Below are 139,511 nucleotides of genomic sequence, written 5' to 3'. Positions count from 1 at the left end.
GTGGACTGCCATTTTGTTCGGCATCACCTTCAGCTTGGTGCTTTGAAGCTTCTACCTGTCCGGACCGCTCAACAGCTCGCTGACTTGCTGACAAAGCCTCTTAGCGCGCCTGTTCTTCATTTTCTTATGGGCAAGATGTCCTTCTTTGACATGTATCGTCCACCTTGAGGGGGCGTATTGGAGATGAAACGCAGTCGTTTCAGTCTCTGCTTTTGTTTTATTTTATCTTGTGTACAGACACGTGTATAGCGCGGATAGGCTAAGTCAGTTATGTTAGTTGCTCCGTGTATATAAACTCATACACTGTACATTTTCTGGTTAATGAGAATTTACACACTCGATCTCACATTGAGTCAAGACGGTTCTCTCCCAAACACTCTCTTGTTCTGATCTCAATACTTCTACATAGATATACAAATTATTATTTCTCTAATTGTTAAAGTTTATGTTGATTTGAACTTCGTCCACAAAATAGGCTCGGAAGATTGGGCCTAATCGGAAAGCGCGAAAGAATTAAGCCCAACCCATCAGTACATAAAATAGGAAAGCGGCCCAAAAATCCGATCGAGCAAGAAGACATGGCAGTGACAATTGGGGAGATGGTCAGTCGGATGAAGTGTATTTTGAATTATTAAACCGATGTAATAAATAGGATTCGTTATTAAATATGCATTAAACGTAGAGTATTAACGTGTGTATCTCTTTGAAGGAGGTAAACATTGGTAGCTTTTACTATAAATAGCAAAGGGAGAGCCCGAGGAAGGGACATGAAATTCCGACCAATTATCCAATACAACCAAATTAGCACCTTTCTCTTTTTAGAAATAAATCTTTAGAAACTCTTGTTCATCGTTCGCTCACGGAAAGTTCATCTTCTCGATTAAGGATTAAGAAGGTGTATTCCATGTTTCGTCGAGTCTCCATATCTCTGTATGTTTTAGACCATCAAACACAACAACCAAAAAAACCAATCATATATTTTTGCCCTATCACATAATGTCCCAAAACCACAATTACTCATCATTAATAGTCAACTCCAGATAATTACTATTAATTTATCATACTTTTATGTGATTTATTCAATTTATCGTATCTACTATTTCTATGCCACTATGTGATGACGAACTTCTTAATTTTTGAATACTGCTCAAATCAATTATATTATTTTTTCATGAGGAGCCAAGTTGAGCCTTGTAGAGGCATGTGCATGAGTTCACATTCGCGATAGAAGATCAATCTTCGTAGTTCCGTTTTGTAATTTTACCAAGCACTTGCAAAATGGGGAGTTCATAATTTAGGGATTGAAAACTCTTTCATGTGTATAAAAGTTGTACAAACCAATTAATGATACTTTGAATTAATAGTTGATTACTATCGATGTTAATTGGAGTAATGAATTTCATTAGAGATTTTCATAATTACAATAGAAATTCTTTTCGATAATATTTATTTTTGACGTGACAGATTGGTTACTATTAATAAATCGGTATTGATATCCATAAATATGTTAAATCAAGGGGCAAGACAGTAGCTCAATAGTCCATCATCTTTAAAAAATATATATATATATATATATAACCTCCAATAGCCGTTTTCGTAATTATTTTAAATATTTATCGTTGAACCTTTTATTTTTGATAAATAACCGTTTTAGATTTTGAAGTGTCTATTTTAATCCTAATAACTGTTAACCATATTTCAATAATATTGACCATATTTCAATAATTGTTAACCAAATTTCAAAAATTGTTAACCAGATTTCGAAAACTGTTGACCAGATTTCGAAAATCGGTTAAGAAGATTTTAATAGTAGTTGACCGAATTTCAATAAGTGTTGACCAAATTTTAATAATTGTTTATCATATTTGAAAGACAATGGTATTTTTGTCCGGAGAAAAGGGAAACGATTACTGCCGAAATGTTTTGAAAACATGAGTGACATATATTAAGTGATGCACGTTTTATGCTAGTTATGTAATTTTCTCTATTAGACAAAGTTTTTTTTATTGAGAAAATAGTTCATCATGTCAAAGTAAGTTAAATTAATTGGTTTAGGTAATAATTTAATTTATTTCGGGCTGTTTGGTTATTAATAAAATGAAACTTTGGCTAAAATCTAGATAGAGAATTGATTGATTGTAATAAATTATTCTTAAATCAATTATCAAACTATAATTAGTTAATTTGACGTGGATTTAATTAAAAATGTCAATATTCAAAATATGTATCTTAAGGGAACATGGGCACACATCTCGGAGATTTGTCACATGGTATGCTCCAATATCACGTTTTGCTTCCTTTATTTTGTTAGTAGTTTTGTTCAATATTTTCACTAATTATTTTCTCTCCTCTTCAATTTTTTGTATCATGTGTTGGGGATCAGTTGGATATCATATTATTACTCAATTACATTTAGAGACCCTAACTTTTTTTCTTCATACCGTAACTTTTTTTTTTTTTTTTAAATAATATGCCATAACTTTGTTCTTCTTCCCTCAACTATGTAAAAAAAAAAAAAAAACACAAACTACGTCAATCAAATATTATTCAGCATGTGCATGGAATATGATCAAGCGGCTATATAGCCCAATAGAACTTAAACTTTTGCAAAATAACCATAGTTTATCAATTATAAGCAAACTAGCCAAAATAAGATTAATTTAGGTTGGATTAAATTTAATACCAACGAACTATAAAGACAAAATGTAAACTTTATGAAGGCTGAATTAAAATTAATCGAGTCAAGATTAAATTTAATGAAAACTTGTACTCTCAATTAGCTATTTTGTTATACCTAATGAAATTATGATTACTTTGCAAAAATCATAGTTTAAATTGGCTATTTCATACCAATTTTTAAGAGGAATAAGAGTAATAGCTTTTTTTTTTTTTAGCTTAAAAAAAAAAAGAGTCATAGCTTTTTTGTTTGTAGTACTTTTTCGTTAAATAATCTCCACCTACTACATGGCATTAGATTTAATTAAATATAGTAAAGTAGAGATAAAGGACGGGAAAAAAAGCTTAATGCAGGAGTCATAGCTTTTTAGTTTGTAGGGCTAACGATTTTTATGTTTTAGTTTAGAGAAGGGTTATTGTGTTTTCAAATCAGGATTATCAAATTTTTATCTACATTCTCATTGATCGTCGAAATTTCCATATACAGAACCATGTGCTGATTATACAGACTTTTTAATTATTGATACAGATATGATGTTTTTCACATGCAACTTATTGGTATAATTTATTATTATTTTTTTCACAAACAAATTATTCTTCATAGTTCATACACAAGATAATGGCCCAAAAATCAACTTTTAGATATTTCCACTTTTTGTGGATATTTTTTTGCATTTTGATGTTAGATTTGGGTCCACAGACAATATTCACTTCTTGTGGACGAGAGTCATGGATCCAATCACACAATTATAGTTATTTTTATACATGAACAATATTATAAAAAATAAAACTATTTTGAGGGACCTGGGGTTTTAGAGCCTTTATCAAACTTTATACTATTAAGTATTAACTAATTAAAATGGGAACTTCCAAAATAAAAGCAAAAAAAATAGAGAAAATCTATTTCCTTGATTTTTATTCGGATGTTGTACTCTTACTCCACATTTTAAAGTCGGTCACATTCAATCTCGTAGGTTATATATTTATAATTTATTCGACATTTTGGTTGCCTTTTATAAGCTATAGAAACACGCATAATAAAAGTAGGTATACTGCTGTATTATAGCGTCTGTTAGGATTAATAATTGAATGCGAAAATAGGAACTATACTGATTAAGAAGAAGCTAAATCAATATGATAATATATTTTTTAATGCTCGTTTTAGCAATGGCGGAGCCAAGATTTAGAGTTATCAGGGAAATTTGATTAAAAAAATTATAGATTTATATGAGTGGTGAATAAAAATAATTATTCAGGGGATACGAAAAAAAAACCTTATAATTGCGAGTTAAAATATAAAAGGATAAAATTTGTGTAAAATTTTAATTTTCGAAAGGTCGAGGAGGCATATGCTTTCCTTGTCCTTAGCGTTCCGCTCCTGCGTTTTAATAATCATGATCATATCTATTGTTTTAGAAGAATTTGTTCCAAACGTTAGCTTTTTTTAAGATTCTAGCAAAAAATTCATTTTATTAAGAAAATAGTTCATCAGGCGAAGTAAATTACATTAACTAAAATAATTAATTGAATTTATTCGGCTTGATGAATTATTTTCTTAATAAAATGAAACTTTAACTATTTTTTAAAAAATGATAGTCTATTAGGCTACTCACCTCATTGTCCCATTTTTCAATGTCCATTTGCTAAATTAACATGCCAAAAGTTCAGATATAAAGTCAACAAGGGATATATTTCCCATAAATAATTTATCATATTGATTATTTAACAATAACATAATTTTGTTCAGCTTTAAAATAAAGTGCACGAAGGTAACATTTCAATAAAAGCAAAACAATATGGATGTCCCTTATGTCTTCCCATTATTATATATATAAAGGAGAGGAGAACCTCCCTTTCACCACAAAACACTATTCAATGAACAATGTTTCTTGATTTTTTTTGAAATTTTTTATATTAAATATAAGTAGTGTTTATTCGTACCGATTTTTTTTTTATCAGAAAGATAAAAATGTTTTCAAAAAAATTTAAATATATTTTTTTTTTCAAATCTAAATATTTATGGACATATTTATGTATATTTCTTCTTTCAAACTAAAATATATTAATTATTTTGCAAAAACGCGCGAGACATATATTGCTTGTGTAATTTTATCTATAACTCTACTGACATAGTATTATTTAGGAGTTCTGAAGCTGATCTTATCTCAATATACAACATCTTGTGCGATTGAGTATAATAAAGATAGACTATGATATCTTTTTATTATTATATTTATTTGTATTATTGTTGCAAAAGCCTCCATAACACCTTAAATTAATTTAAAAATAATAATACTAATAGCACAATTATAAATTCTGAGTTAGAAATTAATCAATCGCACGCTAATAAAACTCCAATGAAATGCTTAGAGTAGAATGTGCTCAACTAGATCCAACAATTTATTCCAAACATCAGTACTCTAGTAACACATAAAACATGAAGAAATGAGGTTGGTTCACAATCACAATACTAACCACCAATTACGGAAATTTCAAAAAGAAAAAAAAAAGCTTCACAATAAAGCAAAGCAAGGATAGATCTTGAATGCAAAAAGGTCCTATATTGAAGCATTGTTATTAGAAGTAGAAATTTGAGACTATCCGATTAAGCAAGGATTTGGTCAATAGGCTTTGCTTCAAGTTTGGCCTTGTCTAACTCCTCGGATAGCTTCTCTTTTGCAAGCTTTTTGAGCCTGGCCATCTCGATATCTTTGCCCATCTTTCTCGTGTACATCTCCGCGAACGTGATCGGCTTCTCCATAATCGATTCCTCTCCTTCTCTGATCTTCAATGGATACACCGTCGCATTTGGGGCCGGGTTTTGGAACGTGGCTATGGATAATCGGCTTTGGTTCGAGTTCACCACAGCTTGGTGGTCCGCGTTCTTGAACCGCCCGTTGCTCAGGAACTATCCCAAATAATTAATTTTGGTTAGTGAAATGTGAGATCAAGTTCACTAGAAAACGAAAAAAAATAGACAAGATGACAAAAAATGAAAAACACTTCAAAATCCTCAAACACGACACAAAATATATATATATATATATATGAAACCAATTTTTTTCTTTATATTTTTATGGCCAAATTAACAAAAAAAAAAAAAAAAAGATTTTTTTTTTGTCACGAAAAATCGGTGGGTATTTAAAAACTTTTGCTCTAAATATGAAACGTCGAGTTCATCGTCACATATGGCACTTTGCAATTGAAGCCTGAAAAGTGGAAAAGAAAAAACAACAAAGGTCATTTGGTGTTGTCACACTTTTCACTTTATGTGAGCCATGATGATTCTCTCACCGTTTTTGGTTTCCAAATGGATGTTTGAGTATGCCTAACAACATGTAAAAATGCTCTCATTACCAAACTTCTAGAAAGTTTTCATTTCATTTGCCGACCCATAAAATTCCTTCCACTTATCCAGAAGCATATTGGTTACAATTATGCTTTCTGTCAAAGAGATAAAGGTGGTCACAATCATATTCGCTACGAGTACTTTTTCACAACAATCAATGAAAGTACAACAGGGCTTGGGCTTTATGTTGTTCTAGTTCTTTCTGAGATGGTCCATAAAAAATTTGGACTTTTTCAAACATGTAGATCTAAATTGATTTGATTACGGATATAGTATTTTTCAAACAATTATTTTATATAAATAAAATAAAGTTAAATGAAGCAGCAAACAATTTTTTTTTTAAAAAAAATGGTAAAAATCAACAAAAATAATTATTTACAATCTGAAAAAAACTACTTTTGTAATGATACCTTTTTTTTTTTTTTTTTTAAAGATAGGATAATAACTTGAAACGAGTATTTTTTGCAATAAGTTTCAAAAAGGAGCTACCAGAGACAATTTTTACAAGTTTAACAGGCTTGATATTTGGGATAGCTATAGAAAACGTCATTATTAGACATCCAATTTTAAAAACATATTAACTTAAGAGTCTTTAAAAAATCCAAATTAACCTATGCCCTTAGGGAAAATAAAAAAAATAATATTTTTGAAGTACAAAAAAAATATTAAAACAGTGATATTTTAAATCTTTTTAAAATAATAGTGCTTTTAAAACTGGAAACTATATGAGAATATTTTCTCTATGTATAAAACTGTTAATAGTAAACGAATTTAAATGAAATTCAAAACAGTAATTTTTTTCTATAAACATTGAGAAAAATAATTATCTACAACTAAAAAAAATAAAAAATTTTTAACTATAACATTTTTATTCACACTATCATAAATTTCAAAAAAGCACCAACATAAACAATTTCCACTATTTTAACAACCCTACTACTTCTACATATTCCAAAGCTACGACACAATGCATAAGGCCGTAGTTATCAAGAAAATTTCAAACTTGATTTTAAAAAATTAACAAACTTTTTATTTATTTTAGTAAATTAGTCATTTATCAAAATTAACGCATTAAAATGCTATAAACAATCACGTAAAATACTATCTGATTAAAGAAGTAACGTCACTAAATATGACTGAATTTTAAATATATTTGAAACGATGGTTAAATTACAAATTCAAGATTTCAATTGACATAATTCATACACAAGCAAGTCATGAATGTAAAAAAATATATAAATAGACTTACGTGGCCATGGTCTCCGAGGTTGACAACAAAAGCACCTTGAACAGGCTGGACAGTGATCCACGTGTCGCCACCGTCTCTGGTGGCCTGAAGCCCACCAACCTGGTCCTGAAGCAGAAGAGTGATTGTCCCTGGGTCAGTGTGTCTCTTTAGGCCCAAAGTCAGATCCGGCTGAGGGCATTTCGGGTAATAGTTGACCACAACTTTCTGGTCCATGTCCACACAGGCCTCGGTCAAGGCCTGTTTGTCTAAGCCCATTGCCTCGGACAAGACCTCCAAAAGCTTGCAGGCCAAGCCCATTAAAGTGTCGCTGTATTTCTTGGTGACGTGGATCCACTCCTCAGGCTTGTCTGGCCACCTTGAATAGTCTCTGTTGCGAACTGGGTATGAGAAGTACGTCACTATCTCACGCCAGTCTTGAACTGCCTCTCCCTATAACAAAAAAATAACAAAATAAGAAGAAGAAAAAAAAAAACATCAATTTTTTTTTTATCGTTGATTTCGAGAAGATATTTTTCTTTAATATATGCACTATTTAGATAGACCTATTTTAATCCGGGTTTTAATTTTAGTTGAAGTAAATTAAGAATAATATTAATTAAAATTAGCTGAAAATTAATGTGTGGTTACGAATTTAAAATCATTCGGTATAAATATTAACCGTTAAGTATAACAATCATAACCTTAAGTGATCATTTTAATTAAGATTGACTATATCCCGAAAATGTTAATCTTAATCAATCTCCACTTTTAGTTGATTATATCAAGGTCAACTAATAAAATGTTTGATTGGAACATTAAAACACGAAAAATTGCTTCAACTACCACAATTCGATAAAAAAAAAAAAAAATAAAAAAAAATAAAAAAAAAAAAATTCAATTTCTCACCAAAAATTTAATTTGGCAAAAAATACTACTAAACCACTTGTACAAAATACAATTTTACTCTCAACAATTGATGTCAACAATAGATATCGATTGTTGACATATATGTCAACAAACAGAGAACTTAAAACTCACAGATGTTCACAATAGATGTCAATTATTAACATCCATGTCAACCATAGATGTCAATCGTTGACATTATGTTGAGGGTAAAATTGTATTTCTACAAGTGATTTATTAGTATTTTTGGTCAAATTAAGTTTTTGGTGAAAAATTGGAAATTTTTTTATCAAATGATGGTAGTTAATACAATTTCTCTAAAAACAATTTAGGTATCATCAAAATGTTTTATATAAGCAATGAAAAAAAAATACTAGAGAGGTATTTAGAAAACGGGTTAAGGGACCTATATGAGATTTAGTAAAGTATAATTCTACGTAGCTAAAAAGGAAATACATGTGCCTATCCTTTAAATACATTCAATTGCCATAGCTGTTTGTGTCCTATATGGTGATCAGATCAAATCAAAGCTCTTACTATTCATGGACCTACAATATATTCAAATGATGAGAAAGAAAAAAAAAAGTAATAATAAACGCTCACTTTAAGATGGCTTGAGACAATGAAACCGCCCTTTTTTCCACCGGACATGTCGAACCGGAGCTTCTCCTCCGGCGGGAGGGCGAAGAACTCGCGGGCCAGCCGGGTCATGTCTCCGACGAGGTCAACGTCAACGCCATGGTCAACGACCTGGAAAATACCCCAATCCTCGCATGCCGCGACGATTTTGGAGCGAATCTCGGCCCTCCGATCGGCCTCGTCGATGCCTTCGAGGGAGATCACGGGGATGTCGGAGCTGAACTCGTTGTAGGCGACTTTTGGGCGCTCGTCCTCGTCTCGCACGAAGCTCGATTCCAGGGTTTTCTCTCCGGCAAGGGCCGTCAGAGTCGATGGAGGAGCCATGAAAACTACGTGTGTTTCTCTCTGTCTCACAAAATAATGAGATTATAATATGAAAGGTGTGATTTTAATTTGTGGGACAGTGTTTGTTTTGATAAGGGTTATATATACGTGTAGCAAAGCTTTTTAAGATGGTTGAGGAAATGTGGCAGCTATATCTAACGTTCAACTCGAGCTAGCTATACGTATACTGTGTACTTCATATATAGCGTGAATATACCTTACCTACCTAAAAAAAAAAAACGGGATTTTTGCAATATCATTCAAAAGATGCTCTTTCGTTTGTCTTTATTATATTATACTCGTTTCGCTTCTTGAGAGTATTACTCAATAGTGAGAGAGGCTAATATGTAAATATACTAAACATATATAGTAAATTTGTATCTTTTAAATGTAATATGAAGAAGGAAAAAAGTAATAGTAAAAGATGTAAAAATAAATGAGAGAACAAGAAAATATAATTCAAAAAATTTAATTTTATATGATGTTTTTGTGAAAATTTAATGGGGTTATTAAAACTGTATTTTTTTATGGCTTTTTGGTAAAGGGATTTTAAAAGAATACTATTCAGCTTTAGTAACCATTTTCTCCCGCATTCTAATTTATAGGTCATACAAAAAAATATAGGTCACTAATTTTAAACTTTAAAGCAGGAAGAAAATGAGCTCTCCGGTCTTAAGATAATAACGTGAAATAAATTTATTTTAGAATATTATGTGGTTCTTAATACAAAATACCACTGCAGTAATCTATCACATAGTTAATAAATAGCAACTCCACTCCCAAATGCATCATGAGGCCGCCACGTGCCGTCGTCAGGCGGCGACACGTGGCGGTTTTTTTTTTTTTTTCTCTTTTTTTTTGCCAGCCTTTACATTTTTTTTTGCCTTCCGGTTTTGGTTTTTTTCGGCCAGCCTTTACATTTTTTTTTTGCCTTCCGGGTTTTACTTTTTTTGCCTTCCGACGTTTACATTTTTTTTCCCCCGGCCTTTCGGCCTTTATTTTTTTTCCTCTCTCATCAATATATTTTGTATATTTTTATTTTATTTTATTTTATTTTTCTCCCTCTTTCATCAATATATTTTGTATAATTTTTTTTATGTATATTATAATCATAATTATTAATACTATATTATATTATATCAATAACATACATTATTTTTAGTATATGTTATTATATATATATATATATATATATATATATGTATATATATATCTTCTCTTGGAAAAACTATGTGCTATTAATATTACACGTAGATTTTGTACAATTTTTTTTTTTTATGTATTATCATAGATATTGTTGGAATAAGTAGATTGAAAGACCATGGATACTGGTAAAAAAAATTATCTTACATGGTACAGGTGGTCCACGAGATATTGCTATATATAGAAGCTATGATATTGACTCAGCAATTTATACTCCATACGTCGTCCGGTGGAGTATAAATTGTTTGTTTTCTCTTATAGTCCGGTGGTTGGTTCTGTTACAGGTTTAGTTCGCCGGAGAAGTTCTTTTGGTGCAAATCTCTTCTCATTCCGCCGTTTGATCATTGGTAAATTGTTCGTCGATTCCGGCACCCGTGGGAGTACAATATTGCTTTAAGGAAACCGTCGAACGGTCCTCGACTTTTGTTTTTCCTGTCTTGTCTTCCCTTCATATTTTCCATTTATAATATTGTTGTTGTCTTTTATTTATTTTATTTCTTCTACTATCAAGTTTGTCTTTTTATTCTAAAAAATTAATATTATTTACGTAATATTTCTAACAAACATCAGTCAAATGAAAACTTTGTCTATCTGTTTTCAAAAATGATAATTTTACCACTCAGTCATATGCAATATGATATAAAAATCAAACTCCCAAGTCCATTTTAATTTTGAAATCCAATAAAACCCATACTTTATTTGATAATATATGTACATTTTAAATACATATAATTTTATATATATTAAATATTTACATCTTTTCTGAAGGGAAGCAATGAACAATCATAAAAATATTAGTTACAAATAATTATTTGTTCTAATTTTATTTTAAAAAGTATGGTTTTGTAAATAAAGTGTTTAATATACATCTGTTATTAAAGTTATAGTAGTTTAAGAATTAAAAGTTTCCCGAATATATGATTTTGTATCAAATTAAAACTCAGGCCAAATGATTTAAAAATTGAGAGAGGTTTTTTTTTTTTTCCCTTCCCCTAGTAGATAGGTTCATTCTTCTTCATAAAAACATGTTTATGAGATCATTTTAATTGGTATAAATTTTAATTAAAATAAGGGCAGTGTAGATTTATAGTCAAAATGAACCTATAGATTTTGTTTTTAGCCTACGTTTCACATTTTTTTAGGGAAATAGTCAATAAGTTTAGGTGTCAATATTTATTAGACTAATTTGTCCTTTTATTTATACAAACGGAAATAATGAAATATAAGGAAATTATAAAAAAATTGCCTATTTTATTTAATTAATTAATTTTCATAAATTCAAAAAAGAAACATGATAATTAGAATTTGTCAATTTTGGAAACTTCCTCCCTAATACACATATATTAATTTTCAAAAAAAATGATATTGAAAATATACGAGTTTAAAAAAAAATCTAAAGAACAGGATGAAGATGGCCATGTACAGAAAAATGCAGAAAACAAAATCTTGTCGAAGAAGATGAAGACATCTTCATATTAACAATAATTAACAACTACCAACGAAAATTAACGTTAATTAACAAAAACTACGAAGAAGAAATCTATACTTCTCTCGGGAACAATTCGAGAAGACCTATTTTTTTTTATAAAATTCCTCGGACATCGAACCAAAGGAAGAGCTCCTGGGTCGAATTAGGGTCTCCAAGCTCCGATCGTCTCTTCCGCCAACCATCGCCGTGAGGCTCGTCGCGATCCCTTTCTGGAGCGCTGTCCACAGCCTCCCTCCGGACTCCGAGAACACCAACTCCCTCCCCTACGCTCTCGTCGACCGCCTCATGTGGGCATCGATCTGGCTCCGACGAGCCTTCGCCGACCTCCTCCGCCGCCTCCGGCCGATCTGCGTCATCGACGACAACTTCTTCGGCTGGACGGCCCCCGTGGCTCGCGACCTCGGCGTCTTCCTCGTCATCTTGGCACGTTGAAGGTTAAAAAAAAAGCCCACATCTGGTTTTGTGGGGTGACTGGAGAGAGAGAGAGAGAGAGAGAGAGAGAGAGAGAGAGGGAGAATGTGGATACTAGGAATTCAAAATTTGGTAACTACGTACTACAAAATAGGAACTTAACACGTACAAAAAAAGGAAAAAAAAATACGCTAATTAAAAAACTGTCTTCATTATTGAAGGACAAAAAAATAAAATATATTTTGTCACCTAATACGTTTGGATATCTCCCTAAAAATCTCCAAACATATGCTAGATCTCAAACCTAACGTTTTAGGTGGCCTAATTAGTTACAAATCTCTTAAAATAAAGTGAATTATGTACCATAACAATAAATTGGGGCCAAATGTTTTAGTACACTATTTCATATTTTTTATATCTCCGCTCTACAAAAACCTTCCCAATAACCTTTTCTAGATCTGACATACCGACTCAAATAACCAAAATACATGTTGCATATATTTAGACAAATTAATAATTTTCTAACTCTTTAATACAATTCTGAATAAAGTTACAACACGAATGCTACATATTTAACTGTTCTAGAAAACATCGGGAATGACGATGCATGATTAGACGATTTTTTTTCTCACGGGATGCTAAAATCAACGCACTAAAAAATGAAGATACTAAGGTATTTGCTCGTGGCTTAGTGAAATGAGAATCAACATTTGCCTTTTATGTTCAGGAGGGTATGTTTTCAACTATGGAAGGCTAATTCATGCTAAAAAAGTTCGATCATTAAGGATAGCTTTCAAACCTTCAACAGTTAATGTTACAGCCATGCAAATAACCAATCATTAAGGCTGGCTCATTCATTTGAAGGTCTCAAGCATTTTTTTTATTTTTATTATTATTATTATTATTATTTTATTGTTTTCGACTATATTTAAAATTTTAAAACACTAGTTTTTTTTTTTTTTTTTTAAAACAAGTACTTTATTGAAAAATGTTATACTTTTTTTTTTTATAAAGAAAAATGTTATACTTAAAAAATACTATTCTTTTAATTTTTCGTAGTTAATGATATAATTCTTACAAGAGAATGGGGCCCACGAAAATACCTTTTTTCTATAACACAAATAAACAGTGCAAACACGTATTGTTACTCGAACTAGCACTCGCCTTCATCCTTATCATCACATACAATTAATTGTGTTGGTATGGTTATTAAAAAAATATGTTATTTATCATCCATGTGGTCTCACCAAACCGGCAAAGCATGTGCCTATCTACCAAGTTTGTTGCTTGACGATTCACGCCAATATTTGAAGAATTTCTATTGTAATTAAATGTCAGTTTTCGAGTCATGAATTTGTTAGAAATTTCTACTATACTTTTATCAACTATGTCACTCGCAGGAGTGTGTGATTTGAATTGAACACGTACTTTTGTCTCAAATATTCTCATTTGCCTTCTATTGATCAAATAGAAGAACAATAGATATTTGTCAACAATAATAAAGATTCTATGTGACGACGATCTCGCATAAAGTCTGTACCCGGGTCCCGGATCGACTCAATTGCTTGGCATTTATTATCTTTTGGGGATTAAGACTTTTCGTTATTTTTTTTTTTTGGGATATTGACGGGGGCTTATACAATAAAGCTAGGTGAATCACAGTAAATTTTTTTTTATTAGTCGTTTTTTTACAAGTCAAATTAGGGAGATCTAAACTTAATTAGGTGTAGTAATAATACAATTACAATTTTCAAGACTAAGCAAATGGAATTTATTTTTAAATATTTATTTTCAATAGTACATGATCTGGAAAATTAGGATCAGGATCGTACAATTCATGTCATCAACTTATTGTTCAAGCACCAAGATTTCTGAATAGAGAGTGAAAAATCAACTTGGACTAGTATTTTAAAAAGACCATTAGCAAGTAATTCATACCAAGTTACAGGCTGTTAAGAATAAAGTCTGACTTGTTCTGATTTTTGACCGTTTCCTTACAAGATTCTTAGTCCAAATTTCTATTGATCCTCACAAATATTATTTCAGTTTTGTTTTAAGAACCCAAGAATTTTCGGCCAAGAAAAACGCAGAAAATAAAAAGCAAGAGAAGACACTAATAATTTACTTAAAAATTGGGCTAATGTATTTTGAGCTTAAATGAAAAGCTATATGCAATATATCGGAGTCTAATTCCGAAAAAAAAAATAAAGATATATATATATATATATATATATGAGTCTGATTCCGAAAAAAAAAAAATCAGAGTCTAATATACTTATAGAAAAATAAAAGATAAATTTTTTTAAAGTGGACCTAATCAGTAAAAACATATTAAGAATAGACTTCTTATTTAAAAATTATATAAATATGGACTTTCAGACAAAAATACCCTTAAAAGCATTTTAAGTTTAAATTACCTTTTTATCATTTCATCATCTCATTTCAACTTACTCCATCGTATTTCATCTTATTCTATCATATTTTATTTTATTCCATCGTATTTCTTGTTATCTGTTAATTTTGTCTTTAAATGCTTGTTCTTGTGATATATTTGAATTAGAATTTAGATTTTTCACTGATTATAGTATGATTATGAAGTTTTATTACTGAGTTTTGTGTGTTTGGAAGAGTGTTTGAAGGTTTATTACTAAGTTTTGTGTGTTTTCGAAAAGTTTTTTGAAGTTCTATTATTGAGTTTTGCGTGTTTTCGAAGAGTTTTATTGTCCACGTCAATTTTTTTCATTCGGTGTAAAAATTACACAAAATATAAATTTTAGAGTTTTTCCATTAGAGAACTCGAACCCTATTTATAAAGTTTTAGAGTTTTCTATCCATTGAAATTGAAGATGCTCTAATAACAACAAAGAGTAAGAAATCAGCGTTAAATGCTCAAAATATATACCAAGAAGTTCGAAATTGGACAAAAAAAAAAGTTCAAAATTTTATAATTGTTCGAAACATAAATCCTAAAATCTAAAAATTTGTGACAGCGTTGAAAAACTAACCATAGCGGCAGAAGAGATAGAAAAAACCATTATTTACTGATTCATTCGTCTAGCGGTGGTGAACCACAGAAAAAGCCCAAATATTTATTGGAAAAATTACATAATTAGCATAAAACACACGTCAGTTTTTATATCTCACTCATGTTTTAAAAAAATTCGACAGTAATCATTTCCCTATTCTCATAACAAAAATACCTTTGTATTCCAAATCTGGTCAACAGTTTTTGAAATCTGGTTAACAGTTATTGAAATCTGATCAACAATTTTTGAAATTTAGTTAACAGTTATTGGAATCTGATTCAAAATATTAGTATATTAAAATCTGATTAACAATTATTGAAATGTAGTTCAAAATATTATTGAAATCTAGTTAACTATTGAAATCTGGTTAACCACTATTGAAATTTGATTAACAATTATTAAAATATGCTCAACAGTTATTAAAATCTAAATAACAGCTATTAAAGGTATATCGGACATTTCAAAAACTAAAACGATTATTTATGAAAACTAAAAAGTTGAGCAGTTAATATTAATTTTTTTCTTACGAAAAAGGCTACCGAAGGCTATTTCAATAAGAAAAGCCCAAACATATAAATCAGGCCTGAACAAGTAAAACCCACACGCTTATTTCAAAAATAACATTACAACGGCTAGTTATTTGGCTACACGCGCCAACGGTCATATTACTGCTGAAACCCTCCGTTTGGGCAGTCTGTTACAGTTATATAAATCTCCCTTTCTCACCTTTATCTCAATCACGTTAATCGTTCATCTTTTCCCTTGCTTATCTCTTAACACAAATTCATCTCTCTCTCTTTCGCTCTCTCACCACTTCTCGTTCTTCAAGATTTTATCGATGGAAACCCCTTCGTCCACAAGAAGAGTCACTAGATCTCAGACTCAAGGTTCTTCAATGGCCACCAACAACATTCCCACATCAAGTGAGTCTTCTGACCATCTCTCTTCTCTCTCTCTCTCTCTCTCTCTCTGGAAATTTAATTAAAAAGATTAACAAAAATTAGGGTTTTTTTTTATTCAACTTGGTTCGCTGTTTCAGAAAATTAGGGTTTGATGAAGAAACTAAAAAAAAAAATAGGGATTCTCTCCGTTCTTTATTATGCTCCGATTGAAAATGGATTGTTTCAGAAGATTTAGGATTTGCAAAACGGATTTTTCTTTTTCGTTATCATTACGTTCCGATTCCTAACGAGAATCATTTATTTCCTTCTCCAGATTTCGAAAAGGGATTGACGAACTCGAGGACAACCGCAAGGAAGGGGAAACAGCAACAGAGCCAGCAACAAGACCGGTCCGTGCTGTTCGACATAACGAACGATTCTCCGATCGTCGGACTGAAGACGGCGAGCCTCGTGACTCCGCTGTCTTCGGCGGTCGGAAAGAACAGCGCCGCCGCGAAGAGGACGCCGGGCTCCGGCGAGGCGCTGCTGAGGGGACAGGTCAAGACACTTCTCCAGAAGGTCGAGGAAGAAGCCGAGCTCTCGAAGCTCTCCCTCGAGGCCCGCTCTTTCGTCCACAACATCAAGGGAATGCTTGTGAACTCTCCCGCGGGGCTTCTCGCTCCAACTCCGGCGAACACGCCTCAGGTCTCGAGCCTCTCTGGCGGTTTGGCTTCTCTGCCTCCGTCCCCTCTTGTCGAAGAAATGATCATTTCTCAGGTAACAACTACTAAACTGAGATGGTGGATAAAGATTCTTGTTTTCCCAAGATTATCTGTTCATGGGCTGCTGAAAGAAAATATCCAAACTTGTTGTGTTGTCTGGTTTGATATTTTCGAGGTTCGAATGGCTTATTACATAAATTATTGTTCAGGTGCCGTATATTACAATTTGGTGACTTTCTTGGCTTCGACTTGAATGGATTCTTGAAAGTTAATTAAAAAAAGACGTTATTCATTTTATGGCTCTCTCGTGTAAATTACTCGTAATTATCCTAGGTGATCGAAGAGAAGGAACATATAGAAGAAGGGTCTCTGGAATCGCAAAGGAGCATTATCACTCGGTCCCTACTCGAAGACTTTTCAGAGAAATCGGACAGCTGTGACTCGTCCTCGGACTGCCTTTCTGCGCTAACTGACCTAGGAATCGCATCTGGCGAAGAAATCCCGAGCGCTGACGATGACACTGCCTCGGTCTGGTCTGTCCAGGTCAACGCTAGCGCTCGCAGTGAAGAAGAGGAAGTGGAAGAAGAAGAACATTGCTACGACAGCGAGCTGGCAGAACAAGCAAGAAGGCACACGAGGTTCGTGTACGACAGCGACGATGAGATCGTCAATGAAGAGGCAGAGGAGGAAGAAGAAGAAGAAGACTATTACTACGAGGGCGTTGAGGAAGAAGAAGAGAGCGAGGCTGTGGATGAGCTCTGCGAGTTCATCAGCAAGATCAGCATGGATGAGCAGAAGAAGAAGAAAGAGCTTCCCAAGTGTGAAGGAAAGCACGTGAGGTTTGTGTACGGTAACGATGACGAAATCGTGAAAGAAGACCCGGTTCTGCACTTGAAAGGTCTGCCAACACCCAAAGGGAAGCACTTGCGCTTTTCAGAGGAATGATCAGATGGTGTGTTTCTGTGTAATGGTTGGTGTTTTGGAAGGGGTTTTTTTTCTTTTTAGGTTCTGTTTGTCATTTACTCAGTGATCAATGTTTTGATGTTGTTGTTGGAAAAGAAAAAAGAAAGGGTTTTAAAAGCCACAAATTGTGGGTTGAATGCTCCAAATAAACATTTGATTCAATGAATCACAGCGTCTTGGTTCCTTTTTTTTCTTTTCGAATATTGTAAATTTCCGTTTTCAGTTGCAAAAACTTTGTATGCTGTACAATTCCTTTTCGATAAAAAAAAATAAAAAAAAAAACATGATATTTTCCCTCCCAAACATGAATACAAATATTGCTAAAAAAAATAGATGGGTCCAAAATACTAGGAAAGAAGTATATTTGAAACTTAGCCAAAATTATGTTTTCAAAAAAAATTTGACAGCTTAGTAATCTTGATGATTACTATAAACAATTTATCATTTTAAAAAACATCTTGGAATAAAAATATTTTTTGAAACCAGATTACTGTACATTTTGTCTATTTCACTAAATTAAGACAAATCTCGACTATTTTGCAAATTCATAACAAAACTACATCACCCCAAAATAAGGAAAACAAAATAAACCAAGGAATGAAATGTTGTATTAGCATACCATCAAGAAAAAGCAAGAGCATGAGAAAGGCTAGAACATTTGATGTACATAGTAGTTTTGTTGAGACAGAATTAATATTGTTCTGAGCGGAGTTGGGTTATAATTTAAAGAACTGGAGAAATAGATCGTATTTAGAAATCAGATTATCATACCCCAACTCCGGTTATCATTCTCTCCTCCGTCGAACGGGGAGAAGGTGCCTGACGATCTCCGCTCGCTTTTTTTGTTTATCATGAACGTGATCATAAAGGTTCAAGGAGTTCAAGGTGACAACTTGAAGTAATATCTTTACGTTCTTTTAATGAACTAACTTATTTTTTATTTTGCAAGAAATCTCCGCTCAGACCATAGTAAGCCCGCAGTAGAGTTGCCTTTTGCTCACAATTGCTACCGCGAAGGAAGTGAATGACTAAAGATATTACTAAACTTAGCTTTTTTTTTTCTTTTTTTTTGTCTATATGTATCTAAATTATATTCGTTATGTGGATGCCAATTTCAGTTAGAAGATATACATCTAAATTTGTAGCTTTAACTACATAAAATTGTACATCATAAAGATTCTATTTCTCCTAAAGAAAACGTTCCTCCAAACCGTTTTGGAGGTGGAACATAAATGGAGCAGGAAAAAAAAAAAAGGGACAATGAGTGCAAGATTGATATTTGCAACGGATAAAAATTATAATTTTGAAGTATTGATCTATAACGTCTAATACAACCAGAATCATCCATCTTCTAATCAGATTTTCTAAACACTTCTAACCCCTCCATACAACCTAGGTCTTCTGACTCCTAAAGACTGCTCTTTGGTTCTATTTACAGTGCTAAAATATATATACATAAAATTATATCAACAAATCAACTGCACTATCTTGCCCTCAACGAAAGATACAATCTCCTCCAATAGTGTCTTAACTACCCCTACGCAGCTCGTCGGTTTCTTCAAAACCACGGATGCCAAGTCGGGTCCATCGTGCACAGATTCCGCGGCGTGAGTGCAGCTTCGACCAGATCAGCAACTCTCCGTTGCACAGACTGAGGTGGGTCCACAGCATTCTCCTCCTGGATTCATACACATTGAACAAATATCAATATAATGTCACCATTTAAAAAAAAAAAAAAAAGTCATTGGACAAGCGATATAACATAATATAATACATCTCTTTCCAAGGGTTGGTAAGGATTTACCTCTTCGGAGAAGTACTGAGGGGCTATTTCGCTGACGCGGTTGATAACGTATTCGACGTTGGTGATTACTTTTTGCTTGAAATCAACGGGAGTCATATTGGCACCTCCTCCAACCATCGGGCCCATTGGCATTCCGATGGGTCTTCTCCAAGACCAAGACAGCAACTCGTCACGGAAAAACATTGCTAGCTGATGCCAAAGGTGCTGGCTTTGCTGCAACATCCAACAATAGCAAGAAAAAAAAATATGAAGTCTTGCAGTGAAATTGGAAAAGAATCAATAAAGAATAATGATTATTAGCAAACTTACTTTGGGTGAAACCACAGCCTGGGCAGCGGCGCACATAGCGGATACGATGAGGCCTTCGACGCCAAAGTGGGAGAAGAAAACTTGCATGTTCCTGGTGAGACGGAACGGAACAGGCTCGTTGAACTCTATCATACCGGTGGCATCGTAAGCGGGATGAAAGTCCGTTTGGAATATCTTCCCGGTGTTTTTGGCAAACAGAATCTTGTTTGGGGACCTTCCTCCGATGCGCAGCATGTAAGACACGAAGCTCGAGAGAGCCAACTGGATCGCGAACTGTTTCTTGAAAGCCCACATATGGTTTCCGTTCAGCAGTGTCTTGTACATGAACTGAGAGAATATGCCGTCTGACACCAAGTTTCTCGTTATCTCGGAGTAAGCTTGAAGCCGGAGGTCTACGATGGCCTCCGGCGAGACTTGGCCAGTGATGGCTTGGTTCAGTTGCTCCTTGAAGAAGGTGATAGGAAGATCTGCTTCCCTGTCGTTCCTCGAACAATGGTTCTCGTACACCTCGAGGAAGGTGCTGAACATTAGATCATCTTCCACCATACGCACCTGCAATTGAGTCCAGATATATTATTTGAGGCTATGAAATTAACATAGTTGTTTACACATAAACCAAAGTAGATTGGAGATAACCAATACACAAAAACAAACCTGTGACCAGACGGGAATAATGATCGGCGTGTGAATACTTATGTTGCGGCGTCTTGATTCCTTGTGCTTGTCAAACATTTGGTTCAGCACCCGGAATAGCTGTAAAATCCGTTCGTCACTCCTCGCATTGGGGGTCAGAGATGTCTGGACGATGAAATGGCGCTGGGAGCCATCAGAGCCGATAAGCGTCAAGCGGCGGAAACTGCTTCCGTGTCTACGCACAATTGGAATATCCGCTCCAACCCTGTCTAACTTTACGGTATGATCTGGAGCGATTTCCTGCATCACACGAGTTTAATAACGTATCATATAGCTGAACAAGACTGTTCTAAGATAGTTAAATATTTCAGATTTTACACACGTTCTAAGTTTCTACACACATTCATAATCTTACCTGATCACTGAAGTACTGCCCTGGGACTTCCACATCGACCACGTGGAATTCTCGCAGCACCTTACTTTCCTCTTCAAGTTTCAGAACAGCCGGAAACCTATCCTCGACGTTGCTCTGGAGAATATTTTTCCAGTGTTTTAGTCGCTCAGTCAGTTCAGAGAGGGTGGCAGGGAAAGTGGCTGTCGTCTCGGGATCAAGATCGCGCACAAAGTCTTGCTTGTACTCCCGCACGAAATCAACATGCTTATTGACAGCATCAGGTGAGAAACAGGCTCTGCAAACTCCAGATAGCTCCTTCTTCAGAGACTGGGGAACCTCGGCTGTAGTTGCAGTCGGATATTTGTAGCAGCGGTGAAGCAGCGCATTAACTACAGCAAGGAGTCTCTCCTCTGGTAGAGTAACAAACCGTGACCCGATTTCTGTGAGCAGCGCCTGAGAACACACGTGGCAGATGCTTACGAATTAGGAAAATTAACGAAAAGCATACAAGGAGTTATCATATGTCCGCATGTCTGTCACATACTAAAAGATTTTATTAATAATAAGCTTTTGTATGACTGGTATGAACCAGGACCTTGACTCGCAAACACGCCAGCCCAAGTCTTTAGAGAGAAAACCAGCCAAATAGAGATGTTTGAATAAGAAAGAAGATCTGAGACGTGATACTCACCTCAAGTTCACCGGCCAAATTTGTGTGCTTGCTTCTAAGAGCCTCCATGATATCCTTTGCGGCATCAAAAGCGCTCGCAGCAGAAGCCACGAGACCCAGAGGACCATTACGGCGTAACGCATTTTGACCGCCATCGTTCATACCTGAAGAACTCTGCTGCATAGGGTGGTCGTTCCCTGCATGTACGCCGCTATCCATTCCAGCGGACCTTTCGGGCTCCTGCCCATGTGCATTTCCACCATCATGAGGACCAATTCCACCGCCAGATTGAGTTCCCGGGTGCACTTGGCTCTCACCGTGACCCTGTACTCTCGCATTTCCATCACCAACTAAACCCATCGAACCAGGCATGCCACTACCTGGCTGCATTCTTTGTTGGGCCATTGCTATTCTACTTGCTTCAGATTTACTTGCTACATCACGACGTTCAAGCAAGTAGGTGCGCAACCAATAATACAGGGCCTGGAATTTCCACACACGGTAAGAGATCTCTTATGAACAAAGTGATATAACGGCAATAAACCTGTTCAAGATGAATACAAATAGCACCGTTACCTGGGGATACACGGTTGCGACTTTTAGAAGAACGAGCTTGCAATGAGGGGCTTCTGTTCTCTGCAAAGAAAGTAGGAGTTGGGGAATCCATGAAAGCCAAACCCAATGGGGAATCTGTTCTAGGTACTTGTCAAAAGCCTTTCCCACGGGTTCGTTTGGTGTGTCAAAGCTGAGAAGATATAAAACGCGAGCGAGATGGCTTCTCGAATTTGTTATGCCAAATTTTATTGCTTGAAGAAAGCAACTGACAGCGTACTCCAGCCAAATCTCTTCTTGAGTATCTTTATACGCCTGTACAGAGAGAAGGAAAGACAAAAAAAAATAGGACCAATACTTGAATCAGTCAACTGAATCTGGCATTGGAAAACTAAATGTTGATCATTAAAGTTATTACCATGTCACAGTAATTTCCCCAGCTAATCCATCCTTTAGGCAAATTTTTGAAGAGGCTTATGGAATTGGAGTATGCAAGGTTAGCACCTTCAGAATCATTCAACTTTAACAGGAAATCTCCTCTCAGACGGAAAATTTCTGCTTTGTGTTTCACAGGAAAATACTCTAAATTAGTGCTGTTGATCAGATTGATACCACTGGTAAGCTCTCCTTTCATCTCAAGATAAGCTTGTGCCTGCTCTCTTATCTTAGTAAAGGCCTCCTGCAAGTATAAGTAAAGAAAACAAGAGTGGTAACATCAGTGTTTTCATACCTAACGCCCAAAAAAATAAAGCCTTAATACTTGTAGATCTTGCAAGTTAAGAGAAATTAATATATAAATGGTCTTTCGTACCTGCACTTCCATAGTTGAATGACCATACATCTTTTCAAGAATCGTTACACAAACGTCATAGAGGCCTTGCTTACGGGCAATGTGTGCAAGTTTGTTAACATTCCACGCTTTGTCACGATATCCAAGGTGATGAAGCTGTGGGTTTGTAGAGCTGAAATCCTTGAACGCATCGATGACTGAGTTGTACATTTCATTCCTCCATTGAAGTAAATCACACCAAACAGACATATTGTCCCATTTATTTGGGGTTCTCAATCTCCACGTTTCAAGGATGTCTTTTAAGTCTGAGTAGAGATTACCATGCACGCCGACCACAGGGTTTCCAGATATTTTGTTTCCATTAGAAATGTCTACAAGTATTCTTGACGATTCTTGAACTTCAACTAGTTGCTGGAATTGCTGCAAAAGAGGGATTCTTGAATAGACGGACATCTCTGGTAGTTGCCACCACTGCTCCAGAGCAAGATTGACACCTTTCCCCACTATGTTTTCAGCATCCCCAACGCCATTTGCATTTCTATCATGGAGTGCAAAAAATGCTTGAATGAGCCTGAGCTTGGGGGTTTCTTCTACTTGTGCATTGGGAATTACATGATCTTTCATATATGTCCAATCAGGCAACTTCCATAAACTGTCCAGAAGTATTTCATAATTCTCAACGCTCTTGCCAAAATCCACCAGTGCATCCCACTGACTAAGTTGATTAGCACAATAGAGCCACTGCTCCTCCCAAAGACACATCTCAGCCTTTGGTACTGTATTGTTCAACGTCCCTTGAGTTGCCTTAACCATTGCTTGATAAAATAGGCTCTGAGCACGCTGCCAATAACCATGTTGAACCAAGGATAGTCCAGCCTTGGTTTCTGCAGTAACAGACCTCTTCTTCCACAATCCGCACCTCATATCTTCCTCGTTGAGCAAACGATAAAGCTCTGCCAGAGACTCGGAGCATTTTGTTTCGTTCATGAATAACACGACGTGACTTTCTAGCAGGGCCAATGCAATGTGCCAAGCATTATAAGTCCTCCCAATATATTTAATCAGCTCACTTGGCATACGAGGCTGGGGATGGCTCAACTGAAGCCCTTCTAAGAGTGCTTGCACAACATTGGGTCTACTTGCTTGCTGCTTCTTATGATAATCTTTCGATAGAAGAGCAATCATCGGCTTAGCTAGTGTAACTTGCTCTTCCTTTTGTAAGGTGACCCAGACAATGGGGAAAACCAACACCCAAAGATGATATGAGACATTTGCATCAGTATGAGCCAGCTCTCTCAAGGGAATGAGAAGGTCAGACACCTAGATACAGGAAAGAAGGGAAAGGGTGTAAGAAATCCAAATCTTATTACATTGTCTAGTACAACTGCGATTGCTAACAAGGAGATATGAAATAAATAAACTCTTACCTTAAGTTTGCTCGTGTCATTTAAAAACTGAGCATGTTTGTGGACAAGCGAGTCAAACGTAAGAGGAGCGTCTTCAGCACCCTCTGACACATCATTTGGCTGTTGCTGCATCCCAGAAGAATCTGGAAGACCAGAAATCACAAGCGATGGCACCTTTGCAGAATTTGGGGCAAGGGTAATAGGTTTGTCTTCAACTAAGATTGCCAAAAGGAGATCAAGACCCTGTTTGAGCCAAAATATATCGCTCACAGGTTCCCAGTCTTGAAGCTGAATAATATACTGCAGCCTTGCAAACAAGGTTTTTCCTAGAGATTCGTGATACAGCATGAAGTACTTCATCCTAATTTCAGGATCTTTTGCTCGTAAGCCAAGCATAGATTGCCTTTCCACCCTCAGAAAGACCTCCTGACGGAGGGAAATGGGATATCTGCAAGTAAATAGAGCCATTTGATTAAAAACAATTGTGATCAAAGAGTTTCACAATTAAATTCCAAAAAATGTTGCAACTTACTTGTTTGAATCAGAGCATATTCCATAAAGCAGCTGAAGATACTTAGTCTCCCACTCTTCCAAAAGAGCTGGGGCGAAGTTTTGCTTGTCCACTTGTGAGAGTTTGTGAAGAAATGAAACTATTTCCTTGGGAGTGAGAAAAGCATTTGACATAACTGAGGCACCTGGTTTGGTGAAGTCGTCTTCAATCCACCCTTTGATTACATCAAGTATGCAGAGAAGTACACTTACATCTGTACCTTTCTCTGAAAGCAAGCCATTTAATATCTGAGTTATGGATCGTTTGCATTCTGGAATAATCATTACCCTATCATTAATGAGTTTCAACACTGATTTGAGGTTAGAAATGACTGCTCCAACATCAGCCCCCTGGCGAGAGGAACTAACTGCAGAATCTGGATCCTTTGCTTGACCCTGAAATGGAATTCAAAGTAAGCAAAATGTTTCTTCCAAAAAAAGGTATAAGAACTCAACAAAAAATAAATGCGGCTTTATTGTTATCAGAAATACAAACGAAAAAAAAATCAACAAATAACTGTAACTAGGACAGAGAACTTAAAAGAGGTGTATGCCAACTGTAATTATCACCAGTACAAATTAGGACGGAAGCTGAAACCAACTAACAAGGACCATCAACACCCACAATTTCTCAGGTTGAAGATTCAGTTGGGCCGCAACCCACAAAAAAATAGAGTAACAAAACATAGATAAATTTCATAGAAGAAAATACGGACAAAAAAGGGAGCTCTAAGTACGATACTCAATGATAAAGGATGCAACAAACCTGTCTCGAAGTAGAACTCGATGATGACCCCATATCTCTAGCCAGGCGTTGAAGGACTCGAACCAGGATATAAGGATCACCAAAGTTCTTCTGCACTTCTATCAACGTTTTTATGACAAGCAAGATGAAGCTTATGGGGCTAGATGTGTTGTCTTCATTTGATGTTTGAAGAGATGTAACATTACTGATGTGTTTCTGTATCAGCTCATCAACCTTCTGATACAAAAGCTTTACATCTGGTGGCGTAGTAGCTGCTTCAAGAGGGAAAGCAACAAAGACCATCTTCAACAGAGAGCACAATGACTTTCCACCATCCAACAATTTATATTTGAAACATGGTTCAAGAATCTGCAGGTCAAAGACAAATCAAAGGGATGAATCAGGTATATTTAGCTTACATGACTTGGCAACACATGCATAAATTTGTATACTTGCATATCTACCTGGGAAATTTGGTTGATGTTGTTTCTAATAAACAAATGTGGCTGTTTCTCCAGAACCTTGTTCATGACATCCAATCCCTGTGCAAGGGCGGTGGACGGGTCCTTGGACTGAGATTGTTGAATGGTGCTAAGCAACTTCTCAAGATAATTAAACTTCACATTTGCATTCGGCCAGACCTCCAACGCTTGTGAAAGTAAGTCTAAAGCTTGCTTGTAAATAGCTGATGCTTCCCTGTCCTTGGGCTCTATAACCAGAGCCACCTGTACCTCAAAGCCGATAAAATAGCAAAGCAATAAACATTCTGAAACCCCAAGAGGATATTTAACCCGTACCTCAAGGTCAGACTTTTTTTTCTTTTACGCTATAAAGATAGTAGTCTCCTTATAAAAAAAAATCAAAACTAGTCTGACCTCAAAGCCAAGTGAAATAACAATTTAAGAGATACTCACCCTTATGAGGAAATTGATAATCATTTCTTCCATCGCAGCATTTGGCTTGAATTCTTCATCAGATTGGCTAGATGGTCCAGGGGTCTCTAAGTTAGGGATTGATGTTGGACCGCCAGGTGACATGACGCAAATTGATTGGAGGCCAGGCTCAACTTTAACACGTTTCGACGCATCTTCAGGGAATGTACCATCCATGGATCTCTTTGGATCCGAAAGAATGGGGGTCTGATTAAATCCTTCAGCATTCTGGTTGGGCATATCCCCATCGGCCACTATTTTCATCTCATTTTGTCTTCGTCTTTCCCACCCAACTACCAAACCAGCAAGCTCAATGGCAAGACGCCTGTTTTCTACAGTTGTATTATAAGGCAAACCCAGTCGACTGAGAGAATTCACCATCTGAGGCACAAACTGTGATCTGCACTTGTAAAAGATATCTGAATGACGCACAAGAAGCTGGAAAATGTGAATCAAGTTAGGGAGCGAGTGGCCTTCTTCAAAAAGAATTTTTTTTGTATAGCGACTCCAAATTGACAAGCGAGAATCCCCCACGTGAGGCAATCTCCGAGGTAGTGCCGGCATTAGTATATCAAGAGCTTGCTTGACCAGCATTTTGTTCTCAGGCTGGCAAGTTCTAAGCAGTGCAACAAAAACCTGCAGTCCAAGAGTTACTTTAGAAAGTTTCGAGAAGCAAGCATAGTTTGCGTACTTGGTGATCTATCACACAACATTCAAATTAGCAAGTCCTGCAGTTCGGGTCTCAACATCGGTTGAGTCGCAAGGACAAAGGTGAACATTTTATTTTGTACTAGTTAGAGGAGTATTTCTTTTAACTTAACTTAAAAAAAAAAAAAAAAAAAAAAAAAAAAAAAAAAAAAAAAAAAACCCCATAAAAGAGGGTTAAAAAGAGGAACTCTCAGAGAAAGAGACTACAACCCAATCTCTTACAAAATCGGATTACATAGATTTTGAATAAGACCAACTGTAATGAAGCCATAGAGTGTATAGTAGTTTTAGTATCTAAACATGCATCAATTTTTCTGGGTTACAGATTCCATTGTTTAGTGCAAACAAATCTACACTGAAATCTTAAACATATGCTAGGTCGATATAACAATACCTGTAGTATGATTTTTTCTGGGGCCTGGTAGGCCTCCAAGAAATGGCAGACATTGACGAATGCCCACTGTTTACTAGCACTATCCTCACGTTTGAGATGATTCCAGCCAAATTTGATAAGCTCTTTTCTATGATGCACAAGATCAGTCTGGAGATACTTGAGAAGCAATGTTGCAAGTTGCAGAAGTTCAATTCTTAAAGGTTCATCGTACTCAGCAGAAACCTATAAATATGAATATATTAACTTCCAGCGAGAAGGAATAATATTGAGAAAAGCGTAATAAACAGCAAAAAAAAATAAGAATAGACACCTCCTCTGGAGGATCAAGAAGTTTCTCAACAATTGTCTTGATAATGGACGGGTCAACAACGTCCCATGTTTGGCCATTTTGGAAAGCGTGGGCAAGCATGGGAAGAATGAGCATTTGCATTATGATGACTAAGTGATCCAAACCAAGTTGTTTTGACTGGAAGAGGTCTAAAAAGTGCAACAGAAGTAATTTCTTCAGGTTGGGTAGATAACCTTCAGCAACCTGAAAGAGAGGATTGTTGATGCAAGTTCTTGGTTAACATAATATGCATGGAAGATAAACAAATGACAGAATCTGGATAATCAGTTCCAAGACGAAATACCTCAATGATGTAGAACTCCTTCAAAAATGTGTAATCGATGCGAGTATGAAGCAAGAATATGGAAAGTATTTCAAAAAGAACGTTCACTTCTGTTTTCTCATGTCGTAGATAATTTAGAAAGCATTTCACAAGCCATTTACTCTCTTTAACCTGCATTTCAGTAAGCAAATGAAGGTGAGATATGATACCAAAAAAATGAATCACATCGATAACTATACTATAATTTGTACCCTTCCTTCCGCTCAGAAGAGCTCAAGAAACTTTCAAACTCAGAGAGAAAGTACATACTTTGCGGTAGCATATAATCTATATCTTACGAGAATCGCATGAAACAGAATAAATCAAAGTAAGCCAACAGTCAATCTCATCAAGAAAAGGCAAGTACAATTACTTCTTTAAAAGGAACAATCAAGTTAACAAATAATGGATAAGCCCACATGTATCCAGGTGCATGTAAAATTTACTCCTCGAATATTTTTGCTAGCCTTTCAATCTTTTATGACAAACAAGAAATATGCTAACAAACCACGCGGATACATCAACATATGCTTTCCACTATACGATAGAAAATCACTGTACCAATCAAGGCATATTGTTTGTCCCAGTGCATTATATGATACACAAAAACAGAACTCATTAACATCTGAACTCGTAAAACAGAACTCATACGATAGAAATATGCTAACAAACCACGCGGATACATCAACATATGCTTTCCACTATACGATAGAAAATCACTGTACCAATCAAGGCATATTGTTTGTCCCAGTGCATTATATGATACACAAAAACAGAACTCATTAACATCTGAACTCGTAAATAACTCACCTGCACCAAGTCCAGCTCCTGCTCACTCTGCAGCCGAGAGATTCTAGCAGGTGACTTCCAAATAACTAGTAAGGTATCAAAAACAACACGGTTGTTTTGTAGCCAAGTAGGTATGAGTTTGACTAAAGTTTTCACAAGTACAAGACCCCGGAAATATGAATCAGGACTCGCAGCACTGGTTGATGATCGAGGATTGCAAACATCAGAATGAGGTGCAGCAAGACTCTCATCTCCTAAGAGACCTGTAGGTGGGGTTGATGACCCAGGTGTCATGACCACATCAGCCTTTGGAACAAATTCTGGAAACGCGCTCGCCAGTATCTTCTGCGGTGACTTTGCAAGCTCGTCTCTTAACGGTTGCCCAGCATCTGACTTGACAATATACATAAACCTGGTATCATCACAGGAATCAAAAGTTAACAAAGGACAATATTAGATTACTCATCTAACAAGATGTCCAAAACAGGAACAAGAAATGGAAAGAGAGAACTTTATGACGTACCGCCTGAAGTATTTTGGCTCATGAAGTCGAGCAAGAAAATAATCAACAGCGAGTGGTGCATAGCGGTTCAAGAACTTTGTTAATGGAAGGCGGTACGGACTGTTAATCTCACTGTATACTTGTCCAGGGGGAAGAGCGCATTCCAATTCAATAGTTAACGTGACAAGTTCATCAAGGAACTTTGATGCAGCCATGGGAAGTAGGTGGAAAAGCTCAATAATAGCTGTATACAACACCCCAAAAAAAATTTGACATGATATCATCCATAAACAAGGATTCGCCATCGGAAAAGTAACACACATATAGAAATCTATAAACATTACCTGCTGCAATCTTTGGTTCTTCACCAGTCTTCCATGATTTCTGACTCTGAGCAAGTTTTTCAGGCTCTAACCATTTCTTGAGGTGTTCCAACAGCTTATTTCCTAAAGTAACATTAAACCAATTGGAGAGCAGCTCGAGCAAACGAGCCAAACCTTGGAGAAGAGGCATGCTAAGGTTCTTGGTATGAGCCAAGTTCACCAGTATAGGCCTGAGGCTGCTCTGCAGAAGTTCTTTTGGCATCCTCTGCTGATTGATAACCTGAGGTATACAAAGGAATTAAGCTTGCGCATTCCTAACTTACTAGCACCAAAATCGAGAAAAGAAAACTGTAAATAAAAGAATTCCAATGACCCTCAAAATGTAGCCGGTATATATGTTCCATACAATCTACCATATTTCTATCATCAAATTGCATGCGCATATTTCTATCATCAAATTGCATGCGACATAATCTTGAAAACATGACTGAGTTACAAAATAATGAAAAAAGCTAGGCTAAAATAAATCAAGAAAATAGAAAAATCTACACCGTTCATGGTTCTAATAAGTAAAAAACTCAACAAACCTGTCGCAGGCCCTCCTTCGCAACAGCAACAATTTCTGGTGTTCGACATGTCAAAGATTTGAAGAACATGTAAATAATCTTCGCGCGTAGATCCGAATGTACAGGTGCTTTGAAATCTGCCCAAGCCATAGTCGTACAGAGGAGCTCAATGCAGGCTGTTCTTAGCTTGGTTAATGACGTAGCTACTTTTGGGTTCATAAACTTCACAGCCCACACAGTTTCATCCGCCTCAGCTATCTGCAGTGCTTCTTGAAGAAAATTGACTAGTTCTTGAGTCAGCTTGAGAAGAGGTGGTCTCAAGGCCAAGCAGAAGTTCAAAGCCGTAACTGTACCAACCTATATTTTTCCAAATAGTTAATAATAAATACACGGAATACAGTTTTTTGTTTTTTTTTTAAATTAAAAAAAAAAAATAGTAAGCAGCAGACCTGTTGATCAACAGTCTTCAACCGCAATGGCCTAACTAAAAGAGGCTGCAGCAAGTTTTGATAAAGAGGCTCTAACAGTTCAGATACCTCACTCCCAGTCCTACTTGCTAAAAGTGATAAACATGACTGCACATTCTTTCTCACAATGATAGACGCATTAGGGTTGAATAACTCGGCAGCCAGAAATTGAACAACTCCTTGGAAACTTTGCCTCCGTGGCTCACTATTTGCTTCATCAACATTGTTAACAACACGAATAACCTGGGTCAGCACCTGGCCTGTCTCCTCTTGCTCTTTGCTAGCATATATTGGAAGCCTTTTAAGAACGTAAACGAGGCCACGTACAACTCTTACTTGGAAAAGGCACAAAGTCTCAACAGTGACCTTGCCAACCAAAGCACCAAGACCCATAACACCTCCAATTTGTGCTTGCCATGTCGTTCCATAGCAACAGTGCAAAAGACGGGGAAGAAGTTGCTCAAATACTGGTATGCGGACACTTGGAGGAGGTGAATATACAGGGTTCATTGATGGACTAGAGACCATCATTGGGGTACCAGGACCTCTTGACATCAATACGTCAGCATGTTTTGTGCGAGTAAGAAACAGAAGTGTTTCAGCAAACACATTCAAAGAGTTCAGCGCAGCTTTTGCATGAAGCCTATTCTCTCCAGATAGCACATCGACTAAAGCATCTAAGAATATTAGAGGATCTAACTCTTTCAAGTCTGAAGAATTATTGTTCTTTGATCTGTTGCTGTTCGGTGCAAGTATAGGACCTCCAAGTGCAGATGGACCAGCTGAACCAGAGGTCGAGGAAGAATCAACATGGAAAATCATAGCGAAATGACGAGATAAGTTTACCACAAAGTCATCCTTGGAGTCAATCAGATCCGGTTCGGCACTGGCAGCAATAACATTTGTTAAGAGAATCTTGAACACTGATTTCTCAGCCATTAATTGGGTCTTTGTCTTCACACCTAAATCAGGCTGCAAGAAAAAGTCGTTGATCATTCTACAGTGAAATTTTGAAAGTTTACAGGTTCGTCTAACACTAAATGCACATACCCTAATTTATGTGGGCATGAAATAAAGCAACAAGAAAGGGATTAATCTATAGAACTAAAACGTATAAGGCAGGAGAGACACTTAGTTCCAAACTTACCTTGGCATCCATATTCTCTGACCTACGCCATGATGAATCAACATTAGAAAGCAGCAAATTCGTCAAGTGACTTGGTGTGTATGCATCATCCTTTATTTTTTCTGGCAAATTAAGCTGAGATGATAAGCAAACATGAAGCAACCGTAGAGCCTTCTTTCTGTAAAATGTATCAATTCCACCATTCTTGTTCATTATGGCTGCTGCAGCAAGGTTAATACACCGATCCAGGGGTACCAAAAATGGAGTTGACGGCTCAAACGTAAGAATATAACGCAGCCCATACTCTGGATTATCTCTGCACTCAAGAGCAAGGGGCTCTTTGAGGAAACGCCTATTACGACCACCTAGTTTGCCAAGAAGCTGCAAAGATTTTGCACCCCAAGGATAAGGTGCCGGCCTTAGGTGAGACCATAGGGCCAAAATTACCTCGGACATAACGCTCGCCATACTTGGTTCCAAGAAATCAGGATTTAGACTATCTACCCAAAACTCGAGTGTTCTTAAACCTAGGCTGACAAGGTCATCGCTTCCTTTAAGACACAAAACAAGAGGCCTCATTAGACGGGGAAGGTGAGGGAGCAATGCACTTAGCCGTGCTGGCAATGTTAAGCACAACTCTAACAGCAAGTCCCTCATATCTTCTCCGGTTGGACCCTCAAGCATAGTCAAGAGCATGTTAAGGCACGGTTGCAACATAGGTATCAAGTCCCGGAGTAAGAGTTCGAATTTGCAACCGGCAAGTGCTCGAAACATCAGACGAAGAAGTTGGATAAAACCAAGAGGCCTCTCTACTTCAGTGGCGTTCTTCATGCAAACTTCCATTATTACAGGCACATGGGGCTGCAAAATGCGCTCAAGATCTGGGGGTGCTTTGGAAACTGCACCAAATATAAACCGGAAAAGATGCAAAACGAGCTTTGCTGCAGGGGAGTCTGGATGCTTCAAAACATCAAGTTTGCTGCTTACAAGGAAATTGACCAAAACATCTGCAAATGGCCGGTACACTTTGGGGGTTTGCAAAAGGGTTGAGAATATGTGAACCAATTGAGTATTGCTAATCATACAGTCGAAAAGCTCAGTCATGCATAAAGAAAGCATGTCCATCAGATCCCGGGGTTCCATTATACCAAGAATCTGAGAAAATAAATTGAGCATTTCTTTTTCCTCGTCCTTCTCCTTGAAGAGTGCCAAACAATGCACACCACTCTTCAAAACACCAGAAGCTTTCAAGACCTTGTCAATGTAAAAAAAAAAGGTCATTTAGTGATCCCCCAAAACCAATTCTAGAGTTAACAGTCATGTCTAGTAGTAATACCTCATCTTCCCTCATCCCTTTGAACGCTTGAGGTGAATTTGATGATGGAGAAACAAGCACCTGTAGATTTTCAACCATAGAAGGGGAAACCTTAAACCATCAGGCACGGGGGATAAGAAAACAAATGTTAAATCACATGTGATAAATAATAAATTAATGAGATATTACTTGTGCACGGGGAAAGTGTGCATGAGTGATGCTCCATATGATGGTCTTCATTCCTGACAAGATAAAATAGGGGGTACTCTAACGTTACAAAACAAAAGTGCAAAACTGAAGCTACTGAACATGTTTGTTAAAAAATTAATAATACGCTTAAAGGAGGGTCAATTACCCATAACTAAAGTCTTTAGAAGATGTTTACAATCATTTACTTCCTTAGAGTGTTCCACGGGGACCTGTAAATTTAACACTGCCTGGAAGACAAAAATAAAAAATAAAAGTATCGTCTTTATAAAAAAAAAACTAGGAACAAAACAAAAAGAAGTGAAGCTCGTGTTACTTCTATTCATTTTTTAGCTTCTACTCCGTTATATTAGATCCTCTTATTTCAAGCTTTGTCCGTAAATTAGACAAAATAGATAAGGAACTAATAATTCAACCAACCTGTACAGGGAGCTCAAGCTTTGCCCGTAGGTTAGACCGTTCCTTTCCCTCCTCACCCTCCTCCAGTAGCTACGGAGCAGTAAAATAAAACAGTTAGTATCGACGAACAAATGTGAAATGCATTCAACAATCAACAGGTAGATCTCAAATAAGATATAATACACATGAGTCATTTTGTGATAAACACTGAGGTAGATACCCTAAAACCTATCTATTCATAGTCTAACTCAATCACATACAAACTTTTGAAATGCAGAGTATAGCACAAAGCATAACATGTGCAGAGGCATCATTAAACACAAACACCATTGGATGACTGCTCGACGAAATGGCTAGAAATTTACAAGAAGATAAGAAATATTCCGAAGGTTGCAGATACCTGAGGAATTGTACGCTTAAAAGTACTAAATTTGCCAACAAAAGCATCCAGAATTCGACCCTACAATATCACATAAACAGAAGCGCCAACACATTAGTACTAAAAAAATTGGTCTTTACGCGAGAAAGACAGAAACAACGGCTTCTAATTCAAACCAGTAAAATCCGGGCTTCATCCATAGATGGTTGGTCAACGCCTTTCTCAAAAATTGGCTCAACCTGTATCCAAAAATATTATCACATAAAATAAGCAAAGAGCACCATGCTTCAAATATGAATATCGTTAAAAAATTAAAACAAAAACCACTGCAAAATTCTGAAAGAAAAGAAATAGTTTGTTTACCAGATTCAACATCAGCCGAGCACAAGTAGTGTGAATACTAAGCGACAATGAAGCATCATGCATGTTACTTGAGAATAAATATATAATCCGCGACAACTGCATCAACAATTACCATAGCTTTATCAGAGTACCAATCAGATAGACATTTAACAATGATACCATACATGTCAAAATTTCCGTTCTATTCTCTTCAGGTACTTTTACAGAAAACAATATGAGCAATTCAAAACTAAAAATCCATGAACAGCATCAAGCTAGGAAAAGCCTAATTTCAACATTAGCACTTTTATGGCATAACCCTTAAGGTTTTTTGTTTCCTTGACATGGAAATCTCAGCTTATAGCATTGCTAAAAAAAAATACAAAACTTGAAGCAGTCAAAGGATTACCTGTGACAAGGAAAGGTCAGTACGAACATGGTGAACAATCTCTGCTAGCAAACTATATGCTAATGGGCGCAATGTCTCGAAGCATGCTCTCCCGGTTCCAACTAGAACTCTGAATAAATTAAAGATGAATTAGACCAACTACTTATACAGGTATCCACTATCTACATGAATGGAATGGTGTGTGAACTCAGAGCTGCAGAAGATAGAACTGAAATAACCACGACGGCGATAGAGTTGTTCCATGTGGGATAAGATTCATTTCAGTGTCAGTTCTTTTTCCAACAATCGATATATTTTCACCTCCACATAGCATATAATAATCGAAAATTGAAAACAGGATAGTTATTAGTTAACAAAGCATCCAAAACCGGTAAGCATGACAAGCAACATGACGATACATCTATCATTTCATAGTACTCGGTTACTGGTCAGAGTCTACAATTTTACCTCTCTTCCAATAGGGTGTCAATCAAAGGAAATAAACCCCTCTTGCAATCAGTTCCGAGAACATGCTTTAATGCTACTAACAATTCCTGCATCAAACAAACTTAACTATTTAGTTGTCCACAAAAATTACTCAAATACATATTTTTTTTTTTTACAAATACTCAAATACATATTGAATTGTAGAATTCTATTTAACAATTTACCTTTCGGATTGAGACAGAGTCTGAACATGTAACTAGCAGATTCACTATACTTTTGCATATGCTTTCTTCATGGGGCTTTATATAATCGGCAAAACTCTTTAAAAGGTATGTCAAAAAAGAAATTGTCTGAAAAAGAACGAACTTAATTAGAATGCTTCAATTCACATATTCAAAAAAATGAGGATGCAGATTCAGTAGCAAAGCTATAAGCTTCAACATACAGGTTACTCTGATAACAATAAGCAACCACTGATAATTGTGACTATCAGGATAGGGCAACAAAGTTGCAGAAACAAATAGACAAGGTTTGATTCTCTTGAAACATGATTTGCTTTCTAGGACTTAGGACTACTCATTTGACTTTAGAAAGTGATAAACTTATACCGGAATGAAATAAATCTTCATTCATAAAAGCACATGTTTGGGATTGGCTAAAACTCTTCAGCTATGTGGTTGGGTCTAACGCCAGGGGTTCACGTTCCTCTGGTATAGGCTCAGTGCGTTTTCTTCGTCCTACGATGTTCCTGACCTTCATCTAGCACAGCCCTATTTCTATACTATCTAGTTTCTTCGTTTCTATGAAGCAAAAAAAAATGAGAATAATAATGTCTAGTTTCTTCTACTTAAAAAATAAATAAATAGTGGTAATCTCATTTTTTTTAGAGAACCACTAGTCTCGAACCACAAACTTCGCTCTCTCGCAACAAATGGCCTAAAAGTAAATGCTGGACCATAAGTAAATACCCAAAGAGAAGAAAACCAATCGCATTACCTTAACCTGCGCACCCTTCAGTTCGATAAAACTGTTCTTCAAATGCGGGGGAACCTTCTCCGGGCCGGGTACGGAGATGGCGGCCACCATCAGCGGCAGCAAGTGAGGAATATTAGTATGTACAAGCCTGCTATACAACTGAAATAGAAACAAAACCACCAGAGGGCTCTCGGTGATTATCTTGAACGACCGAGTGCTCGGGTTGATCTGCGTTGTCCCCGGGTACCCACCGCCGCTGCTCCCCCCGACGCCCAGCAACTGGTCCGCAGCGTCCACCAAACTCTGCTGCTGAGGCGGCGGCGGCGGGGGCGGCGGTTTGACATCCTCGGCCCCCGGGGAGGAATCGAAGTAGTGGGCCACAGTGGCCTGGAAGTTCTGGTAGATCTTGCAGATGAAGTCGAGGAAGGGCTGGACCTCGGCCTCGAGGGTGGGCCGGAAGTTGCGGAGGAGGTCGAAGATGATGCGTACGGCGAGGAGGGCGTTCTCCTCGTTGTCCGTGGTGAGGACCTGAAGTGCCACTTTGAGGAGGTCTTGGACAAAGGGCCGGAGGACCTCGCTGTGTGGGAGGCGGTTCAGGATCTCCACCACGATGTTGCGGAGCTTGTGCTCTTGGTTGTCCACCAGCTGCGGCTTCGTCAGCTGCAGAAGGATCACCGAGAACGCCCGGAAGTAGCATTTCAGGAAGTTCAGGCACTCAGCCGTGTGCAAAACCTCTAGCCCGTCCCTCACCTCCATTACCATCTGCAGCCTCGACTGAATTGCTGTTGCACAAAATAAAATAAATTAAGATGTTGAGCCAAACCCTGGCCGATATTAATTACACAAAATGCTCCCTTGTATACTATAATGTTGCTACTTTATATATATATATAGTGAGGCCCACCGCCTCGAGGCTCATTTTCTCTCATTATAACTGTGATTGCAGCAAAAGAGAAAGGAGACTATAATATCACTCTAAAATGTGTGTATTTGTGTAACTCATATTTTCCTTAGACCCCAGGGCAGGGTGTTTGTGGGGTTTTAAGATTTTGATATGCCTATCGGTGTAATGATGGAGCCTTGGGGTTCACCAGGACCCTAATTATCAATAAAACTGTGTTTCTTTCGACAAAAAAAAAAAAAAAAAAAGGGAAAGGATTACAAAGTGATGAGAAGCTGTTGATTCCAACGAGTATATCAGTCTCTAACCGCAACAGAGACAACAAAACTAATGCCAAGCACTTACAGAGTTGACTCCGCACTAATTAACAACAAAAACTAGGCAAAAGAGCCTACAGTATTTCTGCTAAAATAGAAATTATTACGAAAGGATGAGAGGCTGTCGATTCCACTGAGAGAGTATACCAGTCTCTACTCGAAGCAGAGAAACAACAAACTGCAACCAAACACTTACAGAGTTGACTCCGCACTAATTAAAACGGCAAACGAATATCACTGCTAAAATAGAAACGATTACAAAAGGATGAAAGGCTGTCGATTCCGCTGAGAGAGTAGACCAGTCCGAAATTGACCACACAAACATTACATATCAGCGAGTAAAAACAAACCAACCAAATCAGGAATTAACTCCACACAAATTGACGACAAAAATTTGCATACGAGAGAAAGAAACCGTCACAAATTAGTTCCAAGTCATACGCACAAATTGACACAAAAATTACACATAAAGAATCAATCTGTATATGAATATGTCATGAACAGAGAGCATAGGGTGTTTACGGAGGTCGGGATCGACGATGTTGCGAGAATGTTGCTCGATGTTCTGAATGGGACTCATCTCTTCGAAGCACGATCATAGAATGACGAGAAACTGACGGAGAGATAGCACGACCGGAATTTGAAAACCCTAGCTTGCCTGACTGACTGGTCGGAGTAGAGAGAATTCGGAATTTCTCTCTCCTTCTCTCTCTCTCTCTCTCTCTCTCTCTCTCTCTCTCTCTCGCTGACGGTCTGAGAAGTGACCTAGGGTTTTATAACCGAAACGAAACCCGGTGAAAGCGAAGATTAGTTCTGTGTCTTTCGATAACTTTCTGAGGTTCCTTCGATGTTGTGGTTTGGGGTTTTTGAGTCTTGCCTCTTTTCGTCTAGTGTTCGTCCAGTTATAGAAGGAAAGCTGACGAAGTAATTTTGTTTTTATATTTATTTCCCATTAGTTTCGGGATCGTCCGTAGTACACAACACGAGTTTGTATTTTGTCTTATGGTTTCGATTTTCGACTCGAGTCTAACGTCCGCTTTTGGGGAAATTGCATCACTATCTCAAATTAGAGTGTGGGAGAATTCCCTAAAACACTATATTTTCAAATATTTTCCGGAAGACCTCGCAATAATATTTCAGATTATAAATTAGATTAAAAAGAAAATATCATAAATTAGACTAATAAGTCAACGCTAATAAAAATTGTCTGCCGTGTGCGATAAACGAAATTGTCGATAACAAGTAGTACCTCAACTCGTATATCTTATTGAGTTGTCGAGAGTATAAATGAAATGAAATGACTAGATGAATCTAAAAAAGAAGAAACGTAATTGGGATAGAGAAATAGAAAGGCGAATGAGATAACGTTTTATGATTTTGTAAGTAATTTAAATACAATTTGATGAAGATAGGGGACTGAATATGCTTCCATGAAGTGACGAAGGCCAAGAACATCATAGTACGAAGAAAACGCATTGGGCCTAGCCCAGAGGATATATATTATTACATTTTTTATTAGTCACATAGGTTCGTCATCATCACCAAGACTCAAGAAATCACTCGGTTATGATTTTTTTTTTTTTTTTTTTTTGCTCACACAGTCATAACTCACTCATTTATATTTGTTTTTTTTTTTTTGTTCAAAAGCACATTCCTCGTATACCTATAAAAAAATTAAAAAAAATTCCCAATAATTGAAGAGTTTTAGCCTAGTTGCGATATAGGTCTTATTTTTAAGTATTTTTGCAATCGTTGCGGAAGAATGTAACCAGAATGTGATGCAACTAGCGATTAAGACTTTCTATTCACTTGCTATAGCTCCAAACTTCTCCTTCAAATACGAAAACGCTAGAATTGAGTGTGTGTTACAAAAATTTGTGGAGTTATTATTTTATATATATACATATACCTCGATATTGTCATTAAAATTTGGGCTCCTCCTGAAATAGCAAAACGGTGGGCTTTGAAACCGGTCGGAACTGGAGTTTCCAATTTCTTCCGGCTCCGAAAGCACATGTTATAGCGTACCAGAAAATTATTTTTTTCTCATCTTCTAGAATAAACATGATTAGGTTTCTAATTTTAAGGTTTGAGATCACACTACCAATTGATCAAGGTTCTTATATTTACTTTCCACTCGGACTCGGTGTGATGAATTCAAGAATATTTTAAAGACAAGTTAATTGACGGGTTGATCTAAGATTTTGTTCCCTGTAGATTAGTGTACTTTGATAATTTGATTATGCACAATAATAATGATTATGTTTAAAATAACATGTACAATTGTAAAGAGAAAACCATCATCATATCAATGCCCGGTGTAATGTATAAACTTTTGTAACCGCTCGACTTGTGAATTTGAATAAATGGACGAGTTTTAATTCAAATTCTTGTTGCATATGAGACGTCCTTAAATTTTAAATATCTTGGAAAATGATAATATTTAAGGTCGATGAAATTTCGGAATGAATATGTTCGAGTAATCCAATATTATTATTCGAAACCTACTCGGAGATTTAAAAATCTCAAGAGTAAAAATGAATTCCGAAATCCCTTAAATATATTCAAGATAACGAGAAATAATAATAATTTTCTCGGTTATTTTTCAAGATTATCTTTAATTAATTAAGGACAGGATGGTGAGAGAATATTTTGAAAGGACTTATATGCAATATTTTGAAGGACGAAAGTGAAAGAAAAAGAGAAGCAAGGGTTGATTTGAGAGAAACGTGGTGTGTCCTGATTGGGCCACTTGTGCACGCGTGGCAAGGAGTGAGGGTGCCACATGGCCACTTCCTCCTCAAATCATTGCCACCTCACCATTCTCTCTCTCTTCTCTATCTTCATCTTCTTCCTCACTTTTTTCTCTCTCTCGGCCGAAACCCACACGAGCAAACCAGGAAAAAAAAAAGAAGAGAAAAGGAGAACTCTCTCGGCCACCTCCGATCGCGCCGATCCGTCATCACTGCCACCATCCCTCACCTCTCTCTTCCTTCTTCTTCTTCTCCGCGCCGCGCTATCGTCTCGCCGAGCCTCCACCGCGTGCGCTCCGGGCCGAGGAAACATAGCGCCGCCGAGCCCCCGACGTCGCCACCGCCACCTTCCACTCGTCTCTTCCCTCTCTCGCCTTCGCGCGTCACCGACCGCTGAGCCACCGCGCGCGCGTAGACCGAGCGACACACCGCCGCGCGCGACCGCCACGAGCCACCGAGCACACCGACCATGAAGAGACGCCGGTGAACGAGTAGGAGAGTGTCAGAGAGTTTAATTCCTCCAGAAACGAGGTGAGATTCTTCTACCCAAATTGAAACTCTAAGGAATTAGGGTTCGTTTTTGAATTTGGGGGTTTTTAGAATCCGAGTGAAATCTGTGAAATTGATTGGTTCTAAGTGTTCATTGAGCTTCGTGATTGACGAGTATAGCTTGATTTTGTTCATTGAACTCGGATTTCTTAGTTTCGTTGTGTTTTTGGCCGAAAATGTGATGAACTAGAGTTTGAATTGGGATTTTTGATTTCTGCGTTTTGGTTGATGTTTCTGAGACGTTTATGAACCTGTTTCAGACTTGGGTTTTGTTTGATAATGGCTGTTCGGTGATGATTTGAAGTTTGGACGTAGTTTCAGTGTTTTCACTTGTCTTGGCCGTGTGTGTTTTGTTAGGTTTCTGATGTTTGTGTTGATTTGTTTAGCTGAGGCTGTGATGTTGAATCTGAGAACCTATATGTTGGTTTGAGTGGTTGTTTTGGCTGAGATTGTTGTTTGGCGATTGTTTAGTTGGTATTAGTGTTGGCCATAAAGCTTATGTTTGTTTGTGACCGTGAGCTTGGTTTTGGCTGGCTCGGTCTCACTGCTCGTGATTATTTTTCTGAGCCTCGGTTTGAGTTTTGAGATCGTCTGTGTTGAGTCGTTGGTTAGTATGGTTTCGGTTTGGTGTTGGGTTCGGGATTTTTGGAATCGGGATTTGGATTGTGAAACTGATAAGGGTTTGGAATTTAAGATATTAACTCGTCGTTGGATTCCAGGTTTGGATTACAGATCTTGACGGACGAACGGGAACCAGACGAGTCAAGAGCGACGAGATCAGTTTCTGAAGATATCAAGTGATAGAGTTATCGAAATAAAGCTCGATTAACTCGTGAGTTTTAAATCGCTTATAGCGTTTAAATACTCTTAGATATGTACTTTCAGAATTTAAATAAATAATTTATAAATTATTTATTTAACGATGCTTATGAATTTAATTTAATATTTCATTTGGAATTCTCGGTTATTTTTAATTTCGGATTATTTGACTTATTTAAGACTCGTGATTATTCGTTGAACATTATCTCGTATCACTCTCGATAGGAGGATACGCGAGTCTTGAATAAACCTCCGAAAAACCGGGGAATAATAAATTAAATTCTCGAATTCCGAACCGACTCTAATCCCGACAACGAACCCTATTATCTTTAAGTAAACTCGAATCCAATAACTAACAGATGTTCAACTCCGGATGCTAGTTCTCTCGACGTTCGACAAGTGCCAAGTGTCTCGAAGAACGTGTGAATCAAGACATCTTCAGGAATCGTCAAGCTTTCTGTCGAACAATTCCGGGTAAGTGTGGAGACATAAGTCAACTACTTACCAAGGGTATAACCCTGTTTATTTGTGCATTTGCTTGCTAGTAAACAAGAGTAGGTAAAAGCCCAAAAATGAATAAACTCGAAAGTTAAGGCTTCGGCCACTCTTGCTTGAAAACTTAGCTCGGGTTCGCCCGTTAGGTTCAAACGCTAACTTGAACCAGCCTTGTTTGCTTTGTGTGTGGTTAGACTTCTCTTCTAACTCTAGGCAGTAGGTTAGAATCGAGAGGACGGAAGAGCGATAGACTATCAAATTCAATCGAGAGTAGAGAGTTCGAAAGTCACATTTCGAGCTTTCAACTTAAAACACTAAACGAGCTTCAAAGGGAAACAATAATTTCTTTCGGGGTTTATCCCGTCACGCTCTTCCGTATATAAGTTTAACGTGTACGCTGCTAGCTGCAGTGTACCCAAACTTTAAACTCGTGTCGGTGGTACTCACAAGTCCCTGACTTGTGCTTGGCGGGCCATGTCGGTCCGTGCGCCGAGTACTCGAAGCAATGGGTGAAGGTCGCGCATCGCGAGCTCATTGCTTGCTGGAAGACTCACCGGAAGCTGCCTTGAGCACACCGGGGCGTAGTGGGTGATGATCGCGGTTCGCGAGCTCACTATGCCAGAGACCAGTGGCGCTGACGTCATGATGAAGGAAGTACCACTAGTGGATCCCAGACAAGTGTTAAAACTTAGATCAGTTGACGACTGCTGCTCGAAGTTGGAAATTGGTCTCTAGTCGGACCGGAGGTTATAGCAGTGAAGAGTGTATAACCTTGCGGGACGGCTAGTATTCTAGGATGCGCGCTCATTAGTCACTTTTAGGTGATAGCTGCATCCTGCATTCTTGTTTGCTTGTTCGCACGTCACATGCTTTGCATTAGCTGCTTTTCTTTCATAGGCTAGACTCCCGCTTGCTGAGTCATTCGACTCATAGTTTTATGTCCCTTGGTAATGTAGATAAAGAAGAAGCTCGTAAGCGGGAAATGAAGTCGAAGACCGAGACCGAGCGCGTGTTGCCTTGACCTATGGGCTATGGGGTTTCGACCGGGGGTTTGTTTATTTGTTCCGGAACATAAATCTATAGAAGTCGCTATAAGACTCTAAGTTAAAAAGCGAAAAAATTTCCCCGGATTTTCGCGACTAATTAATATTTATTAATTTATATTTTGAGTTTGTATTGTTTCAGAGTCAATCGGTCACGGCTCGTGAGCTGTCGCTCGCGGGTCGTGACACCCGGACACATAATACATAATGATTTTGGAACCCCAGAAACACTCTCAATTACTTCCCTTCTTTTATTTATGTTTCTTGCTGTTTATATTTACATCCCATTCTCTTCATATTAACATATAATATAATATAAACATCCGTAAAGAATATTAGTGCTAGCATTATAATATTTGTTAATTAAGACAATTCAATTGAAAAAGAAAGTGGTCCTAAATCCTGATAAACATATGGATAAAAGAAACCCCTCAAACATAACAGCAAACCAAAAAGCTTGATCAAGATAGTCCAACAAACCTTGTCAACTTCAATTAACAAAATTACAGTGAAGTGGACGCGAAGAAAACAACTAAAGTCCCATCCCATTAATTTTGCTAACCAACTTTATTATTGAAAGAAAAAAAAAATACCCACATCACCAATCACCATTAACAACGACTTTATTATTTTTTTTTAACTTTAATTTTATTGACAAGTCTCAGTGTGTGATATAAAGGAAATAGAATCTTGTCACCAAATTCACATTCATTCCCTCTCAACTCCAAATTATCAATTGTCTAAGTCCCATTATTTTTTTTTGTTTATAGTGCTCGGGAAAAATGGACGGTGAGGATCGTCCGTACAACAGCTTGGCAGCCGTGGGACGGGCTGAGATTGACACCAGAGCGCCGTTCAGGTCGGTCAAAGAGGCGGTTGCGTTGTTCGGAGAGAGAGTCTTGGTCGGAGAAATCTATGCCAAGCAGCTCAAAGAGGTTAACTATTTTTCTTCTCCCTAAAAACTATTTTCTCCTTTTTGTTCATGGGAGTTCTAAGAATGATTAATTCATGAAAGACGTAACTATGAAGCATGTGGTTTATGTTATTGGATATAGATATTATACAGACCCTAAAAATATTGCTAATATCAAATAATTTAAATAGCTTTACAGTTAAGGGCATAATATGTTCTAGTTTGTTAAAGTAAGATATTAAAACTTATTAATACATTATAGTTGGAATGTTTGTAGTGTAGAACTAACGTCTGAGTATACATGGTGATATGTGATGAATTATTTCATTTTACTAGAGAGTCTAGACTACACCATTTTGTCACCTTTGTAATTTTGTTATAGAAAATATGACGCATAAAAACATGCCAAAATATCGGGCCAGGCTGACCTGATTTTTTTTTTCTAGCCCTAGGACCTCTCGCTCGGGGTCGGGGCTGGGCTTGGTCTGGGCCCGATCCTATAAAATGCCCGAATTGGGCCCTTAGCAAAAAAAAAATTAATATCTAAAATGCATTTTTAATTAAAAAAGTCATATAATTTATAGTACGCTACTTAAAAGTGAGATAATTTATATTTGCTTATAAAATTATGTTTTCATATATAAAAAAGGATGGATTTATAACTAGATTTTAAATTTAAAATAGTTGGACCATGGGTGAGCCTATGTCGGGTTGAATTCGGCAAAAACCTTTTTTTAGGGCCCAGAGTCTCCATGTCTAGCCCGACCCTTTTATGAAGAGAGCGAAATCACTAGAAAAGAAAGTCGAGTTGATTGGCTCTTTGGCGACTCTTTTTAACTTTCATTGTTCTACAACGATTATGTGCTTATTGTATCACATAATTGTAAGATATTTGGGTTTTGTTTACCAATAATTAAAAAAACCAGTTATGGAGTTTTAATTACAATGCTTTTGACATTGTGAAAAGATTTTGATACCCTTTGAAAATTAAACCATTATTTTTCTTCTTTTTGGGTTGGAATCCATCTAAAGATTCGAGTTGAAGAGAGCGAGAACAAACCGGCTCAATCCAACTTCGGAGCCTTAAAAGCTGAGCTAGAGGAAACAAAGCAAAGCCTTGACCAAGCGAAAGAAGAGACCAAATCAATGGAGCATTGCATTAACTCCCTAAGAGAAGAAATTCAAGAGACAAAGAGAGAATTGGAAAAACTCAAGGCAAAAAAGAATCAAAAGCAACCGCTTTTCGAAGAGGTCACGGAAGAAGACCTCAAATTCATTGAGACCCCCAAAAGGATCAAAGTTAATATGGAGGACGAGAACGAGAAGGCAAAGAAGAGGAGCGTAAAGTTCACGAGCCCTCCTTCTATAGTGGTTGACCAACACTTTGCAAATGATAAACCATCCTATGTTAAGAAGACAAAAACTAAGCCTTTAGTGCCTATATTGGGATGGTTTTTTGCCAAGAAGAAGGGAGTCCGGCAAAGTGGTCAGTCTCCAATAGTTGATGCTTTTTGTTAAGTTTTTACACACACACACTAGTTTGTATGATCTACAACATATCAATGTTTGTGAGAAGGTTGTTTTTTGTCTTTTATTGTATGACAAAGCTGCTAGTTCAAATTACGTTTATTTTCTTCTTCTTTAAAATAACAATAACAATAATGATCAAGGTACATGGAATACAATATTGTGTTATAAAGTTATAAATTTTTCTTTATTTGTAAATTTCTTTCGTTCGATGTTCATAAAATCATGACGAGTCATTTGAGACAAAAATTGCATATAGCTTTCACATGCAACCATGTGAAATCCTTACCATGTAAGACAAAATCCTTAATATTTGCATTTGGCTAGGTGATATATATAAAATCGTCGTTTACATTACTCGGATTGATCACATATATTAATATCAACTAGCTATAGTTCGCATATGTGATCGGTACATATAATCATGTATGATAGTGATTTATATGAATTATTTGTTTTATTTTATTTTGGCGTAAAATCTTCTTTTAACGTGAACAATATATGGATGATAGATATAAAACTGCCAATTCATAATAAATTATAATACATGAACGATACAGCGATTTCCGTAGAATATAAACCAGAAAATAGGTCAAACGTAAGGTTAATTAAAGAGGACAATAGGGATCAATGGAATAATTATATTTAGGTTGTTCCCATTTGGCGGTAACCGAGTTGTCATCTAGGCCTCGCTAGAGTCTAGATTAATCATACAAGACAAAAAAAAAAAAAAAAAAAAAAAAAAAAAAAACCATGAATAAAATAAGAGCACGATATACTGCCATGTTAATTCCACTCCATACTATAAAATTAAAATATGAACAAGTTTCATTAGAACTAGTGGCTCCTGATTTGTTGCGTAGCTGTGCTTCGACCTTTATATTTTCTTTACTTTTTTCCTCAAAGCTCCCCGAACTATTAATTTTGAGCACTTTTAATCCCTTTAAACAAAGTCGTTCAGATTTTCAACACACTTTTAATATCTACTTTACTAAAATACACACTTAAATCAACTATGCGTTCAAAATACGTAATTTTTTTTTTTAATAATTCCAATAATTCGCTAAAAAATCAACAACTTACGTAATTAAAAAACAGTTTAGGACCAAATTGCATATTTCCAAAACTTGTATACACACACCATTTTTTTGTTTTATTTTATTTATATATGTCACCGCGCCAAAAAACTTATCTTCATTCTCTATTAAACGCCCCCTAAAAAAAATTCCAAAACAAAATATTTCAGCAATGGAGATACCAAGCTCAGATCACCATCATCATCATCAACATCAAAGAAGAATCATGAAAACCAACTTGCTATGCATTCCAAGCCTGAAAGGCAACAACAAAAGCTCATCATCGTCATTCTCTCACAGCAAGTCCAAGATCCTCGAGCGATTCCGTGAGGCTGTATTTCGCCTCATCTTCTTGTCCGCGCTCTCTTCGTCCACAAACCCCAACGATACACAGGTTTCAAAAGACGGTACGGCAAATAAGGATTATTATTATGACATCATCAACGATCACCGCCGCAGCGAGGCCGTGGCGGATTGCATCGAGTTCATCAAGAAAAAAGTGGGCCCCGATGATCGCAGCTCCGTTGATTCCGTGTCCTCGTCGGACGGTGGTGATGGTGATGTTGTTGCACCGGTGCAGCGATTTGTGCTATAATGAGAAGAAGATAATATATAGATATATATTAAGAAAATTAAGCTTAATTGTTTTTTTTTTCTTTCTTTCATTTGGTTTGTTTTTTGGATTCCAAAGTTCGAGGTATATGTATCCAGATATTGTAAATTCACAAAGGTGTTCTTGATTGTCTTATTTATTTAGATATATTTTTCACTAAATTTGGCTACTGCTAAAGAAAGTTGGCAATGGGTAAAAATTAAGAAAATAAAATAAAAAATGCCGATTATATTATTTCTTTTCTGAGTGTGTTAGTTAGCTATTAAGAAAAGGATTATAGTGCTCATTTACGTGAATTTTACAAAGAAATATCAGCTTAATACCAATCTTTATGAGAAAGTTATCTTGAAAGTTGAAACTAGTGTTTTCTTACCTACTGATGATGCGTCCAATAAATTGAAATTTTCAAGTGACTTTAGTTTATTATATTAATGTTAGTATCAATGAATAATGTAGATTGAATTTCGGGTTTTAAAATATCAGTTCGATAAAAAATAAAAGTAGTAAATAAATATAGGTTACATGTAATACTAGGCAAATTCACAAATACACCAAATAAAGGCCTTTTAGGAAATATTACTAATTTTCAGGGACGAAAGACCGTCTTTTCCAAGTTCAAGAAATCGAGCAAAGTCTCTGATCAAAAGAAGAAGAAAAAAAAAAGAAATTGAGCAAAGTCGCAAATAGGCGTGTTCACTCAATCTTGACCGTCCAAAGAACTATCTATGCACGTGTCAATATATAGTGTCTTTTCCCATGATCCTCACTTTTCAGACAAATCAATAATTTTCGATCCCTTCAAGCTTTCCCTCTCTTCGGATTTGGAGGGAAATTAAGAAAATAAAATAAAAAACCTAAGACCCAAACTGTTTCTCTCTACACTCTCAATGGTATTTGTCCCTTTTTGCATATTATCATTGTTCTTCGAGCGTCGTTTCTGTACTGATTTTATTTGTTTCTTCTCTTCAAATACTGATTTTAGCGTTTCGTTTTGAAATTTCAGTGCTGGATTTATTTGGCTGAAGTAAGATTTTTTTTTCTTTTTTCTTTTCTTTCTGTTATTTAGTTCGGTAAGCTCCTTGTTCGGTCAGTTTCGTTCTTATTTTAGGGTTTAGTGTTAGAATCCAAGATTTTCGTGGTTAGAGTCTTATTTGTGCTTCGAGATCAAATTCGTTTGTTAATTCCTATTGTTACAGATTCCGTTTATTGTTCTTATATGGTCATCTCGAATTGCAGTTTGGTCTTTTAGGGTTTTGAATGATTATACCTGAGCTTATATTTGCAATAATATTAGCTAATTTCAGAATCGGAATAGTTTTGAAAAAAACACAAATTTGCTGCCATGTTGATGATGTGATAACACTGTCGTTGCTTCGATTTAGAGAAAATTAGGGGTAATTCATAATAATAATCACCCTTGAAATTAGGGTAGTTTTGACATTCACACGGACAAAACCATAGTTTTCCTTACATACACAAAAGGACTTTGGTTTCCAATTGTTGTCTCAAAACCTTGGTTTATCTTCCCAAACTAAATCCGTCCATTTTTATGGTTAAAAAGTTAATCATCCCTCTTTCGCAGCAGTTTGAAAATTTGGACTGAAAGGGCTTCACTGAGACACATAATCCATCGCCGATGGCGAGTAAGTGTAACAACTTTAAACTATGTTCAAAGTTTTTGGCGACTTGGTTTCTCAATCGATTATATGTCTGTTTTCAATTTTCATTTTTGTGGTCCGGTACTGAAATGTGAAAATATTCCGAAAAGGTCATGCCGAAAGAGAAGACAAGGTCTCACTAGAGCTCACAGAGGAAATTCTTCAGAGCATGGAAGTCGGCATGGCTTTCAAAGACTACGTAGGTTTCTTGCTGATCTTTTTAAGTATATTATTTTTTTTTTCATAAAATCGCTGATTAAATTCATTTCAAAATCCCCCAAATACTATGTTTTATTTATATATTATTTTGCAGTAGTTATGTCATTTGATCTTTGTTGTTTTGTTAAAGAGTTCGGTATATTCATACTGTAATTGAGTTTATGTTGTTGTTTGATGTCAGTGGAATCCAGGACTTAATCACCTGTAGTTTTTTATCTAATTTGGTATTTATTTCACGGTTCTATTTTATTTGATATAAGTTTTTTTTTTTTTAATTTTTTTTTTTTATGCTTTTGAAGTATAATTTTTCGGTAATGGTATTCTATGGTTCATTTTAATCAATGTGCGACGGATTGAGTTCCTTTTAATATTATATAGGCACTGATTTGATCTTGGTGCGTGTTATTCTGATGATTCGACCTAATTGATTTTACAACGGGTTTTCACAGAGTGGTAGGATCAGCTCAATGGATTTTCACAAGACATCCAGTTATTTGGTTACTGCAAGTGACGATGAGTCCATTCGCTTGTATGACGTTGCAAGTTCGACGTAAGACTCCATTTTCCCTGTTCCTAGTTCAAGAGTTGTTCTATGCGTTCATAGTTTGTTTAGATTCATGATATACGATGTTAGCTCCATTACTTTTCAACTCGATTAAATGTTTGGAGTTGAAACAAAGTGGTGATTGGTTTGATTTCAATTACACTCGACTGCATTGCCACAGTTCCTCATTTTCTTTTTCTCGTATTCATACAGTGAATATTGTGAACTGTGAGATGTGTTTTAGGAATTAGCTTCATGGTGTATAGTTTACGCAGTATCAATGTTTAGGCGACATGCTTTCAGCGTGATAATTTTTCTTCCATGCAATTTCAATTCAATTCAGCTTCTGAGTTTGAATTTTTTGGGACATAGCTAAAAAATGCTCCATGTGGTTTTTACTCTGACTGAGTATAACAGAGTTTTATTTGGTTTTCTGTTCCTGCTCAAATCAGTTGCAAAAAGAGAAGTAGAAAGAACTACTGTACTTCTGTTTTTGCTACCCAGTTTGAGTTGAGTGTTAAAAGTCTCGGGCTTACATGTTACATGTTTCTAGTACTTTTTTTTCCACTTGTCATTGACATGAATTATGAGAGGGATTATGTATTGCCAGTTGTTTGAAGACAATTAACAGCAAAAAATATGGGGTTGATCTTGTTTCGTTCACTTCTCACCCTACGACAGTCATATACTCCTCAAAAAATGGCTGGGATGGTACGTTACTATACTTACCCGGCCACTATTATGCGCAAAATATAGTTTCTTATGTATATCATGTGGTTCAGAATCCCTGCGACTCCTATCATTACACGACAACAAATACTTGCGGTATTTTAAAGGTCACCATGACAGGTACATTTATATAAGAGCAACAGATAACTGAAGCTTGCCACCAGTAATTAAGCATGGTAAATAAATTTACAGTGCCTTTGTTGCAGGGTGGTCTCGCTTAGTTTGTGTTCGCGCAGGGAATGCTTTATCTCTGGTTCCCTTGATCGAACTGTTATGCTATGGGATCAACGGGCTGATAAGTGCCAGGTGGGTTTGTCAGAATATAATAGCACCTTTTGCAGGCAACAGATAGTGTTAACAGGTTATTTTTATTTTTATTGTGTTTGAAAAATGTTAGGGTCTTTTACGGGTACAAGGAAGACCTGCAACGGCATATGATGACCAAGGGCTAGTTTTTGCCGTTGCCTTTGGGGGATGCGTACGAATGTTTGATGCTCGAAAATACGAAAAGGCTAGTTGTCAATACGTCATATTGTATATATGAATCTCGAAGTTGAGAAGCTGAGATGATTATACTGATTAAATGACTGCGATTAAATTGTCCAGGGTCCTTTTGAAATATTTTCTGTTGGAGGAGATATTTCCGATGCCAATGTTGTGAAGTACAGTAACGATGGAAGACTTATGCTTCTGACAACCATGGATGGACATATTCACGTACTTGATTCCTTTCGCGGTACACTTGTAAGTTCTAGCTCTATCCCAATCTTGTTGAGAAATTTCATTGTCATTTCCACTTGGTAACAATCTTGCATTTTCGAATTCTGCTTAGTTGTCAACATACAATGTAAAGCCAGTGTCAGTAAATTCCACGTTGGAGGCTTCTTTCAGCCCCGAAGGAATGTTTGTAATATCAGGTGGGTTGTCTCTTATCATATTTCTGATTTTTTTATTTATTTATCTCCATAATTAGAATCTGCATATTTTTCTTGGGCTACATGTGCTCAGATCCACTCCATTATAAAAACAAATTTATTATTTTATTTTCCTCGACATTTGGTTTTCTGTATTTATTAATTTTTTTATTACCCCGTGATAGGTTCTGGTGACGGCAGTGTTTTTGCTTGGAGTGTTCGGACCGGAAAAGAGGTATGTCTTTACTTTCTCCGTACACGTTTCTTACCGATTTATCTTATGTGTAAAATGTTTAATTATTGTCCTTAATAGTATTTATTCTTGAAATATTGGTTCATTGAGCCTGTTGGCTGTAATTCTTTGTTTTTTTTTTTTTTTTTCTATATTTAAATAGTCTAGCACGCTTTGAGCTACGATTTATTTTTTACCCGTGAATTTGGCTATAAAAATGTGTACGTATTTTATCAAAGTCAAACTTTCCAGGTAGCAAGTTGGATGAGCACAGAAAATGAGCCTCCGGTTGTAAAATGGGCTCCTGGAAATCTTATGTTTGTGACCGGATCGTCCGAGCTATCGTTCTGGATCCCAGATTTGTCTAAACTCGGTGCTTATGTGGGGAAAAAATAGAAATCCTTTTATGAACAAACTTCAAGTGTGAAGCCATTCAAAAGGAGAGCTTAACTGCCATTTATCGGTGAAGTGAGATCACTGCTCCAAGTATTCTCGTTCCTCGCTTCTCACTGTCATGTTGTGTACTGTTTATGTATACACGAGTTTCTATTATTGTGCTCAGCTACTATGTTTTCTAAACAAGGCATAGGTGATGAATAACCTGGCACTTAGAATGTACAGTCCTTCCCTAATAGGCTTTGAGTTTAGTAGTCTTTTTTTTAGTCTATCACAAAGAATACACTTTTTTTTTTGGTGTTGTGCCATTCTTTACTAATGCCCTTTATAGATATTTATTGTACATATTACCTGGAAATAGTTTTAAATAGCTGTTTTTCGTAAATTTTTTGTAATATTACTCGCTGATTTTTCACAAATAACTGTTTTAATTTTTAAAGTGTTCATTTTGCCTTTTAATAATTGTTGATCATATTTCAATAATTGTTAATCATATTTCAATATCTATTAACTAGATTTTAATAAATGTTATTTAGATTTCAATATACTAATATTTTGAACCATATTTCGAAAATTGTTTATTAGATTTTAAAAACTGTTAACTAGATTTCAAAAATTGTTAACCCGATTTTCATAGTTAACCGATTTCAACAACTGTTGACTAGATTTGAAACACAAAGGTATTTTTGTCTTGAAAAAAGAAAAATGGTTATTGTCGATATGTTTTGAAAAGTGACGCACGTTTTAGGTTAGTTATGTAATTTTTTCATGTACCAAAACTTCGTTGTTGTGCTTATAAATTTGTATATTATATTCTAGACGTTTGTATAAAGATGTCAAAAAGGCCAAGTTGGATCGGGCCAACCTTTTTTTTTCAAGCCAAAAAAGCCTGGGTCTGACCTAAACCTTTTTTCTTGGGGGGTCAGGCTTAAGGAATAGGACCTTAGGCCCAACTCAGGACCAAGCCATCGAGCCTGGCTCAGGTCAAGCTCTAAAATGGTTTAAACTGGACCTTAAAAAGTCCAAACTATAATCATAAAAAAAAAAAAAAATTGAAATAAAACAACAAATTTTAGAATTTTTTTTATATTATTAATAATAAAATTGAGTTTATGTGTCAACAATACTTTTTAAACATAAAAACATAAATTAAAAAATTGGGCCGAACTTGGTGGAAGCTAAGTTCATATAGGGCTTTTTTGAAGGCTTAAGGACATATATCCTAAGTCCAGTCCAGACCATCAACAAACACAATTTGATCCGATCTTTTTCCGAAAAGGGTCGGACCGGGTCGGTTAACTCACGGACAACAGGCCCAATTACGTTTGTATATCATGTTCATCATCTCTCTTGGTGGTGATTGCGTACTTTGTTGTAAAGAAACCTAAATATTTATGGGTGATTTGAATATTATCCTATCTGCAGATTTGGTCTCTTGTTTGTTCTCTTTTCCTCACTGACTTGTTACTTTTGAATGTAGATTTTGTAAATGCTCATGAAATGATATGTTGTTGATTTCAACTGTATTTGATCAGTAACCTCTTATACGGTTGCTTTTTTTAAATTTTTTTTTTTTATAGTTTATTATGGTTGTATGGTATCATGTATGTATAATTCTCTTTAGAAAAGGGAATAATAAATATAAGGATACAATGAGGTAATTTTTTTTTTGTACTATTGCTGTCTAATTCGTTCATGAAGAACAAGCCCTGCTTCTTTAACCAAAAGACAATATGGAATGTGGCCTTGGCGATTGTGGTACATTTAGAAGAAAAGGAAAATTTTGAAACTGCATGCTTGTTAAATATGCCTTTACACTTGTGGCAATGATATTGTACTTCCGTGACAAACTCTGAAATTTGCAAGCAAGCCAACTTGTGGCAAGGCTTTTGAATAACTTTTTCACTGAGATGGTCTCGAAAGGCCTCTTGTTTCTGGCAAGGGACATTGCGTACTTGAAGCCTTGGAAAGCTTTTGGAGATCTTCTTGGATTTCAAACTCAAGCATTTAAAGCCTCTAGCTTACTTACTCTTTTTTTTTTTTTAATATTTTCTTTTCATATAACTTTTAGGGAATAGTGACCTAAAAGATATTAGGGTCATTCCACATCCAAAAAGTATGAAAATTTGTCAAACTAAACTAAGAAAAGCATCATCACAAAATCCTGGTGATAAAGACCTTGTTAGATTACATACTTTGAGAATAAAAATAATAATGAAAACGAAAAAATAAATAAAAATAAAGGAGGTGCTAGTGGACACAAGGAAGCTAATAAGAGTAAATGGATTTGTCTGTGTGCTTGTCATCACATTGATCTGTACCCTCATTTTTATATATACAGCCAAATGTACTTGCAAAACATACTAAACCAATTATGCGATTCTGTCTGGAGTGAGAGAAATAACTTCCATGTGCAGAGCAAGAGAGGATTGTTTGATAGAGCTAATAGTTGCTTATATATATATGTATATATATGTGTGTGTTCTTATAGTGATTTTATTACATTGAAACAGGGTATTTATATATATTACGGGTGCTCTTAATAAGGCCGGTCTGTGGGTTAATCGACCCTACTTTCTTTTTTAGAGGTTTTGAAATAATTTGACTTTTTTTTTAAGGGTCGAGTGAACCTTGCTTGTTGAAATTCCTGGACTGGACATAGGGTTTGTTTGTTAGGAGGGACTATTGGGGGGATGGATTAAGATGGAGGGATTTGGAGTGATGGATTACGCATTTACTTTGTTTGGTAGGAAGAGAAAAAAAAAAGATGAAGGGATGAATTTGTATCCGTGGGACCCATAAAAAAACTTTCCCCTCAATTTTGGAAGGATTGTAGAAATCCATAGCATTTTATTTATGAAAATTACATTTATAATATTTATTGATGCAATTTCATAGTATCTAATTATTTTATACACAATTTATTTTCTCTAAATTATTTTGGATGTGAAACAAAAATGAGTAAAAATTAAACATAATTTTAAAATTAATGTTACATACTTTTATTTATGTACCTTGATTATATATTTGATATGTAGACAATATAGATATCACATATTTTATAATATATAAATATTAATATATATATATAAATATATATTAAATTGTTCAAATTATTTTTCGATAAATTACACAATTTGGTCTCATATAATAAAAGAGTTATCAATATCATTAGTATAATAAAAAAAAAATAGTCATGTTTTTCTTTATTATTTATACCAAAAAACAAGTGGATGAATTTTAATCTTTTCTCTTAACCTACCAATCAAGTTTTGGGAAAGATACAACCATCCATTTCTTTTCCTTCCATTTCCTTCCTCTTCAATTCCTTCTTCCATGTTTCCCTCCTCTCTACCAAACAAAGCGTTAGGGTATAGGCCTTCAATCCCGGTCCGACCCGGGCCCTCGAAAAAAATATACCCGGGTCCATCCTGAGCCCTACAAAGGCCGGTTGCAATCCAACCCTTTTTAAATAAAATAAAGGGTGATTCAGTCAAATAACTAATTTAAAATATTGGATTTATAAAATAGTTAAGGTTTGTCTAAAGTTCATGAAATAGTCAAAATGTACAATAATCAAGTTTCAAAAACTTTTTTGATCATCGGATAAATTTTTTTGAAAGTTATAAATTGCTTAAAATAATTATAAAAAAAAAAAATTAATCTTGATGTAAAAAAAAATTGACAACACTACTTTCTTAAAAATTTGAAAATTTGGTTATTTTACTAACCAATTAGCTTCAAATGGCTATTTGGTATAATTTTTCATAAAATAAATTGTTTAAAAAGTATTTCGACACATAAACTCAATTTTATTATTAATGATGTAAATGTTTTTGACTAAATTTTTTATTTTGATTAAAAGTTTATATTTTGAATTTCTAAAAATATTTATATATACATTTTTTATGACTATAGTTTGAATTTTTAAGGTACACTTTAGACCATTTTCAAGATTGTACCGGACACCGATACTCGATCTTGAGGATCGGTGGCTTAATCTTGGATTGAGCTTAATATCTTATTCTTTAGGTCCATCAAGATCTGAGCTCCAATAATAAAAGAGTTTGGATCAGACCAATAAAGGTCTTCCCGGCCGACCTTTTGACACTTTTACGTTGATGAGATATGAAAGACTCGACAAGCTAGATTCTGCTTTTGGATCTTTCATTCTTTTTCTCTTTTGCCTAGTGAATTGTTGCATTAGGCATTAGTACGTGGAGGTTATACTTTTATTTCTTGGAGGCTTGAATTGCCCAATAGTCTATTATTTTATTATTATTATTCCAGAGTTCGCATTTTTGTATTCTTATTTAAAAGTCTTTGAGAAATTTCCGTATTAGTAAAAAAAAAATTTGTTTTCAATTTTTTTTTTCACCGACCTTATTATATTTTTGTTACATAATCATGCTTAGAAGCTAGAATAACTATAATTTTTTTTTTTTTCTTAAACTAGTGGAAGATTACATTGTTCAACAGTTTGAAAATGTACATCGTGCTTTGTAATTGGGTATAGAAAAAAGATAATAATCGAAAACAATTCATCATGAGAAAAAAAAAAGAAGCTTGATGATATATTTCTTTCCTTTCCTTCGTATCGTACACAATACAGTCACTATTCTACTCTCCGATAAAGAAAATCGAAATAAAAAATGTTGCGGTATTTACGAAGCGGGTTCAAACTTCAAGATTTATACCTCTCTCTCTCTCTCTCTAGCTACTTTACAAAAACGGCTGCATATTATTAGTCTCTCACTTTCATCATTTTTTTCCAAACAGTGTCTCTTATCTGTGTATTTTCATTTTTATTTCCTTCGAGTATCATTGGCAAATCTTATTTTTTCGACCATCAATCAAACACAAGAAACCCACGTGACAAAGCTCGATCTCCTCATCTCTTTCATAGTCCCATTATTAAAAAAACCCAAAGTGGACCCCACCCGCAAATAACCCGTCTTGTCTCTTAAATCTTAATTAATCCCACTGCGTTTTCTGCGTTTCAGGATAATAATCATGGAATATTCTCGGGAAAAGAGAACCCCCGAGCCGAGAGTGAGTGTAATACTAAATTACTAATAATACAAAAAAACAAAACATTAAATATATAAATAAAGTGCTCAGATTGCTAGAGTGACACGTGTCAAATGCCCGTTAAGTATTGAGAGTGATATCTGCGGAGACTCGTCAAACCAAGTACACGACAAAGCTACAATATTATTTATATCATTAATGATACTATTAGCATATTAATCAGCATAATAATACCAAACATAGCTAAATTTACAATACACACGTTGATAAATTAACAGACTAAAATTAGCTAGCTTGGCCACTAGGCAACAAAAAGTGAGCTCCAAACAAAAGCACTAATTAAACTAAAACAGAGATGATGATGATGAGGGTGATGATACAATTTAGGGTTCTTGATTCCGGCATGATTAGTATACGTCAATTAATAGGTATACATCAAAGAGAGTCCCCGTAGGAATTGAGCGTGAGTTCAAGCGAAGCTCGAGATCCGACGACGTGGCAAGAGCGGGCTTCATCGGAGGCGTACCAGTAGCCTCCGCCGGAGATGATATCCTCGCCGTGCATGGGAAACAGAGGCAGGGTTTCGATCTCCGGGGAATGAACGCCTTGATCATGGTCATCCTCTTCGTCGTGATCGTGATCGTCAATCATTGATCTCTTGTCGACGAGAGTGTACGGAGAAGAATACGGGTCAACTGATCCGACCCATCCGAAGTTCTGGGCTATGGATCCTCCGCTTCCACACTGCTCCTGAGTAAAATAAATTCAATCAAATCAATCTAGCTTACGTACAAAATTTTTACGTAAAAAAAAATGTATCATTCTTATTGTTTTTCAAGATTACCCACAAGAAGACAAAACTACATGAGCATAAGAACTGCTAATTACTGATAATACCTTAAATAGGTATATAATTTATGAACTTACCCTGAAAGCCTTCTCAAGATTGGCTACGCCTGCATATCCATACGAATAATTCCCCATCTGCCCATTCACTCCAACCACGCTGGCCGAAGAAGTAGACCCACCAGGAATTACTACAAAACAAATACAAATAATTATAAACATAATCCCCTTTATTTTCACTCCTCTTTAATAATAGTAAAAAAATATTTACCGGGAGATAAGTTGGAGTACTTGACGTGATGATGATGAAAAGGATGATGATGATGATGATACTCTTGTTGCTGGTGGTAAGTGGCGGCGGAGTTAGAAGCGTTGGTGTTGAGAGTGGCAGTATTGTTATTAACGGTGTTAGTAGGGGCGGTTGTTGACGATCTCTGCATGACGACATTGTAGTGAAGCTGGTGGTGGTCGGAGGTGAAGCGCTTCTTCTGCCTCTCGCGGGCCTTGTGGTTCTGGAACCAGTAAAAGACGTTCTTGCCCTCGATCTTTCCGTACTGCCGGAGCCGAGCGGAGATTCGCTGGATTTGCTCGGCGGTGGGGGATCTCATGCCGTTTGTGTAGTAGAGCTCCTTCAGGATCCTGATCTGGTCCGTCGTCGGAGTCCACCGGCTGCTGCTTTGCCGGCACATGAACTTGTTTCCGTTGCTGTTGATTGGGTGGTCTTGAGGGGTATTACTGTCATTTGCTGCTTGGTTTTGTTGTTGTTCCATCTTTGATTATCTTTGAGAAACAAGACAAGGAGAATGATGGGAATGTACGTTTATGTGATGTACGTATTAGTTGGATATATAGCTCACGGTGACCGACTTATTTTCATTTATTGAGTTGAGAATTGCGAGAGAGAGAGAGAGAGAGAGTCTTTGAAAGATGATTGCTTTGTGTTTCGACATATGTTGAACGGGGAGTGGGGGGTTTTATAGCATTTTGGGTGTGAGAAAATGGCACGTGAGAGAGAGAGATATTCTGTTTTTTTCTTAGAAAAAGGAAAATATCAAATAAATATTTGAGAGAGAGAGAGAGAGAGAGAGAGAGAGAGAGTTCATAGAAAAGGGAAGGGACAATAGAGGGGTAATAGAAAGGTAGGGTATTGGAGGACTTGATTAACTCGGATGAGAAGGAAAGTATATTATGAGTCATGAGTCATGACCACATCTATTTTATATTTATATGTCTGCAAGTTATAGTAATAACTATTTAATTGCACTGTGAGAGAGAGAGAGAGAGAGAGAGAGAGAGAGAGAGAGAGAGAGAGAGAGTGTTATGAGCCATGTATGTATTATACTGAAATGAATTGTGTTGCATCTTCCATGTAAGTAACTGAAAGAAAAGCTTCTGAATGAATGAATGAATGGGAATAAAAATTGTGAAAGGAAAAAAAATAGAAAAAGAAGAGAACATGAAGAAGTAATTTAAGACCTACTTACTGACTGAGGGGAACGTCAATATTCGTGATTCTTTTATTAAGACCCACATTGTTTTTGTTTATTACCTCGCCCAAATTTGGATACACAGCATATAATTAGTGTAATTATGTAGTGCTCTTGAGGGCAAAAATGTCAATGTGTAGTCCTCTTCTCTCGTGAACGAGTACCCTATCACATTACATATATGCATTTTTAAGTACATGCAATATGGGCTTTTATTTCTCCGTTAGGGTTTCTATTTTTTGGTTCTGTTATACAACTTACACAATTCAACTCCTATCCCCTGTTGGAAATTGTTCATTTCAGTTTACATATTACATACGGCTAAACATATATATATATATATATATATATATATATATATATGTATAAATGGGAGACAATTTCCCTTGACCAACCAACCTTAGGGTTGTCCATTTATGAATTGAAAAGGATTTATGCCTAATATCAGCAAAAAAATTATTTACATTTATTAAGAAGATTTTTTTTACTGTTCATCAGAATGCCATATATGCCCGGCCGGGGCCATTGGCTGAAAAAAGCACAAACCAAGAATTGTCTGACTGACTATAACTCCTTTTAGGGGAAACCTTTAATTACTGAAAGCAATATACTATTGAATTTCTAGCGAATAAATCAAACTCTTAGCATATTGATTGCATGTGTCCAGTATTTATTCTTGATTTTGTAGATTTTTTGCTTTTTTTTCCATACCTTGTGATTCACTCGAGATTAAAGAGTGGGTTTAAGCTAGATTATAATAACAAACTAAATGGTTTAAGATTTAACAAACGTTGATTATTTGATTAAATCAAACATTTAAATTGATTATTTTCAACTTTTTTAAAAAACGTTCGGCTGAAGTAGAAATATCTTATATATATAAAACAGCTAAAATCATACGAACCATTTTATATTGTTTTTTTTTTAAATGGAATAGACAGATTAAGGAAAAACAATGTTTAGAAAATTGGTGGCCCAAAATTAAATAGAATCGTAAAATCACAAGTACGTTTCAATACTCATTCAGGGTATAACTATACTTTGTGGACCATGCACTTGATAGAAATAACACATGTGAAATAATAGATTCTTTTGGTGCCTAATACCGAGACTGAAAGGTCGGGAAGTTTATTGATAATTTCATCTTAGAAGTTGTACTTAATTACCTTGAATAGCAAGGAACACCAAGACAACCACAAAAATATTTAGGAATAGTGACTTCAAATCAAATTTTTGAGCAATCAAGCACTACAATTAGGAACGTACAAGTCGTAACTCATAAGAGAGGGATTGATCTTCGAGTTCACATTCACGTTCGTGTTTTGATTACAAGTGCCACTTTGAGTCATTGATTCGTGCCAATATTTAGATAGAACAAATTAAGAGGTAAAAATTACGCGGACTAGAGACTTAATCTTGACATCGTATTAACAATGACAAGCATAAATACTTTCAAACTTAATAATGAATATATATATATATATATATATATATATATATATATATATATAACAATAATAATTATGAAAAAATAATTGGTTAACCTTTATTGAAAAAAATTCAGGTAAACACTCAACCATAAATTTTCAATTCTATATTAACGTTAAAGATTATTAACCGTGTCTAGACAAGCAATTAATGGCTTCACAATATTTTGTCATCACTAAACTCTCTCTCTCTCTCTCTCTCTCTCTCTCTCTCTATCTCTCTCACTCTCTCTCTCTCTCTCTCTCTCTCTCTCTCTCTCTCTCTCTCTCTCTCTCTCTCTCTCTCTCTCTCTCTCTCTCTCTCTCTCTCTCTCTCTAATATTAAAAAAAATGGAAAAAGTGACAAGTAAGACTACAAGTATCTACTGGGTTAAAGAAAAGAAGGTACACATGACCAAAAACGATAAAAGATGATGTTTGAAAGCCTTCGTTGCTATATATGCATACGGATCATGATCGCACGCGAACACTAATATTTATTACTGTCCATATTGCATTAATACTTTGGGGACTTTTTTGTGTTTCGTCTCCAAATGATATATAATACCTTATCAACATCATCATGGAATTTGGAAAGTTTCATCATGCTTTTGCCAATTGGTTTGTGATTTACCAAAAAAAATAAATGAAACTCTGCTTCCAAATTATATGTGACGTGCATTAGTTTATCACAAACTCACTAGCTTTACATGAAATGTACTACATTTTAGTCCACGTACAGCTTCATGCATTCATAACTCTTCCCAATTTCATCGAAACCTAGAAACTATAATATATATACACAACACACACACACACACACACACACACACATATATATATATATATATATTAATAAAATGGTGCAGTTGTGAATCACTCTCGAAGCCGGGATCTAGATCAGTGGGGTTAATTTGTAACAAAAAATTCAGGGAGGTTAGTTTGTAAATTTTGAAGGTAAAAAAATATAAAAATAAAATAAAAAAATAGGCAAAAATTGCAAAAAATAAAAAAAAAAAAAAAATTGAGGGGGACTTTTGTGCCTTCTCTCACCCACACGCCAATAAATAAATTTGTCGTACTTTTGCAAAATCATGTAGCAACTAGCCAATTAGTCATGCTATTATTCATCGCATGCTACTTTCAATTTTCATAGTAACAAAATTAATTAATGATATATATTTTGTGCTGTACGTAACTATACTAGTTATTTAAGATTTATATAATAGAGATTTTTGTGTAAAATGAAATTGCTTTTTTTTGGTCTGACTATGGGGTTTACAGTGCTAAATATTATAAGTTTGTCTTTATTACCAAAAAGCAATGGAAGTAGTCACAGACTCACAGAATATATATATATATATATATATATATATATATATATATACACACATGAGGGGAGATCAGAGAGGCAAAGCGAAAGAGTATTTATGTGTTCAAAGAGTAGTGTCTTTCTTTGTTCATTGCTAAATAGAATATGCATGTATAAAAAGTCATGTGTCACCGTCACAATCACACAGACACTGAACCAACCAGTGAAGATACTACAAATTACAATAATCTACATTTTATATACCCCCAGAAAAATATATTGTATAAAATAAAATATATAAATTTGCGGGCCAATAGAAATTTTTGGTTTTCTCTCCTTGAATTCAAGTATTCAACCAGTTACAGTCTCATTCCCTTTTTCTACAAAACTGACATGCGATGCAAACTCTTTCTTTTTCTTCATTTCTTTCTTTCTCTCTCTCACTCAACTTTTTCAGATTGTACATATTTTGTTTGATTTTGACACTGTCATCATGAGATTTTCCTATCCTTATCACACATCTACACGGGTTTTGAGCCAACTTATTATAATACGTATATAAACGAGAATAAATTTTTTTCGTTCATACATATGCAATACATTACATATATAAAACATGGATGTTGGTTTCTTTTCTTCGTTCAAAATACTAGTCAGGCACTAGTCAGTTTTTCTTGTTTCTTTGATGATCTGATCTCAACTTTTTTTTTGGACTAGACTACATGATTTGTCATTGTGGAAAATAATTTTGTCTTTTAGAAAAAAAAAAAAAAAAAATCGTGTATCTTATTTTTCTTGCTTATCCGAAAGAAAGAAGGAAAAAGAAAATCTTGTGAAAGAGAAGAGAATAAAGTTGTTTTTTTTTTTTTTTTTTGCTTACCTCAGTACTTAATATGGGTTGGAGTGCCATCTATTTTATTATTTATTCGTGTTTAATTGTACATAAATTCTCTAAATATATGTAGATATGGAGTCCCTTTTCTTTCGGGTAATCATCCTCTTTGTTCTTATTTTCTTCCCTCCAAATCTCTCAAGACACATCACAATATCATTTCCATGTATCTCTCTCTCTCTCTCTCTCTAGACACTTATTATTATATCTACGTACTAGTCTCATTTTTGGCTTCCCGAAAAGCTATAATAGAAAGAGACTTGCAACTACATCTTAAACCCTAGAGACAAAGCTTTTTATATCTTTATTTGTTTATTTATTTATTTTATTTTTACGTTTAATGGCTATTTTCTCCGGTGAATGGGTGATACGCATCATAAACTAAAAGGGAATGCAATCTCTAATAACGCTCACAGTATATATTGCTTCTCTCTTAATTATAAAAAAACACTAATTAGAACAACTCAACCTTGAAGCTATATGGTGCGTCATTAAGCTTCATTCGTCGAAAATTCACTATTATATATATATATATATATATATATATATATATAATTAAGAGCCAGAATTTCGCTATACACCATATGCTTCTAAAAAAGTTACTCATGGTAATAATTAACTTCAGCTTAACATATATGTCTTGTTAACTTCTTTGAGGCATGTTTTTATTTGTTATTATTATATGAATTACTTTTAGTATTTTCATCAATATATATGCATTTTAGTATGAACTCTATATCATATAACTCAGTTATACTTGTAATAACGTACGAGGAAGGATATTCAATAATATTATATATAGTAATATATATGTATATATATATAATATTTGACGCAAAAGTAATAATAATATATTATAGGTGTACATATAGACGGTGGCAGAGTGATAGCAGAAGGTGTAGTACTGGTTAGTTTCATGTGTGAAGTGTTTTTAATATCGTGCTTTGTTTATAGAAAATAGGAAAAATAAATAATAAAATATATCATGCATGCTTTGATCTTACAGAGTACTTCTAGTTCTAGGGCTCTTCTAGAGTGGACCCAAAATCCCATAAATGCAACTTAATTTGGTCTCTGTCCACTTCCACAAAATTAGTAATCATCATGATTAACTACAAAACTTTTATTCTAAAGATAAAAAATTAAATAAATAATAAAGCCTCAAAATCTTCCTTTCCTCTGTGTTTGTGTGTCTCATGGAGATTTAATGCACACAAAACACAACATAACTCAAATTAACTGAATTAATCCCTGACATGGACCACCACAACAACAATGTGTTTTTTTTTTTTTTTTTTGAAATTTGAAGTTTTCTCTGAAAACGACAGCTAAATTACAGGTGTATTAAGTCAGCAGATTACTCCGACATTAAAATGTTCTGCTGTTGATTAATAGTACTGCAAAGTGAAAGTGAAAATATCATGATTTTCTTTAAAAAAGACACTTGAGTGCCTAATTAGCCATAGGAAATAATTCCCTTCAATATTTCCTGCCTGAATGTGAAAGAATTTGAAATGCCCTTTTGTCACACTATTCATTCACACAACAATTGCTAAAAAATCGAATAATTGAGAAATCAAATATGTGCACATGTACAGTGAAGTCTACACTAAATTACAACTAGTGGCGAGTCAAATAAGGAACAGAACAAGGGAAGCAAATAATATCATAATTGAAAATTGTAATCAGTATTCAGTACAAGTACTACATTGATCCGAATATATATTTGGGAGTTTCAACAAAAGTGGTCCAACTCTAAAATCGAGTTGATTTTGAAAACCATTGACTGATGTCATATAACATTGGAATCATTTTGGGCTTGTAAAGGGCTCAAAAAGGGTCATAGCTTTTTGTCTCTGGGCCTCTGTGTCCCCACTCACTGAAGGTTTTCTCAGGCCTACAAACTCAGCTTTTCCTAGAGTTGGACTAGCTTTGTTGAGATAAAAAATCAAATTCGGCCCATAATATTCTTCAAAGATTCTTGTCAGTTTCCTTCTTGAGATCGTTGCAAGTTTTTTTTTATTCTATTATATCATAAACTGGCTGACAAGTGACAACTTCCATATAATTGACAGACTTCATAGTCATAGGTAATGATAAGAAGTAAAAACTCACCAACAAATAATAATGATAAAAAAAAAATCATGTCTATCAGAAAGATTAGTCATCCACACAACAGTAAAGTGAAGGAAGTGAGGGAAAAAGAAAATGATATCTCAAGTTCAACTGAGTTTGTTTCTATACTATAAACCCTATAATGAGAAATGTACAATAAAATTATGTAAAAAACATAAATCACGCGGCCTGCTTTTTAACACTCAATGTATTAGAATCTTGATAGGCAAAGTTGTCCTGGCTTTTTTTCATAATCAATCGACTTAAATTTGTATTTTAAAAAAAAGCCCATTAGATTCATCCGGGTCTCCTAAAAAGTCCTCGACCTTGACTAGAGTAACTAGGCTCGGAATAGGGTTCGCTTCTCCCACCAGAAGCCCGGGCATCGATGTTGCTGCTTCCTCTTCTGTTCGAACGCCTTCTCGATTGCCGTTGGTCAGACTTCAGACTGTTTGAATTGTTGTTAGTCTTATCCAAGTCGTAAGGTAGCGGTTGAATTCCCAGCAAATCAGGTTCCGGAGCATAATCAGCTGGCCTTCTGTTCTCGTCCATTCTCCTAAACGTGATCGATATCCTGAGAAATATAGACCCGAAGACATGAATCAGGACACATATATAAAATAATAATAGAACCTGACAGCAAAGTAAGAGAATTTTTTTTTATAAGAACACCGAAATTCATTATCAAACCGATACAAAGTAAGAAAACCCGTAATCCTCCCAAAACAAACTTCTTCCTTTCCCTCCATTGTATTTCCCATGTATCAATCCAGTAAGATATCATCGGTTTTCCTAAAACCATCCCTTAACTAATAGCTAATCATCATAATTACTGCCCCTAAGATTATACCAAATTTCTGGGAATATTTTTTTCATCTCTTTTACCTCTTCGAAGGCACCGCAGGGACGCAGTGTTTGGCAACATCAGCCCCATTTCCTTGCAATACGAGAACAGATCTGCGGGAATCAATAAGACGACCGTTAAAGCTTGTATCGCAAGGAAGTAAACAGCGATAATGTGAATCGAGTTTGCAGTGTTGCTGCGGTAACTTACCCCACAGGTAAAGGGATGGCAAGTCCACCAGAAAACTCTCCCGGACCGACAATCTTAAAGTTGGAGCCGAAGAGGATATTGCATTCGCTGAGGAAGGACAAGGTGCAAAAGGGCCGAACAAAGTCGTGGTTGTCGATGTGGGGAGGTATACAATCTCCTTCTTCGTATATGTTGACAATGCAACTATCGGGTACACATGTCGGAGGAAGAACGTGCCACTGTACCAGCCTCCTTATTATCACCTTGAAAAGATGAGGAATCGGATCCACCATTTCGTTGTAGAGGATACCGGGCGGGTTTCCCTTTTTATCCTGCCAGTAAATTCAATACTTTTTTATCAGCAAAAGCATATCTCTATACCCTAGTGTTGTAACAGCAAACAGATCAAAGAATATATCACCAGGTAGAAAGGAAAAAAAAAAGAAACTATCTGATATTACCGTCGCATAATTATAGCAGCAACCGAATTGAATCGTTATCCGTCCCTTTCCCCTCATCCATTTTTTAGGTGCTGAGAAAGTCCGTTCTGCACGTGTACAGTAGAAAGGCGGGTTAGAAATCACAAGTCACGACGATTTATTCCTCGTACAAAACAAAAACGTTGATCACGCAACAGACCTTTCAATTCTTTGTTTCTCCCTTTCTCTTCGAGCATATAAACGTAATTTACGATTCTCTTCTGTTCTGCTGCGCTGAAGATACTCTCGTGCAGCTCAAGCCCGTCGACAATGTTGACGAATCTCTGATTGACCCTCTCTAAACAAATAAAATCTTTCTTCCGCCTCACGTTCATGAACCTGATGTACTCTCTCTGTTCCCTGGGCAACTTAGGCTTTATTTGGACCTCAGACATACTTGAGTCTCCGACAAAAGAGTGTTCACTGACCATCTGACGGTTTGATTCATGCCCATCTTCTTCTTCTTCCTCAAGCTCGTCCTCTTGGGCCATATCAGCCCATGACATCCGCGGGGTCACAGACACCATGGAAGGGGATTCACTCGCCAAACTGCTCGTGGTAGCTACTGAGACTATTGAAGGAAGCCCATTCTCGCCATCTTTCCAACTACCCAATGAATTGGATTCATCTGCGTCATCGTTCCCACTCCTTATAGAAAGCAGATCATGTTTATTGTCATTCGTCTCTCCATTCGGAATGGAATTCTCGGTTGTCGATGCATCCATGCCCTTATTTGGATTTGAATTTTCAGATACACTCTTAAGCTCTACAAAATAAAATAGGCAAACAAAAGAAAAGAAAAAGGAAAGATTAAATCTTGCTGACTGAATTCAATAATTTCAACAGAAGATAGACTCCCTTCTTCTGCCTGTATAAGGTAGTCATTTAATTCTCGACCATCTAAAACCCTAATTCCGCCTAAAAAAAAGACTGGCTTTTTCCTAATTATTCAAGTTCTCGTTGCGACTATGAGCATAAAAGTTAAAACAAAGGGCAAACACAGGTGAAATATATAACAATCATGAAATCACTCGCTTAGATTAAAGTTAAAACCTCGGACCAAGCAAGCAAAAACTTCAAAGATAAAAATCATAGATTTCAACATCGACAGGGACAATCGGAGACAATAACTGACCTAAATCGAGAGATCGAATCCTATTGGACATAACTTCGGTGCAACTATCGCAGAGATCTCTCGAGAGGAACGGAAGCCACGTGGAGAGAAACTCCGATGCGATTTTGAGCTCCGAAGGCTGGTACTTTACGAGGAATGGATCGGAATGCTTGACTCGTTGATCAGCCATTGATTCTCGCGAGGTGCTGTGTCGGAATCGGGTTATTCGCCTCGTTGATTCTGAAGTCGAAATTTCGCGACTTTGGGAAGACGACAGAGACGCAGAGAGCTTTTGGTAAACTGATAAAATAACTTTAGCCGTAGAAGCAGATTTTTATTTATTTTTTTATCAAGCATAAAGAGCAATATATAAAAAAATTGCAACGGAGATACCTACAAAATAGTGGAAATAATTAAAACTTTTGAGAGGTAAAAATGCCGATATGAGATTTAGTGTGATAAAATTAGTATTAATATTTATAATTTATAATTATTTGTGTAAAATTTAATATATAATTCTAAAATGTTCTTATGTATATGAAAAATATATTAAAGTGGGTATTTATAGATCGTAAAAAGAATTATAAATTTGAGTGACATCAAATTATAAATATAATTATTGATATTTATAATGAATAATTATTTGTGTAAAATGTAAGTAATAATAATAAGATGTTCTTATGTATATGAAAAATATATTAAAGTGGATGTTTATAGATTGTAAAAATAATTATAAATTTGAGTGACATCAAAATAATTATTCGATAAAAATATATAAAGATAATTAAAATTAAAAGTTAATATAAGAGAATAAAAGAGTTGGAACATCTCCAACGTCGTAGCTCTTCTGCTGACGCGGAGTGCTTTTTGGGCATTGTTGATTGCTCATAGCATTGTGAGCCACCATAGCGTCAAAGTAAATTGAGCATCGGTACCCTTGCGTGGCACCATGGCTCACCTCTTAAAAAAACTAAAAAAAAAAATAAATTATAAATGAATAAAAAATGATAAATATTAATTCTCTAACCACACAATCAAATACATGTATTTTTACAAATCATCAATACATATTTGCACTTGTAAAAAAAAATTTATCTACCATTCAATTACCAATTTTACCATATTTTCGATTTTTGTACACATTCCCAAATTTTAGAAAATTGTTATTTAATAATTTATATGTAACAACTACATTTATTTTTATCATATTCTCAACAATTTTACCATGTTTTTAATTTTTTTTACATATTCCCAATTTTGAAAAATTATTATTTATTAATTTACATGTAACAACTACATTTACTTATTCCATGTTCTCAACAATTTTACCATATTCTCAATTTTTTTTCATATTCCCAATTTTAGAGAAATTCAATTTTTTTTCCTCTATAAATAGGGCAGTGTAGAAAATAGCAAAAATGAAACTATGAAGTTTGTTTTTAATCTACGTTTCACAACTTTAAAGAAAATAGCCAACATGTTTATGTGACAATAATTAAGATCTGATTTTTCATTATTTATTAACAAATTCTTCATTTTCTCTCTCATACTTTTTTCCTACACTTTTTTTTACATAAAAACTTCAAAAAACCATATTTATCTCATATGAACTTGAAATTGAGTGATTCCAAATCCTACGGATTCGTGACGCCGGGATCTTAAAAAATAGATCCATTGTGTTGGATGAAAAATCATGTTTAATACCATAGATGTAGAAAAATCACGTTACTACCTTAAATATGGAAAAAACTGAATTTTATGAAATTATCAAAAAAATAAATGGAAACGTAAAACTGAATTTTTCATCAAAGACAACGAGTCTATTTTTTAAGATCTCGACGCCACGAATTTGTAGGATCTGAAATCACTCAATTTCGAGTCCGTATGAGAAATATACGAATTTTTGAAGTTTTGATGCAAAAAAAATTATTTGAAAAAAATAGGAGAGAGAAAGTGACGAATTTGTTAATAAATAAGGGCAAATAAGATCTTAATTATTGTCACGTAATCCATTTGACTATATCCCTAAAAATTGTCTAACGTAGGCTAGATCCAAAATCATATGTTTAAAGTGGCCTAATTAGTTACAAATCTCCTATAAATAAGCATCTTGCTATTCATAATCTCCAAACCAAAATCAAAGTTGTCCTGGGGCCGTTGCACCTGGTGCTAAAGCATGGATATTTTGTATCCATTGAGCAAAGACGGGCTGTAATTGTATAGCAGTATCTGAAAACATATCTTGGGGACACCCTAAAGCGCTCATAGTATCATTATGAATATACAACCTAATACATAGTCCTCCCAATTCGTAAAATTCTCCTAATTCTTCCTCTACAACCTTCCAAACTTTACAACCTTCTATTTTAAAATTATATTATATTTATTTTTAAATTTATCATATGAATCTAAATTATAAAAAAAAATTGTAGAAAATAAAAGAATTATGGTTGACAACTTTTAAAGAAACTTGCATGGGAGAGATTTTGTTAAAAATTGTCAATTTAATATTGTAGAAGAGAAAAAATATAAATTAAAAGCGAAAATTACTTAAAAAATACTTCAAAATATAATTTTATTTTACAAAATTTTACCAAACACTATATAACATTTATACTTCGAATCGTTGATATGATTTACGATTTTTTTTTTTTTGAAAGGGGTTGATATGATTTACAATGATGAATGAGAGTATTTTCTACATGAAGTTTGATATTTGTAAGCGCATACTTGATTTCTAATTGGATTTGAAATATTAAAGTATAAAAAGGGAATAGGTTTTATTATTCGATTCGATTTCTAATTCTAGTTAGGCATTAGACTTGTGTCTTTTTTTTAAGCACTTACCTCTTTTTCACTTGAAAAATAATAAAATACAAAGACAAATTTGCTTAATATTTGGATACTTATATATTAGGTAGGTCATGAGGCCTTTCAGAATCTATTTCCTTTTCCGTTTACTAATTATATTTTTTTTTTTCTAAATTAGAAGAATAATAGTAGAGTGCTAAATCAAAAACAAAAGGGGTCATCTAAGTCATTTGACATTGTAGGACACCTTTGTTGTAATGAGCTATCTATTTGCACCTACTTATTAAAATAAAGTTGCAAATTACAATTAATTTTTATTGTTGGTTGCATATTAAATGGCGGCAAAAATCACTAAAGTTTCCAAAAACAGCTAAGTTAGTCAATATTTTCTAGATATTCATTATAACCAACACATCAAATCGAATCGCGACGAAGAGCTCAAGAAGTGAGAGGTTCTTCAAACATGGAGATACTCATCCACTTCATCTTTATATGAAGATGTATTCTTAAAAACGAAGCTTGTGATAACAGTGGTTCTTCCTATTTGAAGATTCATATTCAATCTCTATAACTCTTTTTTTATAGCCAAAATTTCTAAAAATGATAAATTTAGCCAAAATTTAATTTATAACTATAATTTGATACTTCATATATTATGTATTTATTTATAAATTACTGCATTCTAAAAAACATTAATTTGAGTACAACTCATACTTGAAACAAAAATTAATTAAAACTACTACAATAGAAATTACAATATTTTACATAGACAATTAGAAAAAAAAACATCAAGACATTTAAAAAAATGGCATGATTAAAAAACTTAAGTCACAATAGTACATAGACAACGCAAATAAATATATCAAGACATAAAATTAAAAACTTATAGGTACGATTAATGCACGTTTTGCCTTACGTAATGCACTGAGAGATCATTTGGGTAATACATATTCGAATTCTCAAGTCTAGATTTATTTATTTGTATAAGCCGTTAATATGTTGTGGTGTGTTTTTATTTATTTGTATTATAAACGGTAATGCTTTAATTTAGTACTTTATTTAAAATCAATAAATTATCACATTTTTTTTCATATTGGAATGAATTATAATTTTTTTTACATTTTTGGACATATTATTAATAATGTACATGTATTTGGATTAATATGAACAAAATTAATTTTGTTGGGCAAATTTATAATATATAGAAATAATAATGGGTTAAAAAAATTATAGTGGGAGAGGATAAAGATATTATTTGAAGAAGATGTAAAATAGAAATAGATTGGAGATGAAAAATACTATTCATTAATGTAAATATGTAAATTAGGGATGAAAAATAAAGATGGAGTAGAGTGGGTCTAAATAACCTTCAAAACGAGTTTGACAAAGTAAGAAGAATAGAGTTTGAATTTAGCTCTTCACAGTTTTTTTTCATAATATTTTTTTTAGTGTTCCGTGTTCGTAAACCTTTCTTCTAATTTTAACAGGCATAAATTGTTGATGATGGAGTTTAATTTAAAGGGTCAAGCGGCTATATAGCCAAATAGAACTTAAGCTTTTGCAAAATAGTCATAGTTTGTCAACTATAAACAAACTAGCCAAAGTAAGATTAATTTAGGTTGGATTAAATTTAATCCCAACGAACTATAAAGACATAATGTAAGGTTTATGACGGCTGGATTAAAATTAATCGATGCAGGATTAAATTGAATGACAATCTGGAAATCGAGGATCTGAAGCATAACCGAAACATCTCCTTCTTCGACGACGCGATTCTTGCGTCCTCGATGCTCGCGATGTTCCCAATCGCTCCGACGGCGGCGGCGAAACCGGATCGCTGCGGGAGAAGGCTCGACGGTCTTAGGGCGTCTTCTTCGAAGACGATTCTCCGAGCAATGTCGTCACCGGAGGCGGCGATGACGGAGACGGCGAGAGCGGCGAGATCGCGGAGGGAGTGGTGGTCGAGGAGGACGAAGCCGATTCCCCCCGCGGCGAGAGTGAAGCCGATTCCGTCGATGAGGACGAAGCCAATTCAATCATCTGGTTAAAGTTTTTGAGATATGGCTATTTTACCAAACAAATGAAACTATGACGCTATTTTGCAAAAACAATAGTTTGAGATTGGCTAGTTCATACCATTTTTCCAAATGGGTTTAAAAAGCTTCTCAATAGGAAATTGAAACTTTCCTATTGACCAGAACTGCGGCCAAAACTAGAACGGAGGATAATTTCTATCTTCCAGGAACTACAACGTTCAAAATTGAAACTTTTAAGCATACGACGAAAGCTTTCTATTTTAAAGTTTATAACCTAAATCACCCATATAAAGCTGCCATTTAAGCAAACAAAAAAAAAATAAAATGAAGCCATAAGCATAATAAAAAAAGTATATAGGATAAGGTGAGAAAGTCCATCTATCATCCGTGACCATCCATTACCATCTCCTGTCTCCTGCGTTGCACCAAAACACACACACACACAAAAAAAAAAAAAAAAACACACACACACACACACACAACAATGGAAGCCAAACTCTTCCATTCGCTCACTCCCACAAAACCACCATTATTACCCACTCCATGGAAGAACCCCTGGCTCACCGGAACCCGAAGCCATCTCTCGATCCGCCTCAAGCCTCTCATACTCGGCCCGATCCAAAGCAGCAACAACAATGCCAACGCCAATGAGACCACCAATCCCGTGACACCGCCGCCGCCGGAGGCGGTGGAGATTCGGTTCCGGAGACGGTCTTCGAAGAGGCGGAACAGAGACGGGGACGGGGACGGGGACGGCCGGTCCTCTTCTCCTTCCCCGGCGAAGAAGGAGAAGAAGAAGAAGAAGTGGGAAGAGATGAGCACCGGCGAGAAGGCGCTCGAGCTCTACGTGGGAGAGAAAGGAGCGCTGTACTGGCTCAACAAGCTCGCCTATGCTTCCATATACGTCATCATCGGGGCGTGGATCCTCTTCCGCTTCGTGGGCCCCGCCCTCAATCTCTACCAGCTCGACGCCCCGCCTCTCTCCCCCGAGTCTATCCTCAAAGGCTAGCCTTGAAGCTTGTCTTTCTTTACGTTCAGACTTTTTTTTTTTTGTTCATCTGCCACTCATGTCATGAGATGAGACTATGACCCTGGTTCCTGTTCTTCACGAGTGTGTAAAGACTGTCCAGATACAAGGTAAACTAAAAAAGATGAGCTCTGGTTGTACACAACAACAAACCACGCTTTTCTCAGTATTTAGATGCGAAAGTTTCAACCTGTTTCAAACGTTATTACAGCCTTCACGCAAAACAAGAAAGAAAGAAAGAAAGAAATGAATATACTCTCTCGCTGACTAACTATCTACTACACTCGTTTCGCTCATGGTTTCTCGAGCATTTTTTTCCAAGCTCACGCGTAGTACATTGATTCAAGGGAAATTTATAATTTATAAGAAATTATGGAACATTTGATTATACAACAATTGTGAAGTGTGAGCGAGCAACTATGCAGTGTTGACCGACTGTGGGATTGCTTCTCTTTCCATCTTGCACCTGCGAAGGATAAGCATTGAACAGCTTGAGTACCATCGACAACAGCACAGAATGCGATAGCATTGAATACAGTAGCTATAAGAAGAATCACATGTCAGTGATTTTCTTCATTTTTTTGTGATTTGCATGCCTTTCGGGAACAATAAAATGTATCGTAAGGTGTTGATACAAAAACATTCATCCAACTGCCCGACATGATTTGCGAAACAAAAGTAGCCATAATGACCTAAATGACAGATTCTAATAAGTTATAGTATCAACCTATTGCATTGCGATCGAGATGCGTAATTGTGATTGTTGCAGCTTGTGCACATCCAATCTCCTTCTCGCCATTGCTTTGCACTGCAACCAAAAAAAAAATGTTTAAGCAACTCGGAAAAGATCTGGGGAGAGAAGTAGAACGACTAACAGCAAAGGGACGATAGTATGCCACAGTACACAAATCATACCCGGGAAATCATATCATCTTGAGACAGATTTAGTTTTTTTTTTTTTTTTTTTTTTTTTGTTTAATCATTATCGCGGTATGAATGGTCCTTTAGTCTAGCGGAACTTTTAGGGCCCCCGCTTATGAGAAAAGAAAAATATAAATCCAAACATACCCTTTTCCAAGAAGTCCGGGAGAATTTGGCTGTTGAGGCAATAACATGGGAACTTGCAAGCTTGTTGATACACCAGAATATGACGTGTACAATCCAGAGTTGGAATCAGCAATAGTACCTTCTGGATGTTTGAGACCTGTGAGTGATTGCTCTTGTCCGTTTGTCTGCTTGGAAAATCAGAAGGGCAAATATATAGCATGTTATGAATAACACACACAAACACGATGTTTATACATGAACAAATGTGTGTGGCTCAGTGAAGACAAAAATGGATCCACTTTTAACAGAACGCTAGAATCCTTACAAGTCCATTGTTCAACCTCTTGTTGTCCCATCCTTGAACCAGCTCATCTGATGCTAACCGCTTTATTCCCAGAGCTTTATATCCACAAAAAATAAGAAACTACTAAAGTTCAAACCTTGCATTAAACTAGTAGCTAGTGAATAATGAAAAAAAAACACAACTGGGCCTCCAGTGAAAAATATATTGTTGCTGGACTGATCACTTAATTACCAACCTGGTGGAAAAGAACTGCATTTTTTGCACTGCAATCAACAAACACACACACAAAAAAAAAGAAAAAGAAAAATAGTTACATCATATTAACAAGACAAACAACACATACTCAACCCTACATGAAATTCAAGTAGTAGCATAATAGACACCTACCTGAGCACGGGAAGAGTAATTATGGAACCCGCAGCTGCAGAGCCAATCCCCATTTCTCCACCCTTTGGGAATCACGAGGAGCTGATTAATGGGATTCAAGTAAGGAATTCCAGAGTTCAGAGCTAAACCCAAGGACCACGGAGAGGGCAAGTGAAGAGAGTGTTGGAGAGGACTGTTGCCCATAAGCCCAACGTTCATTTTTTGGTCCCTCGCAAAGTAATTGGGATAAGTCGGGAGAGAAGACCCGGGTATCGCCGGCATCGCCGCTATCGCCTTCGGTTGCCCACACTTTTTGCACTTTTCTCGCGATGCATAATTGTTGTTAGTGCAACCTATTTGATTGATCCATTCGGCCCCAACACACACGAAACCCACAACGCAGCCACGAAGAACGAAACGAAGCCACCCAAACGCACACCAACCCGAGCATAATACACACACACACGCACACGCACACAAAAAAATAAAGGAAAAAATAATAATAAAAAACACACAAGCCACTCAACCTGATTTTTGATATCAAGTTTCCTTAAACTGAACCAATAAGCACACATACTCTATCAGCCAGTTATTTAAACGTTTTTGTTAATTCAGATGGTTTACCGAGCTAGTGATATAGCCTCACATGGTCGGTCAATTTTCGGAAAATGCAACGAGTTAAATTCCAGATGTCACAACGGTCAAAGACCATCAACAAATTGTGGAACTGTAGTTTCATAACCGATATTAAAGACTCCAATGGAGAGTAACAAACGCATTAAATCGATTGCAAGGACAAAAATTTTCAATCAGCCAGTTAAATTGACACACCGATCGTTTACCTCATATGAGACTTATATCAAACGAGTAACCGAGAGAAACCGAAACCTTAAAATAAGGCGAAACTCGGCCTGAAACCGCAAACGAAACGAACAGAAACACGAGCTGAATCGAAAATGGAGAGGTGGACTAACCAGTGCAGATCCAATCGCCGATTCTGGGGAGCCACTTGGAATCGGGAGTGTTGGAGTCGACGAGGAGACGAGGCTGTTTGCAGCGATTACAGAACGATCGGAAGGCGTAGTTTCTGTTCTTGCATCCCATGCACTCCCAGTCTCCTTCTCTTCCCTCTCCCATGGCGGCTTTCACTTTCTCCCTAAAATTCAGGTGGAGAGAGAGAGAGAGAGAGTTGTCGTTATTATGATCAAATCAGACTCGTGTTTTTTACTTTTTTATGTTTCAGCACCAAAATTAGGACTAAAAAGTTATAAATAAAGAGTTTATTAAAAGTAATAAAGCACAGTTCTTTCGATAATAATAATAATGATAAATTACACTCATGTCCCCTTAATTTTTTACCACTTAACAACGTGGTCTCTATTTTTATTTTCCTGACAACGTCGACCTTGAACATTGATATTCTTTCAATTATGGTCCTTCCGTGTATTTTTACAAAGTTTTGTTCAGTTAAGTGTCACTTGATCTGCCGATTAAGAGAAATTATTAAAATGCCTTTTTGTTATCCTCATTTAACTTCGATATTTTATTTTATTTTATTTTTTTGAAAAAGCTTGCTGGTTTTAATAAATTCGTTTGCCTCATTCTCATAAAGATGAGACTCGAAGGAATCAAAATCACCGACCTTTTTCTTCCTTGGAACCCTAGGTAGGTTAATTAGGTTGGAGATATCTCGTAGGGTTACGATCGTGGTTGAGACTTTCGGGAACTCAACATGGGTGGTGTGGTTCGCCGTGATCTTCATTTTCATTGGCTAAAAGAAAAGATACAAATAGTAATATATAATGAAATAATGAAATGTTCCTCTTACTAAGTGAAGAACACAAAAATGGGATTTCTCAAACTGTTGGACATCTTTTTAGAGGGAATGTAATGTGAAATAATTGTCAGCCTTTGTTTGTGAAAAGAAATATGAGAGAAATATTTTTTTCCATTTTAGAGAGAAATGAAGTATATCATTCATCTTTTGTGTTTTTCTAAATCAAAGTTGAGAGATGTAGAGTAACTCTAGTATTATTTTGCGGGTATGTGTTGAAGAAATTTTGAGAGAGAGAGAGAGAGAGAAAGAGAGAGAGATAAGTTGTAGTATTTTGCTTCTCTTAGAATTGTTGTTTCTTTCTTCCGAAATGTATGTAATATTCATAGGAAATTTGATTATTCGGCTCCAAGTTTTTTGGGCTCAGTCTTGAGAGCCGTTTTGTGATTCAACTCTCATAACGGCTCAACTTTCAGAGTGGTTCAGCTCTCAGAGCCGTTTGGGATTCAGCTTTTATAGTTGTTTGCTTGTCATTTTTTATGAAGAAGGTAATTTTTTTACTTGTGTAAAATAATGGCATAACAAGTACGATGTTAAACCGACTACTTGTTTTATTTTCTTGCCGTTTCTTTAACCCAAATCGGGATATGGTCTTAGAAACTGAAAATGTATTCGGATTGAAAAAGTAATAGTAGCAGTTCTCATCTGATTCTAATAATTAACCATACCCCACATGCTATTGCAACTAATCATAATTGGGTTTGCTAAGTGTTAGTTTGGAAAGAGAGAAGCAAAGTTTAGTCACAAATCAACTTCAATTACATCAACATGAATATTCACTACAAAAAAGTAATGAAATACAACTCATTTGTAACAATATTTTTCACAGGTTATACAACTCCAAACTTATCAGATTTTGCAATTTTAATCATATGAATTTTGTTACATGCAGATTGAAGAAAAATTAAAATTACCATTTACGTATAAAAAATAAAATATTTGAAAAGAACTTCCTAAGAGAAAAAAACATGCAAGAAGAATAAATGTCTACCATTCTCATTCTTAAATTAGGGGCAATTAAGGTAATTTACACTCTTTTACAAGCAACTGATTGAGAAAAACGACAGCTCGTTTATCTATAATAAACGACAACTCGTTTATCTATAAGAAACGACAACTCGTTTATCCATGAGAAACGACAACTCGTTTATCCATGAGAAACGACAACTCATTTATTCATGAGAAACGACAACTCATTTATTCATGAGAAACGACAGCTTGTTTATCCTCAAGAAACGACATAATTATAGAAAACACAAAGCGCGTCGTAGATAATGCGAATCTTTTTCGTCAACGAACAAAGAAAAATCTAACTCTGTATTCTCTTTTGGGTCATTCGTTCCATCAATAAAGTTGCTTGTGATCGAAGAACCCGAGGCCAATCCAACAATTTTCTCCAGCTTCCGAATCTAAAACCTCAATCTCCAGGTATTTTTCATGTAAATTTGTTGATATGTTTGTGTGTGATTGCACATGTAAATAGGTTCTCGTCTGCGGCATCGATTTTCGCCAATTTCCCTAATAAAAAAAACTTGAATTTTAGCTTCTGTGATGGATTCTCTTGTCGATGATCGTCATGCATTTTCAATTCCTTTTTACTTAGTTTTCCATAGGTCAGGCATCGATCGACCTCAGTCTGTGATAGATTTTGAAGGTCAGGTTTTGCCTTTCGGATTCGAAAAACCCAAAATCTCGATGATTTTTCGCTTATGGATGTTGGTTCCAGGGTATTCGCCGTTGTCTTCGGGACATTCTTCGTTAGCTTCGTGAATTTGCCTAATTGAACGAACTAGGTCTTGGGAGTGATTTAATTAACTGCTAGGGCTTTGTTTATACAAGATTACGACTTTGAATGGCTATTTAAGTGTTGAAGTTTTGTAATTAATAATTCGCTTTTTTGTTTATGTGTGCGTGTGTGTGGTGTTGTTTTGGGGTTAAAAATCGCGACTTGATAGGCATTTTCATTTGAGAACTTGCTTGGTTGATTTTTACTATTGGTTTACCAGAAATATTAAAAAAAAAAATACGATCACCCTTTTGTGATTCTTGAGGTTGTGGACGTATGGTTGACGAGGGTTCTACAAGCTAGAGAACTCTTTTTGTTTGTTCGTACGAATAGTATAGAACTGTGTTCGGTGAAGGGGCATTGTACAGTCTGCTCGGTCTTCGTGCTCTTTGTATGATACGCTTTTCGTGTTCGTTCAGGTGAAGAGTACGAGAACAAGTACCTAATTGGCTCATCTCATATATTGGTGTGAAATATGGATAATTTTGAGTTATCAAATCGGTTAGGACTTGGAGTATGTTTCAACTGTAGTCTTCAACCAATTTTACTGGGTTGTATTTGCCTTGATTTGCAAGTTGAAGGATCCCGTGGATTTCTATTTAAAAAATTTAATGCACTCGTATGAGCTTTCTACTCATAACTCGCCGTTGAGATTGCATGCTTAGAATTCTTTTATATTTCTTCTAGAAATAGAAGATTAAGAATTAGGGAGATTTTTCTTGTGAATATATGTGTATGTATGCTGAGGATTTGTTTATGTTATATGTATATAACATGAATACTTTGGACAGGGAATGGCAGAAGGAGAAGATGTTGACTTGTCAACTTTAAAGTCTCAATTATCCCAAACACAGGAGCTATGGAAGCATGAGATGGAACAACGACAATCGCAAGTCGACGTGTTGCAGACAAAACTCATGGAGGTCAAGGTCCGCGTAGAGGAATCCGAGGGAGAGTCTAAAAAGGAGTTGGAGTTTCTTTGGCGGAGAGTCAAAACCACCTCAACGCTCTTGACGTACTTGAAATCCAAAGCCCGGATCATGGCCATTCCTCACTTAGCCCACACATCGTGTGGCATCACGCAATTAGAAGGCGTCGGTCTAGTCGACAAAAACGGAACCCCAGTGTCGGGTTGGTCTAAAAGCCTCGACGTATCGGCTCTCGGTGGGCCGAACCCGGACGAAGATATCTGGGCCGAGATCAACGAGCAGCGAGGCTCGCTGGACGAGCAAGACTCGGCGTATGTCGAGGAAATACTCAAGTCGGTGCAGATGGTCGCGGACGTGATGGAGGTCCTTGTGAAGAGGGTCATATTGGCGGAGTCTGAGACCGCGGCCGAGAAGGAGAGAGTGAGCTCTAGCCAGGAGGAGATAATGAAGAAGTCGGTTCAGATCGAGAGCATGTCGGTGAAGCTGGAGGAGATGGAGATGTTTGCTCTCGGGACGAACAGCATTCTGAACGAGATGAGGCAAAGGGTCGACGATTTGGTGGACGAGACGTCGCGGCAGAGGCAACGCGCCGCCGAGAACGAGCAAGAGCTTTGCCGCGTGAAGCGAGAATTCGAGGCCCTCAAATCGTATGTCAGCAGTCTCATCACCGTTCGGGAATCGCTCCTCTCGTCGGAGAAGCAGTTCCAAACTATTGAGAGGTTGTTTGAACGGTCAGTACGATTTTTTTTTTCTTCGTTCCATTCTATCCACAACCAATTTCGTTCTCATTATAATTGGGTTCATTGGAGCTATAATCTATATATTAGACTTTTTAGTGACATTTTAGTCGTTTTATATATTTATTTATGAATAAAATTATTTGAGGATCAAAAAAAGAGTTTAGGGACCTAAATACTAGTCGATACAGACCCGATGCTCGCGTCTTTGTTGTATGTCAAAGTTGTCATATCTGCTCTAAGTCTTTTGACGTTACACTTGCGTTTTGTTCGAAAATATATAGAGAGGGGTCTGAAATCATATTCTACACCGTCCGTAAAATCACCTCTTCTGGGTCTCAAACGTTTATTTCATTCTGCCTTTGTACAGCTTAGTTGCGAAAACGACTCAGTTAGAGGGCGAGAAGTCGCAGAAAGAGGTGGAAGTTCACAAGCTGATGGAAGAGAACGTGAGACTGACAGCTCTTCTTGATAAGAAAGAAGCCCAACTATTGGCCATGAACGAACAGTGCAAAGTCATGGCACTAAATGCCTCTTTAAACATCTAGAGTATATTCCTCAGGCTCTTCTTCTTCCTCTACCTTTGCCTGGGTGAGCTCGAACCGAAAACACTCCGGAGCGAATTCTTGATATAAGGGCTACACGGGACCCCGAGCTATTTTCGATCCTTTAGATTCTATAATTTCGTTGTGAATATCTTCGAGAGTCGGTTATTTAGTATGACACGAGAAATGGGCTGTGTTGCTGTTAGGCCTTGCTCGATCGTGTCGCAGAATTGTATGGATGATATGAAAATTTCGTGTGTGATAACTGATAATCAGTTTGTCAAAAAGAGATCAATCTCAATCCTATTTTCTTATATGAAACATGAGCTGTTTTATGTATATACTAGTCATGACAGTCCAAGTGATTTTTAAAATCTAATTACCCATATTCGTATTTCATAATAAGAATTTTTTAAATTTATAGGCCTACAGTTTTTTTTTAAAAAAAAATTATGAATTTATATTGTACATAGGAAACTTGGTAAACGAATATTCAATTTTGGAATAAACATCTCCTACAATTGGTCTATATTTCATAACTCTAAAATTTGAATTCGGTTATCGAAAATGGTCCAAATTAGTTTCATACCTACAAAAAATAAATATAAAAACCGAAATGGGACACGGACGTGAACTCAGAATATGGTGAGGACTATCCTGGATAATCTCGTAGAAATTAGGGATATAAATGAAAGCTGACAAGAGTCAGAGGATGTCTTAGCAAATAAACAACTAGAATGGCAGAACGAGAAACGAAAGCACAGACAGAGAGAGAGAGAGAGAGAGAGAGAGAGAGAGAGTGTGTGACTAAACCCCTAATCTCATTTCCTTCTCCGAAGAAATCGTCACCCAGGGCCTCCTAGGCAATGGTGGGTCTTATATAGCTCGGTTTCGCTCAAACTCGACAAAGATGTCCGCGACTAAAATGGTCGAAACACAATCCGATGTCGGAAGCTCTGTACCGGAGTTGCAGCCAATCAAAATCCCCAAGGCTTCTGAAGATCCCGACATAAAGGTCGTGCTTTATGCCCTATTTCACATGTGTATCGATCTGTGTGTGTGTTTTTATATCAAACATGGAATTTTAATTATTGCTTCGTTTAGAGATCGTCAATCTTTGTAGAAGCGTTTGAACTCAAGGAAAGTTGAAATGCGTGATACTCAACCATTTGATTGTTCAATTTGTTTATCTATTTTGAGAATAAGAATAGAGCGCAACCAATGGACTAAAGATGTTGAAGTTTGTGTTTCAATACATATTTTGGTTGCTCAGTGTTTCATTTTTTTTATCACGTTCAAGGATGGTACTTCACTTTGGGATAGATTGTGGTTCAGGTTTATGCATTCATGAAAATTATATTTCAAAACAGAAAGATAGAGAGAAAAGGGCTTTTTATTTTTAGTTCTAGTCACTTATAATGTTTATATTTACCTGATTTATATATATATTTTCTTGAGAATAGAGTGGAATCAAGAGACTTAAAGATGTGGAAGTTAGTGTTCCAATTGTGTATGGAACGACAGCTTTCTATCTCGGCAGAAAGGCCAGTGAGTGAGTGTTTTGTTTGTTTTTTTGCTCACAACTGTTTTTTTTAGTGCAATTTTATAAGCGACTGTTATTCATTCCATTGAACAATCATCATCAGGTCTCAATCACATAGGTGGAGCGTTTACGTACGCGGGGCCACAAACGAGGATCTCGGGGTAGTCCTGAAACGGGTCGTGTTCCAATTACATCCCAGTTTCAATAACCCGACTAGAGTGGTCGAATCGGCTCCGTTTGAGCTCACAGAATGTGGCTGGGGTGAATTTGAGATCGCGATGAGCTTGTTCTTCCACAGTGATGTTTGCGGTAAACAGGTGGACCTGTGAGTAGATCTTTCCGTTATTGAATTCGAGTTGGTGTCCTGATTTCGCCGGAGATTGAATCTTATGAATATCTTGCAGGTTTCACAATCTGAAGCTGTATCCCGAAGAGGAATCGGGTCCTCAGTCAACTAAGAAACCCGTCGTTGTTGAAACCTATAATGAGATTGTTTTCCCCGATCCATCCGAGGGGTTTTTGGCTCGTGTTCAGAATCACCCTGCTCTTGTCCTGCCTCGTTTTCCTCCTGGTTTTACCTTGCCCAAGCATGGTAATTTACGTCAGTGTTTTTTTTTTTTTTTTTTTTTTTGGGGGTGATGTTTTGGTTTTGCAAAGCTCTAAGAGCGATATTGATTTTACTGGATATTGCAGTACCAAATGATAAACCGAATGAGAAGGAAAGTGTGTTTACCAAGGACCATCCACTTGCTCAGTGGTTCCTGAACTTTTCTGAGGCAGACGAGCTCTTAAAACTCGCCGCTGCTCGTCAACAGGTCAACAGTCTCTCCCGTTCTAATTGACCTCAGTTACTTAATAATGCTATTAAGTATTTAAACCCTATTTACCCAGCTCGCAATCGGAATTTTAACAAAGGACCCGCTATTATCAAAGCGAAAGAAATGGACACTTTGCCTAATAATTACTACTACCAAGTTACTACGATGTGTTATTAGACTAGCAAGAAGATCCAAGAATGATGCTGTAGTGCTAGCTAGTCTCCCATGAGTGCAAGTTTAAATGCAATATTTGCACTACACTAACAAAAAGTTTATCAAGCTAGCTTTAGCTTTGCTTAATGTTTTACGGGGCTAGGATGTGGAAACGGTCTAGCAAAATTATTTATCATGTAGCACGTTTCTATCCTGGATTTTATTTTTAATTTAGCTTCCATTAAGTGAAACTGATACGGTCGTTGAGCCCTATTTTTTATACCCCATCGACATTGCTTCAAGTTACCATGCAAATTTATTTTATCCACGTATTATTAACATTAACAAAACATTCATCACGTGCAAATCATTGTTAATCTCAATTCTGCGTTTACTAGTTCAATCGACATAAATTCACAGATATATTGCTTTATGAAGTTGTTGTGAATATTATGTTTGATACAATACACAATCTCATAGGTGCAAGCTCATATCGTGAAGCTGAGAAGACAGTTGAGCATGATGGATGGGACGCCTCAGTTGTCAAAACCGCCACCTTGTTACGAATGAAACACATACGATATACAAGACATTGAGTTTCCTTGTCGCTGTAAATGAAGAAATATTTAGTACGTTTGTTTTAACTATTATTCGACTAGAGGTGGTTGTCATAATTATGGACACATATGTTAGTCTCTATTGCCATATGTATTTTGTTAGAACTAGTAATAGTATTTAAGCAAGAACGGTAGTTCATGTGTCATTTGAGTTTTTCTCTAATTATTGTATAATTTTGAGTATCGATTTGACTCTGAACGTGTTCACGCTTATTATAATTTGATCTTCCGAAGAGAAGAAAAAGCAGCGGGATGGATGAAAATATAGTTTCCTTATACCTATCTATTTTTTCTTCAGAAGAAACAAATGTTTTATTAATGAAAAAAGAATCTAGCCAAAATCGGGAACATACGATGTAGTAGCCCGAAGTAGTACCGAAGCCGTTTCTTTACTGAAATTGAGATCAAGCTATATCCACATCAGCATCGGCGCAAGTTGAATGGCCTCAAATCCCGTCTTTCTCACTTGCGCTAAACACATCGAGATCGATGCCGGCTTCGTCTCAAAGAAAATGGCGTAAAAGAAGATTGAAGTTTCGTATGCACCTTTGAAGGATCTAATAGCCAAGGGATTAGGGTTACACGTTTCATGTTTTTTATGTTTCAAGTTGTTAGGAGACTGTTAAATATTGATGAAGTGGCTCAATGTAAAGTAACTTTATCAAATTTGTACAGTAGTTGGCTCAGAGTAAAGTTGTTAGGATACAATATATTGTATGAAGGAATGTAAATTAATTAATTGATTCGTTTGTTAGCCGTTGTACTTGTATACATTCATCATGACTATTGCCACGCAAATGAAAGACATTGGATAGACTCGGAAGATAAGAGGACGTACTGTTTTTTTTTCTTTTTTTTTTTCCATCAAAGATAATAATGACATATGATACTTTCTCAATGATATTTTTTTGTACGTTTCTAGTGAGTGAAAGTGTTAAGAAATGATATAGTTGGGACATTATTTTTGTAATTTCCATTCACAGTTTCATATGCTTAAACATTTTGTTTCTGTATACAATTTGCTTCAAAACGGGAAATGGTGATACGAGAAAATCAACAACAGTAAAAAAATGGGTTATCTACAGTAAGTACGCTATAGTGTCAATTATTTGTTGCTGTCTTATCAATTTATATATATATTATTTTGAAGCAATGGTACCTGGGGTTGAGATATTTTGTAATGTTTTAGTAATTTCTCTAGCTGTCTTGTGATTTCCATGTTTAGATTGTAGGAAACTGATATCTTTAACATCATATATTTTCATGGTTGAAAACTTTTTAATCAACCTGAATTTGATACGAATCTAACTTGTACACTGATTGGAGAAACACATTGACTTTCCTCATTTAAATCAAGCTTTTGGTTAGATATCACCATTGTTAATTCTTATATATATAGCTTTAGTGGTTTGAGAATTGAGACATATATAGCTATGAATCTACGATGTATGGGAGTGGGGTTTTATTAGGGTTAGAGTTCAAGAGGCTAAGATAGTGCCACGGTGAAGTCTTGTTCAGAGACGAGTCACAAGAGTAACATGGCCTTCACATGTTGGTTTATTTATTTTATTTGATAGAGTCAACATCTATGAAAAAGGGAAATGCGTTTTGTTGATTGGAAATCATGGTCTTTATGTCTCGATGACATTGATGGGTTTGTGTTATCCTCTGAATTTTTGTTATCCATATTACTTCAAAAGATGATGGAAAGCCACTTCTATATGCCATCCCTTCTAATTCTCCAACATGTCTCTTTTTCTTTTCTCATTTTTTTTAATTTGCTGTTTTTTTTCTTCTTCTTCTTTATGGTAAACTTTCATTCCGTAATTTTAATCGATTTGACTGCCATTTGCAAAGGTTGTCTTGTTCCCCAAAAAGTCAATTCTAAGAGAATTAAAGAAGAAGTTTCAGAATTTTGGTGGGAAAAGTAATCAATTTCTGTTTAAAAATCAATTGTGTCATATACTTGATTTATATGTGTATTTTGACCAAAATATCATTAGAAGCATATAAAAACTAACTTAAAACTCTCTGGTTCTCTCTCTCTGAGTGTTTTTTGTTTTTTTTAATAAATCATGGGTAAGCCAATTTTTTGTTACTTCTATATTTTGAACATGTTTTGAATTATCTTGTATTATAAAATCCAAGATTTTAGTTTTTTTTCTTCTTCTGATTTTTATGATGAAAAAACGCAGTTCTTGCATTTCCCCGATAAGTTTTCATGAACAAGCTGCCACATCAAACCGCATTTTGTTTTCAAGCCGGATGCGGCCAAATGTGTATCAAGGGTATTTTTTTTCATAGGCATCAACGATACATATATGAATAATTTTTTTTACATTATGACCTCATAAACGGAATATCATGTAATATTACACATACTTTTATGAAAGTTCTCAATCAAAGCTCAATGCAGAGAAGTTCTAAAGAAAATGACAAGCTAAAAAAAAAAAACCATTTTTATTTGTTTTTAACAACTTAAACTTATTCAAATGTTAATTTTAACCAAATTTGTTTATCAACCTAAAATTATTTTTCTAAAATAGTTTTAGTAATCATTGAAAAAAATCATTTAACTCTGGTTAGCCGAAAATGTGTATTTAGTCTTAACATCGTTATTGACAAATGCTTCACGTTATTATGTTACTTCTCTGTGTACCATTGACGACTTTGAATTTTGAGCTTCGTCAAGAAAGAAAAAAAAATAGAGACCACATGGGAAGTTATTAACTTGTTGGGAGCAAGAGAAAAACCAAATAGCTACGTATTAATTTAATCTAAAACCTTATACTACATTGTTCATTTCTCACAGATTAATTGAATCGTTATTAACCCCTTTTTTGTTTTACATATGATATAAGCTAGCCTTTGAAGTGTCTTTGGTTGGAAGGGAACAAGGATGATCAAAGTTAGCAATGTGTCTCCAATGATTTTATCCATAAATATGATATAAAAGAAGAATTATGTATTTCAACAAAAAAATGATTAAAAGTTACTGTTAAAATACTCCTTATTTTTGGAAATGCTAAACCATAATTAAATTTGATCCCTTTTAGAAGCCGGCTTTCAATGAATCCAATCACAAAAGGACCAAAGTCCTACAAACCTTGAGTCTATATAAGCTATGATATTTATTATATCGCGTCAATTTGTGGTCCATTTGTCAACATATCCCATTTCCTAAACTGACTGTGTGTGATGATCATCAAACTAGTAGCGCAACTGAATGTTCTGCCATTTTTTTGGACCACTTTCCCAAACGAAAGCGATCCTTTGGTTGCTCGTTTTTTATGCTAGATTCATCAGCTTCTAGGAATTTAATGGTATGGAATTTGAACTGTTGAAAGATCACGATAGACTATGGCTTGTATTTATGGTGTCTTGGATTTTCTCAAGTCTCGAAGACGAAGACGTCCACGACCCTTTGGTAGACCGTTATTTATTTATTTATTTATTTTTTGTTGCGATAATGAGAGAAAGGTCATCTAGTTAGCTAAGCTTTTAATGCATTTTTTTTCTTCTCTAGCTACTTAGGAGGTAATGAAAAGAACAATCGATAGAAAATCGAAAAAAAATAATAATACTCATAAGCGTCAATAAAATGTCAATTATTGAAAGAAATAAAAAATTGAGTAGTTTTTGTAGACGTCTTAAATCTCATTATAGTTATTACAAATGTGGCTAGAAATTAGTTTTTTAATATAATTAATTTAAATTAATATGATTAAATATATGATAAATTAATATGTTTTATTGGAGTTTAATTTAGCTATTTTGTAGAATAAAAAGTGGTGAAACTAACATTCAAACACGTTTTTAAATCATTTATATACTTTTTAGTTTTTTGCTTAAAAAATAATAAATAATTGAATCTATTCATTTGAATGATAGTGGCTCATTAATGCATTGATAAACAGACTCAAAATAAGCATAAGAACAAACTTAAATGTTTTAAATTAGAGTCCATCGAACCACCATTTATTGTTGAAGAAAAACAAACATTGTAGTGCACTAGCTAGGCACACCAATCATAGTCGAATCAAACTCTCTCTGTCTCTCTTTCGGCGAGTATGCGTATGTGTAAAATCGAGGAGGACAAAAACCCGGGGTTGTAAAAATTGCTTATTCCTAACATTTAAATCGCTCAACTTTTTAAATATATAAAAAAAAAAAACAGCTCAGCGCCAAAAGCCTTGACCTGAACAGATCCTTCCAAGATCTGGCGACTCGTCAAAATTTGCAAAGCAGCCTCTTAAAGTTGTACAATTTAGTCATTTTTAAGTGAGATTTTGACACTGTTACACATTTTGCTTGCATTTCAAGAAAACTATACAATATATAATTTTCTTGCGGTTCTCAATTGTGTTACCTAGAATGTAACTTTATTTAAAGTTTCACAATTTTTCGAGATCACGTTTGCTAATCTTTCAGGAGGTGTTCTTTTTTTCACCAAAAATACAATTCCAAAGCTATTTTGAATGAATTTAAAACATTCCTCCCAATGGTAAATATTATTTTTCCTTAGAGAAATATTTCTTTTTTTAGGGATATTTATGCAACCCTTTTGTCTCTACTTTAGTTTTATTATATTACAATATTCTAAAAAGCATTTACCAACAAAGAAAAAAATTATTGAAAATTACAAACCCGAAGGTAAATTAAATATTCAACTCATCTTTTAAATGTCTATGGTTCTTTTTTCGGTACTAATGAACATTGCATAACTCAAAACAAAATACGATAATTGAAAAAAACACAACCATCAGAACAAAATAAATCTTTTAATTAATTTTAACAAAAAAAATTTACTTACCATTTCCTATACTGATGCCCGTTGTGTGACTCGAAACAAATTGCCAATTTTTTATAAACAAAAATATACAGCCAACAAAACAAAGTGTATTTGATCCGATTTGAATTTTTAATGTCTGAAATCCCATTTTCAATTCCAATGGATATTTGTGAGACTAAAAATAAAACATCACATGTTGACAAAAATGCTACAAGAAATTTTATGTTGTTTTCCCGAACGTTTTTAAATACCAATATATTTTCGGTAGTGTATGTTGCGTGACTCGAAACAAAAACACTAATTATTGACAAAAGTACGACGAACAAATTAAGTTTAGGTAAGGAAAGAAGGGAAGGGGCCAGATTAGGGCGTTTGTGGTCCATGAATTGGAAGCAAACAACGCAACAAGATATACGATCTACCGAGTGTCGATACATCCAACATATACGTTATACAATCACTTGTCATAATAAATACAACAAACATTTAAATCACTAGTCTTAAATCCAAGGGGGGGATACATTTGAATACGGAGAAACAAATACGAGCAATGAATTTGACAAAAGAAAATGCAAATTTGGGGGGGTTGCCTAAAAGTACGGTGAAACAAATACAAGCGATATGACTTTAACGAAGGAGAAAAATAAGAAAAAAACGACGACGAGGAGCTAGGCCGGAGAGAAAGGAAGAGAAGGCCCCTCATGTTGTTGTGTGAGAAAGATACAAAATAAGGAAAATCTTTAAATTGGTTTTTGAAGGAGACTCAACATGACATAGCTTTGTTTTTATGTACATTACACATACACACAAAAAAATGGTTGTTTTGAGAGACAAATTTGGTGGTCTGTTCTAAAGACCCCACAAGCCACATGGCTTTGTTTCTCCACAAGTTCTCCCACTTTAAACCCTCTCATATTTTTGTTTTCTGTCCTCTAATATTACTACTATTCCGAAATGACATGTGGCCAGAATTTTCCGATGGGACATTGGTCAGTTTGACATTTTAGACAGCCAATGACGAACTGCCATATCACTCTCTTCAACACACATACATAAATGATCATCATATCTTAATTAGAATATCATCATAAATCTAATCTAAAAGAAAAGAAAGAAAGAAAAAAAAATACCCATTCACACAAGCCCTATAAATAGTCTCCACTTCTTCTATCCTCACCACCCACCACCTTTTAATAATCACAAGTTCTCTCTCATTTTTTTTATATCTCAACAAAAATTCTCAAAAAAATTTAAAAAAAAAATGGCCACAAAAAAACCCAACAAGCAACCACAAAAGGCAGTGATCAAGCAGATTTTGAAAAGGTGCTCTAGCTTTGGGAAGAAGAGCAATGGTTATGAACCCGATGACGTCCCAAAGGGTCATTTCGCGGTCTACGTTGGTGAAAACCGGACCCGATACATCGTCCCAATCGCATGGCTTGCCCGGTCCGAGTTCCAAATCCTGCTTCAGAGGGCCGAAGAGGAGTTTGGCTTCAGCCACGAGACCGGAATTACGATCCCTTGCGATGAAGACGCTTTTCGAACCCTAACAGCCATGATCAGATGAAATGTCAAGTAGATCAACACAAAGACTACTTGCACTTTTTTTTGGGTCATTTTCATATATAGTCTACAATATATATATATATAAAATATTTTTTTTTAAATTGTAGTCTTGTTGTAATTGATTAACCTTTTTTTTTTGTATCAATATCTCTATGAGCATGTACATAATCTTCTTTCATGTGTCTCTATTTCTGATTGTTATTATTATGATTTGATACAGCTTTCGGTAGTGAGGCAAACTACTATAAGTGGAAGAGTTCAAAATGAATATTTACTTCTCATTTTTCTATTTATTTAATCAATATTGTGTCTACCTTCTAAGTTTTGGATTAGGTTACAAGAAAAAGGAGGATAGAAAAGTGCCAATGTGACATCAATATATAATCTGTCTAAAGTATATAGTAATAAGTCAAACTACTATGCTTATATTATATAATAAGACACTGATGTTTCATCACAAACAAACAAAGCCAAAAAGGCATGGTTAAACTAAGCTCATGGCATGAGGCACACACACATATAGTTCAAGCCATTGCATGGCTTACGTAACTTTTTTTTTTTTTTTTTTTTAATTTCTTAATGTATTATTTTTGGACCCCAAAGTGAGGATTTTGTCTAGCCGCCTTTAATTTGTTATGTTTAATTCTGAATTCCCTGCATGTCGTGATCCTATATATTATTGGTTTGGCATTTATATTATTTTATTCCGAATAATGTTGACTTATTTTGCAACGCTTTGACATCATTAATAGTGATAGGTTAAAACAATTTCGTACACAAATATTACTATGGTTCTTTTGTAAATGGTGTAAAAAAATGAAACTGCCGGTAGTATTGAACTTCCAACGTTCCACCGTATCATTAGTTGTTTGTAATGATCTCTCACTATCAGCCTCTAGTAATAAAAATCTAGAGTTCAACTTCAAACAAACTTAACTACACAACAGGAAACCTATTATTTGTTGATTTTTTTTTTTTTTTTTTGGCCATTTACAGGAAGGTACTTCATTTCGGCCAACATAATCTCCTTCATGAAACTTACTTCGTCTCATAAGTCGATAGTTACTTTTCAGTATTTTAAGTTTGAAGTTTATCTTTAGTATATGCTTAACTATTTTATTTATTTAATTTATGAACCATACAACTTCATTAAAAGAGTCCGAGAATACTTCAAATCAAATCAAAATAAATGAATAACTATTTAAAATTACGGGAAAACAAATTTTCTGAGAATGATAATAGTTAATTTTTTTTATCGACACTTTTTGCGTTTCGTGTTCCACCTGAATTTTGTATTATTCCGTGAGTTGTTTTCGATCATGTCCATAAAATTCGCCCTTATTTTAGCCTCCTAGCTATTAGAAATTAATAAGGAAAAAAAATTAAAAATGGAAGGAACAACATGAGACCAATTTTTTTGCAAGAATTAGGAGCACATGCATGTGGGTCCATGTTGGTTTGTCCTAGTTGTCGTCCCCACTTGATTAATGTCTTCACAAACCCATGTTTGTGTTGTGCTATTGCTACTAGATATTCTAATCCAACACCAATACAGTCAATAGATTAGACATTCAAGTTATCACATTTAGATAAGTACGCTCTTTGTTGCCATTATATGACAAACTCCGTGTATAGCAGAACTTGATGATAATATTAGTAAAATTTCTCTAATATATTTATTTAAATCTTAAAATGATACTCCATTGTTATCAAGGGGAAAGATCTATAGCACAAATTTCATATTTCTTCTTTAAAGTAATTAAAATTAGACCCTTTCGATTTTTAAAATAACTTTGAATAGAAAATTCCAAACCATGCATAATGCTGATAGGGTGTAAAATAATTCTTAATTCTTCTTTTTATATGTTCGTAAACTTTGTAGTACACATGTCCAAGTCAAATGTGATATATATATACATATATATATAGTTAATTTGTTCAAGTAGCTACTTTTCAACACAGATATCTATATAATATATATAATACGTTCAAGTAGCTACTTTTCTCCACAGATACCTATATGATATATATTATACATATAAGGGTTGATCATATTCATTACAGAAAGAATTTAAGGGTTGATCTTTTCTCGAATAGGCCAGCTGATTCAAAATCTATTAGCAGTTGGCGCACTTATGTTACATACGTAACGCTTTCACATTCACAGTGTATATATATAGATATTACTTCTGTGATTAGGAGTCCCCTGGGATTTGCTTACATATGATATAATGTGAATCAAATTAGTACTTAACATGAAGTACATAAATAATGTACCACGACTCATAATCTGTATTTATCTAAATATAGATAGATAGGTATAATATGGATGTATGTTTACCTAGTCAATAATAGCCAACAGTCCAAATGTGAAGGCTGGGATTTTAAACAACATAATTCAACTATATATATATATATATATATATATATATATATATTAATTTTCTATCTAGCTAGTGTCTGTCGCTAATGAAAATCAGATTCTGCAAGGACAAATATGAAAACCACACACACGTCACATGGGCGTTTTATTTATGTATACAAGTGTTCGATATATTTAAAATATATATCTGTGGTAAATGGTATGCGTCATTTTTTAAATTTGAAGGTTATATATATTTATAATGCACCTAAAAATAAATAAAACTTTACCTGGATGGGATCAACTTCTGACTTTTTATTTGCTTCATATTGACCACACATATATGTTAGTCGGTTTGAAAATTGGTTCAGAAAGGTGAGTTGTTTTGGCAGTGGAAACATGTTTATGTATCCAAAAGAAACTTATTGTCTTCTCCTGAAAGCTGGCTCTTATTGCTACCAATTTATTGCGATCACACTTTAGATTTTCCGACTAGATAATATACAATAAAGACTAAACAACCAAATACTATAAAGAAAAGCCTTTTTCTTCGCATATATGTGTAGCTTGATATGATCATTGACACATCACGACATGCTGGTTCGACCCGGAAACACGAGTCGAGAGCGAGTTTGTGTCAGTTTTTAATTTTTGATGAGCCGAAGAGGACATCAACAATGTCTTGGACACAAAGAAGCATATCAATATGAACCCCGTTTTACGGTAAAACGCCGACGAAATTCGCCCATAAAAATACCCATAAAAACTGGATCATGTATATGAAAGTTTGAAAGTCATTAGTGAAATAAGAAATATAAGAATAAATGTGCTAGAAAAGTTCATGTACGCAAACGCTTATTGTAAATGTTACAAGTTGTTAGTTTCTCTTATAAATTAGTTTACCATGCCTTCAATGATAATGGATCTATTGACTCTTGCTATATTACAACCCATTACTCAAAATTTATATATATTTATTATATATATATATATATATATATATATATATTTTTGATTTCCGATCAGTCAAACCACGAACCAAAACACACAAACACGCACTCGAACACAATCAAATTTGTTTACGAGGTTCAGCAATTCGCCTAATCCCCGGAACTCCTCTCTCAGAGTTCGTATCCACTATGAATCTCAGATACCCTGTACAACACAATCAAGACCCCTGTGATAGCTCACAATCCGAGCTTCACAAACCTAAGAAATAAGATGAAGAAGAAGAAAGAACTACCCGAGAATAATCCCAATCCTCACAACTCTCTCGCTCTTTTCTCTTTTTCTGTTTGTCTTGATTTGCCCTGTGTTTTCCCGTACAAAACGAATTCAAATTTTCTAAAGCTTAATAACACCTCATTTATATAACACAAGGTGCCAGCTCAATACAAGATAACTAATTACCTAACTACCCTTCCTAAGTCTAAGTCAACTGAATATTCAACAAACTCCACCTTCAGTTGTCTTCGACTTAGCTTCACAGTGGACGACGACGTTCTGAGAGAATCATTGTTCAAACTCCCTGTTACCTTACTTCGACTCCAAGCAACTTCAAACAGTGCTTGAATTTGCTGAGAGGTAAAACCTTGGTGCCACAATCTGCTGGATTCTCACTGGTGCTAACTTTCTGAATGTCTATCACCTTCTGAGTAACCTTGTCTCGGATGAAGTGATGCTTAATCTCCACGTGCTTCGTCCTATCATGGAATACTGGGTTTCGGCACAAGTGAATTGCACTCTGGCTGTCAGAGTAAATCACCGCCGTGCCTTCAAAGAATCTTAACTCTCTCAACATTCCTTGAATTCATATTCCCTCTTTTACTGCTTCAGTAGCAGCAATATACTCTGCCTCCGTGGTAGACAAAGTAACCACTGATTGTAGCTGAGAGCGCCAACTGACACAATTCCCACACACCATGAAGTAGTATGCTGAGGTTGACCTCCTCGAGTCTCTGTCTCCGGCATAATCCGAGTAAACGTACCCTTCGACTGTGACTTCCTGTGACTTGTTCTTCACGTATCTGAGACCTGTACGTGTAGAACTGGCAATATACTTGAGCATTCCCAGAATTGCAAACCAGTGAGCCTTTCCAGGGTTTGCCATGAACCTGCTGAGTGTACTGATGGCATGAGCCATGTCAGGCCTGGTACACGTCATTGCATACATGACTGACCCCACTGCATTTGAGTACGGCTTATCATTCATAAACCTCTTGTCTTCATCACTTTCCGGGCACTGAGACTTAGACAACTGCAGATGAGCACTTAGAGGTAGGCTAGTGAACTTTGACCCCCTGACCGAGAATTTGTCCACAACCTTCTCTAAATACCCTTGCTGATTTAGGAATAGACTTCCTTTGTCTCTATCTCTTTCAATTCTCATTCCCATAATTTTTCCAGCTGCTCCCATATCCTTCATATCGAACTCTGAACTCAACAGCTTTTTCATTTGCTCCACTTTTGACTTTTGCTTGCTGATAAGCAGCATGTCATCCACATACAGTAGCAAATACTCGGCTTCATCAATCTCAGTCCCTCTAAAGTACAAGCATGTATCATAGAAGCTTCTACAGAACCCTCTAGACGTGATAAAGGTATCAAACCTGATGTACCACTGTCTAGGGGACTGTTTGAGTCCATAGAGTGACTTTTTCAGAAGACACACCATATCACTCTTCTTCTGAACTTCAAACCCGTCGGGCTGCTCCATGTAGATGGTTTCGTCTAAGTCCCCATGAAGAAACGCCGTTTTGACGTCCATCTGTTCAAGCTCAAAGTCAAACTGCGTGACTAACGAGAGCATGAGCCGGATTGTCTTGTACTTCACAACCGGCGAGAAAATCTCATTGTAATCCACTCCTTCCTTTTGAGTGAATCCTTTAGCCACGAGCCTTGCTTTATATCTTACAGGTTCTGAATCGGTTGAGCCCTCTTTTATCTTATATATCCACTTGCACGCCACAGTAGACTGATTCTTCGGCCGCTTGACAATTTCCCACGTGCTGTTCTTGTGTAGGGAGTCCATTTCTTCATTCATGGCTAACTGCCACTTCTTAGCTTCCTTGCACTTCACAGCCTGTTGATATGTTTCTGGCTCTGTCTTGTTTATCTCTACTGCTGTCATGAACGCATAGGCAAGTAGCTCCGTGTAGGCTGAGAAACCATATCGCTCCACCGGCTTTGACTCCCTTCTTGTTGTGTCTCTGACAAGGTGGTAGCTGGTGGGTGTTTGAGGAGAATCTGATCTATCTGATTCTTTAACTTCAGTGGTTTCATCTTGGTTGGCGCTGAGTTCTTGACTTGTGTCCATTTCTTGGACAGTTTGAGTCACACGCTCCACCTGACTATTGTCTCGCTGATTCAAACCAATAGTAATCTCACTTGACATCGTATCTGCAGGGTTAGTACTCATAGGATCTACACTCCCTATACTAGCAGGATCATTCAAGCAAGGAAAAATAGTTTCTTTGAACACAACATCCCTACTGTTAATAGTCTTAAAACCTATTTGTCCAACTAACCACAGTCTATAACCTTTAGTTCCTTGAGGATATCCTAGAAAGATACACTTAACAGCCCTAGGGTCAAGTTTTCCTTCTTTTTGATGAGCATAACACAAACAACCAAAGGATCTCAGGTGGTTTAGATTAGGAGGTATACCTGACCATTTTTCCTCACATGTTTTGAACTCGATTGCGCTTGAGGGACTCCTGTTGATCAGATACGCTGCTGTGACCACAGCTTCACCCCAAAAGTTCTTTGACAAACCTGAACTAAACAGCATACATCTCGACTTATCAAGTAGAGTCCGGTTCATTCTTTCAGCAACTCCATTCTGTTGAGGAGTTAGCCTAACAGAATGGTGCCTTTGAATGCCGGATTCTTTGCAAAAATTATCAAACAACTCATTGCAAAACTCTAAGCCATTATCTGTCCTAAGAGTTTTAACTCTTTTATCTGTCAGGTTTTCTACAAGAATCTTCCAGTTTTTGAATTTTTCAAAAGCATCACTTTTATTTTTCAAAAGATAAACCCAGACTTTTCTTGAGAAATCATCGACTAAAGACAGAAAATAAATGTTACCGCCATGAGTTGGATTCCTCTCTGGACCCCACAAATCCGAATGAACATACTCGAGGACTTGACTTGAGTTGTGGTGACCGGTTTTGAACTTGAGTCTATGATGCTTTCCCAGCATGCAATGCTCACAGAAATCCACTCTGCTTATTTTCTCTTTTCCAAAATAGCCTTGTTCCTTCATGACTTGAAGCCCCTTGTCGCTGATGTGCCCAAGTCGCTTGTGCCACAAGTTTGCTCGTTGATCTTCTGGCGACTCGTTTGTTGCAGCAGCTATGCCAGTAATGGTGTCACCAATCAGGTGATACAAGCCATCAACCTTCTGACCTTTGATCACAGTAAGCGCTCCCTTTGAGATCCTCATCGTTCCATTCTCAATCTTGTTGGAGTAGCCTAAATCATCTAGGACACCTAAAGATATTAGGTTCCTTGTGAGACTCGGAACTAGCCTGACATTTTTTAGGATTCTTTGACACCCATCGAACATCTTTATGGTGACATTTCCTATGCCTTCAACCATACAAGTGTCGCTGTTTCCAAGTACCACTTTTCCTCCACCGATTTCTTTGAAATCTGAGAGATATTCTTTCTTGAATGTCATATGGTAAGTACACCCTGAATCCAGGATCCAATCGCTTCTTGGGAGGCTGTGTGACATCATGAGTACTTCTCCGCTGTCATATCCGTCGCTGTAGTTAGCTGAGTCATTCCCTTGCACTTCCCCTTTTGAGTCTTTGTCTTTCTGTTTCTTGAGCCAAGAATAGCAGTCCTTCTTCAGGTGTCCTTGTTTCTTGCAATGATAACAAGTTCTTGTTTCTTTATCTCCGGACTTTGACTGGCTTCTTTGCTGACTCTTGCCCTTGGAATTCTTGTTGCTAGAGTTGCTTTGCCCCCTTGCTTTACTTTGGGAATGATCGCCGCTTGACCTTGTAGGACTCCTGCCCCGACCATAATGGCTTTCACCACTAGAGTTATGGCCTTTCTCTGCCTTCAACTCAAACTCCTTGGATTTGAGTGCAGATACAACTTCTTCCAGAGAGATTTCTGTGCGACCATATTTGATGGCGTTCTTGACTTCCTTGTAGGTCTCTGGAAGCGAGTTGAGAATAATGATCGCTTGATTCTCGTCGCTGAGACTCTCGTTTTCTCCGGAGTTGGCTAATTCGATTGTCATCTTGAGGAAGTCGTCGAGATTTTCGTCTAGAGACTTGGAGTGGCTCATCTTGTAGCCAAAGAGTCTCTCTTTCAGAAAAATCTTGTTCGTCAGAGATTTGACTTGGAAGAGTTCATCCAGTTTCTTCCAAATCTTGGCTGGAGTATCTTCTCTATCGACCTGTCGTATTATCGAATCTGATAGATGAAAAATCAAAGTACCAGTTGCAGTTTCAAGTACCTCATTCTTCTGTTCTTCAGTAGTTCCTTCGGGCCACACGATAGGATCTTCGATTGCTTTGAGAAGACGCTGTTGTGCCAAGAGTGCCCTAATCTTTCTCCTCCAAATCCTGTAATCACCATGTCCATCGAACTTGTCGATGTCGATCCTCATATTTGACACTGGCCAAGATTCTCTGCAGATTTGAATTGCTTGATTCGCTTGGGCGGCGATGGTTACTGCAGATTCTTTTCCGGTGTCTTCTTCGTCTTTCTTGACGGTGCGAGTCGGCTCAAGAACCACCGAGTCTTTGTCTTGATCGTTCGCCAGAGTTGCGTCGTCTTGGGTTTGGACTGATCAGGAACAAGATCGCTCTCCACCAAGAGCTCTGATACCAATTGTTGATTTCCGATCAGTCAAACCACGAACCAAAACACACAAACACGCACTCGAACACAATCAAATTTGTTTACGAGGTTCAGCAATTCGCCTAATCCCCGGAACTCCTCTCTCAGAGTTCGTATCCACTATGAATCTCAGATACCCTGTACAACACAATCAAGACCCCTGTGATAGCTCACAATCCGAGCTTCACAAACCTAAGAAATAAGATGAAGAAGAAGAAAGAACTACCCGAGAATAATCCCAATCCTCACAACTCTCTCGCTCTTTTCTCTTTTTCTGTTTGTCTTGATTTGCCCTGTGTTTTCCCGTACAAAACGAATTCAAATTTTCTAAAGCTTATTCAAGATAACTAATTACCTAACTACCCTTCCTAAGTCTAAGTCAACTGAATATTCAACATATATATATATATATATATATATATATATATATATATCACTCTAATAAACTCTGTTTTTGTACATATTTGGTAATAAGCATATCACTGCTGATATATATATATAGTTTGTTGTAATCTTCAACATATCATGTAGTAAATATAAAGTGCCAGAGAGCAACATAAACTATACTAAAGTAGCAAAAAGAAATAGCTAGTCAATACTCGATATTTATTAAAAGTTGATCGACTTATATCAAGGATCTGGGAAGATTGAGACCAAGGTGGGAACGTAGTCGATGACAGCACTGAAGCGCCAAAAAGGGTCAAGTACTTCCATGAGCCCGAGACAGTTGTCACCGTCATCGTCCGTTTGTGGGTCCCACAGAACAAGCTCGCTGCTGGCGTTGCTTTTCTGAATGATCAGAGACCGGTCGCTCCAAACTCCAAGAATCTCAGGGCGAATATTAACCGCGAAAAGCTTGGACCAACGTTACCATCATCGTCATTCTTGATCATCACCCAAAAATCATACGTGTTGTTCCCGATCGGATCACTCACAATCACACCCGGTGAGTCCTTCCACCTGAAAATTGATCCCTTTTTTTGTGTCTTCCACGGAATAATAACCAGGCACATCGGTCAGGTATCGCGCTGAGATAGTTTCTCATAGATACTTCTCGTACCGCAAGGTGTGATATCCCAGAGCCAGAGTCCGAAGAGAGGCTCGAGCTTCCTCAACAAATTGGCTCTCTTGCTAAGCGACGTGGTGCAATTATCTTCCACGTCTGATCTACTCGTACCACCTTGTAATCGTCACTCTTGACGTAAAATCCTATACTCAATTTTGTAGAAATCACCGTCTTCGGTTACAGGATCTGTAAGAACTCTATATTCTCTTGTGGCTGGGTTCCACAATATCAAGTCTACGGACTGGAAGCTAAGCAGCTTGGCGAGAAGAACGAGGCCGTTCGAGGACCCGATTAGGTCGATGTGGCGGGTTCTTTGATATTTATGATTTTTAAATCTGCTCCACAGATAGGACATGTCTAACTCCTCCACTTCTGGTGGAGTAATATTAGTTTGACGTTGAACGGAGAGCGAAAACAGTTTCTGATCTTCTCTTTTGTTGTCGTTTTTCGCCGAAATGATGACGGAGATTTCAGTGGAGTTACGACGGGTGTGATGGAGGGAGTGGGATTTCAGCGAAAACAGTTTCTGATCATCTTTTTTTTTTTTTTTTTTTAAGTTGCGATAATCTGGAATGTTGAAAGTATTGATAGTTGTCTAAAGAACATAACAATGCGTGATTCAAGGTGTTAAACACGATATGGCAAACATATATATTTAGACTAACAAGACCATAAGATTTAGAAGGCCATGGATGGAGTTCCTATCTACTTGTTTGATGGTAAGAAAGAAAAAAAGATGACCTATAATCAAGCTTTAATTTACAGAAAATTAGTCATCCAAGTTTCACACAAATATCAGAGGAATATAAAGAAAATGGCAACACAGCATTCTATGAAATGAGACTCAGCAAGTCATTCTAGTTCTAACGGATCTGAAACTAAGAAAACAAATACAATGTCAAAAATCCAACTGCAATATGGTAAAAAATATACTCAACCTGATTATTTGTGCGATTCTCAAGCTATTTATTATTATTTGAAAGGGAAAAAAAATCAATAAATTTAGTTAACATGAAATAGATAGTGTCACATCAAGTACTGTAGAATATGACCCCCCAAAAAACTAACCAAGATCAACAGGGGCCAAGGAGAGCCATAGAGTTGAGCGGCTCTTATTTTCTTATAGACATTTTGTCAATCACCTGGAAGGCAAAAAAGACAAATATCAGAACGATCATTTGTTTCTTCTTTCTACGAGTAATTGACAAGAAACATATAAATATAAATCTCTAATAGAAAGACCTAATAGAATACTGGAAATACAAGGCACATAAGATAACCAAATGGTTCAGGATTTGGAGTCGCTCATGAGACGAGAAAGAAAGAGCACTAAGAAAATGGATAGAAACGGAGAGGCTTAGAAAAGAAAAGATAAGCAAAGAGCGCGCGCGGAACAAGGAGTAACAAAAAGCACATTCACATTCTCGTTTCGCTCAACAAGGAGAGAGAGAGAGAGAGAGAGAGAGAGAGAGAGAGAGATAGAGAGCGAGAGAGAGAGATTACCTGACAAGGAAAAGTGAGCTTCTGACGGAGAAGGAAGCATAGAAGCGGGGAAGGAGAGAGAAGGCCACTGTAGTATTTTATGTCGCGCTTCTAAGAAAGTACGTAGTTTTTTTTTTTTTTTTTTTCAATGGTGAACTTTTGTTTTTAGCAGTTGTTTTTTTTTTTTTTGAGTAATTTTTAGCAGTTGTTAAATGATAACGTGCCCAACACGGCTCTAAAAAAGAAAATTATTATTTTGCCATCGTTTTTAAAATAATTTTCTTTTGTTTTGAATTTTGATAAATAAAAAAGAATAAGAGTTTAAAAAAGTATATTAAGTTCATTTTTTTTCTCTCTCTCCCCTCTTCTTCGTTCTTTTTCGATTTTACCCACTTCCCATTGTAATTGCCGCCCAACCCATAAAGGCCATGCGGACTTGACGTCATCTCCACCTTCCTCTAGTATCTCACCGGCTGTCCCTCGTGAAAGAAAACACTTCTTCTTACAAGAAACGAAGACAGACATTCAAATGAATGCCTGTACGTACAAACACCAAAAAAAAATCATAACTTTGTTTTCGATCAAATTTACTGGACGAGGGTGATAGAACATTTTGCTCGTCATGGATCGAAGGCGGAGTCAGAGCAGAAGACGAGGTCGAAGATCAACCACCAACGCACCGTAGTTTCGCCGCCGAGGAAGTCGACCACGAGAGGGTTTTCCAACAAAAGCTGCTTTGCCTTCCTCGTCTTCGATCCCATCATCCTCACTATACCTCAATCTCATCGCCTTCTTTTTCTTCTTCTCGTACTTGGACATAACCAAAAAAACAATATCGTTGAGAGATGCCTCCGAAATGAAAAATCCGAAACGAAACTTGCTTCAACTGAGATTCGAGAAATAAAGGAGTTGGCCTTTTGTGGTCAATGGTATTTTTCAAGGGATTGGAAACTGAATGTTGTTTTAGAGTCTGCAAATCATTTACACTTGATAGTCCCGTTTTCGGCGAGACTGATCCGACGAAGTACGTCAACTAAACCCACCGTGCTGTGGAGGTTGTTAAGCACCGGCCATGAGACTTCGAGGGGTTGGAGAGTACGACAGCATTTGGCTCGTCATCGATTGAAGGCAAAGGTAGAGCAGAGGACGATGGCAAAGTCCGAGGGGTTGGAGAGGTTCTTAAAGGGGTTCATTGTTTGGGTCATCGAAATTGATAAAAATGTTCGAACTTTTTGCTGTGTAAATTGAAAGAAATATTTGGGTATTCTTGGCTATGAAAATTGATAGAGATTGATCAATAGCCTCTGCCGTGGATCAGATAGACCACGACAACATCTTGATAATAAACTTTGCAGCGCTACGTGGCTTTCATGGAAGCCGCCGAACGAAGGCTTTAAGTTGAATATTGATGGTGCTTTCCGCGATGGTTATGGGGCAGTCGGAGGTATCATTCGTGATGGAAGAGGTACGTTTATATGTGGTTTTGCAGGTCCGATCAAGGCTACAAATAGTCTGGATGCGGAGACGGAAAGTTTGGTAACTAGCATTCTCAACCTCTCGAAATTTTGGGCGGATATCACTACCATTGAGAGTGATTCAAAAGTCCTTGTTGATTTTGTTACCGGTAAAGTTAAACCTCTTTGGTATATTGGATGTCGATGGAACATGATCAAGAATTGTGGATAGTTAAACCTCTGATAGTTTACCGACTCATATTCGATCTTTGATTGTAAAAGATGGCACAAGATATAGATATCATAAAAAATTTGTGTAATCTATATTCTTTACCTTCTTCTTTTTTTTTTCCTGTTTATTTGTTAAGAAATATCTCTGTAACCACGGTTTTCCTCCGCCACAAGTGAGTGCTTATTAATAAAATTTCGTGGTACCGTCCACGGTTAAAAAAAAAATTATATTTAATTTAATAAGGATATTCATATAATCAACAACTCATTTGATCATCGTTGGTGGATTGAAATCCTTTTATTCTTTTATTTAAGTTGCTTATTGCGATATTACTATACTATCCTTCTTTATTCAGTCACGTGTGCAACATGTGCCAACTTAATTTACAAAATCGTAAAAAAATTGACCGAAGAACTAAAAGTGATTAAAAAAAGTTTGAAATTTGAACACCATAAAAATAGAAATAAAAATTTATGTACCACAATGATACAACCACCATGATACATAATACAAGGGGGGTAAAGATGTCATTCTTTACTTAATTATTGGTTTCTTTTTTACCCAAAAAAATAAAAAAATTGTGATTGTGATATTTTAGTTCCTAATCTTTTCAATTGTAATCACTAACTTAGTTTTTTTTAAGTATTGATTTAGAAGTTTATTCGGTCTTTTTTAAAATATTTTTTTTTAATAAAATTTACCACCTAAATTACTAAAAATATTTACTAACTGAAATATCTTGTTAATTTTATAAAATAAATCAACACAATTATATTTTGACCTTAGAAACACTAACTAAAAGTTTAACAATTAAAATTTTTTAGAGCATTATTTTATCTAAATTATATTCTTTTTTTAATTATGAAAAGTTATATATATATATATATATATATATATATATATATATGTATTTTAAGTTTTTTAGGATTCGAATTTATTTTAAAAGATTAGTATTTTTCAGAAATGACAAAAAGCTACTAAATAAGTTAGAGAGAGAGGGTGTTTTTTTATAAGGGCAGTTTAGTAAAAGTAATGAAATTTCTCAGAAAAAAATACAACCCTACCTATTTTACCAAAGACACACATGTTCATTCGACCATTCCCTTCAGGCCGTCTTCCTTTTCCCAACCGTCGTCAGGTTCGTATTGTCGATTTGCGTTGGGTTTTCTTGTTATTCTCTCGATTGATTTAAATGGGTAATCGTCTAAGAGAGAAAAGGGGTGATTATTTTCATGATTAAATCTTGTTCTGTGGTTTTCATGGGGAGATTATTTTTTTCAGTTGACTTAAACCTTTGAGACAAGTTTGGAGCTAATTTTGCTCTCTCGCTTGCTTCGCTTTCTGTTAAGAATAATAACACAACTGCTCTTATCGAATTATGGACTTCAAATTACCCTTGTTTTCGTTCTTTGACCCTCTTTTGTAATTATAGAACCAGAAAATCAGAGCGTTTATTCTTTTGGGTTTGTAATGTTTTTTTTATTGAATGATTTCATATATTGTTGTTGGTGTGTGTAGAGATAGATGGATCCTCAGCCAGACCCAGTGAGTTACATCTGTGGAGGTACACTTGCTTGCTGCTATATATGACTACTATTAATTTCTCTTTTTATGAAACCTTATTAAAATGATGATATCAAATTAATAATGGTGATATTGGTATTGTAGACTGTGGAATGGAAAACACTCTGAAGCCGGGGGATGTGATACAGTGCCGCGAGTGCGGTTACCGCATCTTGTACAAGAAGCGCACCCGTCGCAGTACTTTCTCTCTCCTTAACTCCAATTTCATAACTATATGAACACACATATATGTATGTATAGCCTCAAAACCATACTTCTAATTTGATATAGTCAAAGATGCTATGAGTATGACAGAGGTTTGAAACAAACAAGTGTAATTTCATATAGGCAAAGCTCCTATGAGGTTTGCCTTGAATTGTGCTTATTCTTTATACAACAAATGTACGGTTCTTGTTCCTCAAAACCACTGCTTATCTTTTTATATCTGTTGTATTTTCTTTCCAATTCTTTTGTCTGCTATATGTTTTTTTTTTCTTGGAGCCATTAGCTATATTGCTTACCGGCTCGCCCCATCGTAGAAAATTTGTGTCAGTATTATATTCTTCACACCAAACATCTATAAAACAAAAGCTCAGTTGATGATTTTATGTGTGTTTATTTTTTTAATTTTAAGCTAACCTATATTCAGTTACTTTAATAAACTATGTAAATAGTTTCCTTTCGATGCTAATTGTTATAAACAAATGTATAACCTGTGACTTTGGCTTGATTTGCAGTTGTTCAGTACGAAGCTCGTTGAAGTAATTATTCGCGAACAAGTTGGTGTAACAGATGCTTATGTGTGTTTATCTTCAAGAGCTTCTATCTTTGTAAAACAGAAATACAGGGTATGATGATATTCAGAGTACTAAAGTTAGTCAGTGGAATTTCTGTGTGAATTGAAGCTCGTTTTTATATTTGTAAAACAAAAAAACAAGGTATGATGATATTCAGTGTAGTGTAGTTAGTCGGTGGGATTTCTGTGTGAATTGAATTTGAAACGCGCGTTTCTCTCTGTGAATTGGAGATGTGAAGTTTCTGGTTTTAAAACCAATAATTTTTCTTTTGGTGGTTAGTGTTGAAAATCATATTACATGTGCTAGCATCCAGCCAGACTATAACATCGTTTTAAGTGATATTCACGACTTAATTGGGTGAAAAAAAAAAATCTGTATTTTACGTGAATATATAAAATAAAAATTACTAACATAAAAAACATTGCTCCTAAAATTGCCACTCAAAACATACGTATTCATATCACGAGTCGAAACATGTTTGAAACCTTAAAATTGTAAGTAAGATCACGTGGTTAAAAAACCCGAGGTCGTTGGTTTCGAATATTACAAAATTCATATCACGAGTCGAAACATGTTTGAAACCTTAAAATTTACCTCCACGACTAGTTCAAAATCAACCAGCACTGAACTTAGAATCACTAATATAGGTATTCATGTTATGCAATAAATTTGACAATTTAACTTTTAGATGACCGTCTATGTTCATTCATCAAACAAAGGTTTAGTCACAATTGACATAGTTATAAGACAGATATCAAAAATATTCCCCATGATCTTTAGGGAATTACTGTTTTAAAAATAGAAATAAACAAACAAACCTACAATCTATCTCATTCTTCGGACGAAAAACCTAACGGAAGGTTATATCGAGCACTCGGAGCTATGGACCGGACGTGCATGTGTACCGCTTCTGTGCTCTGACAATAAGCTCAATGAACTCTCTTACAAATACTTCAGATATTAGATTAAAAAATTATAAACAAACTTACTCAAACTAATATATTAAAAAGAAAAAAAAAACAAACCAAGCATTTTACTCGGCAGTTCGATCATTGCACGTTGAGGTTGAACCCTTCGCAACCATTCTGGCTTGGAGATTGTTTTACTCGCATTTTCTCCGAAACTGTTCAAGTTCATACATTACTCTTCCTTCTTGATTCATCTGATTCGACCCGAGTTTGTTACGCGGAGCTGAGTCTTTCATTTTATCGCGCTCGTTCAATGTCTCGCCTTTCTACTATTCTGAAACAAAGCTAGTCTGACCATCAGCCTATATCACCAATCAATAAAAGAAGGATCTCAATCAAAACATTTTCATTCAGTGTTAACAGAGTGAGTTTATTTATTTATTTATTTTTTAAAAGGGACGCTTTGTCCTAGTTGTGGCCTGAACCCAAGAGCTAAAACTGGTGTTGGTGGATGTACTCACCACCACTGGCGGTCGCCGGCGGCTTTTTCTCCATAGCCAAGAGTGTTAGTTCTCTCTGTGGGGTTTTGAGCGGATTTTGCCTATACAATATGAAAAAATTAAGTTTATTCCTTAAAATCTACATTAAAAAAATATTAAATTTAGACAATGTTTATATTTTTTTAATTAATTCGACATGCACTTTTAAATAAATTAAATATCTCACTCAATGCTCATTGTTCATCACGTGAGAAAAAATTTAACATATGATTAGAGAGAGAAAAAAAAGAATAACATGACTAATTATAAGTTAGTAATAATAATTACTACTGTATGTAAAATATAATAAAAAAAATTTAGAGTAAAGAATAATAATATTATTACTCGTGAAGGATTTTGTGTCTTTACCAAGGATTGAAATCTCGTATCTCGCAACCTTACCGCACTTTAAATTTTGAGGGTATCTCGTCTCGTACCAGGGTATTCCGCGGTATTTGACGAACGTTGAGGGTATCTCGTACCGCGTGGTAACTCGCATTCCGCGAGGTATACCGCAAATAAAATGGTATTCCGCGGGGTATTTGGACAATAAGTAATTTTTAAAAAAAATTACAATACATACATATGTTGCAAGTGAAATTAATGGGTTTAGGATACTAATAAAAATTGTTTGATTTTCTCCTAATGAATTTTGATACTTATAAATATTATTAGTATGTTAAAAATCATTTAATATCATTTAAAAACATATTACACTTAGAGAGTAATTTTGATATTAATTTGTGAATTAGAATTTTTAGAGTAATTTTGATATTGATTTATAAATATTGTACTTTCACGAAATTAATTTTGATATCACTTAGATATTAATTTGCAAATTGTAAAAAGAAAAAGTACAAATTACATTACCAAACATAGTACAAAGTACAAACCAAGACTATATAACATAGGATAGAAGTTAAAATCTAATACATTACCATATACACTGTGAGAGGGTGTGGGAAAACACATCTTGTGCTTGTGGTAATGGCGCAGCTAGCAGATACTAAATGGGTATCTCGCATCTTGTGCTATTTGAAATGACTTTGGCATACCCAAAACAGTCTAAATTTTTTTTTTAACATTTTTTAAATATTTTTTTTAACATATTTTTAAGTCTTTTCGCGAGATATTCATTTTCTCCCGCGGAAAGTGCGAGAAATTGCGCGGAAAGCGCGAGAAATTGCGAGAGACGGCGAGATTTAATACATACCGCGAGATATACTCATCTCGCTCTCGCAGAGGTGCGAGAAACGAGATCTCGCGCGAGATACCCTCATCTCGCGCGAGATTTCAAACCTTGGTCTTTACTAAGAGACTTTGGCAGGTAATTTTAAATGAAAAAAATTAGACTGAAATGAGTTGATAAGTTTACATAATTACCCTCATGATAGCCTAAATTAGGACCGAAGACCACATTGAATGCAAAGGAAGACCACATTAAATGCAGGAGATTAGTTTGTTGGTTTTCTTCCAGTTGCACTTTTTTTTTTTTAAAGGAACTTCCCGTTGCACTTCAATTAGTGAAATACAATGACCGCGTATAATAATTAAATTATAAATAAAGAAAAACCAATGCGCGTTAATTTGGACGCCAAGTTTAATGAACATATAAATAGAGATCGCGCTGCTTTGATGAACATATAAATAAACTCTTTCTTCTTCCATTCTGACGATCTACGGTTTTTCCAATTGCGCTGTTGTCTCCACGGGATGGTACGTTTTGTTTTACTTTCCTCAGCTCTTAGTTTCTGGTTCCTCTTTAATTTCCTTTTCTCTAAAGTATCTTTGATTTTTTTTCGGTTGTAGTTTTCAGATGAAAACTACGCTGATCTAGAGTTTTGATGCCCTCGATTTCCTAGACTGCAGTCTCTCCTCGCCGGCTTCACACGGCTGATCCTTGCGCCGACTCCGCCGGAATCTCGCCGGTCCAACGTGTTCGGTTACGGGATACTCTTCCCGTTGTCTGAGCCTAGATTTGGTGGTCGATCTAGGTCGCATCACCATAACCTGGTCTCTGCTTCCCGTCCGACTGCTGGATCAGAGCCTCTGGTGGCGGACAGTGCGGCGGTGCTCCGGCTAAAAAGGAATGGTACGTTTTTTTTTTCTTTTTCCCAAACAGATTTCTAGTTCATCGTTCTCCTCTCTCCTTTTCTCTAAAGAGTTTCATCTCTTCTTTGATTTAGGGTTTAAATGGAAACTAGGGTTTTGTCGCCGCTCACCCACGACACTGTCGCTAGCGCCGACCCCAGTGGAAGCCGCCATGTTCAGATGGGATACTCCTCCCGTTGTCTGAGTCTGGAGTCGGTGGTCAATCGACGAGATTTCCCGGGTAGGCAAGGTCGCACCACTCTCAACAGGTTTCTGCTTCCCATCTGGCTGGTGGATCAGATCCTCCGCTGGGGTTCCGGTGGCGGAGCAGTGCTCCGACAATTGCGCAGTGGAGAGACACACTCTGTGGAGACAAACCCTCATTCCCGACGCCGTCCCCGACAGAAGCTCGCCTCGCCGGTCCACCACGTTTGGTTAATGGGATACTCATACTTGTTTATGCCTGAGCCTGGAGTCGGTGGTCGACCAACGGCTTTGGCCGGGTCGCACCACCTTCAACAGATCTCTGCTTCCCGTTCCGGCTAGTGGATCAGAGCTTTCGTTGGGGCTCCGGTTAGAGATAGAGATCGTAAGCTCGCCGGTCCACCATGTTTGGTTAACGGGATACTCATACTTGTTTATGCCTGAGCCTGGAGTCGGTGGTCGACCAACGGCTTTGGCTGGGTCGCACCATCTTCAACATGTCTCTGCTTCCCGTTCCGGCTGGTGGATCAGAGCTTTCGTCGGGGCTCCGGTGGCTGAGCGTAGTGGAGATAGAGATCAGAAGCTCGTCGGTCCACCACGTTCAGTTAATGGGATACTCAAACTTGTTTATGTCTGAGCCTGGAGTCGGTGGTCAACCAACAGGTTTGGCTGGGTCGCACCACCTTCAACAGGTCTCTGCTTCCCGTTCTGCCTGGTGGATCAGAGCCTCCGTTGGGGCTCCGGTGGTAGAGAAGCCCGAGATCAGTGCTCAGGCAAGAGCGGGGTGGAGATAGAGACACGCTTTGGAGACAAGCCCTCATTCCCCGACGCCGTCCCCAGCGGGTTTAGGAGAGAATTCGTGAAGACTGGGTTGCTGTTATTACCTGAATCGTTTGTATTCACCGCCTGACAGGTTCTTGTGTTTGGTATTTCAGGTTCTATGCATATCATAATTGTATTTTGTTTCTAAAATTTTGGTAATGCTGCCAACAAATGAAGATCGTGTACTCTCTTTTCTATCAGGAGATGCTCGAGATTAGTGCGGCGGTGATTGGGCGGGTGCGTTGTTGTGGAGGTGATTGGGAAAGTTGTTATTGCCTATAAAATACTGTTTTAGCAGCTTCTTCTTTACTATTCTATTAAGGAATATAGGCTTATAATTCTAACTAGTGACAGTGATTTACAGGTAAAGCATTAATGTTGGTTTAAGGCGTCGTTCAGCAATGTAGCCAACATTTTTGTGAGCTGGAACGGCGACCGTGTGGAGTTGACTACCGCGAACGATATTCTTGTCTAGAACGACGACCGCGACATAGATTTCTGTTTGTTGCGTAGAATATATCTGGTCAGTCTAGTTTATTTGAATACTTTGGTAAGACTCTATCGATACTTGAAAGAATATGCATAATTTATTGAGGTAACATACTGGACCGTTGCTCCCATTAAATATAAATGGTGAAGATAAAAACTTGGTGAATTATTGAAGGATCTATCTGTTGAAGAACATATATATATATATATATATATATATATATATATATATATATATATATTATTGTCGTATGTTTGTATTTTCAACGTATCCTCTTTGACTGGACTGTATTCTTAGAGATGGGTGATGTTAAGGCATGCATTCTCATTTGAGATGTCTGTTGAAGTATTCAGCGTTTTTCATAAGTTAATTGTGATCCAAGTTTAGCTTATGATCCATTTCGAGCAAAAAAAAAAGTTTAGCTTATGATCCACTTCCTTTATATTTTGTTACTATACCCATGTCTGCAAAATGTTATTTCGTTTGTAGTATTTATAAAAACAAGGCCTGTCAGTTTCATCACATAAGATATCTTTTAATCACATGTGAAAGATTAACAACTGAACTCATGCTCTATAGTTTTTGACCAATGACAAATTCATGCTCTGTGGTTTTTGACAAATAACTCGATGGTATTTCCGATTTTTGTTTAAACATGTCATTTTATTATAATCTGATTTCATTTGTAATATTATTGGAGCTGGTTGGCAAACAACAAGTTTCTGCGAACCAAAGTCTGCGAATGCATTTAGGTAAAAGATTAGTTAACCGTTTTCTTTTTTCATTTGATATTGTAATGACTCTCAGGTATTGCAAAATTTCAAAGAGCTCTCCATGGTTTGTGGCCTAAACACTACGACCAACAAGGTCTCAAATATAGTTCAGGTGGCTTCGAATGAATTATCCCTTTTCAGGTTCTGTTGTATTGGATATCTGATTTAAGTACACGTGCCAAATAACCTAACACAAACGTTCTTAGGTTTTTGGGCATGTACTTAATTAATAACTGATGCTCAATAAAGGTTGGAAAAGGACATTAACATGCCATTGTTTTATTCTTCAATCTGGATGTAAGAGCATCGCGTATTATCCTATTCATTGTCTATATCTCATACTTTCTTTTGTATTACTTTTCATGAAGCTAACATTTCACGAGTTACGCTCTTGGGTTTGTCGGCATTGAAAGCGTAACTGGAAGATCTGGTTGGTTCAGTCGAGCAGCGGGCTATTATAGAGCATCGCAGAGACATGGAGATCAGAGTGGTAATTTATTCATTTTATTACTATTTACTAACTCTCTCTTTTTTTATAAAGTTATGACCATCGGACTTGGGTCCACATTCTATCTCTTTGTGCTCTGCAGCGCAGGAGCTGGTCATATGACGCCAGCTGTGACGCTTTCATTGGAAGCATATAAATCATTTATTCATCTTGTATCATTCTGGGCAAGTCTGCCGGTGCAGAGCGAGATCCACTGTGGCGAGAAAAAGCGAAGAAGATTAGGCGTTAGGAGGTTTGAATCGGTTCTCACCATTTTTTATTTTGTTACCAAATGACTCATTTTAATCTGAATTACCAAACTGTCTTCTTAACTCTGCACCGCTAGTTATTTCTATACAGACCTAGTAACAAATTTTGTCTTTTGGGTCCTTTATTTCATGATGTCAATATCAACCAGGGGTTCAAATATGCCCCGCTCCAGCAACTCCTCCTCTGATCGACGGACCAGATCTCAATAACAAATTAGCAATGACATTATTGTCATCATCATCATCACCATCATCATCATCACCATCATCATCATCATCACCATCATAACCCTCACCATCATAATTCTCACCGTGTTCCTCATTGAAGAACTACTTCCCCGAAACTACTACAGCTTTGATCCTCATAGCCCTTTTTTTAATGCCGATTAGTTTGGGATGTGGGAGGATCATTTACTTGTTTAGTTGAGAAAAATGGTAAATCAGAGAAACCAGGTGTAAAATATGCTATTTTTGTCTATGTTTTTCTTTTTGTTTAGTTGCATCTTATACTATAGGGTTTCTAAAAAAATATTTATCCCATGAACAAACGAAGAAATTGAAGTCTCTTTTCTAGTTGAAGATTTCTAAATTCTTGTAGAATCATACTGAAAATTTCATGTATATTCCGTGATGAGTATTTGTAGTATTATTTTTAAAGCCTGAAAGAGAATTTAGGTCTCCTATTTCTTGCTTTAGTATTAATGTCTTAATTTCTTTTGTGACATGTTGGTTTCACATAGTGGAGTCTAAACCCGAATCATTGTCCTAGCCGACCCACGACTGTGGTGTCATTTCTTCTTATCAGACAAAGCTGAAACCGTCCCTTGTTTTATTTACTAAATAGTTCTTTCAGGTTTAACTGTTTAGTAGCTTCTTCTTTACTACTCTATTAAGGAATACATTCTTATAATTCTAGCCTATAACAATGACTAACAGGTTAAGGCGCCGTTTAGCCATGTAGCCAACATTCTCCTGGACTGGAACAGAAACCGCGTGGAGTTGACTACCTCTCCCACTCTCTGTTTGTGGCATAGAGTAATCTGCAACGGGTTACAGTCTACGTTGCCTCCCACGTTGTAGCCTCAAGTGGCCTGGGCCCCCCCCCCAAAAAAAATTCAGGCTTAAATTTTTTTTTTCCAGCCAAAATTCAGTTTTGGCCCCCCCTCCCCCCCCTCCCCCCCACCCCCCCCCGCCTTCCGAGTCTGGATCCGCCACTGTCTGTCTGTCTGTCTGTCTCTCTCTCTCTCTCTCTCTATATATATATATATATGTATACGCAATATATATCACTCTATTTTCTTAGTCTTGATATTGTCTGAAAGTATCTAAATTCTAAAAAGAGTATTTGTTTGTGCGTTTATTTTTCACATCTCGACATAATCTTTCAAAATCTGAATTTTGGCGGCCTAAGAGGTCCAGGGTACAATGTCTGTGAAATGTTATTCACTTGTTTATATAACCTTGTTGATTTAATGTCAATTGTGATTTTTATTACAGAAACTAAAATATAACTGGTCTTATTATGTCTACACTTGCCCAATTCTGAATCTAAAACTCGGTCAGCTTTTTTTTTTTTTTTTTTTCCTTATGTGTTTTAAAATATAAAGATTTGTTTATGTATTGATTAAATATTGTTATCTGTGGAATTTACAGTTATCTTTCACAAGACAAGATAGCCAACCCGTGAATGCTGGGACTTTGTTTGGGGAATCTACAGTGTATGTGACGTTTGTATTCACTTGTTTATATAACCTTATTTATCACTGTCAACTGTGATTTTTTTAAGAGGAATAAATATAAATGGTCTTTTACTTACCCAATTATGAATCTAAAAACAAACTTTTATATAAAGCTTTTATGTGTTTTAACATACACGCATTTGTTTATATATGAATTATATATCATAATTTGTGGAATTTACAATGATCTTTCACAAGGCAAGATAGCCAACCCGCGAATGCTGCGACATCGGCAATTGCCTAACAAGATAAGAATGTTGAATTTATTTGGAATTTCATTATTTGGTGTTCTTTCATATCATTTAAACTTTTATTACTATCCCGTGTTATCTTTCTCCTCAGCTTATATTAGCAACTATTCCAGATGCCAATGGCAAGTCACCAAGTATTGTGACAAAGGATAATATTAAGTTACTTTTTGAAATACAGAAAAAGGTATGTGATCTTCCAACAGAAACTCTTTAAAATAATTTGTATGAGCTGAATCGGAGTCCTTCCATTTAATATCTACTCACTTACTGTATTTTATTTATTTATTTATAAATTGTTTTGTCTGCCACAGGAGGATGGAATCAGAGCAAACTTTTATGGACCAGGAATATCTCTTGATGATATATGTATGAAGCCACTGGACCAAGATTTTGCCACCCAGAGTGTCTTGCAGGTAGAATTCGTACTTATCCAGAGGATTCCTGTTTCACAGGGATGATTTTCATGCTTCTTATTCGCCTCATTAACCGACCATAATAACAATTTCATACTTCCAGAATATTATATAATATATATATATATATATATATATATTTTAAATCAATTTGATGTCATAACTTACATTATATTTTGATGACAGTACTTTAAGATGGATCCAGAAAATTTTGATAACTTTGGCGGAGTTGAGCACCTAAAGTATTGCTTTGAGGTATGTTTTACGAAGTAACTATGCTGTTGTATGTCTTGTAAAAAGCTACCTTTTGAATTTACAATTTGTCTTATCTTGTATGTTAAGCACTTCTCCTCTTCTGACAAATGCATGAGTGCGTTCAAAGCCCCCCTTGATCCTAGCACTGCAATTGGAGGTTTCTGGGAACAACTATTCTGAGGTAATACTAATACTTGCTTCTAATTTTTTCTTGCAAACTGTATATAGAACTCTAAAGTTTGTTTCCTCTTTAGTTATGTTAGTTACATTTTTAACATACACTAGAATTGGAAGTTCTATGTCGGCTAAATCCGGAACCGGAATATCTGTGTTCCTGTGAAGGCAGGTGCAAAACACTATTGTTGTTGTTAATAAAGTAAACCACAAAAATATCGGCCGTATTGGTTCCATAAACTGGCGATATAGTATGTTTTTATTTTCTTGCAGTCAAAATTTTATAGTATATCAGTTTGTCTAATCGAGACCGTCGTGGCTGGGATTCTCCATGGTCTGGTCAACAATACGAATGAAGATATAGACCACCGTGGAAGAGCAATGGTGTTATTAAATTGGTAGCTGGTGTTTCCAGGCTCAGCCCATATCAAATATCAATTAGTTCATGATCTCAAGATGGACTGGAGCCATGATCTTAAGATACCCGTATTTGTTGAAACACTCCCAACAATCAACTTTACGTAGATCCCATTATATTCATCACGAGGGAGCCAACGTGGTAGGTTTTCTGTAAGTATATGTATCTACCTATATTTTCGTATTAATGTTATTCATAATGGAAAAGAGTCGGTGACATCTAGAACATTTTACAATTAATGGCCTATCCATGTGTGTTTCATAATTTAGATGACTGCTTAATGCAGTATTCCCTTTTTACTCATCCGATCTCATTATGTTTTTGTTAATATTATCAAGACTCTGTGATGCCGTTCAGAATCCTTTTTAGAAAATTTTATTTTTGCAATTGAATAAATCAATATCATAATGACTTTATTTGTGATTTGGTCGAGAGGTTTGGGTGCTATATCTAGGTGGTTGTGATTTTCTAGTGTATCATATAATGTATGTATATAATTTAGTTATATATGATGGTGCATGATAATTATAAGCGTGTAATGGGATGTGTTTTTTTTTTCCTTCAACTTTATACAAAACCATTTGAATGCTCATAGTTTGAGAATGTCACCGATTGTATAGTATTGGTTTGTTAGATTGCTTTAACATTCTTGTTATTTTTCACTATTATATTGGTACTAATTGCATTTTCTTTCATTTGTTGGGAAATATTATTTTCTGGTTGTGCATTGTTTTTTCTTTGTCAGCTTTATCTGCCAACTATATGAATGCTTCATAGTTTGACAATGTCACTGTCCGTATAATTTCGGTTTGTTGGATTGCCTTTCCGTTCTTGTTATTTTTCAGTATGGTCTTGTGTATAGCTGGCTTGCCTATTACCAAAAAAAAAAAAAAAAAAAAAAAAATTCATCTCTGCTTAGCTATGAATTGCATTTTCTAGACAATTTTCTTTTTTGGTCCTTTATGTTGTGATATCACATAACCATTTGGAAGGTCTTCGAGAATTTCACTGATTGTTACTCTCGGTTTGTTGGATGGCTTTAGTATCCTTTTGTTTTACTTTTTTTTTTTTTTACTATGGTCACATGTAACATTAACTTCACTCGCATGTATAGTTGGCTTGGCTTTTTATTTTCTTTTTCTTTTTTTCTTCTCTGGATTGCGGTACTAATCGCATTTTCTTTCATTTTTCTCGGCAATATCAGAATCTCCTACAGCAACGATTGGATCTTTGTCCCCATAAGCGCTGAAGATCATCATACATGGGATGAGACCGTTCTCGGGTCAACTAGCTAGTGCTGAAAGATGTGGCAAAGTAATAGAGGGTTACAAGAGATAGGTTAGAGAGAACGAGGACTATGTTCAGTTCTTGGAGTCAATGGACAATGTAAGTTTCTACATATTCCTTTCGATTTCAATCTCTAATACTTGTTGACTTTCATTACATTGCTTTTGTAAAACCACACAGCTTAGTCAATGGACTAGCTAGTGCTGAAAGATGTGGCAAAGTAATGGAGGGTTACAAGAGATAGGTTAGAGAGAACGAGGACTATGTTCAGTTCTTGGAGTCAATGGACAATGTAAGTTTCTACATATTCCTTTCGATTTCAATCTTTAATACTTGTTGACTTTCATTACATTGCTTTTGTAAAACCACACAGCTTAGTCAATGGACTAGCTAGTGCTGAAAGATATGGCAAAGTAATGGAGGGTTACAAGAGATAGGTTAGAGAGAACTAGGACTATGTTCAGTTCTTGGAGTCAATGGACAATGTAAGTTTCTACATATTCCTTTCGATTTCAATCTCTAATACTTGTTGACTTTCATTACATTGCTTTTGTAAAACCACACAGCTTAGTCAATGGACTAGCTAGTGCTGAAAGATGTGGCAAAGTAATGGAGGGTTACAAGAGATAGGTTAGAGAGAACGAGGACTATGTTCAGTTCTTGGAGTCAATGGACAATGTAAGTTTCTACATATTCCTTTCGATTTCAATCTCTAATACTTGTTGACTTTCATTACATTGCTTTTGTAAAACCACACAGCTTAGTCAATGGACTAGCTAGTGCTGAAAGATATGGCAAAGTAATGGAGGGTTACAAGAGATAGGTTAGAGAGAACTAGGACTATGTTCAGTTCTTGGAGTCAACGGACAATGTAAGTTTCTACATATTCCTTTCGATTTCAATCTCTAATACTTGTTGACTTTCATTACATTGCTTTTGTAAAACCACACAGCTTAGTCAATGGACTAGCTAGTGCTGAAAGATGTGGCAAAGTAATGGAGGGTTACAAGAGATAGGTTAGAGAGAACGAGGACTATATGTTCAGTTCTTGGAGTCAATGGACATTGTAAGTTTCTACATATTCCTTTCGATTTCAATCTCTAATACTTGTTGACTTTCATTACATTGCTTTTGTAAAACCACACAGCTTAGTCATTTGAATTAGGTTTTTGTATGTTGTGTTTTTCCTGATTTATAGCATTCTTTTAAACTATATATGGTTTGTTATAAATAAATAGCCATAAATGTAAATCGGATAATAAATTAAGAGAATAAAGAGATTTCTCTCCTTGAATGGATTTTAGCTTTTTATCGATCTATTAAAGCAAAATTGATAATTTTTTCTCATGTACATAAGTTCGCTATTATTCTAAAAGCTTTGGCAGAACCCGTAAAATGAAGCATTGGTTTGTGCAATGTAGTGTTAATATCGCGTTTGTGAGTGTTAAGCAAGTAATTGTCTCCATGAATACCGTTCTATTGATTGATTATGATTTATATTGTCTGTCTTGCTTTGATGTTTGGGGCTGAAAAATATTCAACATCGAAATCTGACATTATGATTTTATTGTAACTTGTATGAAGTTGGTGTGCAGGGTTTGACATGACTGTTTCTGGAACATTTTTATTGCAAGTTTAAGCTTTGAGGTATACTTCTTACCCATAAAAGAATGTTTTTTGAAAGTGTAAATCTTGATATCCGCTCCGTTGTGGCGATCGATTACAAATTGTTTGTTATTCGACACTATGTAGTAATGATTATCTTTTCGGTCCTTTGTTTAATTATGTCTACGTTTGAAAGACATCCAATAAATGAATTTTCCATACCAACCAGGGGTTCAAACCTCCTCGCTCGAGAGACTCCTCCGATCGGTATACCACATCTCAACAACCGATTAGTAGGGCCATCTCATTGTGTTTCCACGACCACACGACAGCTCATTGGAGAACGGCTGACAATGCAGTCAGAGAAATTCTCAGCAGATATTGGAATGGGAGGATTCGCAGTTCACTTCGTTGAGAACGGCAGTGATCAGAGGAACCGGGTAAAACATATATTTGATATTCTTTATGTTTTTTCTTTTTGTTTAGTTTGATACACTAGTATCTGGAATGGGAGGATGGACATTCACTTAATGGAGAACGGCAGTGAATCAAAGGAACCGGGTAAAACATATATTTTATATTCTTTTTGTTTAGTTTGATTCACTAGTATCTGGATATGGTGTTGTGGGCTTGATGATAAATCTATTACAAAGATGAAATTGGTAGAAAGAAAGAGTTTTGAGCAGCAGACTTTGGAATATAGTTGAGAAACTTTTTAGAGGACATGACCAATCGATCCATTGGCTTCGAATAGTCCATGACAGGTGAGGATCAGTGTATGTAGGTCCATGTACCCCGTGCCACGATCAGTGTATGCATGTCCGTGTACTCGTGCCACTTTTATTTCTTTTGTTTGGTTTTGTTTTTTCCTGATATTTTGGTTCCTAGTTCATGATCTTAAGAAGGGCTGTAGCCATGTTAAAACCCCGCTGCTCGACTTAAATAACCTTGACAGAGACCTGTACTCATCACGAGGGAGCCAACGTGATAGGTTTCCTGTAAGTATATATATCTGCGTATGTTTCGGTGGACAAAAAAGGTTTGTTAGTAGTTTCCGTTTTTTTTTATTATTAATAATGGAAAAGAGGCGGTGACATCTAGAACATTTTGCAATTAATATTTTTTTCTGTTCGGTCCTTTCTCATTATGTTTTTGTTAATATCATCAATACTCTATAATGCCATTCAACATCCTTTTTAGAAAATTTCATTTTTGTAATTGAAAAAAGCCATATTATAATGACTTTATTTGTGATTTGGTCGAGAGTATTGGGGTATTATATGTGGTTGTGAGTTTCTAGTGTATCATATGATATATGTATATAATTTAGTTATATATGATGGTGCACGATAATGATTAGTGTGTAGGGCTGTGTTTTTTTTTTCAATTTTATATGTTGTGATATCACAAAACCATTTGAATGCTCATAGTTTGAGAATGTCAATGGTTGTATAGTATTGGTTTGTTAGATTGCTTTAGCATTCTTGTTATTTTCCACTATTGTAATATGTATGGGTGTCTTGGCTTGGCGTGTTTTTTTTTCTTTTTCTTTTTCTTTTCAAACCTGGTTTGATACTAGTTGCATTTTCTTTCATTTGTTGGGCAATATTCTTTTATTGTTGTGTAGTGTTTTATTAGACAACCATTTGAATGCTTGTAGTATGACAATTTCACTGTCTGTATGATTTCGTTTCTTTTTTTTGGTTTGTTGGATTGCCTTTGCGTTCTTGTTATTTTTCAGTATGATCTTGTGTATAGTTGGCTTGGCTACGAATTGCATTTCCTTCCATTTTTCTAGGTAATATTCTTCTTTGGTTGTGTATGTTTGTTTGACTTTTTTCATCTTTATATGCTGTGTTATCAGACAACCATTTGGAAGGTCTTTTGAGAGTGTCACTGACTGTATAGTCTCGTTTTGTTGGATTACTTTAGTATCCTTATTATTTTTAGCTATGGTGACATGTAAATTCAACTTGGCTCGTACTGTATAGTCTTTTTTTTTTTTGCTCAACTAATCGCAATTTCTTTTATTTTTCTGGGCGATATTTTTTGGATTATGTTGTGTGTGCTTGTGAAGATGCTTTGCGCAGTGAGGCCAAATATGTACAAAATATAGATACAATCCATTACAGATTAAGTGGTATGCAAATCCCTAATTACGGAAAACAATACAGAATAAATAACATGTTATACACAGCTTATATTTCACACAATATCCAGTAGTATTAATATTTATTATAACTCACAAACACATGGCAACATAATTTACATAATATAACTACCGGAAGTTTGAATATCACTTATTAGTTATTTGCTTGTGTTTACTTATAATAAACTGTCTGAAAATCTGAATTATTATGTGATATAGACCAAGGGATGTATTTGACAAGTTACTTGATCATGTATTTGTCTATAATTCAGAGGTCATGGACGGTAATGGTGTATTGTTTCTACTGTTACATGTAGTTATTTTGTCAACTTTTCATTGGTGATTTGAAGGGATTTCATGGTATCTGCAGTTGTTATATCTAATGTTGAGTTTATTTGCCTTGTTAAAGTGCTTTTGGGATTACGGCATGTTCTAATTGGTGTCATTTTAGGTGTTATGTTGTCACAGTGTTCACAGATTCTATTTACTGCTTCAACCAAATGTTTTGAAATTTACTCTGTTGCGAGGCAATACCCAGAAAAGCTCTCTATAATTTTGAGCCTTGGTGGCGGTTAGGTAGTGGCTTTTTAAACCATAATCTTCGTCAAACTATTTTAATCTGGAAAATATAATTTTTTTTAATAATTTGACAGCTTAGGTGATTTTGGGTATTATAGAAAACAGGTTGAAAAATTAAATATTAGGTTAAACTCGTTAAAACTGTTTTTATAAATTGATGGACATGGCAATATTATTTTCGAGTTTTGTGTTGTCGTCTGTTTGTCTTTTGTATTTGCTAGCTTTATATGTTTATGATATTACACAGCCACAAACAGTTGAATCAATGCGCATAGTTTGAGAATGTCACGGATTGGTTTGTTGTTCGTTTTCCATATGGCTATATGTATGTTTACTTGGCTTGTCCTTTTCTCTCCTAATTCTTCGCTGTTTCGCTGCTAATAGTTTCTAGGCTATAGTGTGTGCGCTTGAGAAAATATGTCATGTGAGCTTCTTAGGGTTGTAGTTTTACTAATAAACAAAATTGTTTGCTATGATTTAACTTTTTTGGTTTTATAGCGTAAGCATATAATTACTCAATGAGATAATACGTGAAGGTCATTTTGGTTCTCAAATTAACATTTTGAACAAAACAATCATTATACTATTAATAATGTAGTATTTTAGTTATTTTCATAAGATATTTAACCAAGGTTTTTTTTTATATTTTAAAAAGCTTTACTAATTGTAAATGTTTTGACAGAAAAAATTATGTGCATAGATAATTAAATAAGAAAGTTTACAACAATATAAAATTATTGGAAAAAAATTAATTTTAAAAAATAAAATTAATGCAGTTTGAATTTGTGTTATGATGAACTGGTAATATATAACCTTATTAAATTATTGGAAAAAAAAAACTAATTTAAAAAATCTAATTAATGCAGTTTTCTCAGCCCATGGCCACATTTACCTTTACGTAATAATCTTCTTGGGTACATTAAAAAAATTTGTTCCAATTTTCAAGCTACAGGTTTGAAATTATTCAGCAACTCATACTTCAACATCTCATTATTCAGCAACTCATACATGTTTAATGAAATTAAAACCGGGGGGGAGTTATTGTCTATCGTTGACCTCTATGGTAGAATCAGTCGGGGGCCTGAAAGTTCTTGATCTGTATCTTCAATTTTTGGAAACTTATAAAATTCTTCTGTTAAGTCTAATGTCTAAAGATGTTTAGAAGAGTATAAATCTCTCTCTCTCTCTCTCTAATATTATTTATCTCGTGTTGAGAACAAGATAACTCTAAAATAGTTTGTTCAGAGATAAGAGTTGTAGAATATTTTGGTCCCGTTTTTGAAGGAGAATAATTGTTTTTCGGCACTACACAAGAAGAAACGATTGGATTGGAAAACAAAAGTCAAAGACGAGATTCTGTTGACATTAACATTCACTCTATTTTTCTTAGAACTCATTTGAATCTTCTCGAGAGGCCAATGTTAGGTAAGTAAAAAAATATAGGTGGTTAGTGAAATATACCTTCAATTAGAGACCTCGAAGCGAAATATTCATCCCTTGTCATTAAATCCCCATTAACGTCCCCTTAAATAATGCTTTGATCTTGAAGTTTACAAATGATGGTGAGTATTTTGTCCAAAGTGGATACCGCGTTGCAAGCTAGGTAGTCTCGCTGGAAATTGGCCATTGATGCATTGATACCATGCTTGGAAATTGTCACATGAGTGGCTTCCCCACTTGAGCCGCTTTTTTACATCAACAGGCCGTGGAGAGCCCCACTTGCCCCGATAGTGATAGATAGGAATGATATTATTACTCGATACTCGTTTGTCAATCTCTTACTTTGGCAAGTAAATAGGTACTCGATTTTCACTCGTTATTTGTCGGTATGCTCGTCGTTATCCGATTCATTTGAGAAAATGAGTCGATGAGTATCGACAAACTAATAAAATTTGGAAGGTAACCGATTAGAAGAGAATAGTTTGTATGACATGGATGACATTATATCTTAGGTTGTGGAAGTGACGCCGGACCGAGGGCTTTAATAGTGGTCATTCTAATTTGGAAAATATGGATTAATTGGAAGTTGGAACAAGCCTATTTTCGGTCAACATGATAAGGAGGATCTAGATTTATTAACTTTTTTTAATAAACGAACAGGGTTTTATTAGAATAAATTTCGGAGTAATAAATAATGATTTTTCGTTACATATTATATATTTTTAATCGTTGGTCTCATAAGTCATAACAAATAACTCGAGCAATTTCGGATTAAAAAAATAAAATTAAAAACTCGATAATTTTTTTAATCTTATTACAGTTTTATTTTCCGTTGAAAAATAAGAGGCAAATCTTAATCTTAATCGCTCTCTACAGAAGAGCTAGAGAGAAAACCCAAATGGCTTTCTCTCGAAGCAAGGTCTTCCATGGCCGTTTCTTAAGCTTGGCGTTCGCGATAACGATCTTACTATCTCACGGAGCTTCGTCCATTAGAGTACCGGATCGGATCTCCGAATCTGCGGCGAAACGCACTCCGACCGACCGCCCTTTGAAGACCGCCATTTTCGCTCTCGGAAGCTTCTGGAGATCTGAGGCGGTGTTTGGCTGCCTCGACGGCGTCGTACGGACCACCGCCAGTTACGCCGGTGGATCGAAGATCAATCCCGAGTATCGAAGCTTGGGCGACCACGCCGAGTCTGTCCAGGTCTAATCACTCTCTTATTTGGCTATTCTTCGTAGTCCGATTTCGAATTGTTGAAACGCATTACTGATTGATGCTAATTACGAAATGTAATCTTTGGCTTCTAGTGATTAATTTTATGAGGGATTTTTTTTACCAAGTGTTAATGGGAATTTGAGTCTGTTGGCTTTCGTATTAGACAATTATTGTGTTCATGTTACTTGGAGATTCAGGGGAATATTGAGGTCTGGTTATAAATCTTTCAGGTCGATTATGATCCGAGAATAATTAGTTTCCGGCGACTTTTGGAGGTCTTTTGGTCTAGCCATGACTCTAGGCAAGTGTTTGGACAAGGTCCGGATGTGGGCAATCAGTATAGGTAAAGACTAAAGAGTCAGAGTTCTTTTACTCTTTTCTGTAACTTGGGTTTGCCATTGTGACCTTAAACATTGGGGTTTTTTTTTTTTGTTGGGATTGAATTTCGAGTGCTTTTACTAGGTCTATCATCTTTACAAATGGAAGCGAGGAGTTGAGATTGGCTGGCGTGAGCAAAGAGAGAGAGCAGGCTAAGTCAAAGCTCAGCATTGTCACGACACAGATTCAACCGATAGGTGTGATATATCCTGCCGAGCCGGACCATCAGGTTCGTTGTTTCTTGAGATTTTCTTATGATCTTTTTAGCTGTTGCGAGAACTATTTTCGCCAATTGGGGTGATGGATATTTTGGAAGTTAGATCTCTTCAATTATATGGATTGGCAAGACAGAAAGTTGATTAATCATGAGATTATAAAGTAATTTGTTTTTGTGATATATTTTAGGGACTCTTAGAGACTGCTTTAAAACAAAAAATAACGAAAATTTTGTGTGTTAAACAAAGACTTAACTATATCGAGGCTCTGTTTATTGAAAAAGAATTGGGTATCCAATTATTTATTTTCTCTGATTTTATTTTATTTATGTAAGAGGTAAGTTTACGTTCCTTATAGTAAGACTGCTATAGGGAATCTGAGAACTGACTGACCTTTTGTTATAAATGGTGCAGAAGTTTGAACTCAAGAGAAACCCTTTTCTTCTCCAATTAATTGGAAACTTGCTCGAAGAGGAACTCGAGGTTTCAAGTCTGGCAACGAAACTGAACGGTTATGCAGCAGAGCTTTGCCCTCCGGAGATTCAGGCACGCATTGATGCAAAGGTCAATGATATTATTAGAAGAGGTTGGCCCATTCTAAGAGAAATTTAGCTCGTTTTTAATCTTTGAAATTTTAGTCGATTTTGTTCTTTCAAAATTCCAGCTGTTGAGAAGAAGATAATATCAATCCGCAAGGATTATTTATACTACATGTAGCTGTTAAGTTAGTAGCTTATTTTGAAACTTTTTTTTTTTTTTTTTTTTTTTTTTTTTTTGTAATTAGGACTCCCAGCCAGGTCCGTATTCATTTGTAGAGTTATTTTTGCGACTTGATGAAAGACTAACAGAAGTTTGTTTCTTGGCTTTGTATTGAACAAAAGTAGTAGATCATTATAAGGATGATCCGAGTCAGCCTGAAAATATACAACATAGAACATATCTGTTTCCTGTGTACTTAGGAAAAATTTCCGAAAATATCATATACCATGTGCTTTATCATGAAAAATTCATTATCAATAGCAATGTCATTTTCGAACCTCAACAATCGCGAAAAAAAACAAAAAGATTAAAAGTGTTTGATTCGTTTATTTATATTTGTGGATCTCATAAAGAAGTCGTATAGAAATGAGAGTTAACTATTAATGCAAAAATTTAATAAGAGTATGAGCGATTTTATTAATAGTCCGATCTCAATTACAAAAGCCAAGCTCGATTAGTATGATTGTGAATGACGAACTCGGGAATACAATTGAGAGAGAAAGAATAAGAGATCTTAGCGATAATAAGGAAAAGTACGTGCATTTCTTCACAGAAGAAATGAATTTGTATTACTACGAGGTGCGATATTTTCAGAGACACGTGCTGACGATTTCATCCTTTATGGCCTCTTGTTCTGCCACGTCGCTTCCCTTGTTTGAACTTGCTCAATAGAAATTGTCAACTCTCCGGATTTCGGGGCAAGGTCACATCTCCTTCGTGACTTCGTCTTCATCTCAAAACTTTGACGTAGATTGGTTGACTTCATAACATCACATGGGCTGGCCCCAAATGACTCTTTAAGCGTCTACGACATAAAACGACAAAGAAAATTGTCGTTCGATTATTTTAGAAGTCGTTCTGAGTTATTGTACTTTGCGTATTATTGGGCTTTAACGACCCAACAACATTTGGCTAGGACGGGTCGAACTCTACACCCATAATCATCATTTGTGTTTATTGTTTATTATTTAATTAACCAATATTTTTATTATAAGTTTCAATAGTAAAGAACTCCGTCTTTTTCCTCGTTTGTTAGACTTGAATAATATTAAATACAAAACCATTTTTTTAGTGTTATTCATACTAGAAAACGATGGAGGTTAAATATCACTAACGAACACATGAATTAGTGACGCAATTCAACTAATGATGTGGACATTTAATAAACTTAACGACTATTTCTAAAATGCTTAAACACTCATATAGAAGAAACTCTAGAACGGGACCAACACACTCTCAAGAGTGTAAGCAATACAAACTATTTTTTACTCTGAACAACTCATCAAAAAAATTATAAATAATATGATATGAGTACATGAACTTCTAAGGCCGTGAGCGGCTTCTTATATAGCTATAGATCATGAACGAATTCTTGTAACGATTTTCAAGATTCTCAATTATTTTGTCCATTACCTTAGCCAATAAATATGTGACATCAATTATTATCATAAATTTTATATATATATATATATATATATATATATATATAGTTAACTCTATAATGAGTATGCCCGAACTCTTCAACGAGCAAGCTCATAGACGAGGGCGCTGGCGAGCTCTTAGGCCAACTCCAACCATAACACTATATTTGGTGTTAAATCAACACAACTTTTGTGTTGATTTAGCACCAAATTTTTTTCCAACTCCAACCACAACACCAAATTTCACACTAAAAATACTATTCACCATTATTATATTATTATAACTATACACCTTTTTATTAACAAATATTTAAATAAATAATTATAGTGTCTTTATTTTTAATTACGTGATTAAATTATTTATTACTTGCTAATATTTAACAAAAATTAAAAATTAAAAATAATAAAATTCTGAAATAAAAATTACATTACTTATAAAACATATTACATCTAAATAATTAAAAAAAAAAACATACATTTGAAATACAGATTACTTCATACTAATTATCAGAATTAGTATATTCGTTCCACAAGTGCTCAATTAATGCATTTCGAAGTTCAATATGAGCATCTCTATTCTTGATTTGTCGGTGTCGAGCTAAGAATTGTTGAAATCGAGCATCTTCATCGTCTGCCATCTCAACTTCTGCATTTGGGACTTCGGCTCGTTCTTCAATGGTTGGACAAACATCGCGTTCATCTTCTATTATCATATTATGCATAATAATACACGATGTCATGATATCATGTAGCACTTTCTTACTCCATAAGCGGGATGGTCCGGCCACAATTGCAAATCTTGACTTCAATACTCCAAATGCACGCTCCACATCCTTTCTACATGCTTCTTGTTTCATTGCAAACAACTTTTTTTTTGGGCCACGGGGATCGTGAATAGTTTGAACAAGGGTCGACCATTTTGGGTATATACCATCAGCTAGATAATAACCCATATTAAATTCTTTTCCATTAATGACATAATTGGCCGGTGGAGCATTACCCTCAGCAAGATTAGCAAAAAGATGGGATGCCTCTAGCACATTAATATCATTATTAGATCCTGGTAGACCAAAATATGCATGCCATATCCAAAGATCATAGTCAGCTACTGCTTCTAGAATAATAGTAGGAGATCCACTACGTCCAGCATATTGACCTCCCCAAGCTGTTGGGCAGTTTTTCCACTTCCAATGCATACAATCTAAACTACCCAACATACCTGGAAATCCTCGACGCTCGTTAATGTGGAGTAGCCTTGCAACGTCATTACCATCAGGTGCTCGAAGATAATGGTCTCCAAACACCTCGACCATGGCACGGCAAAATCGCTTCAAGCACACCAAAGTTGTAGACTCGCCAATTTTGATATACTCATCGGTGGAATCTGCTGGTGATCCATACGCTAGCATTCGAAATGCGGCTGTTAGTTTTTGTAAACTAGACAACCCGAGTTTACCGACTCCATCTCTTCGTTGGACAAAGTAATTGTCATGCCTTTGCACAGCATCATGAATACGAAGAAATAAAGCTCTGCTCATTCGAAATCTTCGTCGGAACATCGTCTCTGGGAATCGAGGATTCTCTGCAAAATAGTCGTTGAAGAGATTGCGAGCGGCTTGTTCCCGATCACGGTTAATAACTACATGACCAGGAACAGATCCGCGATGAGAACCTTGGGTATTTAGCATACGATTTAGCATAAAATTGTTGTTTTCAGTAATTTGATATATGACTTTGTTTTCTAGATCTTCATAAAATTCATTATCTGAAGCAGAAGATGATGAAGAAGAAGATGAAGAAGAAGAAGATGGTATATAAGATGATATATAAGATGAACTACCATATTGAGAATTCATCTTTTTATGAGGATAAGAAGTATACGGTGAAGAAATTATGAAAATTTTCAAGTATGGAACTCATCATTTATAGAGGAAAAAATAGATCTAAAATCTACACCATCGAATTTCTAGATCTACACCATCGAACCAACAAACAAATCTACACCATCGAATTTCTAGATCTAAAATCTAGCCGTTGCAATTGTTGTCACGTCTTGTCTGTTACCATTATCAGAAACCAACAAACAAATCTACACCATCGAATTTCTAGATCTAAAATCTAGCCGTTGCACAAGTTGTCATGTCTTGTCTGTTACCATTATCAGAAACCAACAAACAAATCTACACCATCGAATTTCTAGATCTAAAATCTAGCCGTTGCACAAGTTGTCACGTCTTGTCTCTTACCATTATCAGAAACCAACAAACAAATCTACACCATCGAATTTCTAGATCTAAAATCTAGCCGTTGCACAAGTTGTCACGTCTTGTCTCTTACCATTATCAGAAACCAACAAACAAATCTACACCATCGAATTTCTAGATCTAAAATCTAACCGTTGCATTGTGTTCATCAACTCATTATATAAATAAGACATTTCTGAACTCATTTCATCACAAACTCATTCTTCAACTCATATTCTCACAAACTCATCCTTCAATTCTTTTCTCAAAACATGACTTCAAGTCGCGGTCCTACATATACTGTTCAAGAAGATATGCACTTGTGCCATATCTATCTTGATATTTCTCAAAACCCAATCATAGGGATTTCCCAAAAAAAAGATCAATTTTGGGCAAGAATTGAAGCAGATTACCACTCAAATGGAATCCACAAAGTTAGACCACGAAGATCTTTAGAAAGTAGAATGGCAACCATTCTTAAAGCTGTTTCCAAACTAAGGGGATGTGTTAACCAGATTGAAAATAAGAATCCCAGCGGTGCTTCGGAACAAGACATTGTAAGTATATATTTTGTGGATAATATGAACTCACATTTTTTTTATTTCTACTTTACTAAATTTTTTAACATTATTCACTTATCAATATGTAATAGTTAACTCAAGCGAAGATGTTATTGGTAGAGGATAAAGATTACAAGAAAGGCTTCAAATTCGATCATGTCTGGCCCATCCTAAAAGGAATTGAGAAGTTCGCTAATAGCAGCTCAAACACCGAGTCACCGGGTCCTAATTTTCCTTCATCGTCATCATTTTCTACCGAGTCACCGGCAACCCCCGGTATGAATTCTTTTGATCTTAACATGAACGATCAAGAAGGTACTTGCAATTTATCTGGAAGGCCAATAGGTGTAAAAAAAGCAAAGAGACAACAAAAAGAGGGAGAAGAATTTAAAAAAATGATGGAGAAAAACAATGATCTTGTTCGATCTATTAAAGATACTAGTTTTGATAGAATTGAGCTTCAAAGACAAAAAAATGAACTTCGGAAGAAAAAGATTGAGCTAGCTCAAATGAAGGAAGAGAATAAAATTTTATTTATGAATTTGGATACTGTATCCGATCCAAATATGCGTGTATTTCTTGAAAAAGAAAAAGAAAAAATTATGCAAAAAAGAGCACAGACAACCCAAGATGAAGAACAAGGAGGGGGTTCTGAATATTATGGATCTCAATATCGAGCATCTAATTATCAACGAGATCAAGCTCATGAAGATCAAGCTCAAGAAGATCAAGCTAATGGAGAACAAGTTCAAGGAGATCAAAATGAAGATTTTACTCAGTATTATAATTTATTGGGTGGAACCGGAAATAATTTTCCAGGCTTTTAAATTATGTTTTTATGTATTTACTATATATTTTGAAATTATGCTATTGTTTTTAGTTTATTTTGTGTGTTTAATTTGGACTTTGTAACCTATGTTTAAATTTTTAAGTTTTATTGAATTTTATTTTAATGTGTTTTTGTAGTCAAATTATGAGTTTTGGTGTTCTATAAATATTAATAAGGGTAAATATAAGTATATATATATATGTAAAATTTTTGTTTAGTGTGTAATTAAAATTTTTTAAAAAAAAAAAAAAAAAAAAAATTTGGCGTGATATACAGTGCCACGCTATATATGGCGTGACACTGTATATCACACCATATATGGCGTGTGTTTTACAGTGCGGTTGGAGCAACAATAGGGCACTAATTTGGTGATATAGTGGGCGATTGGAGTTGGCCTTAAGTATGTTAGTCCAAAAGTTTTCTCAAATCGATTATTTAAAAAAATGTGCTTAATTTATCAAATTGAAAATAAATCCCATCAACAGTCAAATTAAAAATGTGCTCATTTCTTCGTTTAATAAGAAAACTACACAGCAGAACGTATAAATAGAATTCCACACATTTTATTAGCTGCCTATTGAATATAATATATAATTATTTTCTGAGCCATTTTTCAGTGTTTTTAAAAGTGGTTTACTTATCTCCGTTTTAATTTCTCTTTTTATATCGATTATGCTATCACTTGACTTGACACAAATCCAAAATCCAACTTCAATCAAGCAAAAAAAAAAAATCCAACGAAAAAATCAGTGTAAATTTAAAATTCCAATAAATTTCTAACACATTTTTTTAAAATAATATTTTAAATTCTCAGAAAATTTATGTGGATATTTCAATGGAATTATGGAACTGACGGTAATTCAGCATCATAGATTCAATTCATATCCCTTGTGTTGTGTTAGTGACTTAGTGTGTGTTATTATTCTCTCACTTCGATGTGTCAGAGCCACTAACGATAGTCATTCATTCTTTCCACTCTCTCTCTCTCTCTCCTCTCTCTGCAAAAATTGAGTCGTCAGAGCGAAAGAGGAAAACTCAGCACCCAGTCTCATCACCATCCACAGATCGAACGAAAACCAAACCCAGCAGCCACAGAGAGAAAGCAAAGGCCTCTTCATCGTCGGCGAAGAAGTCGAAGATGTCGTCGTCGGAGCAAGTTAGGGCTTCGCACATACTCATAAAGCACGAAGGCTCTCGCCGCAAGGCCTCGTGGAAGGACCCCGAAGGCCGAGTCATCTCCGCCACCACTCGCGACTCCGCCGTCGCTCAGCTCTTGACCTTCCGCGACGACATCGTCTCCGGCAAGGCCAAGTTCCAAGACGTCGCTACCCGATTCTCCGATTGCAGCTCCGCCAAACGCGGCGGCGATCTCGGTTCTCTCTCTCTTTCGTTGTTGACTTAGATTTAGGGATTGTGACTTGGAATCTAAATGATTAGTCTGTTTTGGTTTGGATTTTCATTGATTGTTTAACCCTAGATAGGTACGAATGATGTTGTGTCGAAATGTGAAGTATCGAGATCGAAAACCTTTAGTTTGATTATACGTCTAGGTCATATAATGGTGAGACTAGAATCAAAATTTAATTCACACTGAATATTCGTAATCTCATTTCATACATAGACTTGTTCTCTTATGCTGTGCATCATTCAATGGGTTCTGAAAAAGACCAAAATCCAATCGGTCTCTTTGCCGATGATCAACGACTAAAATCTGTTGTAGCAATCTCAAAATGAGGTTAGAAGAGCTGTGGTGAAATAGCATTTTTCTGAAAGTGAAAAACCACAGGGCAAACAAGAACAAGTGTATCTTTATCTGGTATCTGGGTTTCTTGTGAAACAAAAACATTCTTGATTAGCTGAGCCGTAGCTTAGACCTTGTTGTTTCTTTTCAATCAGAGGTGTATGACAAAATGATCAAAATACAAGCTCTTTTTTTTTTCTTTTCTTTTCTTATTTGAGCTGTTACACATACTCTAGTCTGTCTTAATGAAGTTATAGCATACATAAACAAATGCTGACTAATAAGAACCTCGAAACTTCACAAGTATCGAAATAGAAACTATACGATAACTCTCGTTTCCGCTCAATCTTTCCCTGTCTCATTTACTTTCGCTCCTCTGCTTAATTTTTTTTTAATAACGGTGACCATTGTTGCGCAGGTCCTTTCGGGCGCGGCCAAATGCAGAAGCCTTTTGAAGACGCAACGTTCAGCCTGAAGGTCGGTGAGATCAGCGACATTGTTGATACCGATAGTGGAGCCCATATCATTCTCAGAACTGGTTGACCTCTACACCATATAGTAGATAAAAAAAATCATTTGAGTGACGATCTTGACGTGTTGATGTTGTTGCTTTTATGGCACCTATAAAGTGGGTCTATATTGACATTGATTCTGCTGATACTTTGATTTCCGGAATGTTAAATTCCGTGTTTTTGTGCTTTCTTATTTGATGATAGCCATGAACTTTTGGGTTTCTTCGAACAAATTATTGGAGATTCCTTGTTGAGTAGTGGAATAAGTTATCATTATTAATAGTATTTTCACTGATTTCTTATTGTTTTGAATAAGTACCAGATGCTCCACTGTGTGTCTGTGTGTGTGATGCGTTTTTTTTTTCTCTTAGTAGATTACTGTACGAATGCTAACTTTATGAATTTACCTGGAAAAAAAATGCACCGGTAAGCTTGTTAAGTAATGGGAATATAGATTATCAACACAAATCTAGTTTTGCCCTTGTGACCCAGTCGATATGAATCGTTGTGTTTACATTTTTATTGAACAATCTCTTGCCTCAATTTTTTTTATTTTTTTTTATGTTTTTAAAACGTTTAAAATAACCTTATACATCATATGTTTAATATCCTGAAATACAGCCAAATACTTGTAATGTTGCTCGTTGATGGTTTATAGTTTAAGAAGAAGAAGCAATAAGGCAATAGCTTGTTTGTGTTGTTTGAAGTGTCGTATATGACATCAATGGTTTTGAGGAGTAGAATAAGACGAATCAAATGAAGAAGAAGATAGTACTAAAAAACTAGACGCCTACGAGCTCTTTCCCTTCTTCTTCTTTAATTGATTCAGATCACCCAATGGTAGCTGGGAACAAAGACAAAAACAAAAAAATATACACACAGAGCGAATGGACGTAAGTTATTTGGTTTCATGTAGAATAAACATTCTCTAATCTATTAGAAATAGCTCGCTGAATAATAGTGGGGAATGGCAACTCTATGTGCTCTTAACGAAAATTACGGAATTTCACTAGGCATTCTGACTTACTAAGGACCCTTTTAAAGAGCAGGTCATGTGGGGAATTCTTTAATGATGACTGGAGTTTAGTTCTTGCTTATAATGGGACACGAGAATATCTTTTGGATACACGAAATCATGTTTGGATACACACAAACACTAAGGCTCTTTTCAGGGACCCCATCCAGGCTGAGATACCTCTTTGTCTTTGTGATGAGAAACGGAGTTTCAATCGTCTGATATCTATATATCAGTTTGCTGGACAAAAATAGATTCTGAAATGCCATGTATAGCGGCTTTCGAGGTTCTCTGTCGATGGTAGTTTAACCAGGGTTTTTGTCAACGGTAGTGTTACGAGGTCCCCAACCTCGTGGTGGCTTATTTCGTTGTCTCTCTTACTCATCGATGATTACTTGTTTTTCACTATCTCGTCAAGGTAAATTTGTTATAGATTTTTGTCAATACCATGCTGAAAAATCATCTTTTTTTTGTTCAGGTGTTTTTGTGTTTTTGTTATTTGTTTTGTCGAAAACATGCTCAAGACGGGAAGGCACTTGTATTTAATTTTGCATTGATCTGTCCTATAATTGTGTCACTGTCATGTCTTGTATTACGATATTACTCATTATCATAAAATCACTTATATTTGAGGATGTTTTGTCCTTATTATAATAAAATGCTCCGTGTAATTTAATAAAAAAAAATAGGATTTTGCTCGTTCATCTCTCTAGAGGCCCTAGAGGATACGATAAGTAATGTAGCTTTTTTTACAATGATATAATGTGTTGTATATATTAATTAATTTGATTAATACTTGGACTCGTCAACGTTATTTTCATGATGTTAGACTTGTCCAAACCTTAATAGCATTAGATGCTTTTTAGGTGTTTTCCTATATCTAATATACGTGTAGATTACGTTAGTATATTGTGGTCGTTAGCTTTATAGCTAATCAATGTTCAGAAATAACATGTTGGAAAGATAGTCAGGACTCCTGTTTTCCAAACTATTATTTGGAATTTAGAATTCGGAACAATGCCCATATATTATTTTTTTTTAAATAGTAAAAAAAAAGTTTGTTCTTTAAATACTGATATTAAAACATTGACCTTCTAGGCCCGTATCGTTCGTCACTTTTAAATAACAATATATCATTATCAATTATAACTTTCATGTCTCCATCAACTATACATTTTTAAAACGAGGACAAGTGAAACAAAACAACATTCTGAAAAAAAAAAAAAAAAAAAAAAAAAAGACACCAAAGAAAATTTCATATTTCATTCTTTTGTTTGTCATCAAACTTTCCATAGTTAAAATGAAGTTCAATTTTTTTTTTTTTTTTTTTTTTTGGGTAAGGATTTTAAAATCAAACCAACATCCCACCATTAATTTCACCACTTAGTTTCATCCTCTTTGCACTATTATTATTATGATTATGATGATGACTAGTCTCCATAACTTGCCCTTGGGGCCGCCGTTGAGCCGGAACATCGTGCTGAAACTGACAGCTCGCACCCTTCAAGCAACCCCTCGGCGTGTTGAAGAACACGCAAGGCCTCGTGTTCTTGTTTCTCGATTCTCCAACCGGGTGGTTATAATTATTATTCACGGGTTTAGGTTCATAATGCCGGTGGTAATAATCTTCCTTAATAACAATCTCTTCCTTTTCCTCTCCGTGTTGCCTTATCAGATTCTTATAGTAGTTCATGTCCTTCACCGGCTCGGGAATCGATACCGCCGGCGGCGGAATCGGCGGTCTAACAACATGCTGAAACGCGGTTGGGCCCACCGAGCTCACGGTCATTACGGGCCTCGGGTGGAACGCCGGCGTTGGTGTGGGCTTGGGCTCGGAAGCCGACGCCCCGTCAGCGACCATGAGCCTCTGGATCATTTGCTTGTCGCTCAAGATTTTGATGAGCAAGTCCGTGTCGATCAAACTTCCCTTCTCGTTGCTCGTCCGGATCGCCTCGGCTAGGGTGACCAAGGGCTTTTCCAAACTCGGGTCGGGCTCGGGCTTCGTGGTCGTGTTTATCGGTGGTATCGTCTCTACTTTTTCTACTTCTTCTTCTTCTTCTTCTTCTTCGATGGGTGTTATTGGGATAATCGGGGTTCGTGTATCATCGTGGTGTTCTTTCTCGACCTCAGGCGAAGCAGAAGGGCTATATATACACACACACGTGGAAGAAGAAGATCATTAGTGCTGTGTTGGGAATACACGGATATGAGAGAAAAAAAAGGTACAGAATTGTGGTTTGGTTTATTTACCCAGATGGAATGGCTGAGAAGCGAGGATAAACGGCTTCGAGGACTCTCGGCTCTCTCGAGCTCTGGCGCTTGACCTCCTCGCTTTCCTCGCCGGAAGCCACTTGCCACGCGTGATTCAGCGCAAACTGTCGTCAGCGCAGACAAGAAATCATTTTTCGGAATCAGTTTCGAAGCCAAGAGAATCGACGATTTTTTTAATTTTTTTTTTTTCCGTAGAGAAATCAGGGGAATTACCTTTGGCGGGCGTTTCCATAGAATCTGAGAGTCGTTTGACTGGTTTGGTCTGGAATCGAAACCGGGAGGAAGATCGTTGGAGTTGGAATGAAGTGTTTCGGGTTTTTTCGCTTGCAAATCATCTTGAGACTTAAGGCCGACTATGGCGGGACAGTCCTCAGAGGAGAACAACTTTACCTGTTTTTAGAGAATAATAATATCAATATCTGTGAAAAACAAGGTTCGCTTAAACTGACTCCACAGAAACCTTGAACACCGTCAAAATAATGGTCTAATAAAGTCTAAAAACAATTTGCCTAATGAGACACGTCGTCATCAAACCCCCTAGTCAAAAGGATTGAATATGCTTCTCGTTTCTTTCCTTTTTTAATTATTACTTCTCTGGTTTTCTATTTTCTCACCTTAATATTTTCTGTAAAATCTGTGGTGTGTACTGAATGTTCGATTGGAATAAGTCACGGTCAAAAAATACCTTACTCTTATTCTTCATTTTTTTTTCTTTTTCATTTGTGTATGGTAGGATTATAATAATCACTACCAGATAAATGAATTCGGCTCAATTTCAAATAAAGGAACCTAATTAATTAATCTGAAACCGTAAAGATCATTTGCTTGGATTGACACAAATATTGTCTCTTCAAGGTGATGAAAAACTAAGATTTATGTAAATCCGAAATATCCATGTTCTCAAATCTCAAATAAAATCTGGATAATTTGTGCTTGGATATGATTGAACGTGCTGATGAGCTTGATTAAACTCTTAAAACTCCCATATTTCTTAAACCGAGTCTGAATTGCCTTTCAACTTCACAAAAAAATTATTCTGGTCCCAACTTTTATATAATAATCAATTGGAGGTCACAAGACTTGGGGGTCAAAAATATTGCCACTGCCTTTATTCCTTTGAAATTATCTATTACGCATCAATATCTTTTTCCTTCTTTAAATCACAAAATCACAAAAAAAAAATAAATCATTTTAATTATTTATTTAATATATATGTATACTGATCTGTATTTCATATTTATTTCCTTAATATATTTAAACTTATAGTTTTAGACCCTAAAATATCAATCTGTATTCAGATCTGTCAATGGTTTGAGCAGATTAAATCAACCCACAGGTACAGTTAAATTTGATACCTTTTCTTTTGCAGATTATCAATGAAAATAATTAGGAAAATTAAATATAAAAAAGTTCGATTCAAGATATTGTTTTCGTATATACCTGACAAAGTTCATCTCCTGAAGCCCACGAAATCCTGTTCGATTTCTTCGACCGCTTCGATTTCTTTCTCATTTTTCTAATTATTCTTCGATTTTATCAACAAAAAAAGAATAAAAGAGAAATAGAAAGAAAATCGTTTCTTTGTTCAGATTTGGTAATCGATTAGGCGGCTTTACGCTGAGAAATCACTGATCGAGTTCAACTTCAAATGAGTAAGAAACCCTAATTTTATTGACGGAAAGAAGATGGAGATAAAGTGGATCTGGGAGAAAAAGAAGAGGAAACCCTAGATGTGCCTCTGATTTTGTTTTTTTTTAAGAAAATTGTTTACCGGGGTTCGAAAATATTATTATTATTATTATTAATATTAAATGTGGTATTCATTCGATGAATCCAGAGGCTATTTATAACCGGGACATAAAGAGACGCCCTCACCTTTCTAGTTTCAATTTTCTAATGGATTTATCTTATTTTATTTATTTTTCAAGGAGATTTTATGGTGTCAATGTCAAGTAAACTGTGTAATTAGTAATTACTATGTAATTCTCTAATAAAAAAATTATTACTTTTTTTTTCTTTTTAGTCACATGATCTGGATATGTCGGTAACAAATGTCGAGTTGGGCCTGGCCCAAAACTTAATAAAATATACTAATTAATAAAAAAAATATTATTTTTTTAATGTAAAGTCAAATCATTTTTTTTTTATCTAAATTCCTCTTACAACGTCAATAAAATATATTGATCTCTATTTTCTAAAAAAATAAATATACATAAATATCAATCTCTATATAAATAGTTTAATAGGGAAACCCTTAATCTCTCTCGGGGAGAGAAAAATTATGTGTTAGAGATACTAACCCCAATTATTTTGAGGGTTATGATACATTCACATTTAAAATTTCTGGAAAATACTAAAATTTTGGTAAAGTACGAAGACTTTTATTTTTTTCAATGGTTAAAACGTATAGAAAAATAAATAAAACAACCTTTGCTTGCAAAAATTCTTTTCGATTGAAATAACGTACTAAAAAAAATACGTGTGTAGAATGTAGATAAATAAGTGCCCGTGAAATTAAAATAAGCCAAAAATATACCAGAAGTTTTGTACAACACACATCTGAAAAGTGAAACTCCAAAATAATGACATGGTAACAACAATTTGGTGAATATCATGTCAAAGAAAAAATATGTCTTTAGTATGTCAGTATGAGACGGAAAAAAAACTATTTTCAATACAATTTCTCCAAATTTTAAACTTAGATCGACGATTTGTTTCATGATCTCTTTTTTTTAAGGAGAATTCTCATTAACAATAAGAATTGGCTTCGGCCATACAAAGATCTCGGAAAGAGGCTGGTATTTAATTCAAACAATAAATATCCTGAATTGAAAATTAGAAGCATAAAACTGAAAAAACAAATAAATGAAGAATTTGGTCTATTTTGTCGAGAAATGCTCTCGTCCCATTCACCAGACATCTTTTGTAAATCCCGAATCGATCAAGAGACTATCAATAACAAACATAAGCTCAATTCCTATGCCACCCTCGAAACCTCGAGGAACTCTCATCCTTGCACTTAAGAGAAAACTAATCCCTTCCCATCACAACATTTTTTTTTGGTCCAGTAGCTATCTAGCCGTATTAAACGTTAAAAGTTTTGAAATAGTCAACGTTTCGTTAAATTTTTTTTAAATAGTCACGTAAATCTATTTACGCTATAAAAATAATAAAAAAAAAACGCAGAGTAAATTTCTAATAAATATGACTATTTACGAAATATTTACAAAAGTTTTTGCCTATTTACGAAAAATTTACAAAACGTTGCATAAAATGCAAACGTTTATGTTTATGTGGTTTACATTGTCAAATTTTTTTTTTTTTAGAGACATCAATTCTTAACCTAGCCATGACTAAATCATCCAAGACACTTTTAAACCACCATAAACGGTGGACTAAATCATCCAAGACTTCGATCAAATTTGACTTGCACTCTTGTGAGTTGTGACCCTTTTATGTGGCATTTGCGGCTGAAGTCACAACTTCAGCCATTTCTTGCATTTGTGTCACTTATTTGCTAAAATTGCATCTGTATCACTTATTTGCATTTTTGTCACCTATAGAAAGTCTAAATTACTCTCACCTACAAAAGAGGCTGGTTCCGGCGGAGATTCGATGAGATTCAGCGCGATTCGAACGTAAAATTCGCTCAGCTCACGAGGATGGTGGAGCGGGTTCTGC

At 35.8% G+C, this 139,511-nt stretch overlaps 17 protein-coding genes and 2 long non-coding RNA genes across 26 annotated transcripts; 12 read left to right on the top strand and 7 right to left on the bottom strand.

The window, feature by feature from the left end:
- Positions 1–5,044: 5,044 nt before the first annotated feature.
- On the bottom strand, positions 5,045–9,221 carry F3H (flavanone 3-hydroxylase). Its single transcript, XM_089611577.1, has 3 exons — positions 8,760–9,221; positions 7,275–7,703; positions 5,045–5,584 (listed from the first exon to the last, which is right to left on the bottom strand). The coding sequence occupies exons 1-3, from the start codon at positions 9,117–9,119 to the stop codon at positions 5,282–5,284; spliced, it is 1,092 nt and encodes a 363-aa protein (XP_089467703.1). The 5' UTR covers positions 9,120–9,221; the 3' UTR covers positions 5,045–5,281.
- Positions 9,222–15,963: 6,742 nt separating this feature from the next.
- LOC149399695 (Chalcone-flavanone isomerase family protein) lies at positions 15,964–17,980 on the top strand. Its single transcript, XM_089612933.1, has 3 exons — positions 15,964–16,171; positions 16,464–16,906; positions 17,185–17,980. Exons 1-3 carry the CDS (start codon positions 16,087–16,089, stop codon positions 17,794–17,796), a joined length of 1,140 nt encoding a protein of 379 aa, XP_089469059.1. The 5' UTR covers positions 15,964–16,086; the 3' UTR covers positions 17,797–17,980.
- A 1,087-nt stretch (positions 17,981–19,067) lies between these two features.
- LOC149399694 (uncharacterized) lies at positions 19,068–38,754 on the bottom strand. The gene is made up of 35 exons (XM_089611578.1): positions 38,316–38,754; positions 36,597–37,357; positions 35,825–35,950; positions 35,622–35,707; positions 35,175–35,283; positions 34,787–34,882; positions 34,600–34,662; positions 34,445–34,504; positions 34,066–34,134; positions 33,794–33,875; positions 33,628–33,680; positions 33,460–33,519; positions 32,145–33,377; positions 30,980–31,969; positions 30,552–30,887; positions 29,986–30,244; positions 29,663–29,885; positions 29,161–29,551; positions 28,333–28,482; positions 28,011–28,232; positions 27,701–27,922; positions 26,581–27,234; positions 26,131–26,391; positions 25,688–26,035; positions 24,905–25,317; positions 24,394–24,820; positions 22,988–24,286; positions 22,595–22,855; positions 22,201–22,491; positions 21,646–22,107; positions 20,976–21,407; positions 20,582–20,860; positions 19,928–20,479; positions 19,619–19,831; positions 19,068–19,492 (listed from the first exon to the last, which is right to left on the bottom strand). The coding sequence occupies exons 1-35, from the start codon at positions 38,371–38,373 to the stop codon at positions 19,373–19,375; spliced, it is 11,661 nt and encodes a 3,886-aa protein (XP_089467704.1). The 5' UTR covers positions 38,374–38,754; the 3' UTR covers positions 19,068–19,372.
- Positions 38,755–44,157: 5,403 nt separating this feature from the next.
- LOC149399693 (WEB family protein (DUF827)) lies at positions 44,158–46,059 on the top strand. The gene is made up of 2 exons (XM_089613073.1): positions 44,158–44,387; positions 45,398–46,059. The coding sequence occupies exons 1-2, from the start codon at positions 44,235–44,237 to the stop codon at positions 45,881–45,883; spliced, it is 639 nt and encodes a 212-aa protein (XP_089469199.1). The 5' UTR covers positions 44,158–44,234; the 3' UTR covers positions 45,884–46,059.
- Positions 46,060–48,352: 2,293 nt separating this feature from the next.
- On the top strand, positions 48,353–52,568 carry LOC149399692 (Transducin/WD40 repeat-like superfamily protein). 4 transcript variants are annotated; one of them, XM_089613743.1, is made up of 13 exons: positions 48,353–48,471; positions 48,585–48,605; positions 49,167–49,224; positions 49,350–49,438; positions 49,908–50,008; positions 50,613–50,713; positions 50,785–50,851; positions 50,938–51,037; positions 51,129–51,242; positions 51,338–51,475; positions 51,564–51,648; positions 51,831–51,880; positions 52,130–52,568. In XM_089613743.1, exons 3-13 carry the CDS (start codon positions 49,218–49,220, stop codon positions 52,271–52,273), a joined length of 996 nt encoding a protein of 331 aa, XP_089469869.1. In that variant the 5' UTR covers positions 48,353–48,471; positions 48,585–48,605; positions 49,167–49,217; the 3' UTR covers positions 52,274–52,568. The 4 variants fall into 4 exon arrangements, with proteins under 4 accessions (XP_089469869.1, XP_089469868.1, XP_089469866.1 ...); XM_089613742.1 differs by having other exon boundaries at positions 49,164–49,224; XM_089613740.1 differs by lacking the exon at positions 48,585–48,605.
- Positions 52,569–57,739: 5,171 nt separating this feature from the next.
- On the bottom strand, positions 57,740–58,920 carry WUS (Homeodomain-like superfamily protein). Its single transcript, XM_089610338.1, has 3 exons — positions 58,418–58,920; positions 58,232–58,349; positions 57,740–58,051 (listed from the first exon to the last, which is right to left on the bottom strand). The coding sequence occupies exons 1-3, from the start codon at positions 58,918–58,920 to the stop codon at positions 57,740–57,742; spliced, it is 933 nt and encodes a 310-aa protein (XP_089466464.1).
- Positions 58,921–65,401: 6,481 nt separating this feature from the next.
- On the bottom strand, positions 65,402–68,365 carry LOC149399690 (2-oxoglutarate (2OG) and Fe(II)-dependent oxygenase superfamily protein). 2 transcript variants are annotated; one of them, XM_089613030.1, is made up of 6 exons: positions 68,070–68,360; positions 67,095–67,700; positions 66,917–67,002; positions 66,477–66,787; positions 66,308–66,379; positions 65,402–65,996 (listed from the first exon to the last, which is right to left on the bottom strand). In XM_089613030.1, exons 1-6 carry the CDS (start codon positions 68,236–68,238, stop codon positions 65,720–65,722), a joined length of 1,521 nt encoding a protein of 506 aa, XP_089469156.1. In that variant the 5' UTR covers positions 68,239–68,360; the 3' UTR covers positions 65,402–65,719. The 2 variants fall into 2 exon arrangements, with proteins under 2 accessions (XP_089469156.1, XP_089469157.1); XM_089613031.1 differs by lacking the exon at positions 65,402–65,996 and having other exon boundaries at positions 66,304–66,379; positions 68,070–68,365.
- Positions 68,366–73,231: 4,866 nt separating this feature from the next.
- On the top strand, positions 73,232–74,113 carry LOC149399689 (uncharacterized). The gene has a single exon (XM_089611990.1). It carries the CDS (start codon positions 73,380–73,382, stop codon positions 73,902–73,904), a length of 525 nt encoding a protein of 174 aa, XP_089468116.1. The 5' UTR covers positions 73,232–73,379; the 3' UTR covers positions 73,905–74,113.
- Positions 74,092–76,876, bottom strand: LOC149399688 (zinc finger (Ran-binding) family protein). 3 transcript variants are annotated; one of them, XM_089611988.1, is made up of 8 exons: positions 76,614–76,876; positions 75,661–75,992; positions 75,509–75,536; positions 75,295–75,368; positions 75,109–75,154; positions 74,991–75,019; positions 74,650–74,730; positions 74,092–74,388 (listed from the first exon to the last, which is right to left on the bottom strand). In XM_089611988.1, exons 1-7 carry the CDS (start codon positions 76,774–76,776, stop codon positions 74,650–74,652), a joined length of 753 nt encoding a protein of 250 aa, XP_089468114.1. In that variant the 5' UTR covers positions 76,777–76,876; the 3' UTR covers positions 74,092–74,388. The 3 variants fall into 3 exon arrangements, with proteins under 3 accessions (XP_089468114.1, XP_089468113.1, XP_089468115.1); XM_089611987.1 differs by having other exon boundaries at positions 74,991–75,154; positions 76,614–76,865; XM_089611989.1 differs by having other exon boundaries at positions 74,991–75,154; positions 75,661–75,957; positions 76,614–76,782.
- A 1,884-nt stretch (positions 76,877–78,760) lies between these two features.
- On the top strand, positions 78,761–81,813 carry LOC149399687 (polyamine-modulated factor 1-binding protein). Of its 2 annotated transcripts, none has more exons than XM_089613058.1 (3): positions 78,761–78,901; positions 80,051–80,907; positions 81,296–81,813. In XM_089613058.1, exons 2-3 carry the CDS (start codon positions 80,054–80,056, stop codon positions 81,471–81,473), a joined length of 1,032 nt encoding a protein of 343 aa, XP_089469184.1. In that variant the 5' UTR covers positions 78,761–78,901; positions 80,051–80,053; the 3' UTR covers positions 81,474–81,813. The 2 variants fall into 2 exon arrangements, with proteins under 2 accessions (XP_089469184.1, XP_089469183.1); XM_089613057.1 differs by having other exon boundaries at positions 80,051–80,919.
- A 412-nt stretch (positions 81,814–82,225) lies between these two features.
- Positions 82,226–84,887, top strand: TAF14 (TBP-associated factor 14). Its single transcript, XM_089613660.1, has 6 exons — positions 82,226–82,485; positions 82,934–83,022; positions 83,117–83,338; positions 83,418–83,605; positions 83,707–83,828; positions 84,465–84,887. The coding sequence occupies exons 1-6, from the start codon at positions 82,381–82,383 to the stop codon at positions 84,552–84,554; spliced, it is 816 nt and encodes a 271-aa protein (XP_089469786.1). The 5' UTR covers positions 82,226–82,380; the 3' UTR covers positions 84,555–84,887.
- A 5,764-nt stretch (positions 84,888–90,651) lies between these two features.
- On the top strand, positions 90,652–91,037 carry LOC149399685 (SAUR-like auxin-responsive protein family). The gene has a single exon (XM_089612554.1). The coding sequence runs from the start codon at positions 90,655–90,657 to the stop codon at positions 90,958–90,960; it is 306 nt and encodes a 101-aa protein (XP_089468680.1). The 5' UTR covers positions 90,652–90,654; the 3' UTR covers positions 90,961–91,037.
- Positions 91,038–101,145: 10,108 nt separating this feature from the next.
- Positions 101,146–101,854, bottom strand: LOC149399684 (uncharacterized). Its single transcript, XR_016296828.1, has 2 exons — positions 101,753–101,854; positions 101,146–101,391 (listed from the first exon to the last, which is right to left on the bottom strand). It is a non-coding gene; the product is annotated as an uncharacterized LOC149399684 (long non-coding RNA).
- A 2,610-nt stretch (positions 101,855–104,464) lies between these two features.
- On the top strand, positions 104,465–106,055 carry NRPB12 (DNA directed RNA polymerase, 7 kDa subunit). The gene is made up of 4 exons (XM_089612542.1): positions 104,465–104,555; positions 104,936–104,981; positions 105,086–105,178; positions 105,718–106,055. Exons 2-4 carry the CDS (start codon positions 104,942–104,944, stop codon positions 105,738–105,740), a joined length of 156 nt encoding a protein of 51 aa, XP_089468668.1. The 5' UTR covers positions 104,465–104,555; positions 104,936–104,941; the 3' UTR covers positions 105,741–106,055.
- Positions 106,056–108,891: 2,836 nt separating this feature from the next.
- LOC149399682 (uncharacterized) lies at positions 108,892–119,640 on the top strand. The gene is made up of 21 exons (XR_016296457.1): positions 108,892–108,940; positions 109,034–109,316; positions 109,411–110,432; positions 110,543–110,594; positions 110,706–110,864; positions 111,639–111,716; positions 111,973–112,094; positions 112,195–112,344; positions 113,858–113,918; positions 114,014–114,534; positions 114,662–114,763; positions 114,950–115,018; positions 115,466–115,751; positions 116,815–116,996; positions 117,078–117,189; positions 117,271–117,382; positions 117,464–117,575; positions 117,657–117,768; positions 117,850–117,963; positions 118,493–118,544; positions 118,732–119,640. It is a non-coding gene; the product is annotated as an uncharacterized LOC149399682 (long non-coding RNA).
- A 3,420-nt stretch (positions 119,641–123,060) lies between these two features.
- On the top strand, positions 123,061–125,391 carry MSRA5 (Peptide methionine sulfoxide reductase family protein). Its single transcript, XM_089611457.1, has 4 exons — positions 123,061–123,874; positions 124,117–124,229; positions 124,349–124,493; positions 124,894–125,391. Exons 1-4 carry the CDS (start codon positions 123,569–123,571, stop codon positions 125,089–125,091), a joined length of 762 nt encoding a protein of 253 aa, XP_089467583.1. The 5' UTR covers positions 123,061–123,568; the 3' UTR covers positions 125,092–125,391.
- A 3,783-nt stretch (positions 125,392–129,174) lies between these two features.
- Positions 129,175–130,329, top strand: LOC149399680 (glutathione S-transferase T2-like). The gene is made up of 2 exons (XM_089612923.1): positions 129,175–129,459; positions 129,555–130,329. The coding sequence occupies exons 1-2, from the start codon at positions 129,175–129,177 to the stop codon at positions 130,287–130,289; spliced, it is 1,020 nt and encodes a 339-aa protein (XP_089469049.1). The 3' UTR covers positions 130,290–130,329.
- Positions 130,330–131,179: 850 nt separating this feature from the next.
- PIN1AT (peptidylprolyl cis/trans isomerase, NIMA-interacting 1) lies at positions 131,180–132,839 on the top strand. The gene is made up of 2 exons (XM_089613657.1): positions 131,180–131,664; positions 132,451–132,839. Exons 1-2 carry the CDS (start codon positions 131,430–131,432, stop codon positions 132,573–132,575), a joined length of 360 nt encoding a protein of 119 aa, XP_089469783.1. The 5' UTR covers positions 131,180–131,429; the 3' UTR covers positions 132,576–132,839.
- Positions 132,840–134,801: 1,962 nt separating this feature from the next.
- LOC149399678 (zinc finger CCCH domain-containing protein 6-like) lies at positions 134,802–137,663 on the bottom strand. The gene is made up of 4 exons (XM_089613467.1): positions 137,271–137,663; positions 136,044–136,220; positions 135,810–135,934; positions 134,802–135,703 (listed from the first exon to the last, which is right to left on the bottom strand). The coding sequence occupies exons 1-4, from the start codon at positions 137,340–137,342 to the stop codon at positions 134,911–134,913; spliced, it is 1,167 nt and encodes a 388-aa protein (XP_089469593.1). The 5' UTR covers positions 137,343–137,663; the 3' UTR covers positions 134,802–134,910.
- Positions 137,664–139,511: the final 1,848 nt, after the last annotated feature.

The sequence above is a fragment of the Urtica dioica genome, chromosome 4 (genome assembly GCF_054948205.1).
Source record: "Urtica dioica subsp. dioica isolate 48M chromosome 4, U.dioica_male_clone48M_v1_H2, whole genome shotgun sequence".
Lineage (NCBI taxonomy): Eukaryota > Viridiplantae > Streptophyta > Magnoliopsida > Rosales > Urticaceae > Urtica > Urtica dioica.
This window is presented reverse-complemented; position numbering and strand designations above follow the sequence as displayed.

Coding starts and splice junctions, on each gene's coding strand:
- F3H (XM_089611577.1), bottom strand. CDS start 9,119: ATGGCTCCTCCATCGACTCTGACGGCCCTTGCCGGAGAGAAAACCCTG. Junction 7,704..8,759: donor TTGTCTCAAGCCATCTTAAA/GTGAGCGTTTAT, acceptor TTTTTGTTATAG/GGAGAGGCAGTTCAAGACTG. Junction 5,585..7,274: donor ACCTCGGAGACCATGGCCAC/GTAAGTCTATTT, acceptor TATTTGGGATAG/TTCCTGAGCAACGGGCGGTT.
- LOC149399695 (XM_089612933.1), top strand. CDS start 16,087: ATGGAAACCCCTTCGTCCACAAGAAGAGTCACTAGATCTCAGACTCAA. Junction 16,172..16,463: donor CAACAACATTCCCACATCAA/GTGAGTCTTCTG, acceptor TTCCTTCTCCAG/ATTTCGAAAAGGGATTGACG. Junction 16,907..17,184: donor AAGAAATGATCATTTCTCAG/GTAACAACTACT, acceptor TAATTATCCTAG/GTGATCGAAGAGAAGGAACA.
- LOC149399694 (XM_089611578.1), bottom strand. CDS start 38,373: ATGAGTCCCATTCAGAACATCGAGCAACATTCTCGCAACATCGTCGAT. Junction 35,708..35,824: donor ACTCTGTCTCAATCCGAAAG/GTAAATTGTTAA, acceptor TGTTTGATGCAG/GAATTGTTAGTAGCATTAAA. Junction 21,408..21,645: donor ATTTGGCCGGTGAACTTGAG/GTGAGTATCACG, acceptor GTGTGTTCTCAG/GCGCTGCTCACAGAAATCGG.
- LOC149399693 (XM_089613073.1), top strand. CDS start 44,235: ATGGACGGTGAGGATCGTCCGTACAACAGCTTGGCAGCCGTGGGACGG. Junction 44,388..45,397: donor ATGCCAAGCAGCTCAAAGAG/GTTAACTATTTT, acceptor ATCCATCTAAAG/ATTCGAGTTGAAGAGAGCGA.
- LOC149399692 (XM_089613740.1), top strand. Junction 51,243..51,337: donor ATGCTCGAAAATACGAAAAG/GCTAGTTGTCAA, acceptor TAAATTGTCCAG/GGTCCTTTTGAAATATTTTC. Junction 51,649..51,830: donor AGGAATGTTTGTAATATCAG/GTGGGTTGTCTC, acceptor ACCCCGTGATAG/GTTCTGGTGACGGCAGTGTT.
- WUS (XM_089610338.1), bottom strand. CDS start 58,920: ATGGAACAACAACAAAACCAAGCAGCAAATGACAGTAATACCCCTCAA. Junction 58,350..58,417: donor TCCAACTTATCTCCCGGTAA/ATATTTTTTTAC, acceptor TATTTGTATTTG/TTTTGTAGTAATTCCTGGTG. Junction 58,052..58,231: donor ATCTTGAGAAGGCTTTCAGG/GTAAGTTCATAA, acceptor TTTACTCAGGAG/CAGTGTGGAAGCGGAGGATC.
- LOC149399690 (XM_089613030.1), bottom strand. CDS start 68,238: ATGGCTGATCAACGAGTCAAGCATTCCGATCCATTCCTCGTAAAGTAC. Junction 67,701..68,069: donor GATTCGATCTCTCGATTTAG/GTCAGTTATTGT, acceptor TTTATTTTGTAG/AGCTTAAGAGTGTATCTGAA. Junction 66,788..66,916: donor GCTGCTATAATTATGCGACG/GTAATATCAGAT, acceptor ATTTACTGGCAG/GATAAAAAGGGAAACCCGCC.
- LOC149399689 (XM_089611990.1), top strand. CDS start 73,380: ATGGAAGCCAAACTCTTCCATTCGCTCACTCCCACAAAACCACCATTA.
- LOC149399688 (XM_089611987.1), bottom strand. CDS start 76,776: ATGGGAGAGGGAAGAGAAGGAGACTGGGAGTGCATGGGATGCAAGAAC. Junction 75,993..76,613: donor CGGCGATTGGATCTGCACTG/GTTAGTCCACCT, acceptor TCAATCAAATAG/GTTGCACTAACAACAATTAT. Junction 75,369..75,508: donor ATGCAGTTCTTTTCCACCAG/GTTGGTAATTAA, acceptor GTGGATATAAAG/CTCTGGGAATAAAGCGGTTA.
- LOC149399687 (XM_089613057.1), top strand. CDS start 80,054: ATGGCAGAAGGAGAAGATGTTGACTTGTCAACTTTAAAGTCTCAATTA. Junction 80,920..81,295: donor ATTGAGAGGTTGTTTGAACG/GTCAGTACGATT, acceptor GCCTTTGTACAG/CTTAGTTGCGAAAACGACTC.
- TAF14 (XM_089613660.1), top strand. CDS start 82,381: ATGTCCGCGACTAAAATGGTCGAAACACAATCCGATGTCGGAAGCTCT. Junction 83,339..83,417: donor TGCGGTAAACAGGTGGACCT/GTGAGTAGATCT, acceptor AATATCTTGCAG/GTTTCACAATCTGAAGCTGT. Junction 83,829..84,464: donor TCGCCGCTGCTCGTCAACAG/GTCAACAGTCTC, acceptor ACAATCTCATAG/GTGCAAGCTCATATCGTGAA.
- LOC149399685 (XM_089612554.1), top strand. CDS start 90,655: ATGGCCACAAAAAAACCCAACAAGCAACCACAAAAGGCAGTGATCAAG.
- NRPB12 (XM_089612542.1), top strand. CDS start 104,942: ATGGATCCTCAGCCAGACCCAGTGAGTTACATCTGTGGAG. Junction 104,982..105,085: donor AGTGAGTTACATCTGTGGAG/GTACACTTGCTT, acceptor TTGGTATTGTAG/ACTGTGGAATGGAAAACACT. Junction 105,179..105,717: donor CAAGAAGCGCACCCGTCGCA/GTACTTTCTCTC, acceptor CTTGATTTGCAG/TTGTTCAGTACGAAGCTCGT.
- MSRA5 (XM_089611457.1), top strand. CDS start 123,569: ATGGCTTTCTCTCGAAGCAAGGTCTTCCATGGCCGTTTCTTAAGCTTG. Junction 123,875..124,116: donor ACCACGCCGAGTCTGTCCAG/GTCTAATCACTC, acceptor TAAATCTTTCAG/GTCGATTATGATCCGAGAAT. Junction 124,230..124,348: donor GATGTGGGCAATCAGTATAG/GTAAAGACTAAA, acceptor TGCTTTTACTAG/GTCTATCATCTTTACAAATG.
- LOC149399680 (XM_089612923.1), top strand. CDS start 129,175: ATGACTTCAAGTCGCGGTCCTACATATACTGTTCAAGAAGATATGCAC. Junction 129,460..129,554: donor GTGCTTCGGAACAAGACATT/GTAAGTATATAT, acceptor AATATGTAATAG/TTAACTCAAGCGAAGATGTT.
- PIN1AT (XM_089613657.1), top strand. CDS start 131,430: ATGTCGTCGTCGGAGCAAGTTAGGGCTTCGCACATACTCATAAAGCAC. Junction 131,665..132,450: donor CAAACGCGGCGGCGATCTCG/GTTCTCTCTCTC, acceptor ATTGTTGCGCAG/GTCCTTTCGGGCGCGGCCAA.
- LOC149399678 (XM_089613467.1), bottom strand. CDS start 137,342: ATGAGAAAGAAATCGAAGCGGTCGAAGAAATCGAACAGGATTTCGTGG. Junction 135,935..136,043: donor TATGGAAACGCCCGCCAAAG/GTAATTCCCCTG, acceptor CGCTGACGACAG/TTTGCGCTGAATCACGCGTG. Junction 135,704..135,809: donor TTCTCAGCCATTCCATCTGG/GTAAATAAACCA, acceptor GTGTATATATAG/CCCTTCTGCTTCGCCTGAGG.